This window comes from Heloderma suspectum, chromosome 4 (assembly GCF_057233095.1).
Source record: "Heloderma suspectum isolate Gila_16-S chromosome 4, 16-S_ref, whole genome shotgun sequence".
Classification (NCBI taxonomy): domain Eukaryota; kingdom Metazoa; phylum Chordata; class Lepidosauria; order Squamata; family Helodermatidae; genus Heloderma; species Heloderma suspectum.
This window is the reverse complement of record NC_139461.1, coordinates 105,664,767-105,808,945: the sequence shown is the minus strand read 5'-3', so window position 1 is coordinate 105,808,945 and position 144,179 is coordinate 105,664,767. Positions and strand designations below refer to the sequence as shown.

Below are 144,179 nucleotides of genomic sequence, written 5' to 3'. Positions count from 1 at the left end.
AGGATGGCCAGGTGTCCTACTTTACAGATGACACACCTCTTCTTGAAGAGCTGCCAGAGAACAGTCCTTTATTTGAAAGCATCCTCTATTATTTGAAGGGCTATCCAGACCAATTCCAGTTTAAAGATAAAGAATCCTAAGAAGGACAACAGGGGCCTTGAAATTCCCCATCAAGCAATTTTAGCGTTTTTTGCATACTAATAGTACTATAGAAATAATAACAGTGTGTTTCTTCTCTTATAAGAGGTAGTAGGTAGTATAACGGGTATCTTAAAGCCAAAGTAGACATGATGTTAAGCATGTGATTGGGCCTTGCATGATTTGTTTTTATTTGCTAAAATAAAATAGTAGCCACAGCCTCCCCTCCCTGCCCTCCAGTCAGGATTGTGCCAGCAGGGGCGGAGATGGGATTTAATCCTTCTCCCTGCTGCAATCCCAGTCCAGATCTACCTTTCCTGTGGCTGTTTATCAAACAAATACCAAGCATGCTAGGGCCAATCACAAGCTTGACATCAAGTCCAGTTTGGTCCTTAAGGTCAGATTCACACATACATGTTCACTCTGCTCCATATGTCATTACTGCATTTCATGAAGTAGAACGTGCAAACTGTTTTACTGAAAGGTCGATTGCATTTGAGGCGATGTGACACAGTACAAACATTCTATCTGTTTTTGTTCTGTGATTGTTCTTTCATACATGCAGGCCATTTGTGAACGTTGCAGCCATTGAGTGATGCATGTGCATGCATGAATCAGGCTTTAGGTTACTAAGGGAGCAATCCAAAGTTGGAGGTGACTGCCTATCCAATGCAGGGCAGGAGAAGCGCAGAGGGGATTATTCCTGGAATCATTCCCGATTCCTGGAAATCGACGTATCCTATGGCCATCTAACAGCTGATTAGCGGCTATAGGATTGCGCCCTAAGTGCTATCCATAGGAAGCATTATGATACAGCAGCCTTCCTCAACCTGCTGCCCGCCAGATGCTTTGGTCTACAGCTCCCAGGATTCCTGAGCATTAGCCATGCTGGCTGGGGCCGATGGGAGTTGAAATCCACAACATCTGGAAGGCACCAGGATGGGGATGTCTATGATAAGAAGAGGGTGACTTATAGTGAAACTCTCAGGAACATTTGTGTGGCCTCCAAAACCAGCCAGCATCAACTTAACGTGAATGCTCTTGGCACTGATTTTGACAGCCACCAAACTCAGAAATATGACACCATTTAAGTAGATACAGGATGACCACTTATCAGGGTGGCTGTAGCAGTGGATTCCCTTCATTGGCAGTGGGTTGGAGTAGATAACTTTTGAGGTGAGTGGTACAACTCTTTTCTTCTATGACATTCCAAGCAAATGATGAGTTGGTGAACATGTTCACCACCGATTTTTTGCAGCCATACTGTAGTTCACATAATTACAGCAGCCTCAGGGGCCCCACATATCCCTTCATCTTTGGGTGATTGGACTTGCTTTTTTTTGTTTACAAGTATTACTTACTATAATATATCTTAGAGTAGGTGAAATATTAAAGAATGCCCCAAGATCCTTCTGATATACAGAGAAGCCCTTTTTTCTGGATATATTGGGATACATCTATCTTTTAATGTGTTGTTAACAGTGAACAGAATTGGTTTAAAAAAGACTTAGGACCCCTGCTTGTGGCCAGCCACTACACATGCTAATTATTGATGCACCCATTTCTTTATTTTAAATATTTACATACAGTCCTCTCTAGATGGCTTGCAGAAGAAAATCATCAAAGAAACAAGTACAAAATCAATACAAATACTCACAAATCAATACCATCCGAAAGCAACAATAAAAGCAGCAACAATAAATTATATCATTTAAAAGCATGGGGCAAGTTCAAATTCATCGGATTAAAAAAAAACACCCAAACCCAGCCAGGTCTTAAAAACCTGTTTAAAAACTTACAATGAGGGGCCCAAATGAATTTCTTAGGCAGGAGGGGGGAGTTCCATATGGCCTGAAAATGTCCCCTCTTTTGTGCCTGTGATACTGATGGACCTTACTAGTGGGCTCCTGAGGATGCAACACTGTAGATTATGCAGATGATCTATGACCACAGATATCATTTACCACAACGGTGTGTGTATGTGTGTGCACGCAGAGTGGCTAATCACAAATCAGAGTGGTTGTGTGACATGCCCATTAAACATTGCCCTCTGTGACCGATAATTAATGTTTTTTTTGTAATGTTAGCCACTATCTGTAGTAGACACGTAGGTGGCAATCCGGTACAACCGTGCACAACAAAATGATGTGCATAACTAGGGGCTTCCTGAGACAGTCGGTGTGGATGTGCATTGCCTTGTGCATAGCAAGAAGGATGTGCGGGGAGGGGAGGCACATTTCCACCCTGGCCCTACAAAAACGAGTGTTCCATCATGTGTTTCATGCCAGATGTGCATTGCGCCGTGGATGCACATCCAACCTGCAAATGTAGTTCCAGATTGAGCAACCACACTATGCATACATCTGCATGCAGATCAACTTTGCTAGATTGGTTCAGCACTCTTTCAGTGAAATCTGCTACCACGAACTGGCATCTAGCGAGCTTTAACAGTTAGTTTTCATATCTTTCATAATTGCGATGGATGGTATTGATGTTGACTTTTAGACACTTTTGTCTGTTTTCATCCCAACCCATTTTAAAGTTGTACAAAATTATGCACTTTAATCTTTCACCCTCCTACACGACATTTTGAAATTAATTTACATGTTCACAGTGTAGTAGACTGTGAGAAATTATAGTTGGGGTCAGGCTGTAAGATGCACCTTTAATGAATGTTGTATGTAATTATCGAATGCTTCTTTTAGTCTGGAAACCAGCTGTTTTATCAAAGCTTTATGCAGCATTCATAATTCACTAAGGGTTGATCTGTAGAACTGAAAATTGGTCCTGACTGCACTGTGAGCTCAGTGCTCAACCGGAGGTGGCCATGATGCTGTCTGTGTCTGTCTGAACACTCTGTTTACTTATTTTACTTATTTAACATTATTTTAGGCTACCTTTCAAGGTGAAGCCTTCTGTGTTCTCTGGCCAGCTTAAATTTCATTGCCAGAGGAGGAATGAGGCTATTCGAGGGGTGAACCGACCACACGATTTGGTTCAGGTCCCATTTGGTGATTCAGAAAGCAGCCCGATTTGGCTCAGACCACTTCAGATGCTGCCTAATTCAACTTGAATCTGAAACTTGCTTCAAGAAATCCAGAGTTTCATGCCTCCCATTGACTAACATTGGCAGCCTTCCCCAACCTGGTACCCTCCAGATGTGTTGGTTGGCTGGGGGATGCTGGGAGTTGAAGTCCAACACATCTGAGGGCACCATGCTGGGGAAGGCTGATCAGTGGCATTCTGCTGCCATCTGAAAAGTTTCTTATTTCGGTATGTCTTTGGTCCTGTCTGTTGATTAATTTTGATGGCTCCCTTTCCTTTGTTATATTTCCCTGCTTCTGTCGTTCTTCTTTGCTGCCTTTTTGCTTGGGGTTTTATTGTGTTTTTGTTGAGGTGTTTTTAACCTTATGTTTTCCACCTTGAGCAAAGTTGGTGCCAGCACCTGGCACCCTTGGGCAGCTGACATTGTGGGAAATTTAAAGGATGGTGAGACCCTGCTTGGAGCACTGCCAATGCAGCCAGGTAAGCCCTCCAGGCCTCACTGACAGAGGAGGGGGCCACCAGTGGGTACATTACCTAGGATCCCCTCAGATCTGGAACTGGCCTTGAGTGGTCTGAAGAGTAACTAGAAAGGTGGGTATATAAGTATTCTATTACTGTTATTATTGACCTACTGCCAAGTGAGGCACCCAGTAAGGTAGTAGGCCAGGTCTGCTGGGCAGAAGGTTCAACAGTCTGGGCACCACTAAGAAGAATGCCCAATCCTACATCCCAACTCTCTACACCTCACAGGGCAGAGGATGTGGATCAGGGCCTCCCTCTGATTACCATAGAGTGCGAGTAGCTTCATGTGGGAGAGCACAGCCCTTCAGCTATCAGTCCCAAACTGTTTAGGACTTTAAGCCAAAACCCCGCTCAGAATTGGCCCTGGAAAAAAGCAGAAATCTTGGGCACCTGATGTAATATTTAGCATGCCATGTTCAAAAAATCAGGCTTCTGCCAGCAATCGAGCTGCTGCATGTTGTACCAAGTGCAGTTTCCAGACACTCTTGAAGTGCCCTTCAGATCCAAATACAGCATATAACAGTAGTCTAATCTGGAACTAAACCAAAATGTGCGTAACTCCGGCAAAATCTTCCCCAGGAAAGGCTATAGTAGCCACACCAGCTAAAGCTGAGCAAAAGCATTCCTAGCCACAGCTACCACATGCTCTATCCTTAGCGGGAGGACATTCTGCCTGCTGCAATTCAAGCCCAGTAGCTTAGATTAGCAACCCTGAGTCGGAGAATGTCCTCTTTAGATTCAGGCACAGCTGTCTGTGGCCTCAGCTTGATCCCGAGCATGTAGCTAAATTCACCTGGCCAGCACTAATGGCTTGGATCCAGGACCTGCCTTCCTCCATGGGAGGAAGGGACCTTCTGCAAGAGGAAGAGTTCTGCTGGCAGAAGGTCTCTCTGCTCAATTTTGGGGGATCCCCCTCCCCCTTACATCACAAAGCACTCCATTCAGCAGGGACTCCTGACTCTCTGTGTGGCATTTCCAGGGGGCTGGAGAGGCTGCTATGGGAAGGAGGGGTGGGGAAGTCCACTTCCACCAACGTAGCTGAGCCAGCATAAATCCAGATCCAACCCAGAGGGGCTGTTTTTGTGGCTTCTAGATCCAGGCCCCACTCAATGTAAGACAGGGATGTTTAACTCTGGAAACAGTGTGAACTATCTTCCTTGGGACTGTGTAATAGGTAGATTGATGGTGCATCACATCTGGATTCAGATTTCGGGCCTAAATAAAAATCTTGCAAAACAGGGGGCAAGGATGTACTGTTCTGTCCAGCTGGTTCATGTCCGTCTCTAAACACGTAAGAGGTGGGAGTAGAAGAGTCCACCAAAGGATCCTGCAATGTTATTTCGTTGTGCATCTAAATAATTTAAGAAAAGGGGTGGGGTGGGGGAACCTGGTTCTTCTTTTGCAAACCAAGAAGGATCTCCAGTGCCATCTTCTGCCCACCTGGAGTACAGCAGCTTCCCTCTTGGCGTGCCTTTCATAAAAGGTGCGGCTAAGCCATGTATTAATGAATGAGGCAAATGTCTTAACTTCTCCTAAGTTCAGGCAGGCCATGCTGTGCTTAGGAACCTCGCAGGACAACAAGCAGGCTGCAGTTCCTTCCTTCTGGAAGATCGTGGTCACGTGGGTTAGCAACAGGCAGCACCAGCCAGTGAGAAAGGAGGCTGTCAGGTGGCTAGCTCTGTCAAGGGCTGACAGGGAGCATTTCTTTCCTGGGGGCGGTGGGGGTGTCGTGCTCCCCCCCCTCTCCCGAAGCGCTGTGGGGTGGAAACTTCCCTGTCCATAGAGCTCTCTCTCAGCCAAAGTGTCTCAGGAAAATGTGAGAAGGCATATAAAGCAGCTTGTTGCCATCTGACAGGAGAGGCAGCTGCAAGAGCCCCTTAGAAATGACAGCAAACTTCTTTTAATCAAGAGACAAATTGGCCTGAGATGGGTGATGTGCGGGGGGGGGGGTGGGGTGGGTGGAGAAATTAGTGAGGTAACCAGCTGTTAGCAAGCCTCTCTAAGCATTAACCCTCTGTTGAAGACGGCAGCTCAAATCTATACATGAGATTTTGCAGCTTCTGGCTCACAATGATGGTAATAATAATAGGAGCCTGTTGATTTTAGCCTTTCGTAGTGACTCCTGGGGAAGGAGCTCTCTCTTTAATGGAAAAGGAAGGCGTAGAATGAGAAAGTTGTTAAATTCAGATGAGTCCAAGCTTTTTTTCTTTTTCTTTTCAGTAACTTATCTTTGCTTAAAGGCCTTTCTCCCCTGGCTTTATCCTCTTATAAAAATAAAGAAATAGTCAGGGCTGGTGAAGGCAGGATTTCAAATAAAACTTTGCTTCCCCAAGATCCTTTGTATACCTTCTGCTGAGTGCCTGCTTGTTTTCTCAGCTGTAGCCTACTTCTTCATTAACTCTATATTATCCTATATTGCATAGCTTTCTGGTTTTTCCATAGGTTGAACTGATAAAAATGTCCCCCTACCATTACAGCAGCCTTTGTGGTTACTGGATTCGTCACAAACCCTGTTCTGCTCTGTGAAGTTAAATTCCAGTAAATTTACCAGGGCTTCTGCTTCCAGAGTCCTTGAGGGATTAGTCAGCTGCCTTCGACATGGTGTTTTCCTTTTCTTTTTTTTCTGGGCAAGTTCTATATACTTCATTATAAAGCCACTAGATGGCACTGTGCTATTGCTGCAATAAGGCGCCATTTCATCAGTACACCATAGATTTACCATGTTTTATAGTGGGAGGAGGGAAAACTTTTGTTGTCATGAAGAAACCGGCAATAAAGCTTGCAAAGAGCGGGAGGTGTCCTGGAGGAGGAGGATGTCGTCTATAGGACCTGTGAACTTCCACGAGGACCAGTCACAAGCACACAATAAATGCCTTGTGTAGAGACAGCCTCAATATGATGGGTTTTGTTGCTTCAACCCTGAACCTCCCTCCATTCCTGAGGAGGTGGGTTGCACGCTGATCATATTTTGAAGGCTTAGGAGCTGTGGTTACCTGGCCTAAGGGAAATACCTCAGTGATGTATCCGAGGTAATCATTAAAATCTGTGGGACTGGTATGCTGCTGAATAAAGGACACCCATATTCTGTAAGATAAAAATACTTACCATTAATATAGTAAGTTTCCATTTCTGATTCTGATTTATATTTCCTGTCATATAATTGTAAGGTTTAAGTGCTAAGGTTGATATTGGGCTTCTCTACATGAGCAATTTATTTCACGCTCGTGATTAGCCACTCACAGAAGTTTGCTGGTCCTTTACATGACGTCATCAGCCTCCAGGACATCTCCCATGCTAGTGAAATGCCACTAGATGGCGATATTTCATTGAACATATAGAGCAGTGCCAACCAAGAAAGGAAGTTGTCAATTCCACATGACATGCTCACTATCTAAAGGATTTTAGGCTGGTGTAGAAATCCTCTATGTGTTTTGGGGTTGGTGTTTTTGTTTCTTATTGCAGGGGTGGGGGTTTGATTATGTTCAGTATTGTTTAGATTCAAGTCATTGTACATTCATAATTGTTTCTTTGTGTGGTTTTGGATCCTTTTGGACTATTGATGTGGATGCTTTTCTGAGTTATTTTAAGATGTAGATACTTTTTTTTTTTTAATAAAACTAAATAGAAAATATATTGTATATTTCAAGTGTTCAAAGCACTTCGGATATATTCCTTGGAACAGCCCAAAACAGAAGACAGCCCTTCAAATAGAGAACTGTCCTCTGTAAAGTAGGACACATGATGGCCACCCTATGAGGGTCATATTATGATCTTACACTCAGTATACAGAGTTTGAGCTTTATTTCCCCGTGGTCAGCTTGGAAAATATTAACTTTTTTTCCCTTCCCCAAACAGAAAAAAATGCACTCCTTTCAAAGTGGCCATAGATGTGGCAGACTCTAATGCTCTTTTCATGCAGGCCTCATAACACAGTCATTCATACCTGTAAGGAAGGAAGTATCAGGGGTACACACAGGTATACACACAGGTATTTTTGACATGTACTTATTCAAGCCCTGAATTATCAAAGGAGGCACATTTTTTGGTTTGCTTTTAAAAGTAATATGATTGAGAGGCCAACACTGGCCTTGGCCCCAGGTCGGAGCACAATTATGTAAAAGTAAACTGTAAATGCTAGTATAGTAGGAATCCTATCTAGACCTTTTTAGGCGTGCGACATGAAATACGTCCACCACAGACAGGAATCTAGAATACAGGCTTGCAAAGGAGAATGGGATTTTCTCAAATAACAGTGATGATAATGAACACACTTCTTTATGTACTTATTTATTTTTGCAATATTTACTGTCCCATCTACACCCAAAGCTGTCAGAACAGCTTTCAAAGAATAAAACGGTGAAACCACAGTAAAACAACAGAATAAAATAGCCAGCACAGACCAATATCTACAGGCAAAAACACCTATAAAGCTTGAACAAATAAAACGTTTTACTTGGTACAGAAAACAAAACAAAGCTAGCACCAGGGTTCCAAAGGTGGAGTGCCACAGTAGTGAAGGCCTTATCCTGTGTCATTGCCTGCCTCACTTCCATTGCCTGCCTCACTTCCAAAGTTGGGAGACCTGAAGCAGGCAGGTTCATGCAGGAACAGGCAGTCCTTCAAGTATTGCTACCTCCAGTATCGCAGGCAGTGAGCCTGTGTACACCAGTTGCTGGGGAACATGGGTGGGAAGGTGCTGTTGTACTCATGTCCTGCTTGTGGGTTTCCCATTGACAGCTGGTCAGCCACTGTATGAACAGAATGCTGGACTGGATGGACGCTTGGTCTGATCCAGCATGGCTCTTCTTAGTCTCAACCCATTCAGGGCTTACATTCCAATTCATTTATATTGTGGGTATGAAGGACATGCTGCAGAATCCTTCATTCAGAAAACAGGCCCTAGGAGCCAAGTGCACAACCCACCAGTACCCACATAATCAAGCCACATGTGTCACTGGGCACCATATCATGGTGTGGTAATGAGGGTTATCCTCACTGTACCAGGCCATAGTGTAGTGATTGGGCTGTCTACCCTCCTCCATTAGGATGCAAAACTTCAACATCTATGTCCAGGAGGCTGGAAGGAAAAGGCTGGGTAAAGTGGTGCATCTGATCACCTAGTCCAGTGAGAGGTAGATCTCAGGTGGCTAGAGTTTGTCAGTGTGGCTTAGGGTGGCCACTTATGAATTGCCAAAAGAAAGGACAAAAGAGGACAGTGAGGACAATGATTTGCATAATATTTGCATATGCTAATTCATATGTATAGATGCACATTTTGAAATAATTATTATAATTTAAATAGAAATACAGTACAGTTCACCATAATTTGGAAGATTGTGACCTGTGTGCCTGCTTGTTCAGTCTGCTGCCCAGGGGCTATTGATGGGCATCAGTTCTTTGCTCTTTATCATTACATCAGACTTGGGCTGGACAGCCCTTCAAATAGAGGGCAGACCTCTGTCAATTCTTCAAAAAGAGGATTGGCCTCTGTAAAGGAGGGCTCTTGGCCACCCTGGACTCTGGCTAGCTCCCACCATCTCTCTCTCAGGCTTCCTCAACATGTAAGCATTGTACTCTGGGCGGGTAACTATATCCTGTGATGCTGATTCTGCACAGGAGCCCCATTTCTAATTTAGGAGGCTGGAGATTCTTAGCAAGCTTGAGAGGCCCATTCTTCGATGTAGTCAAGATTAAATTGCAAAAACAACTTCTTCCCCTCACCCCACCCCCCAAAAACCTCTGTATTTTAGTTGTATTTTGCATATAAGCATAAGAAACAGGACACAAACATGCAGATAAAAGTTATGTATTAAACCAGAGGTCTCCAGTCTCTTTGGGTTGGTGGACACATTTGCAATTTTGAGAGTATGGATGCTCTCACAAAATGGCTGCCATGGGGATGCTTGCCCATTCAAACAGTAGCTGCCATGGTGGACATGGCCAGTTATAAAACATTCATTTCTCAGAAGGCAAATGGTAAGACTAAAAGAAAAGTAACTTGCCTATGTACAAGACAGAGGTGGGGTCTGAATTCCAAAACACGGAACTACTGTTTTGAATCCAAATAAAGATGGCGCTGGAGAGCAGCACTTTATTTTACAGGAAGATTGAGATTGACTCATTGATTTCTGGATGATGTGCAGTAGATTGGTAAGGTAACTCTCAACTTTGTAACAACAGCAACAAAAAGGCTCCCCAACCCCACCAAAATTAGGCTGTTAGAATCCCTAATAACTGTAATCACTCTTATGTAGGTTTGTACTTGTGTATGCAGCTCATCCCAATGTATGTCTCATGGGTTGCAGCTGGTAATTGACACTGCTCCATGATCCACCATTTTGGAGCTGATTTACCACCATTCTCAGCCACTTTTTTGCACCTGACTTCTGGTCAGTGGGCCTTGGGATTCTAGTAAAAAACACACAAAGTAGATCCTGAGAATCTAAAGTCTTCCTGTACCTGATCAACATTATGTCTTTCTTAAACCTGATTTGGATGAATCATTTTGATATCGTAGCAATATCCAACCTTCTGTGGAACCATTCAGAAAGTGAAGATAGAACAGTTCCCCCAGTCCCCTTAGGGATATGCAGTGCCTATCTATGCAGCTATAGTAAAGGGATTACTGTTTTGATGTCAGTTTTGTCTACAGCTAAGTGTAAAAACAACAATACAACTATACACGTAACAGGTCTTCAGGAATTTTATATGTATAATTTGATTACCGTAGAACAAATCTATCCTGCAAATTTTTAATATTTGCAAAAGTTACATCAAAAAACCTGCATGAGATTTCGTATAACAGTGATTATCATTATACAAACTATATATAGGTCTCTGTTTTAGGAGCAGGAGGGAGAGAATTTGCTTCTAACTGATCCTGAGACTGCAATTGCTGCTCAAATGTGTATGTCTTGTCATGTATATAAGTATATGTGTCAGGAGCAATTCCAAGCCCTGCATTACAGGTGGATCCTGAGAATCGAAACCAAGAACCACTGTCTAAAGTAAATGTCCTGGCCTGATGACTCATTTATATATTTGCAGCTGGATTTAGAGGCAGGGGATAGATAGGTTAAGATTCAGACCTGCAGCCTACAGAGATGTAGTCATATGCTTTAAAAGTTACGATGGAAGGCTACCTATTTACCAAGAGCTTTTCTACATGAGGCATTTATTTTGTGCTCATCATTCCCTAATCATAGTTGTTAATGGGTTCTTTAGACAATGTCATGACTCTCCAGTTTCACTTCTGTTTTTAAACAGCACTTTCAGTGAGTTTTTTTTAGAGCAGGGAAAATGTATTATTTAAAGAAAGTCAAAGAAAACACCATTTCCTCTTGTGTAGTTGCGCCATTCTGCTGTACCACAGTGCCACCTAGAGGCTATGTAGCAGAAAAGCAGGAAATGAAACACTCTTCATGTAGTGCTCGGATCTCAATTTGCAGCAAAACTGAAAGCAGATACAGCTGATTAATAGCCTTGCGTAGAAAACCTCCAAATCATTAATCAAGCAAAAATGGAACAATGTACACAAATCTCAGAGAGGCTGGGCCTACTTTGTGAGCATTTTTATTTAGTCACCACAAAAGTAATCTCTAGTGAGAAAAAGTTCCAGTTCACTGGTAGGAAACCTTCCTTAAATCTAAAATTGTTTAGGCTGTCCTTGGTTGACTCCACTCCAAGGTATTATTGCCCTTTTTCAAGAGAAAAAAAGTATTGAATGCAGTATTCCCAATGAAAAGGTGAGGTGCCTTGTGCAGTCATCTTATCATTTCTTTTGATATATATTCTGTTCCCTTATTCACTACAGCATCCTATTTGCCTTTTATACAAGAGTCATACATTGTTCTAATCGCTGCAAGGGTTTTACTAAAATAACCCCTGGAGCAAATTTCTTTTCTGGTCCACTTGCCGTGAATTACTGTTTCACTTAAAATGTTCTCTTTCTCTTGGTTCATTGCATCCAGATTTATTATGTAATGTTTGCATTACATTTTGTCTTTACCAGCCCAGGTTCTTATTAAGATTGATGTCATTCTGAAATCACTCAGACCGCTTCTCATTCTTCTCTTGAAATCTGGTACCTTCAGTCAACTTTCATATCCTACATCTGACATTCTCTTCTTAACTACTTACATATTGATTGCAAGCAATCAAATGGATTTAAAGGACAGGAGTTAAAAAAAATTAACTCTCCCAATGTCACCACAAACAAAATCAGCCCTCATTTAATTGTATAATGGGAATTAGTTTTATAAAATTATTGGGGCCAACCCTACGTTTAGGCAGAGTGAGGCAGCAGCTACCTTAGGCGGCAGCTACCTGGGCAGGAAGTGGTGGGGAGGTGTTGGAGGAAAGAGCTATATGGACCACATAGCCTGCCCTGTTCCACATAAGCTATTCTGCTGCCCTCAGGGGGATGCTGTGCTTTCACTGGTGTCAAAATAAGATGCATCTACCAGTCCAATCAGCTTCTGAACATGGAATGGGGGGAGGGAGCAACTTGTCCTTTGCATTAGGCAGCAAAATATCCTGCGCCAGCCCTGAAAATTCCTAGGAGGAATTATGCAGTCCAATCCTATGCATGCTCTCTGAAGTAAATCCTATTGAGCTCAATGGAACTTACTTCCAGGTAAGTGTGTGGGACCCAGGCAGCCTTGGTTGGTAGCAGAGATGAGGCACTTCCATCTAAGGTTTTAACAGTGTTCCTAGGAAATAGTGTTAATTTTCATAAAATACATTCCAACTATTGCACTACTTGCTAATAACACATATTTTTAAATGTTAATAGACTTCTGAGTCTATTTCGGCTTTTATTAGGATTTAAATCTAAACAAGCAGACTTTACAACCAATAAACAATGAAATGAGACTGAGATAAGGAAACATCCAGAAATAAAACACACTTCTCTAAGACATTTACTGAGTGGTAGTAAAAGGGGGAAACACTGGACCAGTAATGCTCAAGTCTTTGCCTTGTGCATTTATCCTTTCAGTGCAACTACCTGAAACAAGGACACTACTGCCTGGATTCAGCAGATTTCAGAAGTACTCAGCTTCACAAGTGGCACTGTCTTTACAATGCCTGTGTTTATTGGAAAAACCTTTTCCCTTGACAAGCTAAAATATTCTACCATTGATGGTGACCAGAGCCTGTCTGGTCACAGCTGTGCCTGCACAGTTAATGTTGTCATATCATACAATGTCTGCTGACTGTGGTAGCAGAGCTAGTGTCAAGGTTAAGTATGGTTGGGCATCTGCGGAGGTCCCACAATCCACTGGGGGGGGGGACACAAGGGACTGGGGGGGAAAAACCTGGACTTGCTTCTCCTTACCACTGCAACCTGCTTGTTCACCTGCCTCTCACCCTGGCCCAGACAATGGTGGAGGTGAGAAGGAGGAGCAGTAGATTTATGATTTATTTATTTATTTGATTTGTACCCTGCCTTACTACCAAAAATGGCACTCAAGGTGACCACTGCCTACTTACTCACTGCTACCACTTGCTTGCCTGTCAAGAAAGCAAGTGGTAGCAGTGGTGAGAAAGCGAATGAGGAGCAATAGCATAGCAGCTGGTGACACTGGTGGTGAGAAGGTACCCTCAGCAATGGAGAGGGCCCACTGATGATGCCTTTCCCAAGGGCCCTCCAAAACCTGGAGCTGGCACTCGTGGGTAGTGTACCCGGCACATTGCAAGACACACATCATACAAAGTGTGTGGATCTCCCCAGTGGTCATGCTGTACTATCAAGGGCTACTAGTCCTGATGCCTCTATTCTACTTCCAGTAATCAGAGGCAGTAAGCCTATGTACACCAGTTGCTGGGGAACATGGGCAGGAGGGTGCTGTTGCACTCATGTCCTGCTTGTGAATCTCCCATTGACAGCTGAATGGCCACTGTATGAACAGAATGCTGGACAAGATGGACCCTTGGTCTGATCCAGCATGGCTCTCTTATGTTCTGATGTTCTTACTTAGCCTCCAGGTACTGGAGAGGAAGAGGCTCTTCCTTTTGTGCTATGTGTATCTTAAAGAAGCCTGCTTTCTGCCCTTCTTGAATCTCTTTGGGGGCATCTCTACATTAAGGGAAAAAACCCACACCCTTACCAGGCTTTCTTCTTCTGGAGTCTTTCCGTGTTCACTACAGGCTCCTTTAGACTGCGACTAACAGTGACCATGTGATTTGTAATTGAAAACTACCCCTCTGCAATTCCATAAAACTCAATGAAACAGTGCCATCTAGTGTCTGTATTGTAGTGCAACACCGATTTTGCACACGGGATATTCTGCGATATCCCACGATAGTTTTAAATAGTACATTATCTCTGATCCTTTCTGAAACGAGATTACTGGGAGAAAGCATGGGAGACATCCTGGAGGCTGACGACGTCGTGTAATGGACCCGCAAACTTCTGTGAGTGCAATAAATCGCTCGTGTGGAGAAGTCCTGAGTGTCTCTCTCTCTCTCTCTGTTTTACTCTCTTGAGCAGCTATGTTTTAGGCTGTGTTGTAACTAGAATAAAAGGTCTTAACAAAACAGCACCACTGTGTTTCTGTCTGATACCTGACTCTAAGGACAGATTTTCTGGGAGCTGAACTACAGGAGTATAGCTGTATTCAGACATTCAGTTCCCATGGGTAGCAAACATGTGAAGGGCTTATTGAACATGTGCAGGCTAGCCCACCCCCCTAGATGTTGTTGTGTACATTGGCCATGCCCCCTGCCTGACTTACCAGCATCAGTCTGAAAGGAGTTTACACAAGTATGTATTGGTTTCAAGGACCCCAGATGCTTAAAAAACGGCTGTGCATTCATGGAATGTAGCATGCTCAAATATCTTAATCTTGATCTCAATCTTATAAAATCCCAGTGGTTTTCATAAATCTTCTATAATAATGTTCCATATCTCTGCAAGTCTGTTTTTCTGCCTTCTCCACTTGAACCTCTTTATTTGTGTGGTTGGGAGAGGTTCCATTGAGAAGCTTATGGGAAGCTCATAGATTGTATTTGGGGAAGTTTTAACTTTTCACCTAGGAGAGAAAACCCACCAATTTCCTCTTCCCCCTAGGAATTTTATTGCAGAATATCACTGCTTTCCATGACTTTAGGGAGCCACTCGTGTTTTGTGACAGCACAGCCATTACATCAGTTCTCACTCTCATCTCTGACCTATTTGCATGCTTAGCAACCAGTACACAAAGTTTAAGGAAATGGGCAAAGACTGCCATGTTTATATCCAGCCTGGAAGCAAGGGGACCTGTCTGAGAAAGGGAAGAAGCAGAGCCAAGGGGGTATTCAAGGGGCAGGTCGAGCAAAGCTAGCTGGGAGGAGGAATTGGAGCTGATACTAACCTAAGTAAGCACTCAAAACACAGCCCATCTTTAGGGCACATTTCCATGCATAGTCTCACCATTTGATGGTTTACGCCCCTGGTGATACAGAAAGGTCTTGATGTAGATTTTGTTACATTTATCGTATTTTTTCATGGCAGTCAAGCAAAATTCAGGTGGTGGAAAGAAGCTGCATCTGGATGCAACAACAATCATACAATCAAAAGGATGACGTTTGAACCACCAGACAGATATTGTCATATCTCTGAACAAATCCTAATGTGTATGATCATGTCACATCTCCACGGTCAAATTTAGTGATAATTCTACTCATCTACATGACAGGATTAGTTGTTGTTGCCAATTTATGATTTCCAAAGGGCACATCTGCTAACATTCTATTATCATTTTCTTAACTCTGTTCCTTTCATTAAGGAGCTAATTTTGTTCCCAAGTGGATCATTAGCTTTTTACCCATTTTGATTAATTTAATTTGTATTACGAAGACCTACCTACGGCTTCATAAATTGAATGGGAAGTTTAGCTTGCATTATAACCTAGTCTTTGGAAATCTTGTCAAACCTAATTGCATTTAAAGGAATTTAAATTCATTTCCTGTGACATGATTTCAAAAGCTATAGGAAGCAAAGTCTGCACTACTCTCATCACACTGCACTCTCTTCATTCGTGAGATGCGGGAAGGACTGGTCTCTGGAGTGTGTTTGAATAGCTCACAAACCCCTGATAGAAAGGGATGCTAACCTAATGAACACTCAAATGAAAACGAAGATCTGAAGTTCTTTTTCAGTCACCACATTTAATTTGGGGCAAAAAGTGGTAAATTGCTCCCACTGATTTCCACTGATATTGATTTATTCTTAGTGAAACTTTTGACATGTTTCTTCTTGTAGAGTAATATGATGGCAGCTTGCCAACAAGGGCTTTTATTCCTACATATCAATTCTTGGATAATATCCCAGAATACCCTGGAATCTCCCAGAGTGGAACTACTGAGAAAAGACAAGTGGCTACATATTTTGACAGATCTGCCAGACCACTTTTCCATTATTCCAGAAATAATACTAAAAAGAGAGTGGTAGAGGTATGGTAGAATTTCCGCAAGTATGTGAGTCATGGGGCAAATAGTTGTGGGTGTTTTCAAGGTGGAGGATGATTTCTAGAGGTGGAGAAAAGGTGTGATACTATACCAACATCATGTTTGTCTTTTGCTTTTGTCAATGCTCTAAACCAAGAGGGGGCAACTGTGGCCCTCCAGATGTTGCTGTGCTCTACCTCTCATCAGACTCAGTCAGCATTGCCAGTAGTCAGGGATGATGGGAGTTGTAATCCAATAACATCTGGAGGGCTGCAGGTTCCCTATCCCTGTCCTAAACTAAGCCCGACCTTGGCAGCCCGAAGATATGACTGAGTAATCCTTAGCCTAAGTGATGTGATGGGGCAGTATCCTGTCCACATGCTAGCAGAACAGACTGCTAGAGCAAAGAACTAGTGGTTCCTGAAACATCCGGAAATGAGCAACACTGCTCATTTCCAGAATAGGGCAGATCAGTGGAGCTCTCTCAGAAGGGAGCTCTGCTGACTTTTCTGGTTCTGGAAATGAGTATTTTTGCTCATTTTGAGGATTATTTCAGGAACTGCTAGTTCTTGTTGGTCAGTTCCACTGGTGCAACAGAACTAGCAGAGGTGTAGCAGCAGTATAGGCTACTGCCCATTGTCTCAGGCTATGTTTCCACCAGTGATTTACTCCAGCCTGGCTGTGCAGTGAGGTCTCTGTGTTTCTATGACATCATGGCCATTCAGCACCAGCCCCGCATTTTATCGCGGAAAAAACGCTTCTTCTGAGACTAGTTATAGTCTGACTTTTCCAGCTTACTTCAGCTCCATTACTGACCTGTTTCCACAACCGCACTGGGTTTGGTATCGTAGTCCTGCCCATGGGGCATGTAGCTTGGCCTTTGTGGGTGTGACCTCAGTGACCCAACGCTTTCCCTCCCTGTTTTCCATAAGTTTCATCACCATTTTTCAGCAGGATGCCAAGGGACCAACTTTTAAAACATCATTGAAAATAAACATTAAAACACTAGTGCGTATAAGCCTGCTATTGTGGGCAAGCAAGTACTCCCATTACAGCCTAAAAATTAGGTTTATCTCAGGTTGCTTCCCCAGAACTACACGTGGGGGGGATCCACAGCTAATGTTCCTTTGTGTCGTTTGGACCAGGGAAACGATGCTGCAAGCATCATAGTCTAGTTTTCATATTACATGCTAAGTTGCTATCTCATTATCACACTATTGCGTGGGTCTTCAATCAATATGCACACCCTCTATGTCAGTATCTTCTATGACTCTATCACTCAATCGTGAAATAGCACTAACATGCATTTGCGCTATGACATGATAGTGCTATTGCACAATAGTGCATTTTCCGGAACAAGCCCCCTTGACCTCAACAGGAGTCAGCAGGCGCCCCTGGAGTAATGCGCTATTGCAGACTTGCGATAGACTTGCGATAGATTTGCCCAATAGTGTGATAATGAGATAGCGACTTTGTGTGTGCCTGCTAATGCAGTAGCCTTAGGGGTGCCTCCTAATGTGGTAGCCTGCTATTTATAAGGAGAGGGCAAAAATGGACGGAATCGGGCATATGTCCGGGAAATCTACTCAGACGTAATTCTTGTTGTGGTCAATGAGGCTTGTTCCTGAGATTGCCATTAAGGGGAGTAGAGCCTTGAGTGGGAAGCCTCTCTGATTAGTTCAGCAGCCCATACCAGTCTGATGACATTCACTTCCAATTCCCCCACCCCACCCGGAAGAATGTTTCTCTCTGTGAAGGGGGAGAGGGAGGGGGGACTCAGAAAGAGGAGGAGGCGGGAACACAGATGAGGTTATCAGACCCAATCCAGACTCCACCCAACCATCAAGAAAATAATTTGATTAGAGCTCAGTGGAGACAGCACAGAGCATCAGGCTACCGTGATGATAAGCCAGGACTTTAAGCACTGTGGAAACTGGAAAAGGAGCAGATGCAATTGGGGTGTGGAAACACACCCTTAGAAAGCAAAACTAACCCCCATTTGAGGGGGGTTAGGATAGAGTGGAGGGTCCCCTCTGATGGCAGAGAGGAGCGCCACTGGTGAGGTGGACCATCCACCCCAGCATCCTCCGGTATACCTGCAGAAAGTCACAAAGGCAGAGGAAAGTCACACTTGTGGCTTTTCTGCTAGTAGTAGGGGCAGGATGGGGGCATTTGAGGGGCATGTTGGGTGCAGCCTTGGTCCTCCAGATACAAAGCTAGCACACTCCCCCAAGAGGCCCCAGGACTGGCCCCAGGACTGGCCCCAGTTGCCCCAGCCTTGAGCTGGTGTAGTTAATTCCCTTCCCCATTCGTTTCAATGGGGGAGAGGGAATTCAAAATACCCAGATCCACTGGGCATGTTTTCAGGGAAAACCTGCCCTGCACCTCCAGGGCTTTGGAAGTGGTGGATTGTCTCCCACTTCGCTCCTCCCCCAAAACCTGCTTAGGAGTGCTCTGCTATTCATTCATTCATTCATTCATTCATTCATTCACTTGGATATTTATTAACTTATTTCAAATTGTGTTTAGCTTAGATAACACTACTCTGGAATAAGTTGGTTGTTGGCTGCAGCCCTTCTGTTCTACAAAGAATCATTATAACCTGAAAATTATATATTATTTCCCAGACCCTTTCCAACTAGTGCTTATTTTTGTGTGGTTCAATTTTTAATATCAATACTGCTAAGAAGTAGGGGCAAAATGGTCCGTGAACAATCCCTCTTCCAAGCATTTTTTTCATACCTGTTCAGAGTCATTTCCTCCAGATCTGCTGCTTCTGGGCACCTTTTTAATTATTTACTTCAAATGGCTTGTTCTCTGTATGATTCCAACCAGTCAGTGAACTAGTCAATGAACCAGCCAGTCAGTGAACGTGATGGCATTGTCAATCCACGCTGCATTACATTTGATGTGATAGCATCTGAATGCACATCCTTATCTCTATCCTGGTCCAAACTAGTCAACTGCATGCCACTGGATGGAGGTGAGGAAATGTTGGCTCAGCTGCCTTGGCAGTGGTGGCCTGTTTCCTTTTCCCAAATGCAGTTTTGTATACTTTGAAAGAAGGGATGCATTTTATGGGTATGTGTGAAAATATTACAAAACATCTAATTTCAGCTTGGCACTACTTCCAAAAGTAACAATAGAGCTAAACATGGAACCACAACAGGAAATATCTACAGTACCTTTTTGCTTTATTGGCTGAAGTAGCAGACAGTGCCCCAGCAAAGGAGATCGTTACCTTGTCGTGGTGCTGGAGCTTGAGCACCTCAATGATGTCATGAGCTAAACCATGAAGGGACACCCAAGATGGGAAGGTCATGGCAGAGAGGTCAGACTAAATACAATCCCTGGGGAAGGAAACGGCAACCCACCCCAGTATTCTTGCCATGAAAACTAAATGGATCAGTACAACCAGAGATATGTCGGTATACCATCGGAAGATGGGACTCCCAGGTCGGAAGATGGTCAAAATGCTACTGGGGAGGAACAGAAGATAAGTTCAACTAGCCCCAGATGTGATGACGCAGCTAGCTCAAAGCCGAAAGGACGGCTAGCAGCCGATGATGCTGGTGGTGAACGACGAATCCGATGTTCTAAAGATCAACACACCATAGGAACCTGGAATGTAAGATCTATCAGCCAGGGCAAATTGGATGTGGTTATTGGGGAGATGTCAAGATTAAATATAGACATTTTGGCTGTCAGTGAACTGAAATGGACTGGAATGGGCCACTTCACATCAAATGGCCACCAGATCTACTACTGTGGACAAGAGGACCACAAAAGAAATGGAGTAGCCTTCATAATTAATAATAAAGTGGCTAAAGCAGTGGTTGGATACAATCCAAAAAATGACAGAATGATCTCAATTCAAATTCAGGGTAAGCCATTTAACATCACAGTGATCCAAATATACGCCCCAACCACAGATGCTGAAGAAGCAGAAGTAGATCAGTTCTATGAGGATATGCAGCACCTACTGGATAGTACGCCAAAAAAAGACGTTATTTTCATTACAGGAGACTGGAATGCTAAGGTGGGTAGTCAAACGACACCTGGAATTACAGGCAAGCATGGTCTGGGAGAACAACATGAAGCGGGACATAGGCTGATAGAATTTTGCCAAGACAACTCACTGTGCATAACAAACACTCTCTTCCAACAACCTAAGAGACGACTTTATACATGGACTTCACCAGATGGTCGACACCAAAATCAGATTGACTACATCCTTTGTAGCCAAAGGTGGCGGACATCTATGCAGTTGGTAAAAATAAGACCTGGAGCTGATTGTAGTTCAGATCACGAACTTCTTATTGCACAGTTTAGAATCAGGCTAAAGAGAATAGGGAAGACCCACAGATCAGTTAGATATGAGCTCACTAATATTCCTCATGAATATGCAGTGGAGGTGAAGAATAGATTTAAGGGACTAGATTTAGTAGATCGGGTCCCGGAAGAACTATGGACAGAAGTTCGCAACATTGTTCAGGAGGCGGCAACAAACAACATCTCAAAGAAAAAGAAAACCAAGAAGGCAAGATGGCTGTCTGCTGAGACACTGGAAGCAGCCCAAGAAAGAAGGAAAGCAAAAGGCAACAGTGATAGGGGGAGATATGCCCAATTAAATGCAAAATTCCAGAGGTTAGCCAGAAGAGATAAGGAATTATTTTTAAACAAGAAATGCGCAGAAGCGGAAGAAGATAATAGAATAGGAAGGACAAGAGACCTCTTCCATAAAATTAGAAACATCGGAGGTAAATTCCAGGCAAAAATGGGTATGATCAAAAACAAAGATGGCAAGGACCTAACAGAAGCAGAAGAGATCAAGAAAAGGTGACAAGAATATACAGAAGATCTGTATAGGAAGGATAATAATATCGGGGATAGATTTGATGGTGTGGTCAGTGAGCTAGAGCCAGACATCCTGAAGAGTGAGGTTGAATGGGCCTTAAGAAGCATTGCTAATAACAAGGCAGCAGGAGATGATGGTATCCCAGCTGAACTGTTTAAAATCTTGCAAGATGATGCTGTCAAGGTGATGCATGCCATATGCCAGCAAATTTGGAAAACATAAGAATGGCCAACAGATTAGAAAAGATCAACTTATATCCCCATACCAAAAAAGGGAAGCACCAAAGAATGTTCAAACTATCAAACAGTGGCACTTATTTCACATGCCAGTAAGCTAATGCTCAAGATCTTGCAAGGTAGACTCCAGCAATTCATGGGAGAGAATTGCCAGATGTACAAGCTGGGTTTAGAAAAGGCAGAGGAACTAGAGACCAAATTGCCAATATCTGCTGGATAATGGAGAAAGCCAGGGAGTTTCAGAAAAACATCTATTTCTGTTTTATTGACTGTTCTAAAGCCTTTGACTGTGTGGATCATAACAAACTGTGGCAAGTTCTTGGTGGTATGGGGATACCAAGTCATCTTGTCTGCCTCCTGAGGAATCTGTATAACGACCAAGTAGCAACCAAGTAGCAACAGACCACGGAACAACGGACGGTTTAAGATTGGGAAATGAGTATGGCAGGGTTGTATACTCTCACCCTACCTATTCAACCTGTATGCAGAACACATCATGCGACATGCTGGGCTTGATGAAGCCAAGGCTGGAGTTAAAATCGCTGGAAGAAACATTAACAATCTCAGATATGCAGATGATACCACTTTGATGGCTGAAAGCGAGGAACCTTATGATGAAGGTGAAAGAAGAAAGTGCAAAAGCTGGGTTGCAGTGAAACCTCAAAAAAACCAAGATTATGGCAACCAGCTTGATTGATAACTGGCAAATAGAGGGAGAAAACGTGGAGGCAGTGACAGACTTTGTCTTTCTAGGCGCAAAGATTACTGCAGATGCTGACTGCAGCCAGGAAATCAGAAGACGTTTACTTCTTGGGAGGAGCGCAATGACAAATCTTGATAAAATAGTTAAGAGCAGAGACATCACACTGACAACAAAGGTCCGCATAGTTAAAGCAATGGTATTCCCAGTAGTAACCTATGGCTGCGAGAGCTGGACCATAAGGAAGGTTGAGCGAAGGAAGATAGATGCTTTTGAACTGTGGTGCTGGAGGAAAATTCTGAGAGTGCCTTGGACTGCAAGAAGATCCAACCAGTCCATACTCCAGGAAATAAAGCCAGACTGCTCATTTGAGGGAATGATATTAAAGGCAAAACAGAAGTACTTTGGCCACAAAATGAGAAGACAGGATACCCTGGAGAAGATGCTGATGCTAGGGAAAGTGGAAGGCAAAAGGAAAAGGGGCCGACCAAGGGCAAGATGGATGGATGATATTCTGGAGGTGACGGACTCGACCTTGGGGGAGCTGGGGGTGGCGACGGCCAACAGGAAGCTCTGGCGTGGGCTGGTCCATTAAATCACGAAGAGTCGGAAGCGACTAACCAAATAAACAACAACCACAAAAAGCAGACAGCGATCAGCATACGGTTTAGCACCCTAACCATCTCTGATGAAGAGAGCACTCTTCACCTACAAAACCCAGTATCTGAAAGTACCCTTAACGAATCCAAATAAAGTAATGCACCATACATCTTGTGTACAGTTATTAAATGCATTCACTGGCAGAACATAAAAACATAAAAACATAACAGTTGTGTAGGATTGAACCAAAGGCCTATCTGTTCCAGCATTCTGTTCCCACAGTGGCCAACCAGATGCCCATGGGAAGCCCACATGAGGGCAATAGCACCCTGCCTTACTGTTGTTCCCCAGCAACTGATATCCAGAGGAAGGCTGTCTCTTATCTTGGAGGTGTCATAAAGGTATTATTAGTAGCCACTGATAGCCTTATCCTCCATGGATTTGTCCACATTGGCAGCCATCATCACATGTTGTGGTAGCAAATTCCATAGTTTAGCTATGTGCTGTGTGAAGAAGTATTTTCTTTTTATCTATCCTGAATCTCACACCATTCAGCTTCATGGGATGACCCTGGGCTCTAGTCTTATGAGAGAGGTCTAGCCACTTTCTCTACACCATGCATAATTGTTCCTCTTGGTTCCTATTACCACACAATCATGTTGATTTCATAATTCCATTTCCATTCCTCCATGTTCGTATCTAACCCTAGTCAGGCGTTTTCCTGTCTTCTAGAAAGAGAGTTATTGTAACGTTCTGTGCTGCAGATACCATTATGATTGCCAATTCCTATGCCCTGGTTTAGACACACACCAATTAGATATGAGTATATATAGTCTGATTCTGATCATAATGACCTCTTGCCTATCGTCTGCTCAGCCAGTCTGATGCTAAACCAGCTAACCTCCCCAGCCTATTTATCTTGGCTGACCATCTCCATACATGGCTCCATGAAGATATTTCATCTGGCAGCCTTGAAAATTTTCCTTTCATCAAGCCCCCACTTTATCTCAGTGCACATACACACCCTGGTGAATTATTACTATAATGAGATAAAGATCTCTAGCCAAGGAATGATTCTTATTATAAAGCCCCATGTTCCTCTCGGAGATCTCCCCTGGGTATATATTAAAACCAAAATGGTCCTACACAATCATTTAAATCTACAAAACTCAATTCATTTCTGACTCCCTCCAGGCATTTTTCTTACAAGTGACCTAATAAGGACGAGTTGTGACTGTCCCCAAAGAGTACATGGGAACACAGTACAACCATTCTCCAACATTTTTCAGAGAGACTAAATTATCACAGTTTTCATGCATTCCATTTTGAGAGGGGAACCTTTCAGATCTGTAAAGCTGAGGTCTTGAATCTCCATTTGGGAAGGAGCCTGGTAAAAAAATTAATGATGTGCTCCAGATTTAACTTTTGGGTTACCAAGAGGTTACGTATCTTAAACATATGTATGTTTTTCAATATAGACTGTGGTTATATTCATGAGTGGAAAACAAATTAAAGGCCACATTCCTGAATTCCCTGCCAGCATATTTTTTGCCAGATGTCCCGCGTTTTAAGGATTTATTTTAGAAACTTCTTCCATAATGCAGAAGCAGATATGCAGATTAGGCAGGTTACCGCTCCATTTAATATAATGGGCACAAGCCAAAACAGTCTAACAAACGTTAGGAGGAGGGACTTATAACTAAATTCTACACACAGATGTGTGTAACAAAACTCTATTGACCTTTGGGTGGGAGGCTAGCCGCTTTACTAACTGAACTACACAGCCATGACAATTAAACCATGGAAATATAAACATGATCAAGGGATGAGTGTCCTTACAAGAAAATTTAACTGGAGAGAATTTTAGAAAATAATAACTTTTTGCATCAAAATTATTGCACAAACTCAGTCTTAGACATTTTATAATACAGAAAAGCTTTGTTCTGACATCTTTACAGATACATTTCAATCAAGGAAAATAAAAACGGAACAGCCACTTCCTTAATTTCTGCATCTATGCTCAAATGAGGCAGGTTCTCAGTGTGTCTGTTGGTAACTGACGATTACCGACATGAGATGAAGGTTTATTACCGAGGAACTGTGTCTGGTTCTACTTTAAACATGTCCAGCTTACATAGTTGCTAACTTCTACTTTTTTAAACTCTTAATGGCAGTGGGAATTAGCAGGTTATATTGATGCTCATCTCAATCCATAAAAAGTTTCCCCTGCTGCTTTCTGCAAATCAAGCTGCTGTTAAAAGCACAAGAGCAACCCTGTCTTTCTTGTTCTGGTCAGTTGACAACTGTCTCAGCTTGACCTATCTTCTGCTCTAAGAGATTGCATCCTATGTTTACAGCCAAATCCTGGGGTTTATTTATTTGTTTGCTTGGTTTTGGATCTTTACCCCACTCGTTCTACAAGTACCCCAGCGCAACTTTCAATTTTTTTTATTTCTGGCATTGTCTGATTTTCTGAACCTCATTTTCTCCAGACGGTCAATTGGGCATCATTGGGATCCAATTTTGTCCCTTGACATTCACATTTACATTCCAGAAATTGCTTCCATATGATTCTTGGTAAGAGAAAAAGAAATTCTGCCGCTGTTACTATTGATGGATTGAGTAATTATCTGGAATATTTTCAGAGCTTCTAAAAAGATAGGATGCTGGAGCAGCTTGTTTTAGTACCAAGGCTGTTTGTTTATTATAATTATTATTACTAAATTAATGTTACAAAAATTGCTCCCAGTTGATGCAGCTTTAAAAGCACCTACTGAATATGCACAACATTTTAACACTTTCAGTTCCACCATGCTCACATTAGTAAACCTGCAGGCTAAATAACTATGTCTGGATGCAAATCCTCAGAGAGAGAGAGAGAGAGAGAGAGAGAATATAAGAGATGATGTATCTTATTAGATAATTAATATTATACATTTTTAGTAGATAAGCTCACCGTGTAACCATTTGAAATCTACAGACTCTTCATTAGATATAGGTGTCCCCAACAAGAATGTAAAAATAACATATATCCTATATACTAACAGAAAATTCATTGTCCAAGTGCTGCCCTCTATGTAGCCAAAATGGCACCTTCCACACACAAGAGGGAGAGGAATACCATGATGTGCAGACTTGGAGGAATACCATGGTGTGCAGAAGTATAAAAAACTTTAGGGGAAAAAACGTGATGGGGGGCAGGAGGAACCCCGTAAAACAGCACAATGAGGGCTGGGCATGTTCAGTGGCCAAAGGATGAAGAATGTTTGGTGGGGGCTGGGGAGGGACATAAATAATGTATCCTGGAAAGGGGTATGGTTGATTGGCTGAACAGGAGCACCTCATGCTGCAACATTTTATTGCAGGTTCCACTTGTACTACTTGTAAACTGAGTTCTCCAAATTTTTATCCTTATACAGCCAAAACGGCACCATCCAGACACAAGAGGGAGGTATCCACTAACTGAAGGAAACCCTAAAGTTTACAGAAGTACACAATATCTTTAAAACGGGGGAAACTGCAAAAACAGACCAGTGAGGACTAAGCATGCTCAGTGGCTGCAAAGTGCTGACTGGCTGTTGCGGAAGCAGGGGGTAATCATGGGAGATCATGAATGGAGTATTGTGGAGGATGGCATGGCCAGCTGGCTGGAACAGGGAACAGGAGCATTCCGGACTGCAGCATTTGGTTTCAGGTCCCATTTATTACTCCTAAATTCCAATTGAAATCAAATGTTTATATGGCTTTAACTAAGTGCCTGAGCCCCAGTCATTCCAATGGGACTTAGGTACCCAAACTTACTTTGTGTTGTGCCTTGTTTTACCAGCATGGAACCTGGAAGGGGTGGGATTAACTCTTTATCTCCCAGCCTCTTTGGTGCTGCTCTTTGCATTTCAAGGGAAACTTTCCTTGATGCTGTTTACATAACTGATTAGGGATGCTTTGAGATGCAGAGATCTTGAGGGTGGCCAGTGGCAAAGAGAAGGCTCCTGTATCAGTTAACAAGTGTGTAAAAGAGGGAATTGTGACTGGTGTGGTTTGTGATACAGGGGTGAGGAAAGCAGCACCTTCTGAAATTCTGTCTTCTGATCAACTATTCAAAGAAAAGGAGACCTGGCCTCTTTTGCTCTGGTCATCAGGGCCACATTTAGTGGCAAATTCTTAAAGGGATGGGAGTACCAGACCACCTTACCTGTCTCCTGAGAAACCTGTACGAGGGTCAAGAAGCAACAGTAAGAACCGGACATGGAACAACCGATTGGTTCACAATTGGGAAAGGAGTACGACAAGGCTGTATACTGTCACCCTGCTTATTTAATTTATATGCAGAGTACATCATGAGAAACGCCAGGTTTGGATGAATCACAGGTCGAAATTAAGATTGCCGGGAAATTATCAACAACCTCAGATACGCAGACGATACCACCCTAATGGCAGAAAGCGAAGAGGATCTAAAGAGCCTCTTGTTGAGGGTGAAAGTGGAGAGTGCAAAAGCTGGTTTGAAACTCAACATTAAAAAAACTAAGATCATGGCATCTGGCCCCATCACTTCCTGGCATATAGAGGGGGAAGAAATGGAAGCAGTGACAGATTTTATTTTCTTGGGCTCCAAGATCACCGCAGACGGTGCGCGTGCTCCTTGGGAGAAATTTCCCAGTAGTAACGTATGGCTGTGAGAGCTGGACTATAAGGAAGGCTGAGCGCCGAAGAATTGATGCTTTCAAACTGTGGTGCTGGAGAAGACTCTTACGAGTCCCCTGGACTGCAAGGAGGTCAAATCAGTCGATCCTAAAGGAAATCAACCCTGAGTGCTCTTTGGAAGGACAGATACTGAAGCTGAAGCTCAAATATTTTGGCCACCTAATGCAAAAAGAAAACTCTCTGGAAAAGACCCTGATGCTGGGAAAGACTGAAGGCAAAAGGAGAAGGGGACGGCAGAGGATGAGATGGCTAGATAGCATCACTGATGCAATGAATATGGACTTGAGCACACTCCAGGAGAGAGCGGAGGACAGGAAGGCCTAGCGTGCTATGGTCCATAGGGTCACGAAGAGTCGGACATGACTTAATGACTGAACAACAACAACAACAAATACTAGGTATATGTGTCGCAGGCTACTAGCATTTCAGGATCCTTAAAATCTTCGAAAGGAAAAAGACTACAGCCAGTGCAAAAACCCAGCCAAGGTCATCCTTCTTAATAAATCTATGTGTAGAATAAAAATATAATAGGGCAAGCCCTTGCTGGTATATGTATTTGGCACTGTTTCTGAAAAAGGACCTCTTTTAGCTACTTTGTCATGGACTATACGCCTGATGTTAGTCCCCACGTCCAGCGTGTAGGCTGGGTGCTACAACCGACAGCCCCCATTTGTAAAGGGACTGGAATCTCCACAAACCTAAATTTGAGCCTGCTTGTCACTCTAGTCAGGTGCACTGACTCACTGCATCAAGTCCCATGTCTGTAAGGCACAGGAGAACTGTGCCAAATATTGTGCAGCAGACCTAAGCAGAAGAGTTGAGGGATAAGTGGAATCACCATGAGTGGCCTAACTGAGCTTTGCCCAGGGTCTATTGTACAAAATCCCATGCATTTTGGTCCCCCCCTCACTTCCCTTTCTCTCTCAGATCAGCATCCTGAACCTCCAGGTTAGTCCTAAAGTGTGCAACTGCAAGAGAGAGGAAGAAGCCACTCTCCGGATACAGCTTGTGTTAACTGAGTCACAGCTCATTAGACGGGGTTGCTTGCCTGGATGGGCAGGAGGAGTTCACTTTACACCAAGCGCTTCTAAAATGATGCAGTATAAAACAAGGCTAAAAGCCCTATGCAGGTGTTCGCCTGCTTACATGTAGAGGGACTGGGCATCCTTGGGCACCCAACCTCTGTTTAGATCTTTGTGCATTGAGTGGGAAGGTCTGAAGAGGGCTCTGTAAACGCATTCAGCTGAGTGTGCTTACAGAGTTTCTGCAATCATAAATCCTGGCAAGGCCGGGCTCGCAATCGCGGAAACTCTGTAAGTGCATTCAGCTGAACGTGTTTACAGAGCCCTCTTCAGACCTTCCCGCTCAGTGCATGAATGTCTAACTGGGTACTGGGAGCATGGGGACGTTGGGGTGTGTGGCTTACATGCATGCCCACACACCCCTACACACGAGCAGATGACCATAGGGCTAGAGCAGGCCTGCATAGGGCTAGAATAAATCAGAAATTCTAGCTCCACTTCTAGTAGTAGCAGCTTGTTTTTTTATGCAAGCTGCAATTTGGGGCAGGCAAAGGAGCATTCCAAGTTCAGAAACAGTAAGGACTGAAATATGTTGGCCCTGGTTCAGCTCTTATTGTGAGCAGCGAGTTTTGTGTAATGGCTGAGGACTTGGGATGGAGCTGTGCATCCTGAAGCACATCAAGAGATGCATCCAGACATTGGGGCATCATGTATAGGGCTGGCATCAAGGGTAGCCATGGGTGGGCACCTGTCAAGGGTCCACAGCTCAGCTGGGGTGCACTAGGAAGATCCCCCTAAAGTTGCTCTTCCTCTTCCCCATTGCAACCTGCTTGTTCACCAGGCTCTCACTCTGGTGAAGACAATGGCAGTGGTGAGAAAGGAGGAGCAGGAGATGCCACTGCCTGCTTGCTCCCTGGCACTTTGCCTTTCAAGCAAGTGATAGCAATGTTGAGAAAGAGGAGGAGGAGCAATGGCAGCTGGCAACAATGGTGGTGAGAGGGGAGACTCACTGAGGGAGGAAGCCCATTGAGGGTGTTTTGCCCAGGGGCCTTCAAAAACGTAGAGCCGGCACTGTATGGTGGGTCCAGTATTGACTGTGGTGATTACAGAACTATATGTCTTGTTTTGCCAGAAAGCACGGTATTTATGACAGATGTAAAAAACATGCCATAAAACTACTATGTAGGAATTCAGGGCAATGTACCTAGTTTTTCCCCTGTGACCATTTTATCTTTGTCACAACAACCCTGTGAGGTTTGTTAGGCTGAAATTTGTTTATTTATTTATATCCCACTTTTCTTCCATCATGGAAGTCAAGGTGGCTACATGTGGTTCCCAGGTGGCTTCCCCTCCGACCAGCAACCAGACCCAGTCCTGCTTAGCTTCAGCAAGGTGGCTGCCTCATGTTCCTTCAGACCATGCAAAGGAATGACTGGCCCATGGTCACCCAGGAAACTTCATAGTTGAGCAGGAATTTGAAGGGAAGTCTCCCCAGTCCTACTCTGACACTCTAACCACTACACCATGAGCTTCTCTACACAAGGCTGTTAACCCGCTGTAGCTACCTTCAGTTTTGTTGTAGAATTGCGATCTGAGCACTAAATGAGGAGCATTTCTTTTCCTGCTTTTCTGCTACATAACCTCTAGGTCGCAATGTGGTATAGCAGAATAGCACAAATTCACAAGAGGAAATTGTTGTTGTTCAGTCGTGTCCGACTCTTCGTGACCCCATGGACCATAGCACGCCAGGCCTTCCTGTCCTGCGCTCTCTCCCGGAGTGTGCTCAAGTTCATATTCATTGCATCGGTGATGCTATCTAGCCATCTCATCCTCTGCTGGCCCCTTCTCCTTTTGCCTTCAGTCTTTCCCAGCATCAGGGTCTTTTCCAGGGAGTTTTCTCTTTGCATTAGGTGGCCAAAATATTTGAGCTTCAGCTTCAGTATCTGTCCTTCCAATGAGCACTCAGGGTTGATTTCCTTTAGGAAAACCCTGTTGGAAACAGGGCATTAGACTAGAGGGAGAAGTGAGTTGCCTAATGCCACCAAATGCATTCAAGGCAGAGGACTGGGAAGTCTCAGCCCCCAGACACCAAATCACTCTTTGACACAACAGCCATTTTAGAGAAGACAAGCTAATTAATATTCCCCACACATACACCCCATTCAAATGCATCGCCTTCAATTGATTTACTCCCCTCCCTATTAATTTACCTTCCAGATCTTCCCAACCCTTCCATTTCTTTATTGCTCAGTTAATCCAGGATCTTCCCAAATGCAGTCCTCTTTCCCTTAATTCCCCTGCATGTGTGCCCAAAGAGTGAGAGGTGCCTGCCCATTCGCTCCTTCTCTTACTCCCAGCCCTGTGATGGTGAATAACAGAAAATAAATAAATAACTATAACAATAATGATAAAAAGCCACACACTAAGAATTATATTCACAGCATGTGCTTTTGGGCCCACCCCTAGAAACACCCTAGTGGGCTTATTTACAAGGCAGATTTAAATTCTACTATTTTGACACATTTACATGATACTTTTCAGTATATTCATTACCACTTGTACATTACTTCATACAGTGACTAATATGTTAGCAATGGCTGACAAGGCCAATCCATAAACAAACGGAACTAGCACCTGTTGCTATTGTGTTTATATATAAATGACAAATTATGAATGAAGAAACGGGGATCTTATATGCCCTGTTATAGCTACTTGGAGGAAAAATAAAGTACACCCAATAATTTTAGACATGTAGCTTCTATCAGCTGCTTTAACATGTTCTAGCATTGTTTCCCTTGCATACTGATGAGGAAAATCAATTTTAATCCCAAAACGCAGTGTTATTTGTGGAGAAGGTCAGTAGACAGCAGCAGAGCTCAGAAAACACCATTGCATCACTCTCTGCTCCACAGAAAGAACCATAGAATAGTAGGGTTCGAAGGGGCCTACAAGACCATCGAATCCAACCCCCTGCACAATGCAGGAAAGGAACTCTCACGTGAACTGAAATATATGCTGTGTTATCTGGGATGCTCTTAAACATAAAGGAGAATAGCATTTAAACAGAAGCTGAATTTATGTATAGCCTTGAACCATAGGTGAATACAATTCATGCAGCTCACTAAGACAATCATTACTAATATTTTCACTAAGAGGGAATGACCAACATTCTGCATAGCCTGCAATCATAGAACCATAGGGTTGGAAGACAAGGTCATCGAGTCCAACTCGCTGCTCAGTGTAGGAAGCCTGATTCCCGGGCAGTCTCCCATCCAAGTGCTAACCAGGGCCGACCCTGCTTAGCTTCCGAGATCAGACGAGATTGGGCGCATCCAGCCCTTTACTCAAATGTCCTATGCATACTTACCTATGCATGAATACCATGGGCCTTACCTCTGAATAAACATGCATAACATTGCACCATTAGTCTTTAGGTTCAGGAACTCCCTGCTCTGAACACCTGATCTGAAAAGAAATTACCTTTTGCATCTTGTGCTGTTTATTTCACCACACTCACTATTGTCATATGGCTGACCAATGCAGAAGACTCTCCCAAGTGACTAATGGTGCCTGACCAACTCATTGGCTTGGGAAAGCTTTAAAGTAGGATTGCAACCCTTATAGCACAAACTTTTGCCTATCAAACCTTTGCATTACTCAGAAGTCAGTCCCACTGTGTTCAATAGCACTTACTGCCAAGTAAGGATGCACAAGATTGCAGCCCCAATCACTTATCAGTTAATCAACTAGGAACCTATTGATCAGTTAAGCAGAATTTTAAAAACTTAACTCGCATACAATACCATGCCTCTTCTGAGAGCCAAACTACACATACTATTATTTGCATGAATAGAATTTTTACATTTAAGCTGATGCCTTTGGGGGTGGTGGGTTGATCAAAATTGGGACTGAGGTGTGTAGAGAGTGGGGGGATAGCCCTTTCTTCCTCTACCATGATCTTGATGAAAGTTGCCTCCCTGAATCGGGTATTAGCCCCAAGAGAGAAGCTCCCTTTAGTGCCTGTCAAGAACGATGGCCTGTTTCCCACCATGTGACTAGACCTGGGTATCACGTGCCAGGTATCCACCTGGAATGGTGTGCTATCTGCCAGCTCCTTGGCCCTGTTGCTCAAGGCCATGCTCACTCCCGCTAATTGGGAAGTAGATAACAGCTGGACTTGGTGGGAAGATCCTACCTCTTCTGGACGAAGGTGGTCCCTCTGGGGCTGAGCTGGTGATTGGCTAAAGGAAATCTGCCCTGGTTTGCTGGGGCTGGGCCATAAAAGGAGGTCAAGGAAGAAGCATGGTGTCTCCCTTTACTATAGTGGGGTTGGACCTGCTGTTAGCTGGATGCTATCCTGGGAGGCCCGTACCTATGTGTGTGAAAGGATAGGCTAGCTAGTTTGGGGTGTGGTATAAAGGCTCTTTGTGTATGTTATGGTTTCCTTTCAAATTCTCAGCTTTGTAACCCTCTGTACAACCTACCACCTCTAACTCGCCCCTTCTCTCCCCCTACAATATATTATCTGACTCCAAGTTGGTGTGATCCTTTCTGCTCAATCTCAGTGCTAGATTCAGTGCCTCTTGGCAGGAGACGGCAGTTACTGGATGTCTTTTGGGCTTGAGGCCAGGTCTGGCCTGTCTGACCTTGCAGGAATGTTGGGGTTAGCTCCAGTGCTCCCTCACAGCACCAATAGGTGTTTCCCTCCTTGGGCTAACAGCAGCTTTGGGTTTGCAGTTCTCAGCAGGACCTTGGCAAGGGAGGAGAGGGTAAATTCTCCTCCCTGTATGCCCTGTGGCTGCAATTTAAACTTGTAGAATGAAGCATATTAATTGCATTGATGTAATTTACATGTGTAGTTTTGCCCCAGGTTTGTGCCTGTTATATCATGTGCATACATCACCTGAAAATGGAAACCATGCCTCTTCACACTTTTTTTTTTTTTGCTATACAAATTGATGCAAGTTTAATAGATAGTTAAAACTCATACAATTAAGCAACTTTGCTTTCTTTAACAAAGTGACAGTCCTACTTTGAACCACACATTCATCTACCCTGAATTGAACCCGGTACAAGAATTCCTGAGGTTACGTTTTATTTTTGCAGAGTGTTAAACACAAGGAAATGGCAAAATCAAGGGAAGTTTTTCTTCATTAATCACGTTTACAGTTTCAAAGGAATAGGTCAAAGAAGAATTATGATTACCTCAAAGGTACTGATTATAGATAGGTTCTCCTATCTGTGATGCATGAATAGAACTCTCAGTACTACCACACAAGTTACTAATGTTAAGTGACTATTGTTATCACTTGAAGAAGAAAAAGATATCCCTAATGTTTACCGCTGCAAAAAATAATTGGGTATATGAGGCTTTCTACTCAAGCTGAAATGCTTCCCTTGTGTTGGCAGAGATATTTGAACTTTTGTTTTTCCAGAACTTTTCTTTTTTTCACCTCCTCCTGTCCCTTCATTGACTCAGCATTTTCTCAGATGACAACAACCAACAGTAAAATGTTTTTTGGCAAAATGTACTTTGTAGCCTTCCATAATACAATGCCACATCAGCTGTTAATGTGAAATCCTGTCCATGTCTACTCAGAAGTAAGTCTCACTGAGTTCAATGGGGCTTACTCTCAGGTAAATGGGTAAAGGACCACAGCCTTAAAGCAACTTAGTACTCATGCCTCTCTTTTTATCAAATAGTAATTGTTTAGCGGTACAGGGGCAGCCCGTCCATATAGGCAAACTAGGCGGTTCCCTAGTACGGTGCTAAATTCAAGGGAAGGAAATAAAAAATACCAATATGATGTCATTGTTTCAATTCCTGTGCACACACAGAGGGAATATGACCAAGGTTGTGGAAATGAGCAAGGGACTAACTGGGAATGGTTGGGCTAAGTCAGCCTGCCTGCAGGACCCAGTCCTTCCTCAGGCGACGTGGGATATCCTCCTACTTTGCTGCTGCTCCCCATTGGAGGCAGGGAGTGAGAGCCTCCCCTCCCTTAGCAGCTGCTTCCTTTGCCCTCTGAGGACTGAGTCGAGAGGCCGGTGGCATCTTGTTGGCCATGTCACCTGGAGGATGCAACAGGGACCCTTCTGCTAGGGCTGTGCTCGTCCTCTTCATTGTTTTTATCAGATCCTCTGTGCTGATACAGCGCTTAGGAACACACACACACACACACATTTTGGGTGTGTCTATAATAAATGATAGTTCTGCTTCAGGAGATGCGGGCTGTGTGTGTGTGTGTGTTGCCTCTTCATTAAACGGAAAATAGAGGCAAAATAGAGGCTTTGTCACACAAGGCTAAAAATCCTGCAATTTACCGGGTCGTCTGCTTCCGGAATCTTTGTGGGATCACATCAGGTCCTTTCCACATAGCTCTAAAAAGACCATAAACTTCACAATGAGATCTATGTGTTTCATTACAAAGACAGTAGGTTTTATTTGTAATAAAAGTGACTTTAAACTGTACAACCTCATTTTTGTCGAGTCCATGGCGGAAGAAGGGAAAATGCAGGACTTTCCTCATCATGGAAAACAACGCAATAGAGCTCACAAAGAGCGGGAGATTCCCTAGATGAGGGCTGTGTCGTGTGCAGCACCCACAAACTTCTGTGAATAAGCAATCTCCATAGCGGGATAAAAGCCCAGTGTGAAGGAGCCCTCCCAGTTTACCAAAAACCGCAGCCTAGATTTGCCCTTGGGGTTTGGGGGTGGGTGCACTGATTGCATGGTTTGCCTAGGGCGCCAGTTGCTGGCAGCTAGTCGAGGGCTGCCCCTGTAGCAGTATTATTTAAATACTGTCTCTTAAGGGAAGATTCTTCTGAGAAATCATTTATGTGTATGCTGTCATTCCAGCATATAAAGGGTTCACTTGGCAGTCTCAAATGCATACAGAAATAAACACAGGTTGTCACACTACACACTTGAGACAGAGGCTTCAGTAATGTTTCCTCCCATTCTTTCACTGATCAATCACTTGAAAAAGCATTGCTGTCTGAAAACATGTACTGCAGCAGCTGTTTTGAATGGTTATTGAAAGAGCTAGTTCAATCAATTCTTTATTTGGCACATTAAAGGGCCAAACCTATGCTGTAGCATATTTTACATATTATGAACAAACACTCCAAAGTAAGACATCGGGATATATAAACAAGACAACATGCCAACATTAGTATAGTAACCTTGTATGAAAATCGTATTGTCACTGATGTATGTTTGTATTGTAGTGAATGAAACTATGTTCTCTGACATTTTCCCTTTAGCTGAAGCAAGTAGCTTATAGATTACTGAGACTTTCGGGTTATTCTGAGAGGAAAATATGTATCAAATGGCTATTCCATCCATCTGACTTCATGTTCTTAAGACTATTGATGAGCTCCAGTGACTCAACAAAACCAGCTGGGCAGAACCCTAAATAAGCTTGTCTTTGGCATTGGAAATCATCCTTTCAACAGGTACTGATGAGATAAAGTTTGTTGTCTATGTGGTTCTTTCTGGATTGATAATCTGGAGGACTTTTCTCTTTTAAGCATGTCTAGAAAAGCAAAGAAAAAACCATGAGCATTTAGGAACATCATGAAAAATGTTTATTTAACTGTTTAGTCTTAAAACTTTTAGAATTTAATCACAAGTCACTAGGATACATTTTCATTTATCTCCCCCACACCAGAAACTGTTTGTTTGCCTGGGGGCTGGGGCGTTGTCTGATGGAGTTTATTATGCAGTGCAGTTTTGAGTGTTTCACTATAAGCACAAAATGTGAGAGAGATCCCATCAAGTGAACATTTGTATTTATTTACAGGTGGCCTCTTGACGTGGCTCACAACATATTAAAACAAACTATTATAACGTATTCCAAACCATAACATCGTAAGCTAAAACACATGAACGCATCTAAAAATATTATAGCAGCAGAGAAAAATATCAAAAGAGTAATACAATACAAAAAGTGAGTTTCTATTATGGGGGGGTTGGTCAAAAGGATAGACATTTAGGATATAAATACTTTCCTTTTACCTTCCTGTCCTAGAAAACCATCTTGATGGCTCTAATTATGCAAAACTGTGCAAAGCTGCAAAACTACGAGGCCAGTTTCAAGTTAAGTCTAGTTAAAGTTTCATGCAATCTCATGGTGCACCAAAAAGAGATTGTTTGCCATCATCTGTCTGCTATTCATCAGAACTACGGTGTCCTGGTGAAACTGAGAAGCATGTTCCTCATCTCTAAGAAGATCAGGGAAGGCAGGACAATATTGCACTTCTAACATTGGTTCACGAGGACAAGAGATAAAGGTACAAAGACCTTGGTCAAATTCCAGCTTAGCTATTGATTTGTTTTTAAATGGTCCTGAGTAAGGCCATAATTATTCTAAACCGGGGCATATAAAACCTGTAGCCCAGGGGGTGCACAACCAGTGCCCCCACAAGGCCTGAAATTCAGTCACCATGAGTGATCTGGCCTGTGTGTGTGTGTGTGTGCGTGTGCATGTGTGACCCTGAACTCCCAAGCTAACATCACATGGTGACTTGAGAGTACAACCTTTTTGGTCGCCATGTTCTAAACACTCTAAAAAAAAAATGGAGAATACTTTTTTTTAAAAAGACCACTAATACGTTTGTCTGATATCAATGGTGTGTGTTGATACAGGCAGCAAGATGTAACAACTGCCTTGCTGGATCATTCCAAGGTTCATCTCGTCCAGCATTCTGTTTCAACAGGGGCCAGCCAGAGGCCGTTGGAAACTTACAACAAGCCAAGGGCATGAAGGTGATTGTACTCCCTCGTTGTACGGCTCTAGTTTATGGTTATCCATGCCTCTGAGCCTGGAGGCTCCATTTAGCTGTCTTGGCTCATAGCTGTTCATAAACTTCTATTCATGAATTTGTCTAACTAACCTTTAAAAACAAAAGCCATCTAAGCTAGTGGCTGTCACATCTCGTGTTAGTGAATTCCACAAGTGAATTATGTATTGTTTCAAGACATACTTCCTCTTGTACATCCTGATCCTACTGCCAAATCAATTTTAACATGGAAACTGAGTTTCAGTAATAGAACAGTGGATAAAGAGTTTTTTCTTCTCTCATCACACTGTTTATAATTTTATATACCTTTCTCTGATCCTCCCTTGTTGTCCTTTTTCGTTGTTGTCCCAAATATTTTAGCTTTTCTTGGTATAGAAGTTGGTCCAACCCCCTTGAGCAGGAGCATCTAGAAGATATGCCATTCCTGGATGGGGAGTCCTGCTTTTACATTCTAGTTTCAGTCTTAACACTTCAAACTCTGCCATAGACCAGTGTGCCTTTAAATTTACCAAAATGTCTGCAGACAGACACATGGACATCACCAGATGGTCAATATCGAAATCAGATTAATTATGTCCTTTGCAGCCAAAGATGGAGAAGCTCTATACAGTCAGTAAAAACAAGACCTAGAGCTGACTGTGGCTCAGATCATGAGCTTCTTGTTGCAAAATTTCGGCTGAAATTGAAGAACATAGGGAAAACCACTAAACCATTCAGGTATGACCTAAATCATATCCCTTATGAATATACAGTGGAGGTGAGGAATAGATTTCAGGGATTAGACCTGATAGACAGAGTGCCTGAGGAACTATGGACGGAGGTCCGTAACATTGTTCAGGAGGCAGCAACTCAATCCATCCTGAAGAAAAAGAAATGCAAGAAAGCCAAGTGGCTGTCTGATGAGGCTTTACAAGTAGCTCATGAAAGAAGGGAAGCGAAAAGCAAGGGAGGAAGGGGAAGATATATCCAACTGAATGCAGAGTTCCAGAGAATAGCAAGGAGAGACAAGAAGGCCTTCTTAAATGAACAATGCAAAGAAATCAAGGAAAACAACAGAATGGGAAAGACTAGAGATCTTTTCAAGAAAATTGGAGATCTCAAGGGAATGTTTTGTGCAAAGACAGGCATGATAAAGGACAAAGAAGGCAGGGACCTAACAGAAGCAGATGAGATTAAGAAGAGGTGGAAAGAATACACAGAAGAACTATACAGGAAAGATCTGAATGTCCCTGATAGCCATGATAGTGCGGTCACTGAACCTGAGCCGGACATCCTCGAGAGTGAAGTCAAGGGGGCCTTAGGAAGCATTATAACAACAAAGCTAGCGGAGATGACAGTATTCTAGCTGAGCTATTTAAAATCCTAAAATATGATGCTGTTAAAGTGCTGCATTCAATATGCCAGCAAATTTGGAACACTCAACAATGGCCGCAAGACTGGAAAAGGTCAGTTTACATTCCAATTCCAAAGAAGGGCAATGCCAAAGAGTGTTCAAACTACCACACAATTGCGCTCATTTCACATGCCAGCAAGGTGATGCTCAAAATCCTACAAGCTAGACTTCAGCAGTATGCAAAGCGAGAACTACCGGAAGTACAAGCTGGGTTTCGAAGAGGCAGAGGAACTAGAGATCAAATTGCCAACATTCGCTGGATCATGGAGAAAGCAAGAGAATTCCAGAAAAACGTCTATTTCTGCTTCATTGACGACGCTAAAGCCTTTGATTGTGTGGATCACAACAAACTGTGGCAAATTCTTAAAGTGATGGGGGTACCAGACCACCTTACCTGTCTCCTGAGAAACCTGTACGAGGGTCAAGAAGCAACAGTAAGAACCAGACATGGAACAACCAAGTGGTTCAAAATTGGGAAAGGAGTACGACAAGGCTGCATATTGTCACCCTGCTTATTTAACTTATATGCAGAGTACATCATGAGAAACGCCAGGTTGGATGTCGGAATTAAGATTGCTGGGAGAATTATCAACAACCTCAGATATGCAGACGATACCACCCTAATGGCAGAAAGCGAAGAGGATCTAAAGAGCCTCTTGTTGAGGGTGAAAGAGGAGAGTGCAAAAGCTGGTTTGAAACTCAACATTAAAAAAACAAAGATCATGGCATCTGGCCCCATCACTTCCTGGCATATAGAAGGGGAAGAAATGGAAGCAGTGACAGATTTTACTTTCTTGGGCTCCAAGATCACTGCAAACGATGACTGTAGCCATGAAATTAAAAGACGCTTGCTCCTTGGGAGGAAAGCTATGGCAAACCTAGACAGCATAGTAAGAAGCAGAGACATCACCTTGCCGACAAAGGTCCGTCTAACCAAAGCTATGGTTTTCCCAGTAGTAATGTATGGCTGTGAGAGCTGGACTATAAGGAAGGCTGAGCGCCGAAGAATTGATGCTTTCGAACTGTGGTGCTGGAGAAGACTCTTACGAGTCCCCTGGACTGCAAGGAGGTCAAATCAGTCAATCCTAAAGGAAATCAACCCTGAGTGCTCATTGGAAGGACAGATACTGAAGCTGAAGCTCAAATATTTTGGCCACCTAATGCGAAGAGAAATCTCTCTGGAAAAGACCGTGATGCTGGGAAAGACTGAAGGCAAAAGGAGAAGGGGCCAGCAGAGGATGAGATGCCTAGATACCATCACCGATGCAATGAATATGAACTTGAGCACACTCTGGGAGAGAGCGCAGGACAGGAAGGCCTGGCGTGCTAAGGTCCATGGGGTCACGTACATGGAGTCAGACACGACTGAACAACTGAACAACAACAACAAACTGCAGACAGAAATAATAACTCACAAGATAGCAATGGCTATGTTAAACAGTAAAAAAAAAGTTCCTTTTTTAGGTTTAGGTCATATTAAACATTAATGAAAGCTGATTTAGTGTCTGTGAGCCTTTATTCGTATAGAGGGAATATGTCACATATAATTTTTGATTGAGATGGTCATCTCCAGCAAAAGGCTCCACTTTTTTTAAAAAAAACCCACAAAGCTTCCAAGAGCAAACAGAGTTTATAGTTTTTATATATGGAGAAACAAAGAGGCCTTATACTACTGGTTTTAACTATTTTCAGGATCGTGAGCAGAAAAGATCAATTTTCTGTTCCTTCTTCTGTTTTCAATTTAACAATTTCCTTCAAAATTTATCAAGCCGAATCTTATGCTGAATGGCACAAATTACTACCAAAGATTGTCAGTCTCCAAATACACAAACGTTTAACTGTTTCCCACAGATATATGAAAAACAGTTTTTTGCTGAGGTAAATTATCATCTCACCAGATAACATTTGATTTATGTCAGAATATGATAATAAGGCAAATGCATTTGTTTATATTATGTATTGTAATGAACCTTAGTGTGAGTTTATTTCTGACAGGTAGAAAGCCCAACCATAATACACTGTATCATAGGTTTATAAATTATTTGCTAGCTAGCTATTTATTTGTTTGTTTGTTTTCTTAATCACCCATCTGTCTGGTCACCCAGCCACTCTGGGCGATGTACAACAATACAATAGTTTTAAAACAATAAAATTCTACATTAAAATAGCATATTTCTAGAAATACCCTAACCCACCCCAAATGCCTGACTGAACAACCACATTTTTAATGTGTGGCGGAAGCTCATTAAAGAGGGGGCATGGCAGAGTTCCCTAGGGAGGGAGTTCCACAGAGTGGGGGCCACCACAGAGAAGGCCCTCTCCCTCATCCTCACCAGCCTAGCTGTCCTGGCTGATGGGACAGAGAGAAGGCTATCCGAGGCTGATCTTGTTGAGCGGCCTGTCTGGTGTTGCTAGAGGCGCTCCTTAAGATAGGCTGGGCCAGAACCATATAGGGTTTTAAAGGTCAAAACCAACACCTTGAATTTGGCCCAGAAAACAACTGGTAACCAGTGCAACTCCTTCAGCACTGGAGTGATGTGATCTTGGCGGCGGCTGCCTTTAATCAGGCGAGCCGCCGCATTCTGTACCAGCTGCAGCTTCCGAACCGTCTTCAAGGGTAACCCCACGTAGAGTGCATTACAGTAGTCTAGACAAGAGGAGACCAGGGCATGTACTACTGTTGGGAGCAGATGGTCGGGAAGGTAGGGGGTGCAGCCACCATATTAGATGGAGTTGGTACAGCGCTGTCTGGCTCACAGCTGACACCTGAGCCTCCATGGGCAGCTAGGAGTCTAAAATGACCCCCAGGCTGCGGACCTGGTCTTTCAAGGGTAGCCGTACCCCATTCAGCACCGGGTCAACATCCCCCAACCTCCTCTTGTCTCCCAACAAAAGTACCTTGGTCTTGTCAGGGTTCAGCTTCAGCTTATTCCTCCCCATCCAGCTCACCGTCTCCAGACATTTGGACAGGGATTCTACGGCCAACCTTGGTGAAGGTTTGAACGAGAGGTAGAGCTGCATGTCATCCGCATATTGATGACACCGCACCCCAAACCTCCTGATGATAGCCCCCAGCGGCTTCACATAGATGTTAAATAGCATCGGGGAGAGGATGGAACCCTGTGGCACCCCACAAGTGAGCAGCCACAGGTCCAAAACCTCCTCTCCCAGTGCTACCCTCTGGTACCTGCCGGAGAGGAAGGACAGGAACCACCGCAATACAGTGTCTCCAATGCCCAACCCCTCCAGGCAGTCCAGGAGGATACATGGTCAATGGTATCAAAAGCCGCTGAGAGGTCGAGGAGAACAAGGAAGGAGCATTCGCCTCTATCCAGAGCCCTCCTCATATCATCCACCAAGGCGACCAAGGCCATTTCTGTCCCATGCCCAGGCCTGAAGCCCAATTGAAATGGATATAGATAATCAGCTTCTTCCAAGTGTGCCTTCAACTGCATCGCCACCACCCGCTCAATCACCTTGCCCAAAAATGGCAGATTTGAGACTGGGCGAAAGTTGTTCAGGACTTGGGGATCCAAGGAGGGCTTCTTTAAGAGCGGTTTTATCACTGCCTCCTTGAGAGCTGATGGCATCACTCCCTCCTCAAGGGAGGCATTCACCACCACCCTGATCCTCTCACCCAGCTTCTCTCTGCAGCTCATAATGAGCCAAGATGGGCAAGGTTTAAGTAAGCAGGTGGTTGGCCTTACAGATGAGAGCACCTTGTCCACTTCATCAGAAGGAAGAAGCTGGAACCGATCCCACAAAACCGGTTTCCCACAGGCCGCCTCTCGCTCACTGTGTCCATGGCACACAGAATAACACTCCTAATCTGATCAATTTTATCTGCAAAGTGCCTTGCCAAAGCCTCACAGGAGGCCTTAGAATGTTCCAGCGGTTCCGGAGCAACTGGACTGACCAGGCTCTGGACTACTTGGAACAGCCTCCTGGGACAGCACTGTGCAGACGCGATAGAGGCAGCATAATATTCCTTTTTTGCTGCCTTCACCGCCACGTGATAGGCTGAAGATACAGCTCTAGCCCGTGTCTGATCGTCTTTGGAGTGAGACTTCCGCCACCGGCGCTCTAGCCATCTCACCTCCTGTTTCAGAACTCGTAACTGCGGATTGAACCATGGTGCAGTCCGAGCCCTGTTCAGGGGGAGTGGGCATTTCGGAGCCACCCAATCTAATCCCCCGGTGATTGCAGCATTCCACCCACCCAGCCACCCACCAACCAGGATCTCGACCGAGTGGCCATTTGCGTGCTCCAGAAAATCCCCAAGCGCGTTCAGGAATCTATTCGGATCCATAAGATACCTGGGGTGGACCATTTTAATGGGTCCTCCACCCCTGTGGAGGGGTTGTGGAACCAAGAAGTCCAACATCACCAGATAGTGATCTGACCATGACAAGGGCATGGTGGATATACCCCCGACTTCCAGATCACTCCCCGCTTCTCCAGAAACAAACACAAGGTCTAGCGCATGACTGGCTACATGGGTGGAAGCCATGGTCTCCATGAAGTCCTGAGGTGCCCCCGTGAGGACGACCTCTGAATGTACATTGAAGTCCCCCAACACCAATAAGCTAGGGGACTGTACACACACGTCAGAGACCACCTCAAGCACCTCGGCCAGTCATGCAGTGGGGTAGACGGTAGACGAGCAGAATCCCCAGACTGCCCTTCAGGCCCAGCCTCCAGTACATGCACTCAGCAACCTTGGTCTCCCGGAGAGGGGGTCTGGTGAAGACCAAGGACTTCTGGTAGATAACAGCCACTCCCCCTCCCCGATCCCCAGCCCTCGGCTGTTGTGCATACAAAAATCTGGCTGGGCACACGGCCGCAAGAGTTGGAGCAGCAGCCTCAGCCAGCCAGGTCTCCGTATACATGCCAGGTCTGCACCCTCATCCCGGATCATGTCATGGATGAGAGATGTTTTCTGGGTAACAGACCTAGCTTTGCAGAGCAGCACATGAAGGCCAGAAGATGGAGAAACGCCTATACCATTTGCAATATGTGGAGTTCTGAGAACTGAGCATCAAGGTAATTTGCTACAGTCTTCCTAATTTCTGGGTGACATTACCTAGTAAGAGAAACAGAATTTAAGGCAACAGAGTTTTGGAACCAGAGCCCAGGAAACTTACCTTTTATCCTACTATGGCAGCTTGCATGTAAATCAGGGGTGGGCAACTTGTAGCCCTCCAGATGTTTTGGCTCACAATTCCCATGATCCATCACCATTGGCTATGCTGGCTCAGGCTGATGGGAATTGTAGCCTTCCAGATGTTTTGGCCAACATGTTGCCACCCCTGGTATAAAGAGAAGTTCCCTTATACCAGGTGACACAAGGAACCAATAGAGTCCCACCTGGCCCTATAAAACTGCAGACTGGCCTGGAGGGACCTGTGTTGCTTGTCACAGTGATATCACTACAGATGTACGAAAGTCACTTACCTTTTCGCAGCTTTGATTCGCAGTGGGGGGGAGGCGCTCCGTCCCTCCCCCCAGAATCCTCCCTGGACCGGCTCTGCTCCGCAGCGGCTCCATGGAGCCGCTGGCCAGGGCCATCCGCAGCCGGAGTTCCGGACACGGCCGGCTGCTGCAGCCGCAAATGGCGGCCACCATAGCAGCCGCCATTTGCGTCCTGCCAGGCTGCCGTGATAGTACGTAACTATTTACGTAGCCTATCACGGCAAAGAGCAGGGGCGCAAACGGCGGCCGCTATGCCATTTGCGCCGCTGCTCTTTCCGTGATAGGCTACATAAGTATTTACATAGCCTATCACAGTAAAGGCAGCTATTGCATGGCTGCCTTTACTGTGATAAGCTACGTAAATACTTATGTAGCCTATCATGGCAGCCTGGCAGGACGCAAATGGTGGGACGCCCCAGGTAAGTTTCGTCCTGGGGGGGATTCCGCAGGGTGGTGGGGGGCTGTTCCACCACGGGTTTCGAGGGGCCGAATGCCAGTGCATTTGAAATCCGTGGCGGAATTCTCCGCCATGCCTAGATATCACAAGCATCATCCAACAGGTGCCTGTGCTACTCAAGCAACCGCAATCCTCACAGCATTCACAGTACTTGTGGTTGTATTTTTCCATCAGCTAAAAACAGTACAGTGGTTTATGGAAATACAATTTGCATTCCTGTATTTCAAGGAACTCACAGGGCTGGATCCAGATTTAGTCATTCTTAGAGTAGACCTATTGAAATGGATGGGACTTCAGTTACTCATGACTAACTTATGTCCCACTGATTTCAATGGGTCTATTCTAAGTATGATGAAATCTGAATTCAACCCAATGTATTTCTTAAATACAAATGACAAGTCTACAGTACTATATAGTTGATGCTTACAACAGTGACAGGCTGCATATGCCTGTTTTGCATGTACATGGTGGGATGAAGCTCCAAGACTGCATGGGAACCATCCCCTGTTACTCTGAACAATGGAAGAGCATGCCACGTGCATGCTGCAGCCAGAAACTGGCACAAACCCCAAAGTTCTTACACGTACGTCTACCTCATTCATGTACTCCCTAGTGAATACATTCACAATTGCACCTGAAATGGGGGTAATGACAAAATTGGAAACAAGCTAGAAGAACTTACGCAAGTAAAGAAGATGAGCAGCAAGTAGAAAAATCCAAGAGAGCACAGCAAGGTAAGTTCTGTTCTGTATTTTTTAAATTTTGCTTCAGGACAGCCTACAAGGCAAAATAAGTGCATTCACTTTAACGTATCTTGAATGTTGCATGATGGGAAACAAAAAACAGACAAACAATCATACTATACCTATTACTCTTAATGTAATTGTACTTTGGTTGTATTTTCTCACTGGTGTCTTTAAGATGCATTTATATATCCCACTGCTATAACTTGTAATATTTTTAATTTTCAGAGAATGCCAGGTGCTATTAGAGACCTCTACGGATTCATTACGTTCTCTTGAATAATCATATTCCTTATGATATTGCAGATCCTGCAGTTCTTCACTGTTGTCACCAATCTGCAAAACAATTACACATTAATGGGTAGTTATACCAGCAACCAACCAGAAAGTACTTTTACTCCATTGCTAAGCAATTACAGGATTCAATTATGTCACAGTTTTAGGACTCTAATTTAAAAGGATCAGCCCAGACCCTTTTTGAGACTCTGAGAGGCACAGGGACCAAATGTTCATTGAAGCACACAGGTGGGCAACTTGTGGCCCTCCAGATGTTTTCACCTACAACTCCTAGCAGTCCTAGCCACCTTAGCCAGTGCTGAGAGATAATGGGAGCTGTGGGCCAAAACAACATCTAGAGGACCACAAACTACCCACCCCTGATTTAAGGGGGACCCTTCCATCTTTTGCACCTACTGTTAATGTCATTTTTGGCAACATGGTTTTCTAAGTATGTTCAATGGTCTATATTCCTATCAGTTGTAAATGTGGTGTGTATGTGGTTTCTAGCAGTGGTCACTACATTTGTATATTTTTGTAATCCTGAGGTATGACCTTTTCATAAAGAAGGGAATAGCACTTTGAGCTGCATATGCTCCATGAGGTTTTTCTATTCAGATGGGTTCTGGATGTCTTCGCTTCACAGCTGTTCCTGTATAGATCAGGCCTAGCTCAGAAGGACTAGGTAAGTTACTTGTTCATACATTATAATGAGGATTATAATTCTGTGTATCTTGGGTTTACTGGTTTTTGAGTTAGTGGAGCTTGGGGGAAAAAAGTTGGTAACGTTGTCTATCAGTAGCTTTGCTGCTACTGGCTAGGCAGTGGTAGGCAACCTTTTGGGGCCTGTGGGCATTTTTGGTATTTGAGAAATTGTCCACGGCACAGCCACAAAATGGCTGCCATGGGAGGTGTGGCTGGTCACAAAGGACAAGTAACTTCTCCCAAAGACTGAGTACAAGGAAGAGAAAGGATCTGAGCCCCAACACACTAAATAGCTCCTTTGGGCCCACAGTTTTTAGCGTCAACAGAAACCTGTTTCACAGAAGGCAAAGTCTTTTCTCCTCACTCGACCAGTCAGCCTATTCCTCCATCTCTTTCTCTTGCTCACTCTATATCACCACCTACAGAAATGCCCTCTCCCTCACACACATACACTCACACACACACACCCAGCCACCCTCCATCCATACACACGCACCCCATGTATCATTCATGCATGCATACATACATATCCCTCCTTTTTCCTCCTCAGTGCAAGCACACACAAAACTGCACTCACTTTTTTTCAGGATCCCTCCAAAATCCCTCCTTAAACCCTTTTGCTCTCTCTCTTTCTTGCACACATGCAGCCTACATTAATCTAGATATACAGGCTGGGTTCGCAGGATCGCAGGGGCAAAAGAACCCATTGTGGGTTCTTTCCCCTCCCCCATATGTGCCAGTCGTGCAACTACCATTCACGTGATTACCCATGATGTAGGACAAGTTGCCCTGTCATCTGAAACCGGTGCAGCCATAGTCACTTTTCACCCACCCTACAATCCTTACTGCACATTGTGGATTGTAGGGTGGGTGAAAAGTCACTACGGCCACACCGCACACCGGGTTCAGACAACACACGGGTAATGATGCAAATGGTGGTCACACGACCAGCATGTGCAGGGGTGGCGGGGAAAGAACCCATAATGGGTTATTTCGCCTCCACAATCGTCCAAACAAGGTCACAAGCACACAACCCTCCCTGACCCCACAGATGCCTCCAACCTGGCTTCCCCCCATTGGCTTCCTGCTGCACTCCCTCTCCTTCTCCATACTGGCTTTCTGCTGGCTTCCCTGACCCTCAGTTGGCTTACTGCTGTCCTTCCAAGCCCTGACTTCTCCCTTTAGCCTCTCCCACCCCCACCCACCAATTTACCAGACAGAAGTGACAGAAATCCCTTTTACTTTCCCCCCTTCTCTTTCTTAGAGGCTGGGTGTACTGCAGAGGAAAGCACTGGCCTGCAGCCACCCGCCATCTTCATTTCCTAAGAATGTCTCTGAGCTCCATGTGTGAGCCAGAGGCCTTCACGGAAAATCAAGATGGCAGTGGCTGGAGGCACTTACTTTGCTTTGAAGCAATCCTAGCTGCCAGTAAGAAGATGTGTTAATTATGTTTAAAAACATTAAGAAGTGGGAAGGGTAGGGCAGCTCAATGGGTGCCAAGAAAGGTGTCTGGGGGCACGCTGGTGCCTACCTGATAATTGACCAGCTTCCTGCCGCCCTGATGAGCTGCCATTGTGTGCAGTGATAGGGGCGGCAGCGGCAGCAGGATGGGATGGGAACCCAGAGGGAAGCTCCATGGCATTTCTCTCTTGGCACCAATCTGATCCTGCCTCTACTGCGGCTACCGAGAGCAACTGAGCCAGTCTCTGCCAGGCATGGCAGAGGAAGCCGTGGCACCGGCACCGGAGTAGCTGCCATCCTGCCAAAGGAGAGCGGGAAAGAGATTAACCCTTCCTGCTCTCCTTTGGCAGAATGAAGCCGAGAAGGAAGCACGTGCTGTGACAGCTATGACAGCCATTAAAACCAAGTATCAGAATAAACTGAACTTAGAACCAGACCTTCCAATTGCGGTATCAGAAAATGTTAAACCAAGATTTTCAAAAATGGCAAAGCATATTCAATCACATTGCTCTCACTAAAAAATATTATATTAATAATATTTTTAGTGAGAGCAAGAAGGGGTTTTGTACCATTAATAAAAAATATTTTTAAAATATTGTTTATTTCATCTTTATCTCATCCTTTTAAAATTTCTATTTGTATATGTTTTATAATGTACATAATATATTAGTACAGTAGTACACATATATAATTATAAATAAATAAGTATACATATATTGGGGGTACATGATCAAAAAATTTTTACTGATAGGAGTGCGCGATCAAAAAAGTTTGGAGACCACTGGTCTAGAGGCAGAGTGGGATGGCTCAGACCAAGTACAGCTGAGGCCAAGTGGGCTATTCTAGAACCACAAGCATGAAATTTGAAGGGAGGGATGGGCCTATTGCAGGGGCCAGGTGGAGGTGCAACATCTAATATATTTATAGTGAAATCTGTGGCAGAGTGAAATGGTTTTCTCAAAGCCTTGAGCTGGGCAATATCACACACACACACACACACACACACACACACCCCACCCCAAACTCCATTGCTAATTATCACCTTTTGGAAGTGGTCAGGGAATGTCTCCTGCAGTTGCCTAGCAACCTGGTACTCATGTAAAATGGCAGCCACGCAACTGGAAAACAGGAGAATTGAATCACTTTCTGGGCACAGTGGTACTGAGACAAATGTTTCATTTGTCCAGTGGGGAAGGTTTCCTTTGTTAAAAGTCCATGGCAGAGTTGCCTACTGCAAAGCTCCTATGAGATGCTCAGATATATAGCATTCTAAGAGGTTTGTAGCACATTGCTGAAAGGCTGATGAGCAGTTATATTTCATCAGCGTGAATTATTCAAACACAGTACATATAAGTAGATAATGCATCTAGACAAAAAGGGTCAGGGAGCTCCTTGCCAACACATCCTGTCTGATATATCAAAAAAAAAAAAAAGATGAGTTATAGACACAGGCATAGAAATATATCTCAATGTTCTCGTTCTGAATTTATACAAATGTTGTACTATTTGGATAATCTCTCTTAGCCTTTCCAATGACAATTTTTTTCTATATTGTATCACAATGCAATAGAGTTCTCTCTTATTACACATTCTTTCATGGGCAAGGCTAAGTAATAACATTTTGCCAGTGGAGACATCTAGTGGTAAATTGTTAGTTTGACAGAAAGATTCATCTTCATTTAGTGTTGGCAAGCAAATTTTTCTTTAATTAATTGCTTGTAAATAAATTACAATTCTGAACATGCTTATGAGATTTTAAATCACCTTGTTTCTCGATTGTGACTTCTTACATTTTTCTCTCTTACTTTTCTGACCATATTTTATATATCTTTCTTCCTAAAACTTCTTTGCACATCCCACTGTAACAGGCAGTAAAACATTCATCCAAGACAAATTATGTTAGCTCTCAAATGCACATCTGCTATCAGCCCTAACGTTTTTACATCTCCAATCCAATTAAAAAAACGCCCAAATACCACTACCTAATGCAGCTCTTGGGTGAATATTTCTCAGACCAGCTAGACTAAACATAAATGGCCAGTGTCAAATATGCCAGATGAAGTCAAATTACAAAATGCCCAATAAAATCTAAGCAGATATTCATAGGGAATACGGTAAGAAAGCATGTGTTCCTTCATATCTAACTGAGCTCAAGGTTATCTTGTCAGATGTTTTTAAATTTTAAGCCTTGCTCCTCCCAACCCACTCCCCAAATTATGAAACACATTCTTCTGATAAGCTAGTCTTTTTACCCACCATTACTATCTTTCAGTTAATTAAAAGGAGTTAATTTTCCAGATTTCAAAAAGAAAATCCAAAGATCACATTACACATAGAAGATATACAAGATGTTGCATCTATGTATATGATAAACATTAACTTTTACTGATTACTTGGAGTTACTGTTCAAAACTATGTCAGAGGAAAAATACCCTTCTGCCTTTCTTTTTTTAAACAGACTTTAAAAAATAATTATTTTATTTTAGAAAATTAAAACAACTAAGGGTGCAATCCTATGGGGATAGGCAGCCGCCTCCGAACTTGGAGGTGACCGCCTATCCAATGCAGGGCAGGAGAAGCACGGAGGGGATCGTTCCCTCCACACTTCTCCTGCCCTGCATTTGCAATTTCAGCTGTCTAGCTGCGGGAAGGCAGAGCGGGGGAAGATGTGTTGTACTGGCATTTCTACCTCCCCCACCTCGGAATGCCCCTGGAACGCTCCATTTTGGCCACTCCATGCTCCTCTTTGGAGCACAGGGCTGTTCCATGCTGCCTCGCAGGCAGCACGGAAAGGGGGGGAGGGCTCTGAGGTCAGTTCCCAGAAAACCACATATCCTATGGTCATCTAGCCACTGACCAGCAGTCATAGGATTGCTCCCTTAGGGTGCATTCCTATGGATGTTTAGACAGAAAAAAGTCCTACAATTCATAGCATGCCCCAGGCAGTATGGCTGACTGGAAGGATGCTGGGAGTTGTAGGACTTTTTTCTGTCTAAACATGCATAGGATTGCACCCTAAAGGAATTTGAGAGAAGATTTGTCTTATTGACACTTTCCTGGGGTCAGTAGTACTGAAATGCTTCCAGATTTTCAAGTATCAGTCAAAAGTTTTGGTCTATTATGTTGTTGGTATATTTCTCACTTTCCTTTTTTTTGCTGGGGGGTTTTGGTGGGGGAGGAGAAGCCAAACTTTAAGATAAAAGAAACTGATGCTGAAGAACATCAAAACACAACCATTTGAAACACCAACTTCACAAATGTTTTGAACTCGTTAAATAAAGTTTTTAGGACAATAATTTTTAGTTTTACAAAATTTAGCATGAGACATAGATGGAAGAGAGCGCCCTGTGTGTCTCTATATGTAAGCCCTGAAAGGAGAGGAGACACCCATTTCAAAATGCTACTGTGGGTCATAGCCCAATCTAGGCTGAAAACATAATTCAGCTTCCCAGTGGAATGAGTCTAACCATCAGCTGAAATAATCACATTGAGAAGAAATACATAATAATGGAAACATTAGAAGAAAAATGCTGCTGACAAGGAAGAGTATAGAATGAATGAATTTCTACACACTAGTTTCCATTCTAACACAATGTAATGGATGAGCACCCACATTACTTCATTGTAGTTGGAGAAATGGGGTGGAAAGTTTAAAAAATACTGGACCATTTGATGGCAAATTGAATGAATATATAGAATAAATTTCAAATAGTGCTGCTGCATTACAGTGAAACTGGGACATTCTTCAAAGCCCACATGAACATTGCCTAGATCTATGTTTTGCCATTTTTTATTTGCATAACTAGCTTTCAATGAAAAATTTCAGATTCTTTGGCTGCAAAATATGGATTTTTTTAACACAGAAAATGAACAGTAAGTATGAATGTATTCTGGGTGAGCTATATGATCATGTGAACTGAGGTAAATTGTTATAGGGTTTGGGGTGCACATCCCACAGCCCCTCAAGGTTTTATCTGTGGTCTCCTGTGACCCCACCCCACTGCTGCTGATTAACTGCAGTACTTATGGGCACCGCCAGCCCTACTGCCGCTAGTCCTGCCGCAGTGGTCACCGCTCCCCACTACTGATCGCCCACTTCCCTCTGAGTGTCATCTCAGAAGGGAGGTTGCTATGCTGACTTGCCTTCCAAGAAGACACTCTAGCAGCCCTCTGAATGTTGAAGTCAAAACATCTTCTAGGAAAGGCTTGGGAAGCCACCCTCTGAAGACTCTTTGATTCCTGTCCTCTGAGTGCAACAGCTGCTGTGACTCTTTAAGGAGTGAGCTGGATAGGTGAGCCCCTGAACAGGGAATTTCAGATAAGGCCCCACAAACAAGAAGACCCTGGACCTTGGGGGGGGGGGGTGCATGCCCGTATACTTGTGTATGCATATGCTTATATGGGGTGCATGAGTGCAGCCCCCAAGCCAGCATCACACATACCCCTTTGGGCTGAAAAGGCTGTGCACCTCCTGTTAGAGGGATTTATATATTATCCTGTTCTAAGCCCTTCATCAGTGCAATTGTATTAACAGTTGTATGTTTACGATACATGAGAAAGGATTAGTAGAAGTTGCATTAATATGAATTTTTACACCCCGCTGCTATTGTTAGATTAGATTAGTACATAGTATTTTTAAATGTAGTTTTAAGTTAAGTATTTAAACCCTGATTTCTGTACATAGTTTGGGGGGTATTTCTTGCAAGGTCACAGAACCACAGAAATGGTTTGAGGATGCTCACCAACCCCTGTTGGCTTTACGGTCTGATCATTAATTCTACGCAGAGAGCAGCACACACTGCACAGTCACATCATCATCATATCTTTTTAAGCAGAAGAAGTCAAAGGTTAATTGTTTGCATTTACTACACAATTCAGAGTGACCCTGTACTAGTGATTTAACCTGAGAGCTGTTTGAACTTTACAGTCCAAAATGTCATACTATTTGTTGGAATTACTGTTTAATTGGCCCTTTGGGGGCTTTATACACTGTTCTATTGATTAGACCCTCAATAGATTTTTTTAAAGTGATTAATTCTACAATTTGGTTGCCTAGCTCCACTCTGTCATCTTCACAGCCTCACACCACCTGTGTTTAAATGTTTTCACTGATCAGAATAAAGGTCAGTTATGCAAAAGAGAGGAAGAGAGGCATCGTAGAGCACGGAAATTTAAATGATTATGAACAAATACAACTACTACTGTTTAATGCTTAATTAGTGCCAATTGTGTTATAGCACAGTAGAGAACACAGAAGTGAGATATTCTCTGCTCAGAATGTTAGAATCTCAAAATCAATTCACATCGAAATTGGCCATTCTCAGACAAATACTTATGTGTAATACGTGAATCAGAACTAGCTGCAAGTGTGATTCCGGCAACATATTATCCAGCCTCCACAATCACATCTTGTTGTATCCATGATTGCCTTGATTTACACAATACAGTATCCCTACAAATATATCCACTAACATTCTTACTAGGCATTAAATAAAATGTGGATGTATGTGGGCAATAAGGTAAGAAAACAGTGGCAGGGTCTTACCTTATACCAAGAGACTGCCCCATTTGTGACTTGTAGATCCTGGGAAATTTTACAAGGGAGCAAGACATCTTCACGACATGTTGCCACAACCTGTAGTGCGGCATCAGCGACCCCAGAAGCCACAACTGCAAGAAAGAAGAAAGACAATTTATGAAGAGAGATTGCTTAAAAAAAAAAAATCTGACCAGTTGCAGAAGGATCTTTAAGGGAAAAAAAACAGACCCTGAAGGCACATGTGAAAAAAAAATAGCGAAGAAAATTAGAAAGGACGAAAAAAAATATTTACCTTGACTTAGGAAGACAAGCTGATACCAATAAAGTGAAGCCATGAGCATACTGTAGAAGTGGGTGTTTTCAGGACAAGATGTGAAAACAAATGAAAGTGATGATGCCTACAGCTCTGTACAGTTAGGAAACAGACAGTGGGGGATTCCCCCCACCTAAGGAAGTGTTAAAGGTCACTGGCTGCAGGGGAAAGTCCCATAGACTTTCCTTAGTTCTCTTTTTCATGACTGACGTTCATTTCTACGCTCTACTTCCTGCTCTTTAGCCAGTTACGAATCCAAAAGAGGGTCTCTTCTTTTATCCCATGACTACTACGTTTACTCAGGAGCTTTTAGTGAGGAATGTAGTCAAAAGTTTTTTGAAAGCCCAAGTATACAATATTTACAAGTCACCCTCATCCACATGTTCAAATAATTAGAAAAGACTAGTGTGACAGGACTCACCCTTGCAGAAGCCATGTTGATTCCTCTTCAGCAAGACTTGTTCTTCTATATGTTTCAGAATTTTATTGTTAATCATGTTTTCCACCAATGTACCTAGAACAAACATTAAGTTAACCAGCCGGTTATTTCCTGGATCCACTTTTAAACACTGGCATTTCACTGGTCACTTCTCTGTCTTCAGGTACAGAGACTGATCTTAGAAATAAGTTACATATTTTTGTTAGAAAATCAGCAATTTTACATTTGAGTTCTTTTAAGAACTCTTGAGTGGATATCATCCAGACCCAGTGCTTTGTTAATTTGTCAATAAGGCCTAGAACTCTTGTCACCACTGTTTGCCTACGTTCTTCAGACTCCTTCCCTCAGAAAGTCAGTTCAGGCACAAATATCTGCCCTGCATCTTCCACAATGAAAGCAGAAACAAACAAAAATAATTTAGCTTCTTTATAATCACTTTATTGTACTCTTGTTGTTCAGTCGTTAAGTCGTGTCTGACTCTTCGTGACCTCATGGACCATAGCACGCCAGGTCTTCCTGTCCTCCGCTCTGTCCCGGAGTGTGCTCAAATTCATATTCATTGCATCGGTGATGCTATCTAGCCATCTCATCCTCTGCTGTCCCCTTCTCCTTTTGCCTTCAATCTTTCCCAGCATCAGCGTCTTTTCCAGAGAGTTTTCTCTTCGCACTAGGTGGCCAAAATATTTGAGCTTCAGCTTCAGTATCTGTCCTTCCAATGAGCACTCAGGGTTGATTTCCTTTAGGATGGACTGATTTGACCTCTTTGCAGTCCAGGGGACTCGTAAGAGTCTTCTCCAGCACCACAGTTCGAAAGCTCTAGCAAACCTTTAACTTCCTTGTCATCCAGAGAACCAACTGCCTCCAAAGCCAGTTTCCTGCTTCAGATGAATGGATGGATATATATATGTTTTGTTGGTCAATGCTTTGTCATTAGGGCTGAGATGCTTTGTTAGGCTGGCCATGTGTCCTTTTTTTTCTTTTTACAGAAGACAGTCCTCTATTTGAAGGGCTAACAGGGGACTGACCTCTGTTTGAAGGCCTGCTCTTACTCCAATCCCAGATTAAAGATAAAGAACCATAAGAACTGTTGCCCATCAACAGTTAGACCTGGGCCAGATCTATATGGCAACAGAATGTGAAGTACTTTCATGTTTAATACAGATTTTCATGAAATCGGCTTTAGTCTGTCAGGGACACAAGTAGCCAGAAAAACGGAATATACAGTACCTTAAAACGCTCTTTCACAGGTCACATTGCACAACAATCCTTATTTTGGAGTCGTGTGGGTGGAGTCCCACCACTTGCACTGAACACCATCAAACACGTCAAGGCTGCTGAGCAAATGAGAGGCTTGTTCCCTGCCCCTGTCCACGCTCCCCTGCTCAGGGAAGTTTGGAAGCGCTGAATTCAGTCCCTATAGTTTAACCCCACACCTCTCCCTTCTCATCCACCATTGGAATATTGTGAAAGATTAAAGATTAAACTGCACTTTTATGAATGGAGAAAACAGGCTGCATTCTATGAATGAGTCAAGCCGCTATCCTGACACATCGGAATTGTGAGACTGCACCTTTAAGAAGGGAGAAAACAGGCTGCATTCTATGAATGAGTCACAAGCGGCAGCTCCTTACGGTGCCCCTTCGCCACCCCTTTGGCTCTCTTTCTTGCCTCTGCTCCTTACATCTGAGTAGACCCAGTGGGCTATTGTCCCAACCCTTCTCTCCCGACCAGGCACAGCCAGGCACAGACACACCCCTAGGTATGACAAGCATGCAGGATTTAATTCAAGTGAATGGGGCATACCACAGCTGAAGCGTGTGGAAGCCGCATTTAAGGTAAAATAGGCACTAAAATGATTTTCAGAAAATGCTTGTTTTAGAAGGGGAAGTGGTGGGGTGACTGTGGGGTGGCCACGATGTCATGTGTCCGGAACAACCCTGAAGTGGTTTCCCTCCACAGTAAATCACACATGTAAATTGGCTCTTGCACAGCAGACTGACAGGCAGGCACACTGGTCACCTGGTCACAGTCTTCCACACTATGGTGAGATATACTGTTTTTCTATTTATACTATTATAATTATTTCTAAATTTGCATCTATGCATATAAAATAACATACACAATTTTAATGCAAATCAGTGTCCTATTCTTGGTGATGCATGTTTGGGCAGTTCATAGGTGGCCACCCTACCCTTTGTCAGATAGGGCTCCCCTCATGCTCATATTTCAGTAGCAAAGATAAGTTATGGACACAGTTTCTCTGTATTTTTGTTATTGTATTGTTTCTTGTAAAAAATAAATCAATTTTTCTAAATAAGCACGTAAACTAATTGTGCAGAAATGTAACATATAAATTCCACTGTATATGTTAAACCTTTTAACATGCTTTTCTCTTAGTATGTTTTCCCTCAAAACTACTGCAAATATAATCAATATTCTCTCATTGAGTAAGGCACAAACTACCTGAAACATCATCAGGGCAACAAAGAATAAAACAACAACAACAACCAGAAAATGAAAGGTCATTTGGTTTATACGAATGTGCTCACTTTGAAGAGGTTTTACAAGTGGGTTTTTCCCCTCTTTGGGTAATGTTTAGACTCTACTTTCCAGATCTGAGCACCTGCATACATGACTCCCATAACCCAAAGTCACCTCTTATATAAAAAATGAGGATAATTTTTATCCCCAAGCTAGCTCAAGTTAGTCATAACTAAGACTGAGCTTTAAGTTTTTCTTTTAGAAATAGCAGCAAAGGGGGTGATTTGGATTGGACTGTGGTGCATAGAGAGGATGGGTTGATCCTTCCCTCCATGTCATTTTCTCACCGAAAATCTCTCCAGCTGTGATTTGCCCCTGAAGGTGCCATCTGCTGCAATCACACCTTCAGTAGTTTCAGTAGTTTACATAGGGGTGGATAGATATATATAAATAGGCTGAATTAAGGTCAGTTTCATGTGGTTGGATACTAAGGCTGCATGACTTACCTGGCAATAAATCTTACTGAGCTCAGTGCATAGGTTCACTGTTAATGTACTGTATGTCAGGTTAAAAGTGATATGGTACACATGTAACTATAAGTTGGTCTTTTAAAAAGTAAATGCTTGTAAGGAATCCCAGAAAAATTGGGGAAGGCAAAATTATATGTTTCTCTGTTTTCTTCAAGCCCTAAATGATGGCCTTGGAGAAATGTGATGCCCACCAAAGACAATGCTCATGGTCCCCTACTTCCCTGACATATTTGTCCCACCAATTTAACCATCAGTCCTAGTGTTTCTGAGGCCACCACTGAAAATCTATCAAAATGACTTGCTAGACAGATGACGAGCTAATTCAGTAACTCTTTCAATATTAATAAACACAATATAATCTAGAATATATATATATATATATATATATATATATATATAAGCATACGTGTTAGTAAATCAGCTCTTTATTAGAATTTGAGTTGCATGTTTGTTTTGTTGGACTATAGAAATGGCTAAATAGTATGAAATGGGACCAAAAAATTGGTTCAGTGGGTGCTTCCAGACAGAGGCTCCTAGTGCCAACAATCCAGGGCACTGTGCAGCAATTCCATCTGTTTTTCCTTAATGGCTTTGCCACGGTAAGGAAAAAGATGGAAGAAACCGTGGGAAAACATGGGAGGGCTACAAATGGAAGATGATGCCTGTCAAATTCTGTGGATGAGGCTTGATAGAAGCCTTGTCTGGAGGCACCCAATATTTCTGTGGTGCTTTGTTTCCTGAGGATAAAGGAATAATATGCTACAAAGAACAAACTCTGAAAATAATCAGATACTATCTTGAAGGGTATGCCTTGGGCACACTATTGCTATTCAGGGGAATAATGTTTATATATTGTGGACATTTCTAAATAGATGATAGACATAAGGAGAGCCCTGATAGATCAGACTAGAGGCCTATCTAGTCCAGCATCTGGTTTCCCACAGTGGCCAATCAAAAGCAGAGCATGAGGACAATAACTTTCTTCTGCTCTTGTTCCCCAGCAACTGGTGTTCAGAGACATGCTGCCTGTGATCCTGGAGGTAGCATATGGCCATCATGACTACTAGCCATTGATAGCCTTAGGGCACAATCCTATGCATGTTAAGACACACACAAAAATTCTACAGCTCCCAGCATTCTCCAGCCAACCATGCTGGCTAGGGCATGCTGGGTATTGTAGGCCTTTTTTCTGACTAAACATGCATAGGATTGTACTTTTATCCTCCTTGAATTTGTATACAGTACCTCCGCCAACTCCCTGCAATAGTCTGTGGATAGTATGTGGCCTGCCAGGGAGTGAAAAGCCGTGTCAAATGTTACGTTAGTATCGGGAGGGTACAGTACTGAAAATGCACAGCATATATATTAATGATGTTGGTTGGCCTAACTACCTGCTGACAATTAGATCACTGGAGTTACTTACCCATTGTAGAGATGGACTAACAGCAGTGAAAACTAAGAACTCTACAACAGACCTTCACAGCCAATGATGTAAGCAACCAAATTCTCAGTAACTTGCGTGGGTGATATGAGAAAGGAGAAGCACAGTCTCCTGAGTAGGTGGTTTTGAAAACAGAGTGGGTGGTATTGGATTAACATTTGTTTTTAAAAGGAGAAGTGAGTACTATAGAACCTTTTTTTTAGACTTACCCAAACATGAGCAGGGTTGGAGTAGAGGAGTTAAGGGCTTTAAAGATCTAAACTACAATTGGGAGAGGGGGTTTCACTCACTGATATAATCATCTGAATACTTTATGGCACTCTGTCTTGCTTCATACATTAGGCAATAATCAAAAGATTTTTTTCTGTATACAATTCCAGGAATCTATTCCAATTGATAGATTACATTAGCTGGGCATTTTTTAAGCATGGGAGTTAGCATGGAGATTCTCTAAAAAATATCATTTCTGTTCCCTAAACCAACCCTAGATGGCAACAGCACTCTGTATACTCTTGTCATAATAAATAAAACCTGTATTCTAAAAGCTGGAGCTGTGAAACTAATAGAGCATTTCAGGAAAACACGGTCCGCAATTCCAGGGGATGATTAGCTGCAATTCCAGAAGCTTTTGTTGGATTTCAGTGGACTCTGATAGTTTACAAAGGTTGTCAAAAAAGATCGTATTTCACATTCCTGTAGTTCCCCCACATTTAGGCATGCAGAGGATCAGAGCTTGTGATTAGTGCATGGCATTATTCAAATTATATATATGGTAAGAAGTGAAATAAATGGCACACTTGGATCTGTGGTTCTTCCAGCCCTGAAGACTTAACATATGAGACTTTTAAATTTTAGTTAATATTTAGAAGCTGTCATGACCCAAAAGGCCAGCAGTGACACAGATGCTGAGAACCAGGCCCCTAGCCAGACTAAAGTTGGGTGGTGGTGGAGGGGCAACAAAAAAGTAGGGGCAGATCATCTGGCTTGCAGGCCTCTTAAAGACAAAATTGTAAACTGTTTTTAATTGTTTGTAAAATATATATATATATATATTAGGGGTGAGAAAATGTAGGGGGGCAGGTCCCCCTAGCTCACCCCTGGCTACAGTCTGCTCTGAACCCGAGATATCTGAGATGCCAACTCCCCCTGAGTCTGAGTTTCCTGCACTTTGACCAGGGACTGCAGCCCCCGAGCCCAGGGGCCGATCTACATTGCGCCTGCCATCGCAATGAAGTCGGTGCACTCTCGGGTTAAATGCACTCTCATTAAAACGTGATTATCCACACGCACCCTCTTTCCCCATTCCAGTACCTCCTCGAATGCGCAAGCAGGGTTCACACTCTGGCACCATGCTATTTTCCTGCTTTCAAGGAAGGCTGCTGTCATTGGAGGAGCAGCAACTTTTCCTGTTTCAGCCAATACCCCACGCACCGTCCCTCTCTTCCTCTATCCCTGTGTATGTGTAGGGATGGCGCGAGCATCTGGTTGGGGCTCGAAGCCCGGTGAGAAGTTGCTACTCCGCCTCCCCCATCGGACACCAGTTCCCTCAGCAAGAAGAGGGGAAGAAGGCAACGCCTCTCATTCTCCCCCCATCATTGCTACAGCGGCAGTGGTACAGGAGAGGCTGGTTGTTTTCCACAAGTTTTCCTGGTGTTAGGGGAGACGACCACCTTGTCCCATGCTGCCACCACTGTAGCAGGTGGGGGTGGAGGGAAGAAACAGGCACCTATCTTCTTCTCCCCCCCCCACCTGCTGGAGGCCAGGGCGAGAGGCTAGGGGGTGTCTGCCAAGGCTCTTTTCCTCGCGCCAGCCCTTGACAGCTGGCACAAGGAAGAGGGGCAGCTGCTACTGATGGGCTAGCATAGCTTCCTCACCACTAGAAATTTTATCACCAACCAGCAGAGGGCTGAATGTGCACGTGCTTGTCTGATCTCGGAAGCGCAGCAGGGTCAGCCCTGGTCAGTACTTGAATGGGACCGCCTGGGAATCAGGCTTCCTGCATTGAGCAGGGGGTTGTTCTATCCCTTCAAATGACACTAAGTTTTACCTCCTTCTATCCCCTTTTTTGGCTTAAAAAAAAAAAATTAAGGCATTATCTTCAAATAAGCAAAGAATTTTTTCTTCAAAAAAAAAATCGTAGCTTCTCTAGCCTGATTGCTCCGCAAACTTGCCTGGGCAAGCCTAAGCAAGCAGAAATGTTTTCACAGCCCCATCCATGCTCGCTGCAGGGAAAGAAAAACACAACCATATCCAGGCAGACAGTCCTCAGTGTCCACAGACTAACATCGATAAAAATGTCCATGGACAATTTTAACGTCATCTCATGAGCAGCGGACATTTTTATTGAAGTTAGTCCATGAATAGTGATGACTGTCTGCCTGGATATGTGTGTGTGTTTCTTTCCATGCTGCAAGCATGGAGGAGACTATGAAAAAAAATTATGCTTGCATGGGCTTGCCCGGGCAAGTGTGTGGAGCAATCGGGCTGGAGAAGCTACGATTCTTTGTGAAAGTGAAAGAAAATACCTTTGTTCACTTATGCATTTGTACTATTCTGCTATATCACAATGCCACCTGCAGGTTATGTAGTGGGAAAGCAGGAACGGAAATGCACTTCGTGTGATGCTAGGATCCCAATCCTAAAACAAAACCAATATAGATGCACTACATTAACAGCCTTGTGTACAAAAGCCCTAAATAAAATATCTGAATTTTCAGGAGTGTGTATGTAAAAGTATAGAAAAATGGCTGCTACTTTTTGGACAGGAGCAGGGAATCTCTTGCTCTCTGGATTTTGTTGGACTACAAGTCCCATCAGCTCCAGCCACCATGGCCAATGGTCAGGAATTATGGGGACTAGATGTAGTCAAACAACATCCAGAGGGCCAGAAGTTTCCCCAACCCTTTTTTAGGGCGTATGTAAGCCTTTGCTACTCTGAAAATATAGGGTAGAGGGGCCTGGGAGAAGGGAAACAGAAGGTGCAGTAGTAAAAGGGAACTATTATAATATATTAAATTATTTTCTAACTATTCTCTCATTCACGGGGGGGGGTCTCCATGAGCAATTTATTCGGAGCCAGCTGTGTGGTGATGTCATGATTTCCTTAGCCCCCACTTCACTTCAATGCCCAAACATACACAGACAAGAGGCTTCAGTCTACAGCTTTTTTAATCCATTACTTCACCAGGTCATACAGATGCAAATTCCCAGAGAAACTCTCAGTCTACAAGGAATGCCTTCAGGGGATCTAAATGGAATTTACGAGAGTTGCTGGCTGTTTGAAGGGGGAAGCGGTCTTGCTAGCCTAACTTAAGGGGGAGAGGTCCCTCTCTTCTCTTGAGGCCTCTAAGTGCAGCTTCTCACGCAAGGCCAATCGGGTAGACTGTCTAAGTTCCGCCTCTGCCTTCTCTCTCTTTGCTCTGCATCTGCGTGTGGCATCTATTAGGTCAACCTCCTGTTCACTGCCTCTTACGGGTGGGGTGGGGTGAGGAGGGATCCTCAAGCTCAGCCATCTGTACATTTGTAACCTGAGAAGCAGGCCTACTCATATCTGGACTAGCCTGGGAAAACACCTCCCCCATGTCTGATGGTTCTTTTTCAGAATCTGAACTGCTATCCCACTCCCTGCACTCAGAAAGACCCCTGACAGGTGAGATTGTTAGGGATACATGATGTCGTGGCCATCCATCCACCACTCTGGAGCTTATCACAGAAAAACCCGGATTTCCTGAGACTGCTTAAAGCCCAGTTCCTTTCCTTAAGTTGGGTTCTCCACAGTATAATTGTTGTGTGCCCCAACCCCCACATTTACCTCGGGTATGCTAACCCTGCCCAGGGGTGTGCTTTTCACTGTGACCTCAGTCAAGGGGTGTTTCCTGTCCCTGAGTTTCCCAGCATAAACCAATTGGTGTCTACTCAGAAGTAACTCCCATTGTGTTATGAGGCTTGTTCCCCCCTCCCGCCCCAATGATCATGGTACATGATGTATGCCGCTCTCCACAGCAAGCGTGGTTTTTCACACTGTAAAATCCATTTTTTTGCAAACTCATTTTCTGATGGATTTTCCCCTCACGGCAGCTTCAGCATGGTTTGGGAGTCTGAACTGCTTTCAGTGCAGGCTGTGGGGAACAGCACTGATTGGTGGAAAGGAAAGTTGATTCATGAAAGAGTGGACACAAGGAGAGGAGTGGGCAAAGCATGTCTACTTAGAAGTAACTCAATCTCTTCAATTGTACTTTACCGAGTACAAGTGGAGAGAGGGGTCGGGAGAATCCCTTTGCTGGGTCTTTTTAAAATGTCTGTACAAGTAAATGTGCATGTAAGTTTAATGAGCTTAAAGGCTGATCTCTCAAGTGACCCTTACTCCCACTGAGAAAGGGTAGGCATAAGGGGAGGTGTTGGCAAAACATGTCTACTTGTAAGTAACTCATTCTCCTCCATTGCACTTCGTTGAGCATGTGAGCGGGGAGAGGGGTGGGGAGTAAGCCTGTTGGTTTAAACCTCCGCTCTTGTGGAAGAGCAAAGGTACGAAGGACTGTAATGATTTTAAAAACTGATTGCCCCCAAAGAAGCCCTCTTCAGGCCGAGAAAGGGTGGACACAAGGGGGGATGTTGGCTAAACTTGTCTATTCAGAAGTAACTCATTCTCCTCCATTGCACTTTATTGAGCACATGACTGAGGTGCCGGGCGGAGAGCAAGCATCCGCTCATTCGCTGTCCTACACCTATGCAGTTGATAATGTTCAGTTCTACTTGCTGGACTCCGCCTACGCAACCCCCGACTAATGCCATTTCAGGTGCTGTTTGCCCTGTGAAAGCAGGATTTAAAAAAAAATTGTATACACAGCTTTACTGGCTATATTTGCACGGGGAGAAGCAAACCTGATTTCACTAAAATCTGGATTTAAACGGAATTGCCTCAGAAAGCGTGTGTGTGTAGATGGGCCCTGGAGTTCATCTATTGCAGCTACTGGTTATTGTTCTCTTCCCACTTGACATGTGAGGACATACGTAGCAGGAAAGGTTTGCTACTAAAAATGAACGCTTTTTGTAACAAATCTTGCTCCTACCACCATTGAACAATTATAGCTTTTTGTATGAGCGAAGAAAAAGAAGGCACATTCTAACTCTCTTAGACAGCAACCAGAATTGGTCCAGCTAGCTTTCAAATCTTAATAAAGCACAAATTATACAAATAACAAAAGAGATATATAAACCTTTGGCTCTAGACAATGATAACTTTAGCTCCATGATGAGATAAACTGCAGCTTGCAGTTTCCTCATACATCATTCTCACTTTCTGTGTCAATTAACTTTCCCCCGTTTCTTCTGTTTAAACGTTATCTTTAAAGTAATGCAGTACCTAGACATAATCACAGTCCAGCAAAAGAGTTGGGCAGACGTAAGCAACCTTCTACATGGGCTGCCAACCTCTGGATAGACATCCCAATGCCATTTGAGCCCTATCGAGCTGGCTGGCTGGCTGAGTCTTTTGAGTGGTGAATAGACATAAGATGTATATCTGGGGGCAGGCCACCAGGTGCTTTGTATGACTAATTGATCACAATTAGATCTGGATTGGGGCCACTGGTTATTTTACAACCAGACAATTTATAGGAGAATATACTAAATTTCCACATTAATTTTTCTATCACATTTAGATGTAAAAAAAACCCCCACAATTCTTTCAACTATCAACTATAATTCGTCCCTCTCTTTAAAAAAAATAAACTAAGGTTGGTTACACTCTGGAAAGGTATTCAGCATAAATAAATCTTTGAACAGCCTCCTTTGGGTCTGACAGAAGCTAGAGAGGAAATTATTTTCATTTCTATTTTATCTTGATGGTTAATATAGGGTGATACCTAATGTTGATAATCCGCTAATGCAGAGAAACGTTCTTCTTTTTCCCTGCAGCCCTTCTGTTGTTGTTGTTCAGTCATTCAGTCGTGTCCGACTCTTCGTGACCCCATGGACCATAGCACGCCAGGCCTTCCTGTCCTGCACTCTCTCCCGGAGCATGCTCAAGTCCATATTCATTGCATCAGTGATGCTATCTAGCCATCTCATCCTCTGCCGTCCCCTTCTCATTTTGCCCTCAGTCTTTCCCAGCATCAAGGTCTTTTCCAGAGAGTTTTCTCTTCGCATTAGGTGGCCAAAATATTTGAGCTTCAGCTTCAGTATCTGTCCTTCCAATGAGCACTCAGGGTTGATTTCCTTTAGGATGGACTGATTTGACCTCCTGGCAGTCCAGGGGACTCGTAAGAGTCTTCTCCAGCACCACAGTTCGAAAGCATCAATTCTTCGGCGCTCAGCCTTCCTTATAGTCCAGCTCTCACAGTCACAGCCATACATTACTACTGGGAAAACCATAGCTTTGATTAGACGGACCTTTGTCAGCAAGGTGATGTCTCTGCTTCTTACTATGCTGTCTAGGTTTGCCATAGCTTTCCTCCCAAGGAGCAAGCGTCTTTTAATTTCATGGCTACAGTCACCGTCTGCGGTGATCTTGGAGCCCAAGAAAATACAATCTGTCACTGCTTCCATTTCTTCCCCTTCCATATGCCAGGAAGTGATGGGGCCAGATGCCATGATCTTCGTTTTTTTAATGTTGAGTTTCAAACCAGCTTTTGCACTCTCCTCTTTCACCCTCAACAAGAGGCTCTTTAGATCCTCTTTGCTTTCTGCCATTAGGGAGGTATCGTCTGCATATCGGAGGTTGTTGATAATTCTCCCGGCAATCTTAATTCCGACCTGTGATTCATGCAACCTGGCGTTTCTCATGATGTACTCTGCATATAAGTTAAATAAGCAGGGCGACAATATGCAGCCTTGTCGTACTCCTTTCCCAATTTTGAACCACTTGGTTGTTCCATGTCTGGTTCTTACTGTTGCTTCTTGACCCTCGTACAGGTTTCTCAGGAGACAGGTAAGGTGGTCTGGTACCCCCATCTCTTTAAGAATTTTGCCACAGTTTGTTGTGATCCACACAATCAAAGGCTTTAGCATAGTCAATGAAGCAGAAATAGACGTTTTTCTGGAATTCTCTTGCTTTCTCCATGATCCAGCGAAAGTTGGCAATTTGATCTCTAGTTCCTCTGCCTCTTCGAAACCCAGCTGGTACTTCCGATAGTTCTTGGTTCGCATACTGCTGAAGCCTAGCTTGTAGGATTTTGAGCATAACCTTGCTGGCATGTGAAATGAGCGCAATTGTGCGGTAATTTGAACACTCTTTGGCGTTGCCCTTCTTTGGAATTGGAATGTAAACTGACCTTTTCCAGTCTTGTGGTCACTGTTCAGTGTTCCAAATTTGTTGGCATATTGAGTGCAGCACTTTAACAACATCGGCTTTTAAGATTTTAAATAGCTCAGCTGGAATACTGTCCTCTCTGCTAGCTTTGTTGTTAGTAATGCTTCCTAAGGCCCCCTTGACTTCACTCTCGAGGATGTCCGGCTCAAGTTCAGTGAGCACACTATCATGGCTATCAAGGACATTAAGATCTTTCCTGTATAGTTCTTCTGTGTATTCCACCTCTTCTTAATCTCATCTGCTTCTGTTAGGTCCCTGCCTTCTTTGTCTTTTATCATGCCCGTCTTTGCACAAAACGTTCCCTTGAGATCTCCGATTTTCTTGAAGAGATCTCTAGTCTTTCCCATTCTGTTGTTTTCTTCGATTTCTTTGCATTGTTCATTTAAGAAGGCCTTCTTGTCTCTCCTTGCTATTCTCTGGAACTCTGCATTCTGTGGATATATCTTCCCCTTTCTCCCTTGCTTTTCACTTCCCTTCTTTCCTCAGCTACTTGTAAAGCTTCATCAGACAGCCACTTGGCTTTCTTGCATTTCTTTTTCTTTGGGATGGATTTAGTTGCTGCCTCCTGAACAATGTTACGGACCTCTGTCCATAGTTCCTCAGCCACTCTGTCTATCAGATCTAATCCCTTAAATCTATTCCTCACCTCCACTGTATATTCATAAGGAATATGATTTAGGTCATACCTGAATGGTTCAGTGGTTTTCCCTACGTTCTTCAATTTCAGCCGAAATTTGCAAGAAGCAGCTCATGATCTGAGCCACAGTCAGCTCCAGGTCTTGTTTTTACTGACTGTATAGAGCTTCTCCATCTTTGTCTGCAAAGGACATAATCAATCTGGTTTCGATACTGACCATCTGGTGATCTCCATGTGTAGAGTCGCCTCTTGTGCCCCTTCAAATCTGCTCCAGAGAGTCCCTCAAATCTCCTGAGCAGATTTGGGGTGGGCAGGGGGCTGGAGAATAAATTCCACTGGTGGATGCCATTCCATTGGCGGAAGATGCTAGTTGGATACCACCAATTAAGCCAAATTATACTATTCTATCCTAATATAAATTTGAAAATGCTTAACAAAATAAACTCCACACCCCTTGAATATCAGAATCGTATCTGATGCCATTCCTTGCTCGCTAATAATTCACAGTTTGGGTAATGGATAGTTCGGGGAGTATGAACCAGTCTGAGGTAAATACATCCCAAACAGGAGAAGGGGAGTTTGAACTTGCTGTACTACCCAATTTGTGGCCTTCCCTGAGGCAAGGAAAGAGGCTTCTTTGCATTTCCCACGTCTGCAGTGCAAATGTAAAACTTACATTGGCTAAAATGTACATTCCATTTTAAATGTCTTTCTTCCGCTTCTTCTTAAGAACATTCACATGTGCGCACACAAATAGTGCAAGAGAGACCCAACGGCACTTCTAGTGTCCTGTGTGTGTGGGGAAATGCTTTTAGAGAGCAATCCTATGGCCACTAGACACTATCTAGAGGGCCATAGGATGTGCTCATTTCTGGGAACCGACCTCAGAGCCTGCGCTCTGAGGTTGGTTCCTGGAAAACCGACCTCCACCATCGTCCTTGCTGCCTCGGAGGCAGCGCTGAGAAGCCCCATCCTCTGCACTCAGAAGAGTAGTGCAGATAGGGATGTCAGAGAATTCCGCCACGGATCTCAGTGAGGCCGAATGCCAGTGCATTCGGCCCCCCGAAATCTGTGCCGGAATGGCCTGCCCCCCCTGCCCCCCCGGATCCCTGACTTACCTAGGGCGGATCTTCCAGGCGGCGGAGGCAGCAGCAGCAGCTGCAGCGGCTGGTCTTCCAACTGGCTGCCGCCACCGCCATTTGCCTTGTAAAAAAAACAAAAACAAAAAACGACGTGATAGGCTACGTAAAGATTTACGTAGCCTATCATGGCTGGGTTTAAAAACAAAAACAAAAACGACATGATAGGCTACGTAAAGATTTATGTAGCCTATCATGGCTGGGTTAAAAAAAAAAAATACCACGTACGCAAATGGCAGCGGCTACAGCCACCGCCATTTGCATTCCTTATTTTTGGCCGTCTTAATCTACGCAAATATTTACGTAGACTATGATGGCAAAAATAAAGGGGAACGCAAATAGCGTAGCGGGCGCTATTTGCGTCCCTTTTTGCATCCCTTTTTGCGCCCGCTACGCTATTTGCGTTCCCCTTTATTTTTGTCGTCACAGTCTACGTAAATATTTACGTAGATTAAGACGGCCAAAAATAAGGAACGCAAATGGCGGCGGCCATAGCCGCCGCCATTTGCATACGTGGTTTTTTTTGTTTTTCGTTTTCCAGAGCCCTCCGCGGCCGGAAATCCGGCTGCAGGCGGCTCTGGGCTGGGCTGGGCCTGGCCGGCTGCTCTGCGGAGCTGCTGCGGAGCACAGCCGGCTGTGGAGGATTCCGGGGGGGAGGAACGGATTGCCTCCCCCCCCGTCGAGGATTCCGGGGGGAGGGATGGAACGCCTCCCCCCCACCATCAACATAATCCGCGGAAAGGTAAGTGACTTTCGTACATCCCTAAGTGCAGAGTGACTGAAAAGGGATGTTCTGGGGGGGGCGTTCCAGGGAGGGGAGAGCAGAGCTGCACATATGACACATCCTGTGTGTCGTACGGCAGCTCCCTCTCCTGGTTGCCCCCCCCCACTGCTAGACAGCCATTTTTGGCTACCTAGAGAAAAATAGCAAGGCAGGAGCGGCGTGGAGGGAACGATTCCCCCAGTCGCCTCTGAGGTCGGAGGCGGCTGCCTATCTAGTTAGGATTGCGCCCTTAATCATACAGACTCCCAAACTGCCTTTCCATTCAGAAAATCTAGCCAAACAGAGTCTTCCGCTGGCAGTTCAACCCACTATTCTTAAAAAAAAAAAAAAGACAGTTGCTCCAACCTCTATGCAAATTTATGCAAATAAACTGCCTTCAGAGTTCAGACGTCACCTCTTTGAACAGATGTCATGTCTGTGCCATAGATAAACATAAACAGACTCACATGGTGTATCTGTCTGTACATCTTCCTGATGTATCAGTATTTCTGTAGATAGACAGTCTTATGACCAGGGTCAGCCAGAGACATTTTGCTGCCTGAGGCAAGCAGGATGGTGCCTCCCCGTTCCGCATATAAAAGCCAACTGGATTGGCAGTTGGATCTGGGTTCTAGTCCCACTTGGCCATGAAACTCATTGGGTGACTGGGCCAGACACTGACTCTCAACCTAACCTACCTCACAGGATATTTGTGAGGTTAAAATGGAGAAGAGGAGGATTATGTACACTGCTTTGGGCTCCTTGGAGGAAAGGCAGTATATAAATGTAACAAACAAACAAATAAATAATATAGAATTGTCAGATCCTCATTAAAGAGGTACTAACTTACCCACAATATTCCTCCCACTGTGTGGGCAGACAGCTATAGAGATGAAACGTGTACTTGTATGAGAAGCATGCATGTCTGCTGGAAGACTCTCCTCTGCTTTCTCCTCCCAAGATTACTCTGTATAGCTGTAATATATTATAAAGGGGCAACTTCACATTACTGCAGTTCACATTGCCAAGACACCTGACAACAGTGTGTCTCCCTGTAGAAGCTTTCTTGCCATCAATGCACTGCTTAAAAAGCTTTGTACTGTTTTGTTTGTTATGCTTTTAATACATGTAGTATATACATTTGATTCCCTTGTATGGATTGTAGTAATTTGTCTTCCTTTCCCTTTTTACCATTTTCTGGAGTGGGGGGAATACTTTTCCTCCTTTTTGTGGTCATTTGGTTCTGCCAGCTCAGCCTTTGTGTTCTTAATCTCCAGCCACCACATAAGTACATAATGCAGCCCCCCCCCATGGCCCCTTTCCAAGATGGTTGAGGAAGAAGCAAAAGCAGCAGAAGAAGAAAGTTTAAGCAAAGTTAAATCTGGATGATCAGTCCAGTTATTCATATCAACCTCATAGCCAGTTTCCAACATTCCATGATGCGCTAGTATGTTGGAGGGAACAATCCTATGGCCAATAGACACTGCCTATAGAGCCATAGGATTTTTCAGTTTCTGGGAACTGAGGTCAGAGCCAGGGCTCTGAACACGATTCCAAGAAACTGTGCTCCCCATCCGCTCCCCACCCCCTCATAGCCAGCGTGGTTCTGTCTGCGCCGGCTATGTCTCCGCACTCAAAAATGGAGCGTGGAGATGGGGGAAAGGGGGCAATCCTAGGGGTGAGGAGGGGAGGGGACTGTGGAAGCTGCTTTACACAGCTTCCTATGTGCCACATGGCTTCCTTCCCTCCCCCTCCCCGAAGCCATGGCTAGACAGCTGAAATCAGCCATCTAGCCAAAAATGCAGAGCAGCCAGAGCATGGAAGCAAGGATCCCCTCCATACTCCAGCCACCCTGCATAAGATAGTCAACAGTCTCCGATTTCAGAGGCTGGTGACTTTCTGGATAGGATTGCGCCCTAAGACAAGAAACAGAACCCAAAATAGGGTTATGCAGATATACCATGTACTCAGGAACAGGCTTGGTTCAAGATGGCTCAGGCAGCAAGGGCAAGGTTTAGCCCCCACCCCAGTGGTTACCTTGAGCACATCTCCTTACTTTCTCACATACGTGAATTGCTGCTATTTGTTCTTATGGAAAAATGTACAGCACTGCACTTGGGAAAACCATTGCTTTGGGGGCATTTAAATAGCAAGTTTAGAACTAGTGATGACCGAATTTGTTCATACCTACCTTCATAATGATGGGCCTTTATCTGGTTAAATAATTAATGCTATTTTATGTGTAGTTAATTAAGTGTCATATTGGTTGTATCCAGTTCCTTACTGCAACTTAATCTCCTCCCCTTGCCTACACACTTTCCCTTCTTTTAAATTGATTCTCTCTCTTGTTTTATAATCTTCCAATAGTTTCATTCTAAGCCACCATGTTGCTTTTGTTTGGAGGGCATGTGGAGGATTCCTTATTATGGCCTCATGCTCCAAAGGAATGCATAATCTGCAGTCCATGAGCAGCTTTTGGCAAAGACTCATTCTCTCTATGGTGACTTGAAAAACTCCTACTTAACAGTCCCCACCAGTCGCTGAGCACAGTGACAACAGCTAAGATTTATAATGCAGTTTGAGAGTTGTGTTGTGTGTTTTCGTTCTCTTCCCATTCTGATCTGGACAATGCTGAGAGAGCAGTTCATCAATATAAGCAAAGGAAATAGAAGAGTAGAAAGATGTATCAATCTTCCTCAAAGGATTATCATCAACTTCTGTTTGATACAGAAGGAGTATGGGAGAAGGAAACCAAGCAGACTAGATTCTCATATGTTGCTGCCACCATAAAATTAAACAACACAGTGAGGGGAAAACTAAAGAAGACTGCAGAAAAATTATTCTACGTATGTGCGCCCACACACACACACTGCTGGTGGCAGTGAAAGAAGCAAATGGAAGATACCTGATAGAAAAGCAGGAAGTAATAAATAAAGTGATACTCCAGATTATTCCTGAAATTTGTTCTGAGTTATTCAGACATTCTGGCCATTAGGAGGATAGAATGAGGAGTGAGATGTTTGGCATAGACTTCCCACATCATTTCCAGGTACTGCTGTGATTGTGTTAATCAGGTATCCTTAACTATCTGTAGATAAATACAGGGTACAGTGATGGCAAGAAATAGCTAAATTAAATGCCAGTGTGCCGCCACCTCTCTCGCATAAAAAGAAAATTTTAATTATTTGCTCTTAATTTTCTTCTCCCTATTTCATATTTTCCCTTCTGTTCCACTTTTCACATTGCCTAAGCGACCCGTCACTTCTAAATAATCCATACCTAAAGAACATTTTGTAGTGATTTCAATTATTTTTTTTATGTTACAAACCCACTTGGTAACAGAGTGGAATGAGTGTTGAATATTCTGTTGAAACTGATTTCCATAATGGTTCAATCCACGGATTCATTATAAAACAGATATATAATAAATGTGCAATTTTTATGCATCAGTTTATAGTCAATATCAAGCCCTATGTCAAATCATATCTACATCATTTATACAAATTAAATCTTTTAAAATCCAGATTTACATGGATTACAGAAACCATAAATGTACAGTGAAAGGGTGGAAATGCCCTCCCCTTTTATTGCACGTGTACAACCCTGACTGTATGTACAAATGACTAGTAAATTATATTATGGGATAAATAATCTGTATAAAATAATCTTGAGAATCTTCCACGAACTCCTAAATTCTAAGTGGGGTGCGTGTGTGTGTGTGTGTGTGTGTGAGAGAGAGAGAGAGAGAGAGAGAGAGAATATACTGCTTGAAAAGAAGATGTGGGAGGAGGGGAATGGTTCATTGGTTTGTTCATGTAAATAAAAGTGCTTACACAGCAGTAGCTGTTGCTAGAAAATGTTGTCGGTTGTGAAGGGGAGTAGAAATAAAGTCCCGGAATAAATACTATAGCACAGGATTCTGTGAATAATTTGAAGTAATTAATGATGAACAATTTGCCATCTGGTGCATCCTGGTGAATTTTTCAGGTAAGTCCTTTAGAGTATCCAAAGTACATCCTCAAGTTCCCTTAATATGGTGTAGTTAGCTTTTAACATACTGTAACCATGTTGGCATACTATACTGACATGTTCTGGATGAAGTAATGGTTGTGTGTGTAAAGCCATCCTAGATTAATTAGCCTTAATTATGGTTTAATTTGTGACTAAACCATACAGAGAACTTAACTAGTGGTTAAGATAGCGTTTAAGAGCTTGAGCTATATGCTAGGTAGTCCTTTAATGAAAGCCCAGCTCATGTACATATCAAGGACTATAGACTTCCCCTCTGTATTATGGGGGAGACCTTATAGGATTTGTAGAGAAAATACATTGTTGATTTGTCCACCCAGCGACATAAGTGTATTTTATCATCAATAGCTCTTAGTAAATATGTGGTATGTGTTGAAAACGGGGGCTGGGGGTGATTTTTGAATAAATAATGCACTAGAAGCATCAGTGAAATCAGCAAGGGAGGAATTTGAATCTCTGGAGACAATGGAATATAAGCCGATAAACCTGACCGCAGAGTAAATGAAAGGGAAAAATGCACAAGGAGAGTATTGTGAAAATAAGCAAAAGAATGTGTCCAGATTCAAAGTTTTATAGCAGAAATATCTCATTACATTATGATTAACTATTTAATATAAACCACTCTGAGTCTGTGACATGTGGAATAATTTTCCCCTAAATAAATATAGTATCTACATACATACATCCTGGCTTACCATACAGGGTTGTTAAGACACATACACACATGGACATAAAAATCCCCACAGATAAATATAAACACAGACAGGCTGAGTAAACAGCTAAACAGTGCTGCATTTGATGAAGCTCTTGGGATCATTAGGGGGATTACCTCCAATCACAAGCGGTTTTAAAACGATCAGGATGTGACCTTACATGCATCTAAACGTATGTCAAGAGAAAACAAGTAGCTTCATCTCTGTGACTGAGCAACAAGTCCAGTCTTCCCTGTCACTGTATAGCGTTTGAAAAAGAGGGATTTTCTCATCATTTCAAAGCGGCTGTTCCCCGGTGCCTCTTGCAGAGCCCAAGGAGGGAAGGTCGAAATGCAATACGTGCGTCTGTGCAGGCTGGGCCCCTTAAAACAGTTACGGGGACCGGGGGGGGGGGGAGATTAAGGCTACAATGTGAGGCAGAAGCACCCCCCCCCCCGAGGGTTGCCTGAGGTGGGAGGACGGAATCTTCCTCAATGAACGGCAGAAGGCCCCTTCTGAACGTCGCTGGCGGCGGCGGCGGCGGCAGCCAGTTTCTATAGCGACGGCACTGATCCGGGCCTCCTCGCGGTAGTAACAAAGCCTGGGAGCCCTGCCCTGCCAAACACTCACTGTGGCTGTTGCTGCTGCAGCGGCTGCTGAGCGAGCAGAGCAGAGCGCCGTCTCCAGAAGAAACCCCGCCTGCCTGCAGCACCCAAACAAGGTACAGTGTGAGGCGCCCAGGACGGGGCCCCTCACGGCGTCCCCCGTCCAGTCCCTTGCCGTCCCGCCCCACACCTCCCTGCCAAACACTCCGCCGCACTTGGGTCATGCTGTCAGTTTTATTACTGCACCAGGTTCTCCTCAGGAAAGGGCAGAGGGGGAAACAGCACTGCCCGAGGAGGCGTCTTCGACAACAAACGACCCCTTGCGCTGTCTGACTGTCTGGGGGGGGGAGGGGGGGAGGGGAGGGGGGGCGGAGGAGTTAAATAGCGGGGCAGCCCCACAGCCCCGTGGAAATAAGTAGGATCAAGTTAAATGGAATGGAGAAGGGGGGGGGAGCAGGTGAATCAACAGCACCTCGCTATAGAAGTGAGGAAAGTTTGGTGGGGGTGGGTAGGTTGGGGCTCTAAAGGAATTGGAAGTATGTAGGCGAGTGCATCATGTGGGGTGCACTCCATAACTCCTCGAAATCAATGGCCAAGCTCCCAGTGCTTTAAATGGAGCCGGACTGCATCATAAATTTGCTTTTTCTGAAAACAGGATTGGATCCTATGACTTACTTAAATCCCATTGATTTCAGTGAGTCTACTCGTAGTATGGCTAAGTCTCATCTGGATCCAAACCACTGCCTGTACTGGGTGTTGCAGGTTTGTTGGAAGTGATGGATCAAAATGGTTGGATGGGAGTGTGGGGTCTGTTATGATCTTGCCTCCAGGAGTATGGAAATGATGGAAATAGTCCATCTTCAGTTGTAGGCTCCCAGCATTTAACGGCTTGCTTGATGAGGGTCACTTTCTTCTGATAGCCCAAGAGGTGGATTTACTGTCCTAGCAATGAGTGTAAATATACACTTGCAGGGAACTGATACTTGTGGATTTGGTCCATTTTCTTTCACTGTACTGCAACTGGTGGGCTTAACTTTTCTTGTTTCTCTTGGGGATATATTAGTTTCTGTATTTAAAAATCCATACCTGTTAAGTTGGCAACTTACTGGAAAGGAAGAAAAAAAAATATTTACCCTTGGAGCTTCTCTCCTGTATCTGGTTTGACTTTTGATCTTATGGAAAGTGTATTGTGGTTGGAAATGAACTACTCAGTAAAAAAAAAAAATTGAAAAAGGCTGAAGTATTATTGTTTTATTAATCTGATGGTTTGGAATTAAATATACACTTAAATTCATTTGGAAATTTTATGTGAAACATTATGTTACACTTAAATTTAATTCTTATTTTAAAAGGCACAGAGTCATCTTAAATATTTGTTAAGTTCTGACTAACTAGAAGGGAAGAGCTTTTCTGCCTGAAAGTGAAATAGCTGAGTTATCTGTTCAGTGACAAAAGAGAACAAGAAAAAGGAGTTATTCTCAAGTTTGTACAAGTTTGCAGTACAAATCATGCCTGAATGTTATTCAGTCTGATAGTAGAGTCAACATTGACATTGCTACTGTTACTTCTGTGACAATCCTAGAGTGCTTAATACTGAAAACCAGCTAGAATTGTAGATTTAGTAGTTCATATGATCAGTTCTTAAGCAATTTTACCTTACTTTTCTCATTTATGAGGTGGTTCAGTGATACTATAAAATAGGGAAAAGGGAAGATTCTCTTGGGCCAGAACAAAGTTTTACTCATTGCATGCACAAGTCTTCAAGCACATATGTGGTAAATATGAAAGAAGAGAGCATAGGACAAAAAGGATTGCTAATGACAGAGGTCGATAGAAGAACCATCTGGGTATAACCATACTATTCATCATTTAAGGCAGCAAATATATAGGCTTGCTAACTTTTTTTCTCACAGACTTCCTTTACCTTTAATGGCTGTGTGACAAGCAGCAATTCAGTAAGGGAGTTTTTTCTAGCATGAAGATGCTGTGAGGAAGAAACCTTCACCTGCTCGGTTTCTGTTTGTCACAAACCTCTGAGAACCCTGCCCTGGTCCCCAAAAGTCATCAGTCCAAATTCTTGTAGTAATTGGTAGCAGAGGCATCAGATAAATAATGCAATCCTATACATGTCTACTCAAGAGTAATCCCCATTGCATTCAGTTGGACGTATTTCCAAATAAATGTGTATAGAATTGGGGCCCAAGGTACAGAGCTTTTCTACATGAGGCTGATAATCTGCTATTAATCTGCTGCATCCACTTTCAGTTTTGTCAAAGAACTGAGATCCAGGCATTACACAAGGAGCATTTCCTTTCCTGCTTTTCTGCTACATAACCTCTAGGTGGCACCATGGTATAGTAGAATAGTACAAATACACAAGTGGCTTTTTTTTGCTTCTACAATTAAATGCCACATTTTCCCTGCTCTAAAAAAAAACTCACTGAAAGCGCTAGTTAGACACAGAAGCAAAACTGGAGGGTCACAACATCATCTAAAGAACCTGCGAACAACCATGAGTAGAGAATGATGAGTACACGCTAAATGCCCATGTAGAAAAGCCCACAACATGCCATAATGTTTCAATGACACTTCAATCCTAAATAAGTGTGCATGGGATTGTAGCCTGAGGTTGTTATGGGTTTTTTTGGAAGTAATAATAATTGGAGTTTACACATGAGTACATCCTAATCTAAATTTGCACATTCTTTCCTTAATTTTATAGAAAATGAATCCTGAAATACTGAGCTGTAAGAGAACAAGACACTCCTGGTAGGATTGGCTTTATGCAGTGACATACCCTATGTCAAATCATATTTTTCTTTCATTGTCTCTCAGGGTCTCTTAGAACAGCTGGTTTGTTGAAAAAGCTATTTCCTTCTCAATGCCCTCTGTTCTTATGTAACCCTGTGACACCTTTTGTATTTGTGAAATTCACTGCAACAATGACCTTTGTTAGTAGCTTTTCACAAAAGGCCATGATATTGCTAGACCTTTTTCTAAGAGCTAAATTAAATTAAATGTGTGTATCTTGCAGTAAAAAGTCAGTTCAATGTATGTCTTTGCCATGGATCTCCTCATGGCACAAATGAAGGAAAGTGTGGGACTCTTATACAAATACAGCTTTAAAAACACAGAATTCATTTTTAAAAACACAAAAGAAAGCCCTCACCTTTCTTATCACATTAATAGTCCAATTCTATAGTTATTTACTCAGATATAAGCACCACTGAGTTTAATGAACCTTACTCCCAAGTTAGTATACATAGGATTGCAACCTAATATACTGAAACAATACTATAGAGTAATATCTGTGAAAGCTTTGTTGATCTCAAAAGTCGAGCTAGAGCAAGCATGATGAAAACCCTGAAAAAAATAGATGTAAACCTCTAGTGATATCATTTTGTGCTTGCATGCAACTGTTCAGATACAAAATGAGGACCACCAGAAATAAATACAAACATTCAAAATGCACAGGTGACATATACATAAGTTACACAGATGTAAAAATATACTTATGTGTAATAAAAGTGTATTATATAAGAATATCCACATATACAGTAAAAAATAGCTAGCTTATGCAGTATACAGGATTGTACAATACTTTTTAAAAGTCAAAAAAGAATACTGTGCTCAAAATGCACATGATTTCTGTACTGTGCATTATGGTATGGTATATAATCCCTGTTAGGGTAGGATTAAAAGATCCAATTTAACCAGTATCTTTCAAAAAGGCCACTCAACACCCTCTTGACCCCACCAATTTGACAAACCATTGGGGCGACAGGAAGGAGGCATGTCTTTCAAAAGTCTATAAGGAAGAGAGAAATACGTTAGAACAGCCTTCCCCATCTCATACCCTCCAGATGTTTTGGACTACAACTCCCAGCATTCCTGATCATTGGCCATGCTGGCTGGGGCTGATGGGAGTAGACATCCAAATCATCTGGAGGGCACCAGGTTGGAGCAGGCTATAGTATATCTCACATGCATCCTCCTAAAGATTTGGGTGCCCGCCAGAAGTGACTTGAGACACTTGCCAATAACCCCCTAGAGACTGTGATTTCATTGTTGCTATGGCACACTGATGGGACCTAGCAGTGGGTGTCTCAAGAAAACCTCTTGTGGCCATTACAGACATTCTGAAAAGTAGTTACTTCTGCCTATTTATTAAGTTAATGATGTAGCAGCAACAAGCTATTGACATACACCTGCACCATAAGGTAATTTTCAAATAGAACACACAATCAGCCCAAGTGTTCCTGCTTTAAAAAGTTGTTCTGCTCTCATTTCATGTCTGAGATGATTTGTTCCTTTCTGAACACCAGATGTGCTTTAAATTCTGTGGCGTCTCTTATTTTAAGGAAATGGCCCTTATTGAAAAACAGTGTTCCAGAAGAGTCCCATATTTCAGAAAATTACATCTCTGCAGAACATCAGGTCCATGCAGTGTCTCTCATGTTTGACATTCTGATCTGATAAACTTAATTTAGGAAACATGGTGTGCCTGACTAGTCTTGGGCATTTATTCTTCTTTTTGTCAGGAGCCACTGTTCAGAAGAATACCCTGAATGGCCAATCCATATCCATGGAAGGGAACATCCCACCTTTATTCAAGGGCAATAACTTGAGCTGATTTTGTGATGTATAAAAATATTATTTGCATAACATAATATGTACTAGTCATGATACACAGTTTTCAAATATAGGGAAAGAATTTACAGATGATTTGCTGTGTACAGCTGATGGGTCAGGACCCACTACTGGATTGCAACCTGCCATAAGGTGGGTTGCAAGAGCAGCAGCAGCACCACATAAATATATGGTAAAAAATTAAGAACCATATTCCCAAAATACTTGTTTGGACTTATGGAGAGTCCCAAGTCTGAAAAGGAGAAAGATTACTGAATGACTTCATAGAATAGTAGGGTTGGAAGGGGCCTATAAAACCATTGAGTCCAACCTCGACTTAAGCTTCCTTGAACTGCAAAGAAGTGGGATGTCAATATTTTAAATAAATAAATAGAAGTGAAAAGTAGATAAAACTATTTTCTGTGTGGACATTTTCCCCCATCCAGCTCCCCTGCAGTAGGATTTGCATGTAGAAGAGATACATGAATACATTCTGATTAAGGCCTTTTTGCAGGACGTGACATGAGTTATATAATACTAATATCCTGTGGGCTGGATCTAATGGTGTTATTCCACCACTGGAAAGGAAATCAGTGGCATAATAGATTTTCTCCTCTGCCCTGCAGCTCCCCCTCCTCCACATGTCCCTCAAATATGCTCTAGAGGGTTGGGGGACCCTCCGGAGCAGATTTGAGGGGCTGCAGGGGAAGGAGAAGTCCTGTTATGTGAGTGGAAATCCTGCTGCATGATCAGTGGTCCACTCATTCAACTTTGGATCCAAGCCTATGATGGCAAGTACTTAAGGAGGGAACATTACTCTCCCCTCCTCCATTAACATAAACAAGATGTGGAGTAGAGGCAGCAGGGTGGTAATATAGCTTGAGTTAGCCCTGTATGTTAGGAATATGGATCCTCACCCTCCCAAGAAATGCCAGTAGTCTCAGTAAACTCTTTCCATTTTATCAACATTAAATGTTGATAAACATTTATCAACTGAGTAGGAACCTCCACATTTGCCTTCACATTAGGTGAAACTGGGCAGCAATGCTGCTTAGTGCCAGATCTTGTATGTTTTTAAAGCTCTCATATCAGTGTTGGGGTGGGGGAGACCCAAACACAAATCCATAGTTGAGAGAATCATAGGGCTCCTTCACACTGAGCTTTTATCCTGCGATTGAGATCGCTCCTTCACAAAAGTTTGTGGGCTCTTTAGATGACGCCATGATCATTCAAGGCGTTTCCTGCACTAAATACCCATTGTTCTGTTTTTAAATAGATCGCAGATAATGAGCTATCAAATCACCCCATTGTGTTCCGCTTCAGTTTCCTCCGTGAAAAGAGTTAAAGTGGCAAGAAGAGGAGCAAGATCAATTAAAGATAATGGAAGACTCAGATATGGCGGGAAGGGAAGGGGTAGGGGGAAGTGGGTAGGGGGAAAGGAAGCACATGAAAAAGGGAGTCGTCGTGATCCTGCATTTAAAATGGAAGCAGAAAGCCCCATTTTAAATGCAGGATTTTACGCTGCTGTAGAGATGCCCGTTCTGATGATGGTTCACTTTGTCTATGCATTTCACAGGCTCTCTTCACACCTGGCATTTTATCCCACTACAAAGCGGTCCTTTTGATTCCAGATCCTTTCCGGGATTTACACTGGCTGTGTATACAGACATGTCTCATAGCACGTCCCTCCGCTCTATACCTTTTCATGGTTGGGTAGAGCTGCACTGAACAATCAGGACAGAAGGGGGCTGCTGGCCCCATACCCCCACCTCTCCCCTGGTCATTGGTTCCTGTAACATGATTGATGGCTCCACCTGTCCCTCAACTCCTCCACAGCAGGAGGGAAGTTGGAAGCCCTTCTGAATAGTGGGCTAAGGGAGCTGGTCCCCTCCTTCCTCTGACTTTGTGGCTTACCCCAAGGTTGCTGGCGCTGCTAGTCTGTTTCTGCATGTGTGATGGAACTAAATGCAATATATTGCTTCTGCTACTGAGTTTGAAGGATATACCGATTTCCAGGTTCCCAACTACAGAAGGAAGAAATCCACAAATGATCTTGTATACAATCAATGCACCAAGCGATCCCTAGCAGCCCCCACCCCCCAGGGACTGCTTCATGGGGACACCATCTTCATTAGACCCGGCTTGCTTCCTGCCCCCCTGTGCTGTTGTTGCTCTTCCTTCTTATTTTGACTTCCCAACAACCCTGCAAGATGGGCTAGGAGAAGAGATAGTGGCTGGCTTTCTCCCTACCCCTGGTGCTGTTGTTGCTCTTCCCTCTTCTGGCTTCCCAACAACCCTGCAAGGTGGGCTAGGAGAAGAGGTAGTGGCTGGCTAGGTGGGAGGGAGTACTATGGAAAACCACCTCAGCATTACTGCCTTATCTAAAACAACTCCACACACAAAAACAAAACCATTAAAAATGATCATTCCAAGCTCTGCATGATGAATTTATTCAGGGGAGGAGAAAAGGCACTTTTAATACCCATTGAAATCCGAACTGTAAAGCCTTTCTCCTGCGTGGCTGAGAAGAGAGACTCCGCCATCCACCCTGGGAGGAAAAAAGCCCAACAATCTGGTGAGCAAAAGGGCGAAGAAGCAGTCAGTGAAGTCAATGGGAGGGGGAGGTTCAAAGTAAATGCATTGAAGGGGACGGGAGACCTTAAGACTGCTTCTGTAAGTAGACTTACAATGCACTCTTATGCATGCCTACTCAGAAGCCAGCCACACAGATTTCAGTGGCACTTACTCCCAGGACAGGAAAGCCTTAACAGTCAATGAGTTTCCTCAGAACTAAGCGCTACTGTGTTCAAGGGGATCTCGGAGAAGCATTTGGAATGGTTAACCACTTTGCCCATAGTGGAATGGGAGAGAGGCAGAAACAGTCACTGGAAGCATGGTCAGTGACCTGCCCCTCCCCACTGATTTGTTGTCATTACAATGTTATTTAGCACCACCTAGCAACACCCCCTAGCACACGGCCACACAAAGCGGGACAAAGCGCTAAAGGGGAAATACACAGGGGGGAATGGGGATTTCGATCTCAAGCACAAAAAATGCCAGGTATGCCCCATTCTCAGATGACACAGGAAGAGGGAGGGGAAGTGGTGAGATAGCAGCAGGAGAGCATTGGCGTCATCTAAAGCTCACATGAAAACCAGTGATTAAAGAAGAACGATCCTGCTAAAAAACCAAGGTGTGGTTTACCAAGTCTATTATGCATGGTGACAGATACAAACTGAATCCTGTGAAAATGGGGAAGTAGACCTCCAGGGAAGAAAGACCGAAGTGTCTCTGGAAGGGAATGAATAAAGTTACCGTGTGAATTGTCCTTGTATGCAATGAGTGGGATTTTGAGGAAAGCTGCAGAAGAAAGCCATTTGTGAGCTCTAGGTAAAGTGTTGTGTAGAGCTGTGCTTTGTCCTGAAAACACCAATGTTGTTGTGGAAGAATTTGGAGTTGTGCCCTATCAATTAACTGTTCATTAAGAAAGCTGATATTTGCTGCAAAAACTCTTCTGCACAATCTGTTGTTTCAAAGCAGTAGGTGTGTGATTAATGAAGTGCAAGTGGTGCATTATGCCTGGTGTGAGCCAAATGCCATTTTGCTAAGGGTCTGGGGGCAAGTCTTCCCTGGTTGGTCACGTTTTCATGATCTATCAGCATTTTTAATCTGTAGGCATCACTTGTGGTTCACCTGCTTCCTGCGCACTACATTGTCATTTGGATGGCATAAGTTGATTGGATGCTCTATGAGGGAGTGCTATGTTGATAGTCCTGCCTTTGGGCAGAGATAGGGTTGCCATCTTTCATGTGCTTCCATACCTTTAACAGTTGTGTGGCAAGCTGAAATTGAATTGGTGAAGCCTTTCCCATTAGTGCATCTACATGCTAGGAAAACCTTCCCCAGTGAAATTAGTCTGTTACACAGCTGTTAGAGACACAGAAGGCCTGCCAGGAAAAAAAATTATAATGAACTGCTAAGGAGAGACTTACTCTACATCAGTGGTCCCCAACCTTTTTTGGACCAGGGACCGGTCCGTGGAAGACAATTTTTCCACAGACCAGGAGGGGGGGTGGGACCGGGCTGCAGTAGGGGTGTGGGAACCTTGGGTCCGCGGGGGGGGCCATCCGTCCCTCCCCCCCCCCCGGAATCCTCATCGGCCCTGGACTCGCCATGGAGCTACTGGCTGGCTCCGGCAGGGGCAGACTTCCGGCTGCTGGGACTGAAATGGCGTCTGCGTAGCGGACGCCCTTTACATCCCTGTTCTTTGCAGTAATAGGCTATTACTGCAAAGAACAGGGCCGGAGCCAGCCGGCAGCTCTGCAGACTTGCCATGGAGTGGAGCCGGCCAGGGCTGGCGAGGATTCTGAGGCGGGGGAGGGATGGATCGCCTCCCCCCCCCCCCCGCGGACCCAAGGTAAAGGGGGATTCCCACACCCCTACTGCAGCCCGGTCCCTAACAGGCTACGGACCGGTACTGGTCTGCAGCCTGGGGGTTGGGGACCCCTGCTCTAGATGGCCTTTTAGCGCCATTGAACTCTGAAATTTAAATGTATATTGTGTTTACAGAAGTTTAAATCTGTGACTACTGTTAATGCATTTTGATACAGTACTGTTAATAAATATACACATACCATGTTTAGACTAAATTTAGGTATTAATCCATTTTTGGCTCTAAATTTAGGCTTGCTTTGTGACACAGTCATGCAGAGAAAGAGGCCATTACATTTGGATGATTGTGAGTCACTGCAGTCTTGTTATTAAAAGGCTATCAGGAAGGGACTGCCAAGAAGGCTTTTTAAATCTTTCACCTCATGATATAAATTATGCCCTTTGTGCATTTTAACCAGAAAAGAATAGAAACTGTCTGTTATAGGTCCTAATGTGGACTTCAGTTCTACATACAAATCTCTGCAAAATGTGTTCAGAAAGGAGGATTGGGGGTAGGCGGGAAGTGTTAACTTCAAAAGAGCACAGCATTTCACAAAGCAATCATGGCAGTTCAAGTGGAAAATAAATGTTTACTTGAGAGATCAGAGATGTAGTTTGGAGATTGAAATTTGTGTACATATCTGCCAATGTATTTAATGTCTCTGAACCCCTTTATGTCTGTAATATTTCACACAATGTAAGAAATATTGCAGTACTTATATTCAGATACATGAGGCCAGAAGTAAATACACACAACTCCCCAACCATGAAGTAGTAATCTGCAACAGGGAAGAAGTTTAACAATACTCTTGTCACCTTCTCTTCCTCCTCTCTAATTTTTATTTAGACAGCAATCCTTTGGTGCCTGGGAGGGCATCCCAAGGACCATAGGATGGCGAGGATTTTTCCCCCAAGGTGGTAGACACGCTACAGTCTTGGGGGTGGGGGTTGAACATGAGCAAGGATTTTGCCCCCTCCCAGCTGCTGAGGTGACTCCTTCTCCGAGGTCACAGCAGGGACCTCAGAAGAAGGTTGGGGAGGGAGAAAACAGGGTGTGGTTGATAGAGGGCGGGGAGGGAAGGGAAGGAGAGGCATGGATCTCCTGGACCCATTAGCCTCTCCTTTCCCATCCCTGCCCACTTAGAGGTGAGCTAGCTAGAGGGGCTCAACAGCCCATCTAACTAAACATGCCAAAAAGCAGAAATGGGAGGTGAAAACACCTATATCGTTCCTCCCACCTTGCCTGCCACAGCTTAGGATAGACCGGGGTGGATAACTTCAGGGGGCCTGGGAACCACTTTCACCTTCCCTGGGCCTCCCCATGGGCCTCACTCCATGGGGCACCTTGTAAAGGAAGGTGGGACCCCTGGGCCCTATCAGCCTCCTGTGATCCACTGCCATCACCTCTCTGAGCCAGCTCTGTCAGACCCAGGAGGACTCCCCAACTTCCTCCCCACCTGGTGAAGGAGACAGTAGCCACTGGATTTAGCACTTGACCCAGGAAAGAAATAGCAGAAATAGTTTGAGGTAGGTATTTATTTACAAATAAGGGGTAAGGGAATGGGGAGAGAAACAAGACAAAGTACAATTTAGAATTCCCACAAGAACCAATTCCCTGTTTGGAAACCCAACATAGAATAAAACAATAAAAGACTACCTAACCTAGTCTACTCACACCTCATGGTAGACTCCTTTGTCAGTGCCAGCGTTCCAACACCTTCCACCCGGACTGAATGGAGTTGGACTCAATGATCTTATAGGCCCCTTCCAACCCTACTATTCTATGATTCTATGAAATCAAAGGACAAAGAAGCATGGCTGCTTGTCTCTTTTATCTAATTCCCTGCCCAGACTCTAGTTCTTTTGTCCCCCCTCCCTTCCCTCAAGGAGGATGAGCTCCGTTTTTCACATCTCTCCAGTTGTGCTGGCTCTTTGGCAGACCAAGCTGGTTTACAGCCTTGAGTTCTGATAAGGCCTCTGGCCTGGCGCCTTCAGTCCTGGCATGGCCCACATCTCTTCCTCCCTCCAGGTGGCCTGAACTGTAAATCTTCCTGCAGGATCCTACTCCTTCCTACAATAAAACACTCAAAGCACAACCTAAAATCACACAAGACAAAATTAACCCTTTCCCACCATATCCTGAGCCCTGTGAGGCCTTCTCTTTGACACACCTGCAAAAAGAAATAAGTGATAGGTCACCAGATTTTGGCAGGAAACTGCTATGAGGCACTACAAGGATCTCAAGTTGTCTCTTCTAATGCTAAACCCACCAATTTCCCACCACCACCACCAAATCTGATGGTATGGGGACAGTGGCAGGGGCCACACCATATGCAGCCCTCCTCTGGGATAGATGGAGTACTCTGATCTTGGAGCCCCCCACCTACTGAGCAGCAATCCCATAGGATTGCAGTCTTAATTGTTCTCTTGGCTGCATTCACCAGTTATATTTTGGGTTAAAGAAGGACTACTGATTTGGAAAGAGGGCCCCATAGAAGCAGTGTTTCTGCTTCAGAATGGTATTGTCCTCTAGTTTACACACACCAAGGAATATTAATCAGAGCACAAATTAAATGATTATGTGACCATTTTTCATATGAATTAAATGAAGAGTAGTTCCATTTGCTTTGGAAGGACTGTTGTGAAATGCCTATGGCTATTATAGACTGTCAGGATAGGACACTCAAAGGAATAGACTAATCTGTCCACTGAAGAGCCCATAAGGGACTACATTGTTTTCCTTCAACATGCGTGTGTACTCAAGCCATCATGTCCACAAAGTCCCTCACTACTAGTGCAGGGGTTGAAAAATAATGCCCAATAAGAATTATTTATTCATTTGTTACATTTATATCCCACCTTTACTCTAAGGAGCCCAAGGAGGCATACATGATCCCCCTCCTCTCCATTTTATCCTCAGAACAACCCTGTGAGATAGGTTAGGCCGAGAGTCAGTGACTGGCCCAAAGTCACCCAGTGAGCTTCATGGCCATGGGAGGACTAGGACCTAGATCTCCTGAGTCCCAGTTCAACACTCTTAACTACTACACCACTGGCTCTCTGGTGTATAACACTCTCCCTTCACCGATCTAGTGCCCAAATCAGCTTTGAAAGCAGTTTAAAAACTTTGTTGATATTGGGTTTTAGTATAAAACAATGGGTTCTTAACATAGGTGCTCATGTAGTCCTTTAAAAAATGCAAAACTACATTCTCCACAGCTATCCCCCACCATTTTGAGGATGTTTTCTTTCTAACATCCATTTTTTTTCTTTGGATCATGTGTGCTTCCTATTTCCAACACTAGAGTGTATCCCCCCTTTTTTCTGAAAGGGATGAACATGCCTCCCCACTTAGGAGGAAAACTGATTAGACAGGCTAATCAATATCTTTGTTTGATTGGTTTGTATGGAACTAGGGGAAACTATTGTAAAGAGATGTTACAAACATGAAATTAATGGGTGTGTGAACACACACACACTCCCCAAGAATCTTCCTCTAGTACTCTATTTACATTTGTACAATTGTCAAGCTACAAAAGCTATTATCAAGCCACTAGATTACTTAGGGTAAAGGCCTACAGTTACTCTGCAGAAATAATTACCTATATACCACCTCAGAGGTGATTCCTTGAAGAGAAAAGATGTCCATGCCTTATGTTCGAAACTTAATTAGCTTTCCCTGTTTCTTTCATTAGAAAATGCCCCCTGCACTACAGGACCCTGTAAGAGTGAAATTAGCTTCCCAAACAGTGATTGCTTCATAACAAAGTGTTATGAAGTTGTTTGTCTTGTATTTTACTTTTCTTGTAGTGTACATCACTTTAGAAGGGCATGGCTCTAAACTGTGGCTTATAAATCCTAATAATGATGATAAAGATGTCTTTCCTTTTAACCACCACTGTTTTCTGTGGACCTGAGCTGCTAGTTCCCTTTTTAAAAAGGTGATTGGAATTTAACCCACGGTGTTAAGAACAGCTGGCAGTCTTTTCTTTTGATTTCTTGGAGGTTTTCTAGTATAGCTATTATTAAATAACTTGCTGTATTCAGCTTTTAAAAACAGTTACATTAAAGATTATAGAAAGAGCCCTTATAAGCTGCAATTTACTGTCGGTTGCAAGCCTTTCAAACCCCACAAACTAATGGAATAATTGTGGGTTTCCCACAGTACATTTATAGACTGGGAAAGGGGGGTTGCATAATGGGTCTTTCGGACATGATACAATGTAAGCCTAAAAGTATCAAATGGATGATTTAGATGATACTGGATTGCAGACCCTTTCATACTTGATACCCTTCCAAAGAGCTGCCACCATTCATAAATTCATAAAGATGTCTCTTATTTCTTGTATATCACGTTGGCTTACTCAAGGTTATGAAAGTGAGCTCCACTTTGTATAGTACATCCAATGTTGCAGAACACAGATGGAATAAACAGGATGTCCTTCCAGTTTCATACTGATATTATGCAGTACAGAGTGACAAACCTTGGACCATACTTTAATAGCAGCATTTTAAATGTGAGTTTTTGTATTACAAAGCATTTGCTTGTATCATCTGGTGTTAGACAGATCACTGACAGATGCCAAAGGAAGTGCAAGCTGATCCTTTCCCAATCCTCCACCACGTCAAGTGCCCAGTATATATTTTTCATTACTTGTGCTGGTAGTGAGGGAGTAAATGGATGTTGTGGTTCAACTGCTATGTGCATCTTGGAGAAAGACAATGCCATTAATTGTGTTTTCACTGGGGGGCTGTCTTCACGAGCGATTTACTATGAAGTTAGAGCAGTCTAAGTTCATTTGCAACAGATGACGTCGTCACCAATCTACTCCCAACCAGCCACTTCTCTCTTGAAAAGCCGCATTTTCTGAAACTCCTTCTTTTCTGACTTTTTTTTACTGAAAGCGGCTCCCTGGTGGTTTTACCACAGTGTGCTATGCTGTCCCCCCCCCCCCGCCCCGCATTAAATCCTTGGCTTGCCTCTGTGACCTGGCAATGATGTGGTCAAGGGGGTAGGACTCCCCATTCCCTCTTGTTTTCCCAATCGGACTAGTTTTTCCCATACCCCCCTTCTGTGCAAGTTTACTTGGAAGTAAGAAATAAATCTGTGCATGTTTGCCTGTAAGAAAGAAATAAATCTTGCTACCCCACAGTGAAGCTTTAACATATTCCAGTGCTAGATGGGACTCTCTGTCAAGCATTCCCCTTCTGTGCATGTTTACTCAGAAGTAAGAAATACATCCACTCCCCTGCAGTGAATCTTTAACAGATCTCAGTGCATACAGAGACCACATTAAATCACTAAAGCGTTAAAGCTTTTAAAGGGTTAAAGGCTAACTTTAGTAACTTGCCCTAAAGGCTAACTTTACTAACTTGCCCTCTTTCACTTCTCATGAAATCACTATCTCAATGCTGTGCTTCTTGTTGTTTTGTAGTTTCTCTGTTATGTAAAGTCGCAGTAGCGATCCTTCGAGATCACAGGAGCTTCTCATCTCATTGCGAGGAGGGAGAAGGAAAAAAAGTGGGGTAGAAAGAGGAGTTGGAAGCAGTAATTCCCTGGCAGCGTGCTGGAATAGAGTGAAATTGAAAGGCTGGGCTGCTTTCATGGGAAGCCTTTAGACGTTGCACTCCAGAATAGGGGATTTTGGCTTCTCAAGAGAAAAGTGTGAACACTGGGGAAAGGGGAAGGGGGGAGATAACATAGTAGCACAAGGCAGCCTTCAGAATTAGTTGCTCTCTATTCATAATAACGTAGTAGGAGGGGGGAGCCTGGACAAGGGGGCAAAAAAGCCTTTCTCATTGGTTGAGCAGCCCCTGCCAGTCTGATGACATTGAGTTCTACTCCCCCACCCCACATGGAAGTATCTTCCTTTTGAGCGCTGTGTGACCCCTGAAAACCGTATTTTAACAGTACTATTCACTCAGGTTTTTTTGCTTTGTGTGTCCCTGACGGGCCAAAACCAATGCCATGAAAATCTGGGTAATCCTGCAATGCACTTCTCATTCCTTGTTCTTGTGAAGATCCCCCCCTGGGTTAGAATATGGAGCACCAATCCATCTTGGCCTCTGCCAATTAATGCCAGATTGGAGGATGGGTATCCCACACATTTTGCTGTTTGAAGAGAATCAATGACACAGCCTTTTATTGTGTACAGATTTTTTTTTCTTCCCTCTTCTAACAACCAAATAGCATGCAGAAGGATCAACATGGTCTTGCTCTTAGAATGAATTCTTCTTAGGATTCCATCCATCTCTACTTTGTCTTGGGGATATATCTGTATGGGAGTCTTCCACACTCCTGATTTGATACTCCAGCTGTAATTGAGAAGCACATGCTCGCTCGCTCTCTCTCTCCCCCCACCCCTCCCTCCCTCCCTCCCTCCCCCGCCCTCTCTGTATCTCAAATATCATGTTTACTGCAGTTAATAAATAGCCTACTAGTTCTTGATATTCAGGTTTGATACTATATTTCAAAGAAACTATTAAAACGATTATTTATTTATTTTATTTCAGGAAACGTTATACCACTTTCCATTTTTAAAAATAAAAAAGTAAAATCATAATAAAATATTAAAATAACCCAGGGTAGCTGGCAATGATAGCACACAAATATGTCTAATTGTCAGCAGAACCACTCCACACTAGGAGCTTGCCTGATCTCAGTGGGGAGATAATTTCACATGGTAGGTGCCAGTGTGGAGAAGGCCTCCTCTGGACCATGACCAAATGAATATCAGTAGGCAGCATTATGGTAAGCAAGGCCTCCCCCTCAGAACATAGAGATGGGGCAGCCTATATGGGGGAAGGCAGTCTTTCAGATAACCTGGTCCTGAGCTGTTTAGGTCCTTATAAACCAGCATTGAGACTTTGGCTCAACAGCTAATTGACAGCCAGTGCAGACCTTTCAGCAGAGGAGTCAAATGTGTGCAGTAGGAAGCTCCATTGAGCAATCTAGCTAGCACATTATGTACTAGCTACAGCTTCTGAACCAATCATAAGGGTAGGCCCACATGAAATGCATTATGGTAGTGCAGTCTTGAGTACCGTAATGCACTTACGGCACCAGTGCATGGATCACTGTGGCCAGACCATCCCTGTCCAGGAATGGTTGTAGCTGTCATACCAACCAAAGCTGGTAATAGGCGCTCTTTGCCACTTGGATCACCAGTGACATGGATGAATCCAAGAGCACCCCTAGACTACATATCTATTCTTGTCTGGGGAGTGCAACCCCATCCAGGACAGGTAAATTACCCAACTCTTGGACCCAGGAAATGCCCATTGACTTCGCAGGATTCAATTTCAGCTGGTTGGCCCTCATCCAACCCGCTACTGCATACAGTCATCAGTCCAAGTCATGCATGGCCACACTGGATTCAGATGTAATAGAGAAATAGAGTGGGGTGTCATCTGTATACTGATGACACCTCACCCCAAATCCCCTAATGACCACTCCCAATAGCTTCATATACATTATGGATGCAAAAAGTGCACCCCCAAGTTCTGTCTGGGCTCCAGACTCCCAGCATTTGCTGCCAAAAAAAGGGAGGGAAGGGAGGGAAAGGAAAAAACAGTCTAGAAACAGGCTGTATAGTTCTTGCCATAGAAGCTGTTTCTAGAGTGTCTGTGGAGTGTCCTAGGAAACAATGCTTGAAGGTTCCTGCCAGCTTACTAGGATGTTCTCGGGAAGCTTTAGGAACAGGGCTTCTGTGGCAGAAACCATAGAGCTCATTCCTACAGCATTCCCCCCTCTCTTTTGGCGATTGGGCTGGGGTGGCTGGGGAGGGTAGGGTGCTTCAGCAACTTAATGCTGTGACATTGAACAGATGTAGTTGCTGCAAGACCAGATCCTTTGCTGCTGGAGTGTGCGTGTTTGGGGGGGTGTTGTGTGTGTCCATATGTGTGTGCATATGTGTGTATGTGAGTGGTGTGTGAATGTGTGAGTGGTCTATCTGTGTATGTGTGCTCGCATGTGCAGCCCCCATCAGCAGACACCCAATGTGGCCCACAGAGCAGAAAAGGTTGTGCACCCCTAATATAGATGTTAAAAGGCATTGGTGACAGAATCATACCCTGTGGTACCCCACAACACAATTATCAAGGTGCTGAGATACAATCCCCCAATGCCAGTCTCTGGAACTAACCCACAGGTAGGAGCGGAACCAATGCAATACAGTGGCCCCTATTCCAGCCTCATGGAGCCAGTCCAGGAGAATGCCATGGTTGATAGTATCAAAAGGTGCTGAGAGTTTAAGGCGAAGCCACAGGGTTGGGCTTCCACTGTCCATCTCCTGACAGAGGTCATCCATCAGGGCAACCAAGCTAGGCCTGAATTCAGACTGAAATGGGTCCAGATACTCAGTATCCTCCAAGAGCGTCTGCAGTTGTGCTGCCACCACACTATTGAGCACCTGGCCCCATATTTGTAACCAGATGGTAGCAGTTTTCATAAACCCTTAGATCCAGGGAGGGCTTTTTTCGGAGTGGTCAGTTGCCTCTTTAAAGGCAGCCGGTACCACTCCTTCATGTAAAAATGCATTAACTACTGCCTGGACATACCCAACCAAACCTCCCTGCCTAGTCCTAATAAGCCAAGATAGGCACGTGTGCCCTCTGTGGCCTACGGAGGGGATGTGTAACAGGATAACTCACTATTTTCTTTACATCATTTACCACATCTTTCTAAAATTTTTATTTTTTTGCAATGCCACTGAACATGCACATAGTCTCTTGATCTTTTTCTTTTCTTTTCATCTCCAATATTGCCTTGACTCTTGGGGCATTTCCAAGTCTCTCTTAATTGTTTTTCTCTTTTAATAATCTCTTTTAATTCATATTGGAGCATAATACTATTAACATAGATTATATATTTAAAGATCATGCATTACTGCCATATTTATAGAAAATCTAGTGCCATATATTCACTGAGATCTGAAGCCATAATTTCCTCCAATTTATTTTTATGTCTAAGTTCTAGAAATTGAGTGTCAATCAATAGAGCACATAAACAATGGAATTCACTACCACAAGATGTAGTGATGGCCACCACGTTGGATGACTTTAAAATTTGTTGTTCAGTCGTTAAGTCGTGTCCGACTCTTCGTGACCCCATGGACCATAGCATGCCAGGCCTTCCTATCCTCCACTGTCTCCCGGAGTGTACTCAAGTTCATATTCATTGCATCGGTGATGCTATCTAGCCATCTCATCCTGTGCCGTCCCCTTCTCCTTTTGCCTTCAATCTTTCCCAGCATCAGAGTCTTCTCCAGTGAGTTTTCTCTTCGCATTAGCCCAAAATATTTGAGCTTCAGTATCTGTCCTTCCAAATTTGAGCAGTCAGGGTTGATTTCCTTTAGGATGGACTGATTTGACCTCCTTGCAGTCCAGGGGACTCGTAAGAGTCTTCTCCAGCACCACAGTTCGAAAGCATCAATTCTTCGGCGCTCAGCCTTCCTTATAGTCCAGCTCTCACAGCCACACGTTACTACTGGGAAAACCATAGCTTTGATTATATGAACCTTTGTCGGCAAGGTGATGTCTCTGCTTCTTACTATGCTGTCTAGGTTTGCCATAGCTTTCCTCCCAAGGAGCAAGCGTCTTTTAATTTCATGGCTACAGTCACCGTCTGCGGTGATCTTGGAGCCCAAGAAAATAAAATCTGTCACTGCTTCCATTTCTACCCCTTCTATATGCCAGGAATTGATGGGGCCAGATGCCATGATCTTCGTTTTTTTAATGTTGAGTTTCAGACCAGCTTTTGCATTCTCCACTTCCACCCTCAACAAGAGGCTCTTTAGATCCGCTTCACTTTCTGCCATTAGGGTGGTATCGTCTGCGTATCGGAGGTTGTTGATAATTCTCCCGGCAATCTTAATTCCGACCTGTGATTCATCCAACCTGGTGTTTCTCATGATGTACTCTGCATATAAATTAAATAAGCAGGGCGATAATATGCAGCCTTGTCGTACTCCTTTCCCAATTGTGAACCAATCGGTTGTTCCATGTCTGGTTCTTACTATTGCTTCTTGACCCTCATACAGGTTTCTCAGGAGACAGGTAAGGTGGTCTGGTACTCCCATCTCTTTAAGAATTTGCCACAGTTTGTTGTGATCCACACAATCAAAGGCTTTAGCGTAGTCAATGAAGCAGAAATAGACGTTTTTCTGGACTTCTCTCGCTTTCTCCATGATCCAGCGAATGTTGGCGATTTGATCTCTAGTTCCTCTGCCTCTTCGAAACCCAGCTTGTACTTCCAGTAGTTCTCGGTTCACATGCTGCTGAAGCCAAGCTTGTAGGATTTTGAGCATAACCTTGCTGGCATGTGTGAAATGAGTGCAATTGTACGGTAGTTTGAACACTCTTTGGCATTGCCCTTCTTTGGAATTGGAATGTAAACTGACCTTTTCCAGTCTTGTGGCCACTGCTGAGTGTTCCAAATTTCTTGGCATATTGAGTGCATCACTTCAACAGTGATTTTAAATAGCTCAGCTAGAATACTGTCATCTCCGCTAGCTTTGTTGTTAGTAATGCTTCCTAAGGCCCACTTCACTTCACTCTCGAGGATGTCTGGCTCAAGTTCAGTGACTGCACTATCATGGCTATCAGGGACATTAAGATCTTTCCTGTATAGTTCTTCTGTGTATTCTTTCCACCTTAATCTCATCTGCTTCTGTTAGGTCCCTGCCTTCTTTGTCCTTTATCATGCCTGTCTTTGCACAAAACATTCCCTTGATATCTCCAATTTTCTTGAAAAGATCTCTAGTCTTTCCCATTCCATTGTTTTCCTCGATTTCTTTGCATTGTTCATTTTAAAAGGCTTTCTTGTCTCTCCTTGCTATTCTCCGGAACTCTGCATTCAGTTGGATATATCTTCCCCTTTCTCCCTTGCTTTTCACTTCCCTTCTTTCCTCAGCTACTTGTAAAGCCTCATCAGACAGCCACTTTGCTTTCTGGCATTTCTTTTTCTTTGGGATGGATTGAGTTGCTGCTTCCTGAACAATGTTATGGACCTCCGTCCATAGTTCCTCAGGCACTCTGTCTATCAGGTCTAATCCCTTAAATCTATTCCTTACCTCCACTGTATATGCATAGGGGATATGATTTAGGTCATACCTGAATGGTTTAGTGGTTTTCCTTACGTTCTTCAATTTAAGCCGAAATTTTGTGATAAGAAGCTCATGATCTGAGCCACAGTCAGCTCCAGGTCTTGTTTTGACTGACTGTATAGAGCCTCTCCATCTTTGGCTGCAAAGTACATAATCAATCTGATTTCGATATTGACCATCTGGTGATGTCCATGTGTAGAGTCGCTTCTTGTGCTGTTGGAAAAGAGCGTTTGCTATGATCAGCGTGTTCTCTTGGCAAAACTCTATTAGCCTTTGTCCTGCTTCATTTGGTACACGAAGGCCATGCTTGCCTGTTATCCCGGTGATTTCTTTACTTTAGCATTACAATCCCCTATGATGAAGAGGACATCATAAAAAAGCAAGGGACGTCAACAATGACACATACATAATTCCAAATAAAACCAAAAACTCCATCTGACTTAGCTAGCTACATGTTGGCTCTCTTCACACCTTGGTTTTTTAGCAGGATCGTTCTTCCTTAATTATTGGTTTTCACGGGAGCTTTAAACAACGATGCTGCTCTCCCGCTGCTATCTCACTACTGTCCTTCCCCCTTCCCATGTTATCTGAGAATGGCAAAACCCCAGCATGTTCTGTGCTTGCGATGGAAATTGCCATTTCCCCCCTTTAGTTCCCCTTTAGTGCTTTGTGTGGACATGTGCTAGGGGGTGTTGCTGGGCGGTGTTGAATAACATTGTCATGACAACAAATCGGTGAGGAGGGGCAGGTCACAATTTTAAAGTTACAATTCAGAAGAGCTAGCCAGTTTGAACCAGTTATCCCATTATTTTAAAAAAGCTTATGTTTTTTGGAAACATATTGGGAAAGAAAGAGATGAGATAAGCCTATTCAAGCATCCCAGCTCTAGGAGGCACAGTTGGGTTACATCAGACTATGGGGGTTTGTCACAGCTCTACACACTGTGTAATCTTTAAGAAGTTATTCACACAGCCTTCCCTCCACCAATTCACAAGTTTGTGTTAACGGCTTTATATTAGTCAGAGATGGGTATTTTATTCTGAGTTCTAATGAAGAATTTATGCCTTTCATCACATTTCTTCTGGGTGTGCAGTGTGCTTCGCATTTATTAATAAAAACTTAATTTTTTCTTTACCTGTAATTCGTCATCAAACTGAAAAGTATTGGATACCTCAGGTTCAGTGGGGCTTACTTCCAAGGACAGTGTGCATAGAATTGCATTGCAGCCTTCAGTGTTAAAGGTATCAGTGCCATCGCCGGTTAAGGTGATTCTGGTAGGGATGTACGAAAGTCACTTACTTTTTCGCAGCTTGGCTTCGCGGTGGGGGGGAGGCACTTCGCTTTCCCCGCTGAAGTTCAGGCGAAGGGGGGGAGGCTTCCCGCCTCGCCCGGCCGAAATTCAGGCCGGGGAGAAGTGCCCCGTTTCCCCAGCCGCGAAAGAAAAAGTAAAAAAAAAAAAAGACCCCGTGATAGGCTACGTGACGATTTACGTAGCCTATCATGGCTAGATTTCCAAAGTCAGCCGTGATAGGCTACGTAAATCGTCACGTAGCCTATCACGGGTGACTTTGGAAAAAAAAAGCGCATACGCAAATGGCGGCGGCCCATGGGCACCGCCATTTGCGTTCCTTATTTTGGCACATCTAGTCTACGTAAAGATTTACGTAGACTACGGCGAAAATAAGGGCAACGCAAATAGCGTGCCCTTATTTTCGCCATAGTCTACGTAAATGTTTACGTAGACTAGACGTGCCAAAATAAGGAACGCAAATGGCAGCACCCATGGGCCGCTGCCATTTGTGTACGCGCTTTTTTTTTCTTTCCCAAAGTCAGCCGTGATAGGCTATGTGATGATTTACGTAGCCTATCACGGATGACTTTGGAAATCTAGCCGTGATAGGCTACGTAAATCGTTACGTAGCCTATGCACGGGTGTGTGTGTTTTTTTTACTTTTTTTTTTTTGCAATGGCGGTGGCGGCAGCCGGTCGGGAGACCGGCCGCCGCCCCCGCCCGTGACGAAACGCCGCCGAAACACCGCTGGGACCCGCCGCCGGGAGGGACATTCGCCAAAGGTAAGTCCCATCCTGGGGGGGGGGCAGAGAATTTCACCGCCGATTTCCGGGGGCCAAATGCGTTGGCGCTCGGCCCCCCGAAGATTCGGGGAGAAATTCTCCACCATCCCTAGATTCTGGAGCCTGTGTTACAGATTTTAAGAACTGTTAGAAACAAGGTAAAATAATTTTCATCTCTTCATGAAATTATCTGTAGCCCTCCCTATGGCGTTAAACTGATATTCTGCAAATACATGGGAACTGGAGTTAGCTGATCTGAAAAACCATGTAATTCTATACTGTGCATAGGTCATGGACTGTCTTGACTGGTTGATCATTATAACAGTATTTATTGGGGAAGAATACAGCAATCCATTTCTTCTAATTTGGATAGAAAGTGTGAAATGAGAGAAACTACTTTAAAGTGACAGGAAATTTAGACATTTTAATAAGATCTTAATTATGTTTCTTCATCATCTTACTCCAGATAAGAGTATGATGTTTCTGATTAATTCTTTTCATCTCCATTAAATGTCGGTAATAATGAATGCCATTGTTGAGTGTGTTTGCAGTAGATATAAGTTCTTCTGCTGGGAAACATTATCATGAAACCCAACAAAAACCCTCGTGCACCTTGTGAGAATAAATACATTCTCACAAAGCCCCTGCTTGAGCAATGTAGTACACTGGTGCACGATGTCCCTGTCTGTACCAGTATTGCTTACTGGTGATGGGAAGTGTGGAAGTTTTGGTATAGACTGCATTTGCAGGCAAGTGTTGCAGAGGAGGGGGTACTATGATTTAGTAATTTTCCTCTATGTGAAGCCTTTTTCATGCAACTTATTAAGTTGCCGTTGTCAGCTTACCAATGAGTAAATATGTGACTCATGTGACACATTTTAATCATGATAATATTTTGTATTTATGGAGTGCTTTAGAATGTTCAAATCACCTTCCATACAATATCTCAGAAGCATTTGTGTCTGATATTCTTAGTTTCTAAAAAATCAAGATACTCCAAAACTTGGCCCAGGAATATCATGCTTCCTTACAATCAGAAATTCGGATCATATTCACAACACAGTTCTATGAAACAACAGTGCAAATACATTAGGCAGCAAAACTGTATCCAGTTGATGGGAGTACGCTCCATTGATTTCAGTGGGACTTACATCTTCATAGATATGTATATGTCCCATTCTGTGGTTCCTTGAGACTCACAGGTAGCATCCAATGGCAGACAGAACAAGGAAAGAAGAAAATAGGGCCTTGGATAGCTCTAAGTGGGTCCTGCTGGCTGGAACTCTTTCATGACTGCTGGAAATCTCCCCTATTACAGCAGTAGGAGAATGTTGTCTCAGCAGGGAGCTAAAGCCTACTGAGACAACATTGTCAGCCTTGTGTAGGCTGACAAGACCTGTAATATGGTCAGCTCCATCCCTCATGGAGGAGCTTACTGGACTGTTAATGGGCCCTTACCTGATTTTGTAGCCAGAAACTTCTGTGAGGCTGGGGAAATGGAGGTTCTGCTGGGAACTCAGCCTTGGAGTCAGAGGATAATAGCAGTGCTGTGTCCTTTGGCTGGGAGGGCCCTGAGTAAGGCACTGACTGGCTAAAGGAGTCCTAACCAGGAGAGCAGTTTCCCCTCAGGGCTTCTGCTGAAAAGGGTCCCTGGCAGAACCTGATCCAGAAGATAGGTCTAAAATCAGACAAGACTAGAAATACACACACATACCAGCAGAGATCAGCTCCAACAACAGAGTCTGCATTGGAAATCTTGATTGTACGGGTGTCAAGGCAAAAAAATGGTTTTAAATGTCACTAATAGTCCAGACCAGAAGGCATTCTGGGTTATCAAAGGTGAAGGTACTCAGTTAATAACAAAAAATAATCTATGGTCTATAAGAATACCAGCATTATATTCCACAGCAGGTTTTAATAATACACAGTTCAACAGACAAAGGTCCAGAGTGATAATGAGCCCAGGGGAGAACGCAGTTTGATTGATGGAAAGTCCAGGGAGGAAGTATAACAGGCATTAAAGACAGAGTGGCTGTTTCCTGGCAGGAATCAGACAAAGTCCCAGTTCCTTGTGCAGCATCAGTTACCAGTTTGGAGTTTTCATGTTGCAAGATTTTCTGGAAGCACAAACTGACCAGAGAGAAAGGATTTGGCAAAGAAAGGCCATTGTAGATGGGGAAGAAAAGCTCTAGGCAATAAAAGACATTGACACCAGCAAGGTTCCTTCATGTGTGCTTGTAAACAGGGGTGTGACTGCTAACTAGGGATGTACGAAAGTCACTTACCTTGAATCAAATTTGGTTCGCGGTGGGGGGGAGGCGCTCCGTCCCTCCCCCCGAAATTCTGGCCAGGGGGGAGGCGCTCCGTCCCTCCCCCCCCAAATTCTGGCTGGGGGGGGAGGCGCTCCATCCCTCCACCCCCGAATCCTGGCCGGCCAGGCCGCAAATGGCCGAGACACACCCCTAACCCGCCCTCCTGCCCTCGTGCTCAGTTCCCATAGAGGATTTCTCAGGTAATAAATCAGGACTGAGTTCAAGGCCAGAGCCTGCAGCTGCTCTGATAAGGCATCCCACTCTTCTGAAGTTCACCCCTCCTTTCTCCAGTAATTAGCTGAGAGGTTGGGCAGGGAAGGCTCCCATGGCTGCTAACTTCCCACAGCTGTATAGGATCTTGCAGCAGATCTTGTTTCAGAGGCTGCAGACCTACTGGGACAAAGCAGCATGGGAGGCAGCGCACTTCAGTTGGCCATGGCTAACTGTGGGTTGTTTGGCCCATAATTACCCAGTACGTGCAAACTGGATCAGTATTTAGCCAATAGCTATTTTACATCATTATCCTCCATTAAATAGCTATTTTACATCATTATCCTCCATTGAATCCCCTTTTAAAGCTAAGTCAGTGGCATCATTGCATCTTACAATAACAAATTCCATAATTTAACAAAGTGCTGTGTGAAGAAGCAATTCATTTTGTCTGTCCTGAATCCCCCACCATTCAGCTTCACTGGGTTCTGGTATTACAAAACTGGGTTCTGGTATTACAAAAGGAAGAAAAACATCTCCTTATCCTCTTTCTCTGCACCATGCATATTTTTACAAATCTTTATCATGTCCCCCTGTCCTTATTCACTTTTTTTCCCTAGATTGAACAGCTCCAGACGTAAACTTTCCTATTAGGAGAGTTACTCCAGCACTTTGATATTCTGGTTGCCTTTTTCTGCAACATGTCTGGTTTGCAGTAGATCCCTAAGGAAGGTGCTAATGTGGATCTTGGTTCACCTACTGGGCTACTCCTATTCTTGAGTGTTAGAACCCATCACCTGCTGGGCCTAAGAAGACTTCTGGCTCAGCTAGCTCAATCTCTGGATCGTTGACGCTGTGTATAAAATTTAATCTTGTGAGGAGTCTGCCCTTCAGTTGAACTAAGGAGCTTTTTGTGTCCAATGGCAAAACTTTTTTGCATGAGTCAAAAGAATAACCTGACTTCACATTTGCTGTCAACGTTCCTTTTGTAATGCACAAGACCATCACATTTCTCTGCTGTGGAATATATTGTTGAATCAATGCAATTTAAATCTTCTTGAAGTCTGAAAAATCTCACCCCAGCATTAATTTGAACACAGCAGCAGTTCTGGGACTAGTGATGCAGCACTTTATTTTACTGTCTTATCTTCATAAGCTTTTGCAGTGATTTATAACACTTCCTAGAAAGTCCAAAAATGCACTTAATGCATTTCCATCTGATCCCAATTTTAAGGAATTGTTCATTTACCAGACCCTGTTCAGTATAAATGCCTGATGTCAGATACTACACTGCACAGTTGAGGTAAGGGAAGATTGTGGCTGCACAAACAAATACGTTTTCTAATTCGGTGTGTATGTGTATGTCTTAAGCAAAGCAACTACTGCTTTATCTTATTTCTACACATGATTTTAGTCCACGGGTTGTCTACGACAAGTAGCAAACCAAGTAGCTTTGTTGGCATTCAGTATTCAAATCTGGTTGTAAGATAAGTCACATACATCCTTAGTCTGTGTCTGAATTAGCATAAAAAAATTAAAAGCAATGGGAGTTTTGCCATTGGTTTCAAAAGAATGCAGGCAGCACCCTATGAGTCAGATGTCTGCTGTGATTTCCTATAGTTATGATTCAAAATTGCCTTTCTGTTGATAACACAGCCATTTAAACAAATGTTATTCCTGAACAGATATGCTGGTGTATCTGTGCAAAACAAAAAAAATAGATTTGGAGCTGGTTGAAGAAAACTAAATTAACAATTCAAACCTTCATGCAACATACCCCTTAACATCTGGACAATCATTGCATAGTATAAAATGGATTCAGGTTGTAAATGAGACACATTTTGCAAGCAAAATCTGAGAAGCAGAGGGCTGATTTGAACTTCCTTTGGTCAGGGGGGTGGGCTGCTTACCTCTTTGCCCTTCCCAGAAGTAGTCTAAGACAAGGCAGAATAAATTATGCAAAATATTTTATTATTTATTAAATCTATAACCCACTATGTCAGGCTCTCAAAGCAGCTGATTAATAGAAAATAGATGCACATTTGGTTAATTTGTAATTGTAACATACACACACACCACAGTATTCAACTGTTCTTGATGCAGAATTTAAATTGCCTTGGCACAGTTTGTTTTTAAAGCACAGAGTACATACAGCCATGATGATAATTTCACATATCTAGAAACACAAAGGATATTAGCTTGGCAAGATGTTGATGGTGGTGTATTTAAGGCAATAGTTTGTGCCCTGCATAACTTAACAAGATTAGGCTGCAAAACACACAACATAGGATTTTAAAAGGATTAGACAAATTTACCAATGATAAGAAAGTCTGCTTGGAACCAAAAGCGCTCTTGCGTGAACAGAAGGCAATTCCCCCTTCCTGATGCAGTTCTCTTCACCATATCCCATGCCATTCCAGAAGATCCCTCAACCTGCTACAGTGGCTTTTTGGTGGGTGCAGGAGGCTGCAGTAGGGAGGTTGGACTTAATTGTGCAAGCACAATTCTGTTCGTGCATCTTTGGATCCAGCCATCAACTGTTAGTAACTCAGGGTGCAATCCTATGGAGATAGTTGTCAGCCTCCAAGTTCGGAGGCTGGTGACTGTCCAATGCAGGACAGCCTGAGCACAGAGGCGATCCTCGCCTTGATGCTCCGGCCACCCTGCATTTTTGGCTAGACATGCAATTTCGCCTATTTAGCCAAGGAGCTTCAAAGGGGGTGGGGGGAAGCTATGTGGTGCATAGGAAGCTGCATAATGCAGCTTCTGTGGTCTCCTCCCTTCCCCACCCCCGGAACTGCCCCCTTTTCTCCATCTCTGCACTCCGTTTCCAAGTGTGGAGATGTAGCTGGCACGGAGAGAGCTGTGAGGGGGCAGGGGAGGGGTGCGCGGTTTCTGGGCTCTGAGGTCGGAGAGCATCTAGTACCTGCTTCTTTGTAGCATCTAGTACCTGACACTACAGTCAAGATGAAGGCCTGGTTTGCACGTAACGAGCGTATATTTCCCTTGGGGCTTCTCACTGTGGTAGCTACTACCATTTTGAATATTCAGGGCATGGCAAGGGCACAGCATCTAGTTATGTGTGAACCTGGTGAGAGAGAGTTGTTGGGTTGGTTGACAAGCCACCCAGAACCCATGGGCTATTTTAGGGTTGTGGGTGGCTTGTCAATCACCCCAACAACCCACCCTTGCTGGGTTTGCATGTACCAAGAAACTATGGCATGCCCCCGCCATGCCCCAAATATTTGAAATGGCAGTGGCCGTTGCGACAAAAAAACCCACAGGGAAATTCACCCATGGTAGCTTCTCGTTACGTGCAAACCAGGTCAAACAGTTTGATGAGCACTGAGTGGTCCAGGCTAATAGGATATCACTTTATTTCACACAAATGCCATCTACTGACTTTCATCAATGATTTGCACACATACAATAATATTGCACTATGCTGGGCTTAGTGGTGATAATGTTTCCCCCTCAACAACCCAGAGTTCCAGGATTGCATGTCACACCAAACAACCCTGGGACACTTTTGTCTTGTTTTCTAAACTAGATGCAAGGCAAAAGTAGTGAGCAGGCAGGATGCAGCACACATGCTCGCTCACTCCCATGTGGCCCTGACCAGTCATGGAGTGATTAATGTATGGTTGGTTGTTACATGTGAACCAGGTCAATATTAAAGATGACCTTAAAGGAATGAGTTTAACGTCTTCTTTTTAGTGAATTCTAAGTTATTTTACACTTAAGAGAAACTGAATCTTCCCAACCAGATCATAAAAAAGGCATGTTAATTGAAATTTTGTGGTGTGTATATTTATTTTACACATAAGATCAACTAAAAAATCTCTATTCACAATGATAGCCACATTCAGTGTACTTTACACTGCCTAAAGTGATGGTGTTGGAAGTAGTCTGAAGGGAAAACAAGGGCATTGCTGTCCATATCACCCTCAACCTCATCCATGCACTGTAGACAGATCACAGAAAATGGTGTGTTCTGCCAGTGCAGGCTATGTCTGTCTCAGTGGTGGCATATTTTAATGTCTCACCTGTATAGCAATAGGTATTTATGATGCAGGAATAAAATGTAACACCTGTACTGAACACACTGCTGATGCTGTCTTCCATGGGCATTATATTTTGGATGTTCCTTTGAAGGCATTAACAGAACCTGCCTGTTTTCCCCCAGTCAGAATCATTTTATCGTGAGAATGAATCAGGCCTTTCCCACCCTGACTATGAACCAAAAGCAGATCAATATGTCATGTCCTGTAACTCTTGTGCAATGTGACACATTGATTAAAACTGACTGAGAAATGCTCATTGTTAAAAGATGTACAAAGCTACCAGAAAATGTGGCATGAAATAGGCTGAGCAAATGCTCACTGCTAGAGAAACTTTGAATGTATCTATATAAACATTAGGTTTAGTAAAGCAGCTTTAAATTTTAACAAGCCGCATAGCATATACTGGAGAAACCTTGTGTGGTGTTCTCTTCTGAATCAGAACAGCTGGACACTTTTGAATATGAATGCAACAATCTTCTAAGAACATGATAGAGTTTAATCAATACTAGAAAAATAAGGGTTGGTCAAGAGAGTTTGAAAAGATTAAAGATATCTGGGCAATTTTAGACAGGATTTTTATGCCCCTGGAGGAAATATCCTCCATAGAATATCATATCCCTTTAGCTGTTTAATCTTTTGTAATTAATTTTAATATAAATGGTCATTTCTGAAATAGATAGTTTTTAGTTTTATGATTAGGGATGTACAAAAGTCACTTACCTTTCGCGAATTATGTTGATGGTGTGGGGGGGGAGGCGTTCCGTCCCTCCCCCCGGAATCCTCGACGGGGGGGAGGCAATCCGTTCCTCCCCCCCGGAATCCTCCGCGGCCGGCTGTGCTCCGCGGCAGCTCCGCGGAGCAGCCGGCCAGGCCCAGCCAGGCCAGAGCCGTCCGCAGCCGGATTTCTGGCCGCAGAGGGCTCTGGGGGAAAAAAAAACCAAAAAAACCCGCGTACGCAAATGGCAGCAGTTACGGCCGCCGCCATTTGCGTTCCTTATTTTTGCCGTCTTAATCTACGTAAATATTTACGTAGACTATGATGGCGAAAATGAAGAGGAATGCAAATAGCGTAGCAGGCGCTATTTGCGTCCCTTTTTAAACGTTTGATTCGCTAAAATGGCGAATCAAAAAGGGATGCAAATAGCGCCCGCTACGCTATTTGCGTTCCTCTTTATTTTTGCCATCATAGTCTACGTAAATATTTACATAGACTAAGATAGCCAAAAATAAGGAACGCAAATGGCGGCGGCTGTAGCCGCTGCCATTTGCGTACGCGGTTTTTTGTTTTTAAACCCAGCCATGATAGGCTATGTAAATCTTTACGTAGCCTATCATGTCATTTTGTTTTGTTTTTTTAAACCCAGCCATGATAGGCTACGTAAATCTTTACGTAGCCTATCAGGTCGTGTTTTGTTTTGTTTTTTACAACACTGCAAATGGCGGTGGTGGCAGCCAGTCGGAAGACCAGCCGCTACAACCGCCAAAGCCAAAGCCACCGCCAGAGCCGCTGCTGCCCGGAAGATCCGCCCCAGGTAAGTCTCGTCCCAGGGGGGATCCACAGGGGGGGGAGGGGGGTGGCAGGCCATTCCGCCACGGAGTTCGGGGGTTCACCGAGATCTGTGGCGGAATTCTCTGACATCCTTAGTTATTATGACAGGTAAAATGGATATTGCTCAAATATAGTGTGCAAAAACTTCGAATGCCAACTTTAAGTCCTTTGCATCTAGAATGGCAGATTTTGTGTTTACACTGAGGTAGTTTTCAATATCTTTTGGTGTGCAAAATGAAAACATTGATTCCTGCCAGTAGAAGGTCCTACCAAGCCTGTGCAAGCATTAATGCTAGGTTCCTTTCAGCATACATTGCTGCCTCTTTTGCTTCCTCCACCTCTTTCCATTTTCTGTGGCTGCCTTCTGAAGGAGAAGATGGAAAATCCCAAAGAGGTCTGCTGAAGATATTTTAGGAGCTAAAAGTCTGAGATGTGCATTGCTACTTCACACACACACACACCCCACATGGTCATAACAGTGTGAGTATTTCTAACTTTTAACAGTGACCTCTTGATAGGTACAGTACCCAGACCAGCTCTCTGATAAAGTAGTCACTCTTCTGCATGCATTCTATAGGAGTTTCTTATACTGGTTTCTATCCAACACAATGTGCTGGAAAGATTAGACAAGAAGTCTTCTTGATTCTTTCCCTGCGGTACAGTAAATAGAAAACTCAATATCCTATTACCACACACCATGGTGAAACTTTGACTCCTCAAGTCTTTACACTGGGTGTGCGGTAGGCATTATTGATTCCTTGCCAGTCAAGCTGCTTCTTAGGGAAAGAGAGATCGTGTCCTCCCTCCAGTCTAGTTTTTTTTGTAAAAAGAGGGTGGTGAGAATATCACTTTCTTATGCAGCCAAGACTCTCATGTATTCAGGTGTCAATCCAGGTGTGGAAGAAAGTGTACTGGATTTGGATATAGAAAGCCCAGGTTCAAATAATAATTCAGGATGTTAGGAAATTCACTGTGTAATAACCATGGACAAGTCATTATCTTTCAGCTCACATGTCTCAGGAGGATTGTTGTGAAGCCAAAATGTACACGTGTGTGTGCGTGTGTATGTGTGAGAGAGAGCGAGAGAGCGCACAGTTGGAAATTTTAGAAGAGACAGAGTTGAGAGTTCTAGCTTGTGTTAACAGAAACTGAAGGGGGTTCAGCCTTTGGGCTTTCACACTGCTCTCTGCAGATCAGCCTTGTAGGAGTGCCTGTTTGCCCCCGCTCATGCTCTATTTGCATATTATAAAATATTAATTTATAGTTCATTACAGTAGGCTTAAAGCCACCAGATAGGCAACTGTGTGCATCTTATAGGCAAAGTGTATCAACAGAGCCCAAGCATGAGATAGGGGAAGGAAATATGTTACCTGGATCCAGAGGTCCAAGGGGGAGCCAGCATGGACTACAAACCCGAGGAAAAAATGAGGCTAGGCTGTAGATCATGTCTGAGGAAGTTTATGTATCTGTGAAGTGTCTAGAGCTTGTGAAATTTGCTGGAGCCAGTCAGTAGCACTGGAATAGATCAAGCAACATTCTGAACAATGAGCTGCTGATCTGAGCCTTCTAGGATGTGTACTTTGAGAGACAGAGAGAAGTGTGTCTTCTTATGTGATATGCTCTCTCAAGAACTACATAACCAAGTGTCCTTTTGTTTGGGCTGGCATTTCCTGGACACAGGCAGGAGGAGGAGAAGCCGACAGGGTGTGGTACAGGAGCAGGAAGGAGAGGCAAATGCCATAGTAATCAGAGATATTAAGAATCTAGGGACAACTTGACCTTTGCTGGTCTCCAGAGCTTATTTTATTTGTTTGTTTGTTTGTTTGTTTGATTAGCTGCCCATCTGGCCAGCTACCCGGCCACTCTAGGTGGCGTACAATACTAATCACACAAAATACAATGAATTTACATAATCAACTGAACAAAACAACATAATAAAATAACACTGCTCTAAAAAAACCCTCACACACACACACACACACCCGCAATGCCTGCCTGAACAGCCAGGTTTTTAAAGCCCAGCGGAAGCCCATCAAAGAGGGGGCATGGCAGAGGTCACTAGGGAGGGAATTCCACAGAGTGGGGGCCACACCACAGAAAAGGCCCTCTCCCTAGTCCTCACCAGCCTAGCTGTCCTGGCTGATGGGACAGACAGACGGCCCTACCGAGGCTGATTTCGTTGAGTGGTGTTCCTGATGTTGCTGGAGGTGCTCCTTAAGATAGAGTAGGTCGGAACCATATAGGGTTTTAAAGGTCAATGCCAACACCTTGAATTTGGCCTGAAAAACAACTGGTAACCAGTGCAACTCCTTCAGCACTGGAGTGATGTGATCTCGCCGATGGCAGCCTTTAATCAGGCGGGCCACCGTATTCTGCACCAGCTGCAACTTCTGAACCATCTTCAAGGGTAAAACCCCACATAGAGCGCATTACAGTAGTCTAAGCGAGAGGAGACCAGGGCATGAACTACTGATGGGAGCAGATGGTGAGGGAGGTAGGGGCACAGCCGCAGTATCAGATGGGGTTGGTACAGTGCTGCCTGGTTCACGGCTGACACCTGAGCCTCCATGGACAGCTGGGAGTCTAAAATGAGCCCCAAGCTGTGGACCTGGTCCTTCAAGGGTAACTGCACCCCATTAAACACCAGGTCACCCTTCCCCAGTCTCTCCTTGTCTCCCACAAAAAGTACTTCGGTTTTGTCAGGGTTCAGTTTCAGCTTAGTCCTTTTCATCTTTTCATCCAGCCACTCACTGACTCCAGACACTTGGGCAGGGTTTCTACAGCCAACCTTGGTGAGGATTTAAATGAGAGGTAGAGTTGCATGTCTTCTGCATATTGATGACACTGCATCCCAAACCCCAGTGGCTTCATAAAGATGTTAAATAACATCAGGGAGAGAATAGAACCCTGTGGCACCCTGCAAGTGAGCAGCCAAGGGTCTGAAGTCTCCTCCCCCAGAGCTACCCTCTGGTACCTGCCAGAGAAGAAGGAACGGAACCACCATAATACGGTGTCCCCTGTGCCCAACCCCTCCAGGCAGTCCAGAAGGATACCATGGTCGATGGTATCAAAAGCCACTGAGAGATCAACGAGAACAAGGAAGGAATATTCACCCCTATCCAGAGCCCTCCGCATATCATCCACCAAGGCGACCAAGGCCATTTCTGCCCCATGCCCAGGCCTGAAGCCCGATTGAAATGGATCCAGATAATCGGCTTCTTCCAAGTGTGCCTGGAACCGCAAAGCCACCACCCACTCAATCACCTTACCCAAATATGGCAGATTCAAGACCAGACGAAAGTTGTTCAAGTCTTGGGGATCCAAGGAGGGCTTCCTTAACAGTGGTCTTATCACTGCCTCCTTGAGGGCTGATGGCATCACTCCCTCCTCGAGGGAGGCATTCACCTTGATCCCTTCCCTAAGTCTCTCCCTGCAGCTCATAATGAGCCAAGATGGGCAAGGATTGAGTAAGCAGGTGGTCGGCCTTAAAGATGAGAGCACCTTGTCCACTTCCTCAGAAGGAAGAAGCTGGAACCAATCCCACACAACCAGTCTGCCACTGGCCACTCCTCATTCACTAACTGTATCCACAGCACAGGGAATAGCACTCCTGATCTGGTCAATTTTATCTGCAAAGTGCTTTGCAAAGTCATCACAGGAGGCCTTAGAATGCTCCATTGTTTCCAGAACAACTGGACCCACCAGGTTCCAGACCACTTGGAATAGCCTCCTGGGACATCACTCTGCAGACACGATAGAGGCAGTGTAAAAAATCTTTTTTGCTGCTCTTATCACCATGTGGTAGTCTGAAGCTACAGCTCTAACCCGTGTCTGATCATCTTCGGAGCGAGTGTTCCGTCACTGGCACTCTAGCCATCTCACCTCCCGCTTCAGAGCTTGGAACCGTGGGGTGAACCCGGAGATTGCAGCATTCCAGCTATCAACCAGAGTTTCAACCAAGGGGCCATTTGCATGCTCCAAAGAATCCCCAAGTGCAGTGAGGAATCCATTTGGATCCATAAGATGCCTGGGGCGGACAATCTTAATGGATCCTCCACCCCTGCGGAGGGGTTGTGGAACCAAGAAGTCCAACCCCACCAGGTAGTGATCTGACCATGACAACGGGGGGTGGATATACCCTCAATTTCCAGATCACTCCCCACCTCTCCGGAGCGGGGTGGACGGTACACAAGCAGAATCGTCAGACTGCCATTCAGGCCAAACCTCCAGTACATGCAATCAGCAACCCCGGTCTCCCGGAGAGGGAGCCTGGTGAGGACCAAGGACTCCTGATAGATAACAGCCACTCCCCCTCCCTGACCCCCATCCCTCAGCTGCTGCACATATGAAAATCCAGCTGGGCAAATGGCTGCAAGAGTGGGTGCAGTGGCCTCATCTAGCCAGGTCTCTGTAATACATGCCAGGTCCGCACCCTCATCCAGGATCAAGTGTGGCCTCACCATAGATTTGTATAGGGGCTGTATGATGTTGGCAGTTTTATTCTCAATTCCTTTTCTAATTATGCCTAACATAGAGCTTGCCTTTTTTACAGCAGCTGCACACAGGGTTGACATCTTCACTGAGCTGTCCAACACAACCCCAAGATCTCTTTCCTTGTCCATCACTGCTAGCTCAGATCCCATCAGGCTATACTTGAAGCTGGGATTTTTTGCCCAAACGTGCATCACTTTACACTTGCTTACATTGAACTGCATTTGCCATTTCGATGCCCATTCTTCCAGTTTGGAGAGATCCTTCTGGTGCTCTTCACAATCCCTTTTTGTTTTAACCACCCTAAATAATTTGGTGTCATCAGCAAACTTGGCAAACTTGATTCTTTTTCAGCAGGGATTGTCCTTCTATTTGCTTACTAATTTTATCTTTAATAATGCCTTCAACCAATTTACCTGGAACAGAAGATAAGCTAACAGGCCTGTAATTTCCAAGATCCCCCCAGATCCCTTGAAAATTTGAAAATTGGTGTTACATTGGCCATCTTCCAGTCCTCTAATGCTGATCTTAGGGACACGTTGCATATTTTGGTTAGAAGATCAGAAAGGAGCTCCATTTGGCTTCACCTCTCCCTAAAATGTTTCTATTCCAGCTGATCATTGTAAGAACTTTGTAACTTTAAGAACTAGTGCCTGAATTTGCTTGTTTCACTCCTTCCTCCTCAACCTTTTTTCCTTTTGTGTCATGGCTTTTAGATTGTAACATGCAGGCAAGGACTGTCTTGTTTTTATTGATTTTATGTAAGCTGCTCTGGGAGTCTTTTTGGCTGAAGAATGGGATGAAATGCTTTAAAGAAATAAACAAATAAGTAAGGTACAGGTTCATGGACCTGAGAGCTGTGGGTTTGAATTTTCCCATCCAGTGTTAATCCCCACTGCATCCACCTGTAAACAGGTACTTCTCCTTTGGGTTGGGGGAGTAAAAAAAGGAAAAGCCTGGGCCATGTAACTGACCACATCAATTTAGAGGGAGGGTAATAATTTAGGTATGGAGTAGAGCATAGAGCAGAGGGTGTCAACCAGTGTTAAAATACCAACTAAGCCATGATGCTTACCAGTGACTTGGGCCAGTCATCACTTCTCAACCTAACCTTCCTCTCAGGGGTGTGAGACTAAAGGAGTTGGGGAGGCACCTCCACCCTGAGACATACGACAGGCTGCAAGACATCCTATGTCCATTTTCCTCAGAGACAGACTGCCACCACCTATGTACTAATAACCCTTATTGAATATTAATATTCAATAACTCATAACGTCTTATTGAATATTCTACTCATAATCTGGATACATGGGAATCCAGGATCATAGCTTCTATAGGACAGATCCTTGTTTCAGGGCCTCCATTAAACTCCTTCAGAACCAGGTTAGTCTGTTGCCAAGCACACTGTTGAAAAACTATTATTGAAAAATAAGTAACAGTGAAAACCTATACATATCTAATCAGAAGTAAATCCTATTGAGTTCAGTGGGGCTTACTCTCAGGTAAGTGTATATAGGATTGCAGCCTAAAGTACAAAATGGGATTCTGAATGACATTAGACTCACAAGATCTTGAATAAAGTTGTAAACAAGGACTTGTTATGAATTCATGTATCTTTTTCCTTCTCCTCTACAGAAACTACATATTGTATTTTGCACATGAGTATATGAAAGATATTAAAGGATAAAGTATATAGTGATGGAGAGAGGCTGAACATAAAGGCTACTGATGCTGTCCACCTTGATGGATATGAATGATGTATTAGAAAGGAGCTTTAAAATACTAGTTTGTAAACAAGGACCAGTCTTGGGCTAACATTACCACAAGTCTAAACCACATTAAAAAGAAATGACCAGTCTACTGCCAGAGGATACTGTGGAGTCCCAGGGCTCAGATGAGCTGGAATGCAAGATCTGTTACAACCGTTATAACCTGAGACAGAGAAAACCTAAAGTACTGGAGTGTTGCCACAGAGTATGTGCCAAATGCCTTTGCAAGATCATAGACTTTGGGGACTCTCCTCAGGGAGTCATTGTTTGCCCATTCTGTAGGTTTGAGACATGCCTGCCTGATGATGAGGTTGGTAGTCTTCCTGATGACAACAATATCCTTGTAAATTTGGCTTATGGTGGAAAGGTGAAGAAGTGCCTACCGGACAATCCTACAGAACTCTTACTGACTCCGAAAAGGCTGGCCTCTCTTGTTAGCCCTTCTCACACTTCATCCAACTGTCTGGTTATAACCATTATGGAAGTGCAGAGAGAGAGCCCCCCAACCCTGAACTCAACCCCTGTTGTGGAATTCTACAGGCCTACAAGCTTTGACTCTGTTGCATCTGTGCCCCACAACTGGACAGTGTGGAACTGTACATCCTTGCTCTTCCAGACTTCGATTCGAGTCCTAGTTTGGTTGCTAGGCCTGCTGTACTTTAGTTCCTTGCCTTTAGGGATCTATTTACTGGTATCAAAGAAAGTCACTCTTGGGGTAGTCTTTGTCAGCCTTGTTCCCTCGAGTCTTGTTATTCTCATGGTTTATGGCTTTTGCCAGTGTATATGTCATGAATTTCTGGATTGTATGGCTTCTTCTTAACAGCAATTGCAATGAGATAAACAAGGAAACATGTGAAATTGCCATAGATGTAGCATAGTTAACTTACACTTCTCTTTTGTATTCTTATTTTATTACTTTTAGCCATCAAATAGGAATACTGACCAGTTTCGTGGTCCTTTTATTATTTTTAAGAGCAATTGAACGGTTGTTTTCTTCTGCTCTATTTTGTTTTACTAATGAATAAAAAATATTATTTTTTAAAAAGCAATAGAAAGAGGATGAGGCAAGAACAATTTTCCTAACTAGATACCTGATGCTACATTGTAGTAACACATTCATTACCAATGGGTTATTCATATAGGAGTACAATTTGACTTACTGGAATCATTTCAGATGAAATGCCTGCTATGTCTCTTATTTCCACTGGTGACTAAATAACATTGCTTTGCAATTTAATCAGCTGGGACCCACTGCTGTATAAGCCCCACTGAAAGTGTGCAAGAACAAAGATCTGACAGGTTAATTGGACATTGCATTGGGGTTGCACAGGTTTCATGGTGGATTTAAAATGCATAAAGAAAAAAGGTGCTACCATTATAACAGAAATCTTTAGTAGACTTGGACAGATTGAAAGAAATAGCTATAGGATAAGGGTGGTTTATTTTAACATCAAATCTAATTAAATAGCCAAAGGATAGCCTGCTGAGGCATGTACCACAAAAACACAAGAATGTATTTTTGCCCATTGCTAACATTTATCCTCAAATGTGTGTATCTGATGTCGATTAAAAACTTGTAGAAACCGGCTTCTACATGGAGAGCAGCTATTGTACTTGTGCAAGCAAATGCAGCCGCATTCAGAAGAATATTCCACGTATAGCAGCCTGTTGTCATAGTTCATTGTGCTCATAGCTCGTGCAAGGGCTTATGCATCCATGCATTTTTTTTCTCATCCACTCTTGGCACTCCGGATTGCAGCCTTTGTAAAATGCATAGTTGAGCTAAAAACAAAGAAGAATCAACAGGTGTAGAGTGGATAGTAAGTGCTTAAGGGGTTTTAAACAAGCTTCTCCAGAAAATAAACTGGGAGAAGATTGTCACCTTGCTTATCTGACCTAATGTTTTTAGACTTCTTTTTATGAGGCCATGCAAACACCATGATTTATCCTTCAAAGTCTCTACATCCATCATCAAATCAAAACAGTAGATCCTCCCCCCATCTTGTTATAACAATTCAAATCCATGATTTCAGTTTTGCAAGATAAGATCACATTTTTTACATCCAAGATGGCAGGTGTATTGGAGTGTGAATGACGTGTAATGATGTTTGGTTCCCCCCCCCCTTCTATTCTAAGTAAGCTAAATGTTACTAATATTTAGAACTCCTTAAGGCTTTATAAGAAGCATAGAGTGTTAGGGATGACATGCAATATGTCATGAAAGGAGACAAAGCAAGTAGTGCTAACATATGTCAGATTCTAACAAGAAATGTGATATATGCTAACCTTTTTACCAGAGACCCTTAGAGTAATAGGATTACACACACACACATTAGGCTATTTAGGTTCCACTGATTTCAATGAGAGAGTGTGGGAAATAGCTATCCTGAGCTTGCTGTCCCATTGAAATCACTGGGTGTTAAAAGCACTTAACTTTGTCTGGATTGTGCCCTACAGGTCCCCCACCCCACCCCCTGGATTTGTACAAAGCAAAGCACACAAAGATCTAAAGAAATTTTAGTTTTGTCCATTACTAAAAACTAGCACTGAAAATTAATATTTCTTAGAAAGGTAATACTACTACTTTAAAGTGCTTGTGGCAAAGCATGTGTAGCCAGGTGAGGTGGCATGAGCAGCACCAGTAAACTGCAAAGTGTAACTAATTCATGACTCAAAGATATCAAATGGTCCATCCAAGAAAAATGTTTTATAGTGTCTGTAATGTCTGTATAATTTGTTTGTGTGTACATATGTTACAAGGATTTATATACTTGTAGGGAATTCACAGTCAAGTTGTCCGAGCTAAACTGTCTCCTAATAAAATGGGTTCTTGATGCAGGATGAAATGAAGGTAAATGTGTACCATTTCTGTAAATGTCTGTCAATGTGCATTGTGCTTGTAATATCTAATGTTTCTGCCAATCTATGTTTAACCTGTACATTTTTAAAGAATTATTACTGATGTGGTGCCATATTTTACATGTTTTAAAATTTTCTTAAAGCCAATTCACATTGATCATTTCCATTCAAAAGGTATTAATAATATTTTAATTTATATAGTTCATTTCAACTGTTCAAAGTGCTTCACATAGCCTTACAACAGCCCCTTACTACTACACAAAGTGCTTCACATAGCCTTACTTATTACTATCCACACATTACCCCCTCCATTCTTGCAATGACATACATGCACAACACCAAAGGCAATGCTGATCCATTGCATGGATCATTAACAAAAAATTAATAAATCAGGTGCCTGCCATGTTATCAAGTTAAATGTTTATGTAGCACTTTAAAAACAACCCAATATGAGTTCTTTTCCTACTTGAAATGCTGCTCTGGGAGTAGGAAGTGGCTTTGTAATTGTTACAAAGGCAAGTCAATAAAAATTCTGCACAGCTGGCTGGGAAGAGGCAGAGAGAAGATTGTCACAAAGACCAGCCAATCAGCACACTTCACAATTGGCTTCTGAAAAAAGGAAGAACTCCTGTTGTCAATTATCTGAGGAAAGATGTACTTATGAGCAAACAGAAGAGAATACAGATCCATAGCAGGCTCACCACTCAAACTATATATGTCTGTACACACCAGGCCATTTGTCATAGTCTATTTATTTATAATGCTGTACACACCATGATGTCATATGTTTATTTCTTTACAGTTCGAGAGTCATGTAAGCTACAATGGGTTTTAAACCTGATACATTGGCAGCCAGATCCAGGCATGTTACACTTTGTGCTGCTGTGATAGTTTGCCAAAAGAGAGAGCTGCATTTACGCACAGCTGCTGCAGGGGGTCAGAGAGCGGTACTGCAGCTAGTAGGGGTCAAATGACACAAGGGGCCAATGGGATTCCACCTGACCATATAAAGCCTTTGATTCTGGCTTCTTCACTAAAGAAAAAACCCGTAGTCCTCCCGTTGTGGAGCCTTTCCGTGTTTACAGCGGGCTCCCAGATGGCGTCCACGTGATTGCTGAGAGGGGAAGTTTTTAATTTTCAAGGTTCCATAGAGCTTAGTGAAACAGCGCCATCTAATGGCTGTTTTAATGGCGTAACAACCCGACTTAAATAGATAGTTCATTATTTCCATATCTTTTTGAGATGGAATAACCAGGAAATACCTCTGGATGTGCCCTGGAAGTTGATGACGTCATGAAAAGGACCCATAAACTTCCGTAAGTGAGCAATTTCAATAGCAGGATAAAAGCTCTGTGTGAAGAAGCTCCAGATTACCTCTATTTACTTCCCAGTCATTCAGCTTCCTGAATCCTGGCTTACTGTCCCAGTTACCTACTAGATTGTTTTTCAGAAGTTCCTGGAAGAAAGAGGGAGAGGAAGGAGGAGGAAGATGATAAATGAATGAAGACAATGGAGTACAGAAAGAAAGAAGACAAAGACGGTAAGAAAAAAAGGTGATGAAAGAAACAACTTGTTTGTTTGCATGCCTTGCTGACTGTGCCTTCTGCCACACAAGATTGATGCATTGGAGAAATTCATTATTTAAAAAAGTAAACATTCTTGGAGGACGAAGCTCATGTGTATGGTACAATAGCAAATGAAGACTTTTCTTCCCCACATAACTGATGGATAAAACTAGAATGCAATGAAATGTGTTGATCTGGACACATAGCCTAAAACAGTCCTTCCTAACCTGGTACCCTCCAGCTGTTTTGGACTACAACACCCAGCATTCCTGACCATTGCTTATGCTGCTTGGAGCTGATGAGAACTGAAGTCCAAAGCATGCTTGCTGGGAATAATGGGAGTTACAGTCCAACATATCTGGAGAGCACCCAGGATGCTCTCCAGGGGAAGAATGCTTCAGGCTAGCCCCATATAAAGTACATTGCAGTAGTCTAAGTGTTATGTGGAAGGCCTGGCGTGCTATGGTCCATGGGGTCACGAAAAGTCGGACACGACTGAACAACAACAACAAGTGTTATGTAACTAAGGCATAGGTATCTGTTGCCAAGATGTGTGAGAAGGGGCTCAGTTAAGGATACAGGTAACAAGTCAGAGCAATGGTCCATCCAGCCCAGAGCTGGTTGGCAGTAGCTCTTGGAGACCTGACTTGGAAGTCTTGTACAGTCTTGCTGTGAGATATTTAACAAATGATGCCAGGATTTGAATAAGAGACTTTGCATAGCAACATATATCCTGCTCTCACTGACAAGGCTGGCCTTCCTGTGAAGTAGAGTGAGATGGCCACCTCAGGTAGCAGTTGATGGGTGGCAAAGAGCAGAAGTGAGGAGGACAGAGCTTTGTGTGCCACACAGTCTGCCCTGTGTTCCCTAAGAAAGCCTGCTGCCCTGAGGTACGCTGTCCCTATTGCCAATGTTGACGTAAAACTCAGCTGCCAGTTCAATTGACTTTCTATACGTGGGATGCAGTGGGGAGGGTGGGGTAGAGAAACACACCCTCTTGTCTTTCACCTCAAGATAGCAAAAGGTTTAGGCTGCTGAGACAATATTTACTGAGGTGTCAAGGAGGCCTAATCTTCACACCTCTCAGATGATGAAGACATCCTGGAAATATCAAAACACGTAAGCCAACAAATGGCTCCATCACACTTCACTGGGGAGGTGCAAGCAAAATAAGGTATATAAATCCAGATATTATGTAGAAATGGCACTGGTGCAGATAAGCGAGAGGTGCATTTATTTTATATATATGTATATTCTGTTCATGTAGATTAGCAGAATTTCTTTGTGCTTGTCAACGCGGCAATGTGGCTATTTCTAGTAATAAAAAACACATGTCTCACAACATGTGTACCTTTTAAAAAAATTATATACTGCTTTATCTGCTTTATCTGCTAAAAGCCATCAAGGTATATACAACAATTTAAAACAATAACAATTTAAAACAATTTTGAAAGTAGGTGTGTTGTTTTGGAAAAGGCAATAGCTTTATGTTTCTATTGTTTATCAGCATATGATGTCTTTTAAACCTGGGTTTACCTATGGAGAGATAGGATATACATTTAATTAACTGATTAAGGGCGCAATCCTATGGCCACTAGTCAGCAGCTAGACGGCCATAGGACAGGTTGGTTCCTGGGAACGAACCTCAGAGCCTGCACTCCAAGGTCATTTCCCTGAGAACCAACCTCCACCCCTCTCGCATTGCCTCACCTCGTAGGCAGTGCAGACCGGCCCCATGCTCCGTGCTCTTAAAAGGAGTGCGGAGCAGTGGAAATGGGGAGTTCCTGGGGGCGGGCCAGGGTGGGGAGGGCGGAAGTGCTGTTCCAACACTTCCTATGCATTGTCCGGCATTCCCCCCCCCCTCTCCAACTTCCCGTGGCTAGACAGCCAAAATCGGCTGTCTAGCCGCAAATGCAGGGCGGCTGAAGTGTGGAGAGGACGATCCCTTCCACGCTGTTCCTGCCCTGCATTGGATAGGCAGCTGCCTATCCTGATAGGACTGCAGCCTAAAGTAGCTCTTTTCTTGTCAAGTATTGTATATTACTATTACTGATGCTGATGTAGTTTATATCAAGTCGAACTGATGTGCGGGAAATGAAGTGGAAAAATCCTTGTATCTAGGTTTAAGCCATTTCTTCAGCTAGCACAGTTTATTTCTTGTGCTGTAGAACTGAGTGCTTTAGCTAGCCCTGTTTTAAATAAAATATAACTCCAGCCATTTAGAATTTCCCCACTTTTATGGACAGATTTATGGCAAAATCTTGGACAAGTACTTTGCTGCTATTCAGTGGCCAGTTCTTTTACTCAATATGAGAGACATGGATTCTAAACGATATTACTCTTTTTATTTAAAATGAAATTCACTTTGTGTGACCATCTCTGCACCAGCCTAAAATCCTACTTGTAAAACGAGGCTTTCTGCCTCCATTTGAAATGCAGGATCACGACAGACCCCCTTTACACGAGCTTCCTTCCCCACACACACACACGCTTTCCCCCCTTATCTGAGTCTTCCATATGTTTCATTATACAGCCACTAGATGGCGCTGTGGTCTAGTTCCTCTTATTTCAGGTTGAGGTTTTATCCTTTTCATGGAGGGAACTCAAGCAGAATTCAAGAGCTGTAATTTGATAGCTCATTTTCTCTTATTTTTTTTACAAATGGAATGAAGGTCATTTAGCATGGGAGATGCCCCACCTAAAGGACCCTCAAACTTCCGTGAGTAACCAATTTCAATAGCAGGATAAAAGGTCCGTGTGAAGAAACCCTGTTTCTTTCTGTTGTGTAGAAGTACACAGTTTTGAGCTAGCAAGTGTGTGGACCATATTTCATTTTGAAATATATGCTTTATTAGATGTGTATTTATATTTCAGAGCAAACGCACCTTTTCATGAGCTGCTTTGCACCAATCAAGGCAGCTATATATAGAAGCCCCATTGGAAGGCACTGGTGTATACAATCTGCACCTCCATGTGATCTCTGTTGGATTACGAACATCCTTGGTGGGCCCTGCATACTCCTGCAGACAATATCATGGGGGCCACTAGGGTCTAGTCCAGACCCTAGACTCATATGTTTGTGATGATACCAACTCAAACAAGTCCTGAGAGTGACAACAAGCATGTGGGTAGCCTTCCCCAACCTGGTGCCCTCCAGATGTCTTGGACTACAAGTCCCAGTAGTCCTGACCATTGGCCATGCTGGCAAGGGCGGGTGGGAGTTGAAGTCTGTGATCACTCTGCCAGCACCTGCTTTTAAGGATACAAAGTTCCATGCAATCCCTACTATTTGGAGCCACAACAGAGAAACAAAAGAAAATGGTACAGACACTGGCAGACATCAGGAATGGAGCTCTCAGCAAAGAAAACCAGCAGCAGCAGATCAAGCTGTGATCCTATTAAATGACTCTTCTTTGAACTGGTTGACATTTAATAACCAAACTGAAAAGGAGGGAGAAACCCCTTACCTCCTACCTTGGCTTACTTGAGGCTTGATTGTATAAAATTGGGGAAATCACAGGAAACTGTATGTGGTCAATGCAACAGAAAATCAGAATCTGCCCAAGCAGATTCACCTGACATCTTTTCTAAAGGCTTAGCTATTTAGAAGGTGGCAACATGAGACACTAACTTCCTCCCAAAAAGTAACTTTGGCTGGGGGTTATCACCCAGCGGTAGAGCACATCTCTCCATGCAGGAGGTCCCAGGTTCAACGTTTTGCAGTTGCTGTTTTTAAAAGATCGGGTAGTTGGTCAGAATGATCTTTACTAGAGACATTGGAAAGCTTGTGCTGCAAATAACAGTGTGTGTGTGTGTGTGTGTGTGTGTGTGAGAGAGAGAGAGAGAGAGAGAGAGAGAGTTAACAGGAAAATAAAGCAGGGGAAAATGTTAGTCTCCCTTGCCCTGTGCTGTGGTCTGACCCAGGAGGCCCCATGGCTGCTGTTAGTTTAAAAAGAGAGGATAATAATACCAAGCCTGAGATTCAAAAATATGTTTAATGTCACATCCAGTTTGACCTGCCATGAATATACAGTACTGAGCTAGATGGACCAGAACAGAGTCACAGATGTTCAAGCCCCATTGATTTCATAAGACCCACGAAGAGCTCAATAAATCTTCTGGTTTTGCTGCCTGCTTGGGACTGCAAAAAATAAAAATGAAAAAAAGGAGAAAGGCTTATCAAGCATCTGGCAGACATGATGGCTGATCTGCATTAAGATTGGTTGGTCACAAGGTATGCAGGCCTGATCTAAGGGCTTTTGCACACATTGATTACAATACAGTGCACAGATATGAAATCAATGGGGCTTACGCATGTATAACTCTGAACTAGATTCTGCCCTTTCTGTTTTACACCTTGGCAGTTGTTCCAAGAGAGAATTATTGCATTTTCTTACACGTTGCTTGTTCCTAGTGACAAAGCAGAGGAACAGCCATCTAATGGGAGCTCAAGTGTTTAACAACTGTCTATTTCAACACAATTTTTCTTTTTTTAAAAAATCAACCAACAGTTTTAGCATTAACACTTTTGCACTAATGATAGTGTTCAGACTTGAACTGTGTTGGCTTTAGATTGTTTGCAATTGCAGATGGTTAATTACCACTAAGCATAATCAGATTTTCTTAAATGGAACACTTAATATTTCTAAACTCTTCTAATATTGCATAAGCTTTTCATAAATGCTAGCTGCTGTTGACATCAGTTTCAGCAAATATATTTAGCACAATACACTAATGTGTTGGTGGTAAGCTGCTTAATGAGTCTTAAGGGAATTTTCTTTGATTTGTTTTAAACTGCAGCCGCAATGAAGAGAACAATTAACTTACAAAGATATGAGGTCCTATAGTACTTCTGAAGGCACGTTCCTTGCCACTTTAGCACAGCAATGTAGCCCCTGAAACTTAATACATTAACAGCTAAAAACACTAATAGTACAATAAAACTAACCTATGCCCTTTGCTTTCTAGTAAGCTGGGAAAGCATACCCTTCATTGCCAGTGTATACAATCTATGCAAGATGGAATCCCTCTGTCTTTCTCATTTAGGTGAGTGAAATTATAGCAAGCATTGATAGCAAGGGCATCGTTAGGAAAGGGCCCACTTGGGATGGGCCCTGGATCTTTTGAGCCGTCCTAATTGCCATTTTTTACATTTTCCCATTGACGTGCATTGGAAAACAGAAACAGCCATAACTTTTTTAGTTTGCGTGATAAATACATGACATTTGGAGACCTGACAGCCCCCATGGAGCTTATTGAACCTGCAAAATTGCAGGCAGCTTGGTCCAGTGGCTTTTGTGCTAGTCACAGGTAAAATTTGCTATTTTTCAATAAAATCTGTCAAAGCAAAGAGCTATAATTTTTTTTGTGCTTCCACATAAGTTTATGGAATTTGGGACCTGGCAGCCCCTATGCAGCTGACTGAACCTGCCAAATTTCAGACTGTTAGGTCCAGTGGCTATTGTGCTAGCCATGCATAAATTTTCCTTTTCTCAAAAACTAAAACAAAAAGTAAAAAACTGTCAAGCCATACAGGGGATTAGAGATCCTAATCAAAAGGTGTTTAAGGTGACCATTAGGAGGTCACTATCCCTAATCTCTGGTGTAGGCTTTTTTTGAGGTGCAAAAAACTCTCCCCCTACTTTTCTGCTTGTCCATGCCCACTGTTGGGAGCTTGCTTGCTATGAAATTTTGAAGAGGGAGAAGGAAGAGAAGAAAGAGCTCCATGTGAAATACTGGTATTTCACACGGCATCTCATTTTACTACCTTTGGAACCTTTGGCTTCTGCAGAAGTTTAGTAGCTTCTGTTCAGCAAAGGATCCAATCAGCGCTTTAATTTCTCCTAAATAGCTGTAGGACTTACATTATTCCCAAAGGAGGGTTAGGACTATGTGGCATCATGATCGAAGAACTGCTGAGGCTTTTAAATAGGTTCTATAGTTTTAAAAAAAAGCTAGAAAAAGCCCTCAGCCACCTCACCTCATAAAGTTAATTTAAGTACATGTCAAACTTACAAACTCTCCACAGCTTCCCAAATTCCTCTGAAGTACTACCTCTCTGAAAGGAGCCACTTGGCTCTTTTTTCTCTACCCCCCGCCCCAATGCATTTCCAATCACCATTCTTCTTTTCTTTTTCCTCCCCCTATCCTGTTCTTTTTTTCTCTTCTTTACTGTTCCCACAGCATATCTTGGGGAATACTTAAAGAGAATTCTCTTTGGTGGGCAAGAGAAGTTCTGAACTGTATTTGACTTTATACAAACAGACAAGAGGGTTGGGTTTTCTCCTTCTCACTCAAATTTTTGAGAAGAGTGGATTCATATGGTTGCAGAGAAACAAATCTGGGGCCGTTTCATTGGTCAGTTGCCATTATCCAGCAATAGGAAGGGCTGTAGCTCAGTGGTAGAGCACATGCTTGGCATGCAGAAGGTCCCGGGTTCAATCCCCAACATCTCCAGGTAAGGCTAGGAAAGAATCTGGCCTGAAATCCTGGAAAGCCACTGCTGCCATTCAGTGTCAACACTACTGGGCTAGATGGACCCAGGGTCTGACTAGGTATAAGGCAGCTTCCTATGTTCCTAGGAACAGAAAGCTTTAATTAAAATAGGTGTTTGGGCTTTGTTTTTTAAGTGGAGGGGAGATAAATACTGCTCATTTATATTATCCAATGCATGCCTACTCAGAAGCCCCATTATGTTTAATGAGGCTTCACCTCAAGAGAAGTGTGCATGGGATTCCAGCACAAGTTAATTTTGTAGGGAGATTTGCACCTTGATGTTCTACATGTTTACTTAGAAATAAGTCCTGAGTTGTGAACATGGTAGTGAAGGCTTAATACAGTGCCTACGCAATTCCGTCTAATGAATTGCCTACCCTTTCAGCTCAGTCCTATGCATGTTCTGTCATTTGTGTGTGTGGGGGGGGGGGGGTGTTGCACGAACTCTAGCTTCATTGGCGAGGGAAAGGCAGGTAGTATATGCTCAGAGTTTCTCCATAACTTAACCCTAGTTTTGAAAACAGACTCACTGGCAGAATCCTGGTGAAGCCTTGGCACAAATGAAATGAAGTTATGGGGAGGAAGATATAATGAGAGTTTGTGCATAACAAGGAAGAGGTAGAGGAGAGTTGCACAAAACAAGACATCTGTTTTTATGAAGAGATGCTTGAGGATGGTAGGATGGGGAGGGATGGTTGCATAGAGGGGAATAGAATTGGTAGGGGGAGAATGTAAGTGCCCGGTGGTGAAAGAAAAGCATTCTGCATATGCTCAGAGGCACTCTATTTAAGAACATAAGAGCCATGCTACATCAGACCAAGGTCCATCTACTCCAGCATTCTGTTCACACAGTGGCCAACCAGATGCCCACAGGAAACCAGATGAGTGCAATAGCACCTTCCCGCCCATGTTCCCCTACTGCTAACATTGGTGAAATGTAAATAAATTCCTGTATTTCTAAATTTGCACGCATTTATATCCTTCATGCAGGTTTCTTGCCTGGGGAACACCTCTAATGACCTGTGTATTTTCATACAAACTTACCCAAAAACTATTGGGGAAGGGTGAAGGGAAGGGAAAGCAAATCACTCCCTCCCCCAAATTGGAGAACTCCCCTTCCACATGAACTGCTGCACCTATCCTTCTGAAACTTTGCTGGTTTATTACTTAGGGACAACTCTAGGTTGTCTATAATTTTCAGAACAATGGTCCACAAGGAAAATAGGGAGGTAAGTATGTCCTCTTTTGGAGACTTCAAAATGTCAAGGCCACCCTTGCACAAAAATCCCTGTGGCTATCATTCTGAAATTTGGCAGACATTATCTCCTTTGATGGGGAAATGAATCCTGAAAATTTTATCCAATTCTTCCAAGTAATAAAGATGTTATTGGCAGTTCCCTTTAAAAGAAAATAAAAATATAAAAGCTGCACCTATTTTTCTGACATTGGGCAAGTATAATCCCCTTCTAGGGGGCTACTATGCTTGAAATTATCATCCAGTTCTGACCAAGAGAAAAAAGTTACAGTTTTTCTATAATTTCCCATGGTAGTCAGCAGGAAACATAAAGACTCATTTTTCCAAACCTTGACTCAGATTTGGTGCTGAGCTGAAATGGTCCAACTATAAATTGGCCAGAGCAGAAGCAGGATGTTTTCCAAAACGCTGAATCAGGATGTGAGCTGAAGTGGGGTGGGGGGTCAGTGCACACTTCTTATATATGTATGTATGTATGTATGTAATCTATAGGAAATTAGCGAACAAACACACAACTGTAAGTGGATCAGGTTATACTAATATGATATTGTAACAATATGGAAACACACACAATAACGTAGTGAGTGTTAGTAATCTATTTAGAATAGGGTTGTTGTTAGAACATTATAATTATACATATGAATACAATTGTACATATACTGGTAGATAACAGAAGCATCTGTATCACAGGTATATACAAATTATTATTATTATACAAATAATAATTATCACAGTTTCTACAACTGTGGCCCTTTTTTGTATTTGTATGTAATCTATACACACACGCAAGCACACCACATGCACATACCACACACACATATATATACACATATATTAGAGGTGCGCTTAGACTCGTTTATATTATGTTATGTTATGTTATGTTATGTTATATTAATGCACAAATTTGTGTTATGGGCCTGTGCCCCGGATCTTTTAAGAACCTAGCAACGCCCGATTGATAGTATGTCTACCCCTGGCACCGTGTGTATATTTGAATATGTGTTTCTGAGAAACAGCTAAATAAGTTATTCCCTTCGATATCAATTATTTTCAACTGTGGTAGCTGTGGAGAAAGGCCAAGACAAGGACCACAACACCATGGTGGGGCAAATGCCTAGCATGAACAACATTCTAGGGCCACGGAGAAGCATCCTTCATCATACAGGACCTGTGGAAGGTCGCAAGGTGGCCTTGGCATTGGCGATGTTTCTGCTCATGGCAGATGGCTGCTTTTTCCAAAGTCCCCATGAAGCCACTGGCCTCAAAGGCAGCTCTAACCATCTCCCACATAGCCCTATTCAGGGACAGTCAGTGGATGTAGTTTCAAAGTCAGCTTACCTCCCAGTACTTAAAATAAGAAAAAAGAAAGGAATTAACAATTGCCCAAGGCCACCTCTGCTAAAATTATTCAAAACAGACCTAATCCCTGTTACCAGGATGTTTAATAACAGATATATGTAGCTAAATATCATAAATATTCGTTCAATCAGTTTTTATTCTACCATTCCTCCAAAGAGCTTAGTGAGGCATACATGGTTCCTCCCCCCCCCCCCCGCCCTTTAACCTCACAAGAATCTTGTGAGGAAGATTAGACTGAGAGAAAGTGATTGGTCCAAGGACACAGCCAATTTCATGGCTGAGTAGGGATTTGATCCTGGGTCTCCCTAGACCTAATCTGACAGTCTGCCCCCCACACTACACTGGTTCTCAAAGAGTAGAGGAGTGAGAGCTATTTAGGTGAACAGATGACTATGGGGATAAGAACAAAGGCTACAAATTGCCTATTATCAAATTTAGGTTAGAAACCAGGAGAAGATTCTAACTACTACAGGTGTAAAGTTCTTATTTTGATTCTAGCATTTCAGCTGTGACCTGTTGATTGTCAGGAAAGGTTTCCTTTCCTCTTCATACAAACTTCCCCCCTTGAGCTATCCAGAACTGCTACAAGTAGAAATAGGTCCTGTAGCATTGCTTCCTACCTGGCCCAAACCTTCCTTTTGGAATACATGGTGGGTTAATTTTGCTCACAAAGGTCCAGCGTTGACCAGGGAGGTCAACTAGATGACTTCCAAGGTACCTTCCAACTCTAAAATTTGGTGATTAATCATGATATTTGGAGTCACACAGGTTTTCCTTCCAGTCCAATTGGGTGAAGATTCTGGGAGGCATATGTCTTCCCCTGTAGTGTGTATGTGCCTTGGCTCAGTTGGTTTGCTCTGTAGCCACCTTTATGCACCCTGGTCTTTGTTTGTGGCATCCTGTGATGTAGAATGTGTATGTTCACCAGGTGGAAGGAAACCTGTTCCGGGTAAATTGGTTGAAGGCATTATTAAAGATAAAATTAGTAAGCAAATAGAAGGACAATCCCTGCTGAAAAAGGATCAAGTTTGCCAAGTTTGCTGATGACACCAAATTATTTAGGGTGGTTAAAACAAAAAGGGATTGTGAAGAGCTCCAAAAGGATCTCTCCAAACTGGAAGAATGGGCATTGAAATGGCAAATGCAGTTCAATGTAAGCAAGTGTAAAGTGATGCACGTTTGGGCAAAAAATCCCAACTTCAAGTATAACCTGATGGGATCTGAGCTAGTGCTGAGTGCTGACTGACCAGGAAAGAGATCTTGGGGTTGTGTTGGACAGCTCAGTAAAGAAGTCAACCCAGTGTGCGGCTGCTGTAAAAAAGGCCAACTCCATGTTAGGCACAATTAGAAAAGGGATTGAGAATAAAACTGCCAACATTATACTGCCCCTATACAAATCTATGGTGAGACCACACTCAGAATACTGTGTCCAGTTCTGGTCACCACACCTAAAAAAAGATACTGTAGAGCTGGAAAAGGTGTAGAAAAGGGCAGCTAAAATGATCAAGGGGCTTGAGCATCTCTCCTATGAGAGAAGGTTACAACAGCTGGGATTGTTTAGCTTGGAAACATGAGAGAGGTGTACAAAATTATGCATGGTGTGGAGAATGTGGATAGGGAGACATTTTTCTCCCTCTCTCAAAATATTAGAACCTGGGGTCATCCTATGAAGTTGATTGGTCGGGGAAGATTCAGGACAGATAAAGGGAAGTACTTCTTCACACAGCACATAGTTAAACTATGGAATTCGCTACCACAGAAAGCAGTGATGGCCACCAGTGTGGATGCCTTTAAAAGGGGGTTAGACAAATTCCTGGAGGAAAAGGCTACTAGTCTTGATGGCTATGTGCTACCTCTAGAACCAGAGGCCATGAGCCTGTGTATACCAGTTGCTGGGGAACATGGGAGGGAGGGTGCTGTCACACTCATGCCCCGTTTGGGGGTTCCCAGCTGACAGCTGGTTGGCCACTGTGTGAACAGAATGCTGGACTAGATGGACCCTTGGTCTGATCCAGCATGGCTCTTCTTATGTTCTTAACGCAGACTACAATGTGCATTCAAGCTATATGTGCATAGGCTGTATGTGTTATCGGGGCCAATCACACAGAGAAAACCTGTATGTATACAAGTTTTACATGCATTGCTTTGTTCACAGCTTCAAGTGAACACATGAAGGGGAGCAGACAGGGGCACACTTCCCCACTATACATGTTCATATCCACAAATAAGTTGCACGAACAGGGCTCAAGCGTTAAGTATTTGAAAGGTCAACCATCAGGCATCTGTGAACTAGCTGAATGATTCTATGATCTTATACTAGCAGTGAAGATTTGTGGTTACCGATACGTATCTGCAGTGACCAATATTTGAGGTCACCACCTTAAGGCTTTGCATGCCGTTCATTCTGAAATAAAAAGAAAAGTGCCCTCCTGTAACTGAAGACAGAGCAGTCTTTTGGCCCTTTATACATAAAACATTCTGAATCATTTTCTAGATAAGTAGGAACAATGGTAACTAAAATGGATTCCGTATGCATGCCAAAGACTGGCTGACAGACTAAAATAAAATGTAATTTGCTTGGCATTCAGGTTTCTTGAAGCAAGAGTTATAAGGTAACAGTGGGGCAGCCACTAACCTCCTTAGCCAGATTTCATCTCAGTGATATTTGTGTATCTCCATGTAATGGCATGCACCCAAGAATTGTATTTATTGCTTGTCTGTAAAGCCAAAGTCCAGCTGCTAACACATTTAGGGCACAATCCTATGCACGTTTAGACAGGGAGCAAGCCCTATAACTCCCAGCATTCCCCAGCAGCCATGCTAGGAGTTGTAGGACTTTTTTCTGTCTAAACACACGTTAACAGCTCAACAGCTTTTCCTTCCTTCTCTCTAGGACTCTACATTGCTGTATGTTCTATCAGCAATTGTGTAGTGATAATATAAACAATGATTGTTGAAAAAGAAAATGTATTTTTACTTCACCACCACCAAAAATGGATTAGGTTCTTTCCTGCCCATTTGCCTAATCAAAAAGGCAAGCCATCTACTAACGTACTAATAAATGCAAAACAGCAGGATAGGGAAAATGTTTGTGGACACCAAAGCAATATGTTTCAGTACTAATTTAATATGGGGGCACCTCTACCTAGTGGTTAAATTCCTCTACACTTTCAAAAAATTAGATAATGTGTACAGCAGCTAAACTGGACTTTTAAAAACTTTTTTGTAAGAGCTATTAATTTTCCTTGCTTATTTATTACATTTATATAATGCTCTTCTACCAAATTGTGCAAGGTGGTTCACAGCTTAAAATAATGATGTACAAACTAACAGACCCAATGCAAAAGGGAAAGGCATGAGGAAGGAAGAAGAACATAAGGAAAATTCAGATACCATGGCCACTGCAAGAGACGGTTTTGGGAAGGGATAGGGCCAATGATAGTTGGTCCTAACCAGGCTGATAGGGCGAGCCTCCCTGTCTCTCATTTTGTGTTAGCCAGGTGGGATGGCTGTGGGCATCTCTACACCTGCGATTTATCACACATTCATGATTGGCCACTAACGGAAGTTTGTGGGTCCATTACATGACATTGTAATCCTCCAGTGATTTTCCCACCATTTCCCCTGCCTATCGCATGTTATCCCCAAACAGAAAAAATTCAGTATTTTTTCAGCCTGCATAATGGGAGCATCATGACCTCCCTGTGTATTTCTCCCATTGTGTGAAGAAACCGCTGTGTGCGTGTGGCTGTGTGCCGTAATAGTTTATTACGGTCACAAGACGAGCAAAGCGAAGTAGCAGTATAAATACAATAACATAAAAGCAATAAGAATTAGTTAACATGCAAATAAATAAGAATTGTGCCTAACCCCTCATAATAGGAAAATATTTGACAAATTAAAACATTATCAAACTACTGACATCACCTCACGCCGACAAACAATTGCAGCAGTGCTGACTCTAGCCACCTTAGAGGTTACCTGAGAATTCTGGTCAGCCAGCAGATAATCTGTATGGAACACATCAGATCTCCCAGGTATTCCTTGTAAAATTGGAGTAATAAAAATATGACAAACATCATGATAAAAGGAACAATGCAGCAGTACATGGCCCACAGTCTCCACCACGCCAGCTTCACAGGGGCATAAATGCTCAGAGTATTGTTGTTGTTGTTCAGTCGTTCAGTCGTGTCCGACTCTTCGTGACCCCATGGACCATAGCACGCCAGGCCTTCCTGTCCTGCGCTCTCTCCCGGAGCGTGCTCAAGTTCATATTCATTGCATCCGTGATGCTATCTAGCCATCTCATCCTCTGCCGTCCCCTTCTCCTTTTGCCTTCAGTCTTTCCCAGCATCAGGGTCTTTTCCAGGGAGTTTTCTCTTCGCATTAGGTGGCCAAAATATTGGAGCTTCAGCTTCATTATCTGTCCTTCCAATGAGCACTCAGGGTTGATTTCCTTTAGGATGGACTGATTTGACCTCCTTGCAATCCAGGGGACTCGTAAGAGTCTTCTCCAGCACCACAGTTCGAAAGCATCAATTCTTCGGCGCTCAGCCTTCCTTATAGTCCAGCTCTCACAGCCATACATTACTACTGGGAAAAACATAGCTTTGATTAGACAGACCTTTGTCGGCAAGGAGATGTCTCTGCTTCTTACTATGCTGTCTAGGTTGGCCATAGCTTTCCTCCCAAGGAGCAAGCGTCTTTTAATTTCATGGCTACAGTCACCGTCTGCGGTGATCTTGGAGCCCAAGAAAGTAAAATCTGTCACTGCTTCCATTTTTTCCCCTTCTATATGCCAGGAAGTGATGGGGCCAGATGCCATGATCTTAGTTTTTTTAATGTTGAGTTTCAAACCAGCTTTTGCACTCTCCTCTTTCACCCTCAACAAGAGGCTCTTTAGATCCCCTTCGCTTTCTGCCATTAGGGTGGTATTGTCTGCATATCTGAGGTTGTTGATAATTCTCCCAGCAATCTTAATTCCGACCTCTGATTCATCCAACCCAGCATTTCTCATGATGTACTCTGCATATAAGTTAAATAAGCAGGGTGACAATATGCAGCCTTGTCGTACTCCTTTCCCAATTTTGAACCAATCGGTTGTTCCATCTCTGGTTCTTACTGTTGCTTCTTGACCCTCGTACAGGTTTCTCAGGAGACAGGTAAGGTGGTCTGGTACTCCCATCACTTTCAGAATTTGCCACAGTTTGTTGTGATCCACACAATCAAAGGCTTTAGCGTAGTCAATTAAGCAGAAATAGACGTTTTTCTGGAATTCTCTTGCTTTCTCCATGATGCAGCGAATGTTGGCAATTTGATCTCTAGTTCCTCTGCCTCTTCGAAACCCAGCTTGTACTTCTGGTAGTTCTCGGTTCGCATACTGCTGAAGCCTAGCTTGTAGGATTTTGAGCATCACCTTGCTGGCATGTGAAATGAGCGCAATTGTGCGGTAGTTTGAACACTCTTTGGCGTTGCCCTTCTTTGGAATTGGAATGTAAACTGACCTTTTCCAGTCTTGCGGCCATTGTTGAGTGTTCCAAATTTGTTGGCATATTGAATGCAGCACTTTAACAGCATCATCTTTTAGGATTTTGAATAGCTCAGCTGGAATACTGTCATCTCCGCTAGCTTTGTTGTTATAATGCTTCCTAAGGCCCACTTGACTTCACTCTCGAGGATGTCCAGCTCAAGTTCAGTGACCGCACTATCATGGCTATCAGGGACATTCAGATCTTTCCTGTATAGTTCTTCTGTGTATTCTTGCCGCCTCTTCTTAATCTCATCTGCTTCTGTTAGGTCCCTGCCTTCTTTGTCCTTTATCATGCCCGTCTTTGCACAAAACATTCCCTTGAGATCTCCAATTTTCTTGAAGAGATCTCTAGTCTTTCCCATTCTGTTGTTTTCCTTGATTTCTTTGCATTGTTCATTTAAGGAGGCCTTCTTGTCTCTCCTTGCTATTCTCTGGAACTCTGCATTCAGTTGGATAGATCTTCCCCTTTCTCCCTTGCTTTTCGCTTCCCTTCTTTCATGAGCTACTTGTAAAGCCTCATCAGACAGCCACTTTGCTTTCTTGCATTTCTTTTTCTTTGGGATGGATTTCGTTGCTGCCTCCTGAACAATGTTACGGACCTCTGTCCATAGTTCCTCAGGCACTCTGTCTATCAGGTCTAATCCCTGAAATCTATTCCTCACCTCCACTGTATATTCATCAGGGATATGATTTAGGTCATACCTGAACGGTTTAGTGGTTTTCCCGACGTTCTTCAATTTAAGCCGAAATTTTGCAAGAAGCAGCTCATGATCTGAGCCACAGTCAGCTCCAGGTCTTGTTTTTACTGACTGTATGGAGCTTCTCCATCTTTGGCTGCAAAGGACATAATCAATCTGATTTCGATATTGACCATCTGGTGATGTCCATGTGTAGAGTCGCCTCTTGTGCTGTTGGAAAAGAGTGTTTGCTATGATCAGCATGTTCTCTTGGCAAAACTCTATTAGCTTTTGTCCTGCTTCATTTTGTACACCAAGGCCATGCCTGCCTGTTATCCCGATGATTTCTTGACTTCCTACTTTAGCATTCCAATCCCCTATGATGAAGAGGACATCTTTTTTTGGTGTTAGTTCTAGAAGGTGTTGTAGGTCTTCATAGAACCGATCAACCTCAGCTTCTTCGGCCTCAGTGGTTGGGGCATAGACTTGAATTACTGTGACGTTGAATGGTTTGCCTTGGATTCGTACCGAGATCATTCTATCATTTTTAAGATTGTACCCCAGTACTGCTTTTCCCACCCTTTTGTTGACTATGAGTGCTACTCCATTTCTTCTAAGGGATTCTTGCCCACAATAGTAGATATGATGGTCACCTGAATTAAATTCGCCCATGCCTGTCCATTTTAGTTCGCTGATTCCCAAGATGTCGATGTTCAATCTTGCCATCTCATGTTTGACCACCTCCAGCTTACCTTGATTCATTGATCTGACATTCCAGGTTCCTAAACAATATTGTTCTTTACAGCATCGGATTTTCTTTTCACCGCCAGACACATCCACAGCTGAGTGTCCTTTCGGGTTTGGCCCAGCCGCTTCACTCTTTCTGGCGCAACTTGGAAATACCCTCTGCTCTTCCCCAGTAGCATATTGGACACCTTCCGACCTGAGGGGCTCATCTTCCGGCGTCATATCTTTTAGCCTTGTGATACGTTCCATGGGGTTTTCTTGGCAAGAATACTGGAGTGGGTTGCCATTTCCTTCTCCAGTGGACCACATTTTGTCAGAACTCTCTGCCGTGACCTGTCCATCTTGGGTGGCCTTGCACGGCATAGCTTATGGCTTCACTGAGTTACGCAAGCCCCTTCGCCACAACAAGGCAGTGATCCATGAAGGGGGCTCAGAGTATAAGTCACCATTATATCTACCCTCCGAAAGTGCAGAAGGTAACACATTGAACTTAGCCAGCGTGAATGCTCTCCTGTATTTTGGAATGGTTAGAGTTGTTAAATAGGTTGCAGGTAAGAAAGCCCGCCCCCTATCTCTGAATTCGGAATATGGAGTAGCTACTCTTATATGATCTTGTAACTCATTATCCCTAATACGCTGGCGTATGTCCCTTTTGGTTTTTGTATGGCCCAGGGCGAAGATGGCATTTTGTGAGAAACCCAAATTGTGAAATTTCTCGTTCACAGCTCTTTTCCATTTTGAGTGAAATGCATCAGTCAAAGTCAGAGGGGTCAAACCTTGAGGGGCAAATATCAGTTTTAACCAAAAATTTAACTTATACATCCAAACCCGGGATTCAACCAAGATTTGGTCTGTCTCTAAACGCAGGAGCAACAACCGCTGTGTGTGGTTGTTTTGGTTTGTTGGGGGCACGATCATGACGATGGCAGAGACATGGGGGTGGGGTGAGGTGTTAGTATACTGACCTGCCAGTTTGCCACCATACCATCCTGCCGCCACGCCATCTTGCTGCCACACCACCTTGCCATGACTAAATGCTGACTTTTGCTCCCAACTTCAGCTGCTCACTCCACAACACAGAATGGCCAGCATGCCAGCAGTTTGCTGGCAAGCTGGTGCCTGTGGGGGTGGGGTTCGGGTAGTTCAGTGGAGGTTGCTGTCCACCTACATTGCATGTCAGTCACAACCAAACAGTAACCTGCAAGTGAAGGGAAAGGGACAAGAACCAGGGAAGAAATGCCCTCAGTGCATGTGATGGCTTTTTGAGAAAAAGTAGCCACCCCGTGAAAAGGTAAGGAACGGAATATAATGAGATTGAAACAACTGTGTGAAGGAGCCTGACCTAATCCCGCGATGAAACCGGATGGGGAAAGCCGCAGTATTGCTGCAGATTTCTCCGCCCGTGTGATAGAGCCCTGTGTGTGGAGACAGTTATGGGAACAGAGGAGCCATTTACACATGCAGGAAATGCAAAAACTCATCATATTACTGTCTAGTAGTTAGTGCCTAGGGACAATGATGGGTTTAAGGAAGAAGAGTTTAACAGAGAACTATGGGATTGATTACCATTAACTTGATATGTCTCAAGTTTGTTGTTTAAAGCTGACAAGTCACAGTACATGATGAAATACCTAATCAGAGTAATCAGGAAGCAATGGGACAGTTTTACTGATGTTACAAAACTCACAGCCTCTACTGCAGGCTGAACCTGAAATGGGGATAAACAGACATTTGGAACAGAAGTGACATGTTGGAGCAGCTTCAAGACCTTGGGGTTCTCAGATAACGGGCCACCCCCCCCCCATTTCTTTCCTGGAAGCTATTAGAGGCATTATGGGTCTCTAATAGCTTCCAGTTTTAAGGGCGTCCTCACTCCCCAGTTTCCAAGAACTTCTCTAGATGAGGCTTAACCTGCTACTTCTGCTTCCAGATTCTTTGCAAGGTTAAGATCGGACCTCTATGCACCAATTTTTTCCTTTCTTGTCTTTCACTACATTCTGCTATATATCTTTACATTGGTGAGTGACTGGCCACAGCCACACACGCCTTAGTTACATCTCATTTGGGCTACTGTAACATGCTCTAAGCCTTCAGAAACTTCAGCTGGTCCAGAACGCTGCAGCCAGACTGTTGACCAGAGCTGGTTATAGGGAGCATGCAATTCCCTTGTTACAACAGCTTCACTGATCTGCTTACAGGCAGAATTCAAAGTGCTGGTTATTACCTCTAAAGCCCTATACAGCTTGGGATCAGGCTACCTGAAAGATCGCCTTCTCCCACACAAGCCTGCCCGGTTCCTAAGATCTTCTGGAGAGGCTCTTCTGTCGAGACTGCTGTCGAGACTGTGAATGCTTCAGAGGCATGTTTGGTGGTGACCTGAGAGAGGGCCTTTTTGTTGGTCACTCCCAGGGTGTGGAACTCCCTCCCAAGGCAAGTTAGGTTTGCTCCCTCCCTGCTGTCCTTCCACCAGCAAGCAAAGACCACTTTATTTAAGAAAGTGGGTCTGGTGGGTTGGGTGCTGTTTTTAATATTTTTCAGTAATGGTTATGTTTTTATTGTATTTTAATGTATTGTTTTCATCAGGTTCTGTAAGCCACTTTGAGTGCCATTTTTTGGTGGAAAGGTGGGGTACAAACTAACTAACTAACTAACTAACTAACTAACTAACTAACTAACTAAATGCATATAAGTCATAATTGCAGCCCAAGTTCTTCTACACTGGTTTTAAATGTGTTTAATTGTAATGACTTTCCAGAAAGAACCTTTGGAGACCCCTGCCTCCTTCATTGCACCACAATTCCTGTGCTAGCTTCCTTGGCTGGGGAATCATGACAGTTAAAGAGAGAGAGAGATTTGAAAAAGTAGTTAAATATATAGTGCAGGACAATGCCCTAAATCTTGGTTATCAAAATCAGGCTTGCTGATCTATTGAATGGGGAGGATGTGTGCTCAACTAGATTTTGGCTTCAATGCTATACACAGTTACCATTGGGACGAAGTCTGAATGAAGGAAGTAGGACTTACTTTTGAGCAGAGAGTCATACAATTGTGTGTTTAGACTTTATAAAATGCAATTGGTCTGTTTAATTTTTTAATGCAGACGTTTCATTTTTTGCAAGCTTTTCAGGTTAGATAGAACTTACTGAGTGTTGCAAGCAAAGATCTTCCAGATGTTCTTTGCTTTGCTTATGGACAATGGACATAAACAGAGAGAGGCTCTCATTGCAGATAGCCTTTGACTGTTGGCCACTTCAGTCATATTTAATAAAATAGTTTCAACTTTTGCAGTGCAATCCTATACATGCCTACTCAGACATAAGTCCAATTTGGTTCAATGGGACTTACTCCCTAGTAAGTGCAGATAGGGATGCAGTCTTATTAAACTGAGCATGCTGGGTGGGGAATGCTGGGAGTTGTAGAACTTTTCTCTGTCTAAACATGCATAGGACTGCACCCTTAATTTCCAAGTACATGTGCTTTGTACGAGGCCACTGAGTCTACACCTAACTAAGCCTATCAAGTAAAATTGATCGTGTTGCTGATTTGAGCCGGTATTACTCAGACATTACATTTTTAAAGGCTTATTTTGTTATTTTGCATTATTCTCCACTTCCTAAAAATGGAGCATATCTCTGCTAAGAAGGCTTCTGTGCAGGGATGTACGAAAGTGACTTACCTTTCGCAGATTATGTTGATGGTGGGGGGGAGGCACTCCGTTACTCCCCCCGGAATCCTTGAACAGCCGGCTGTGCTCCATAGCAGCTCCGTGGAACAGCTGGCCAGGCCCGGCCCAGCCCAGCCCGGCCAGGCCAGAGCCGTCTGCAGCTGGATTTCCGGCCACGGAGGGCTCTGCGTAAAAAAAAAAAAAACCCACTACGCTATTTGCATTCCCCTTTATTTTCGCCGTCATAGTCTACGTAAATATTTACATAGATTAAGTTGGTAAAAAGAAGGAACGCAAATGGCGGCGGCTACGTACATTTGCGTACGTGGTTTTTGTTTTTTTTAAACCCACCCAACCATGATAGGCTACGTAAAGATTTACGTAGCCTATCACGTCTTTTTTTCTTTTTTTTTAAACCTAGCCATGATAGGCTACGTAAATCTTTACGTAGCCTATCACGTCTTTTTTTTTTTTACACAAGCCTGGAAATGGCGGCAGCAGCAGCCGGTCGGAAGACCAGCCACCGCTGCCGCCAGAGCCGCCGCTGCCCGGAAGATCCACCCCAGGTGAGTCTCGTCCCGGGGGGGATCCGCGGGGGGGCGGGGGGGCAGGCCGTTCCACCACAGAGTTCGGGGGGCCGAATGCACTGGCATTCGGCCTCACCGAGATCTGTGGCGGAATTCTCTGACATCCCTACTTCTGTGTAGTCTACATAGGACTGGCTCTGCTTTGCTCTGGGTAAGGAGTTGGGTAATAATAATACTAATGCTTAGCGTTCATATAGCCATAGGGCATTCCGAGTACTTTGCAGATGTTGTTATGGTAATCCTTACAACAACCCTGTAAGTTTGGTCAGTATTACTACTGAGGCTGAGAGAAAGAAGCTTGCCTTAAACCACCTGATGAGTTCATATTTTATTTCGGAAAGGTATGTCCCACTTTTTAATTTCGAATAATTTTCCAAAGTGGATCACAATGAGGTGTCAATAAAAGCCAATCACAATTTAAAATGTAGAATCAAATATAAACACAAATAGCAGCAGAGGCAGGCAAAGAAAAGCATAACAGTACATGCTATTTAAACAATCAGGTAGCAGCCTAAAGCATAACCTCTCACTAGATAAACTTAATATCTCTGCTCATTAAAAGCTCTCATGCCTAAAACAAAGCACCAATGTGATTTGAACCAAAAACAACATGGTCCGGTCTTTTAAGGTGCAATCCTATGCATGCTTAGACATAAAAAGTCCAAAGTTGTAGGACTTTTTTCTGTCTAAACATACATAGGACTGCACCCTTAGTCACTACACTAGCTCTGTGTACCACACAAGTACTAAGAAGGCTTTTCCAGTGGTAGCCACAGCTCCACCCACTGCATTTCTGCAGTGATAAAATTGTTGGCACAGGAGCCTTTCCAGAAAAACAAGTGGCAATCCTTTTCTCCATTCCTTTGATATGCTTGCCTTCTAACCAGTGACAACAGGTAGTGTTAGCAACCTGAAATCTGTCAGTTTGGGTGGGGCTTGCCTGTTTTTTGTGGTGTCACTATAGTGAAGAATCACTTTGGCACTGTTCCTGATCAGGCTTCTGCAGCAGCAGCAGGAACCATATGAGCAACTCAGACCATGAGGGAGGTGACTGGGTGAGCTGTCATTTTCTGTCCCTGTGCATCCCTCCTATGCTCCAAGTGGTGACAAAAGGATTCTTGTTTAGCAGACAGGCAGCTACAGCCCATGGCAGCACGTATATTAGTAAGCTACTGGTGACTTCAGCCTCGTACTTCCAACCATCCAAGAAATGTAAAAGCAACGTTTTAATCATCACTCTAGTGAAGCAGCGGAGTGCTAATTAGATTATGGCTTATGAATTTCAAATTTAAGGAAGCCTGCCTAAAGCTGTCATTCGCTCTCTGCATGACTTCATGTCTGCCTCCTGCTTCTGTCTGCACACCCACCAGGCCCATTGCTAAGACACTGACATTCAGGGGCAGATGGCATGAAGGGTGCATAATTGCATTTACTTTCCAGAGCACATGCCCTTGGCTAACAACAACAAAAGTCTCAATCAAAATAAGAGGGAGAGGGATCTCAGCATTTGATTGGAATAATTAAATATTTGTTACATCAAAGCTTAAAGTCTGAATTGCAACATTTCAGTTTATTAAATGAAAGAATTCAATTATTCAATTTATCCAGCATGTGTGTGTGTACACACACACACACACACACTGAAGTGTAGGATGCAAATGGGATAGATCATAAACAAAAACTGCACCTGCAATAGCATGTTGACTTGCCTATGACACTGCCATACACATGACGAAGACAGTGCATAGCAGCCTTTATCATATTTCTGTCCCACCCTTTTACCAAGGAAGTCTTTGTGACATCCATGGGTTTATGCCATTTTGCCTCACAACACCCCTTTGAGGCAAGTTAACCTGAGAGTTAAGAAGGTTGCAAACCTATACTCACTCACCCAGGAGTAAGTCCCATTCAACTCATTTCTGATATACCATAGGATTGTACTATGAGTTGCTTAAGACTACCCAGTGAGCTTCAAGGCTGTGTTGCCAGCAAGTAAAGCCCTGGGTCTCTCCATGATCATCGCTCTAAGCAATGTCTAAGAATTACAGCTGCAATGTGCGGAAAGATTTCTGAGAATTTGCCCTTGTCGTTACCAGCTTCTGATCAGGAAATGAAGCCATGTTTAATTTTATGCCTCTGAGTGTTTCCAGGCAGAGGACCTCCAGCACTCCCAACCCAAAGGCATTGTGCAGCTATTCCATCTCTTCCTCTTTAATGTTTTTTTTTTTTTCCTGGTAAGAAAAAATGCAAGAATCAGTGGGAAAACGTGGGAAGATTACAAATTGAAGATGTCATCATCTGGACCCTTGTAAAATTCCATGAATGAGGCAGGGTGATTGCAATAGAAGTCTCACCTGGAAGTTGGCCTCTAAAGCTCCCTGTCCACAGCCTGGTGACAGAGGGTATCATCACACGACGCAGAAATTCTGCACCCCTACCGGACTTTCTTCTTCTAGAGTCTTTCTGGCATTGGAATCAGCACAATACATGTGCTTCCCCCTTTTGTTTTGTTTTTTGGCCATTTCCCTTGTGCGGAAGTTCCCTATATTCTGTTTATACAGCCACTGGATGGCACTGTGACATTACGGCGATATTGCAGGTTCCCAGAATTACATGTCCCCTTTAATGGCAGTATAATTTATTACTACATTATTGGCATGTTAAATCATTGCAGGATAAACCTAAAAAACCTCAGGAGAGGCATGGGAGGATGACGATGTTGTGAAAAGGACCCGCAAACTACTGTTGGTGACCCACCACGAGTGCACAATAAAAGCCTTGTGTGATGGTACCCCTACTCTGAAGAATATCATGTCCTACTTGTAGGTTTGGATTCACCACTTAGGCTTTCCTAGTTAAGAAATCTTCTCGACTGGTCTTATTTCTGAGTAGACAGGTATAGGATTGCACTGTAGATTTATGTTGTTGTTCAGTCGTTGTGTCTGACTCTTTGTGACCCATGGACCATAGCACGCCAGGCCTTCCTGTCCTCCACTCTCTCCCGGAGTGTACTCAAGTTCATATTCATTGCATTGGTGATGGTATCTAGCCATCTCATCCTCTGCTGTCCCCTTCTCCTTTTGCCTTCAATCTTTCCCAGCATCAGGGTCTTTTCCAGGGAGTTTTCGCATTAGGTGGTCAAAATATTTGAGCTTCAGCTTCAGTATCTGTCCTTCCAATGAGCACTCAGGGTTGATTTCCTTTAGGATGGACTGATTTGACCTCCTTGCAGTCCAGGGGACTCGTAAGAGTCTTCTCCAGCACCACAGTTCGAAAGCATCAATTCTTCGGCGCTCAGCCTTCCTTATAGTCCAGCTCTCACAGCCATACATTACTACTGGGAAAACCATAGCTTTGATTAGACGGACCTTTGTCAGCAAGGTGATGTCTCTGCTTCTTACTATGCTGTCTAGGTTGGCCATAGCTTTCCTCCCAAGGAGCAAGCGTCTTTTAATTTCATGGCTACAGTCACCGTCTGCGGTGATCTTGGAGCCCAAGAAAGTAAAATCTGGCACTGCTTCCATTTCCTCCCCTTCTATATGCCAGGAAGTGATAGGGCCAGATGCCATGATCTTAGTTTTTTTAATGTTGAGTTTCAAACCAGCTTTTGCACTCTCCTCTTTCACCCTCAACAAGAGGCTCTTTAGATCCTCTTCGCTTTCTGCCATTAGGGTGGTATCGTCTGCATATCGGAGGTTGTTGATAATTCTCCCAGCAATCTTAATTCCGACCTCTGATTCATCCAACCCGGCATTTCTCATGATGTGCTCTGCATATAAGTTAACTAAGCAGGGTGACAATATGCAGCCTTGTCGTACTCCTTTCCCAATTTTGAACCAATCGGTTGTTCCATGTCTGGTTCTTACTGTTGCTTCTTGACCCTCGTACAGGTTTCTCAGGAGACAGGTAAGGTGGTCTGGTACTCCCATCACTTTAAGAATTTGCCACAGTTTGTTGTGATCCACACAATCAAAGGCTTTAGCGTAGTCAATGAAGCAGAAATAGACGTTTTTCTGGAATTCTCTTGCTTTCTCCATGATGCAGCAAATGTTGGCGATTTGATCTCTAGTTCCTCTGCCTCTTCTAAACCCAGCTTGTACTTCCGGTAGTTCTCGGTTCGCATACTGCTGAAGCCTAGCTTGTAGGATTTTGAGCATCACCTTGCTGGCATGTGAAATGAGCGCAATTGTGCGGTAGTTTGAACACTCTTTGGCGTTGCCCTTCTTTGGAATTGGAATGTAAACTGACCTTTTCCAGTCTTGTGGCCACTGTTGAGTGTTCCAGATTTGTTGGCATATTGAATGCAGCACTTTAACAGCATCATCTTTTAGGATTTTAAATAGCTCGGCTGGAATACTGTCATCTCTGCTAGCTTTGTTGTTACTAATGCTTCCTAAGGCCCACTTGACTTCACTCTCTAGGATGTCCGGCTCAAGTTCAGTGACTGCACTATCATGGCTGTCAAGGACATTCAGATCTTTCCTGTATAGTTCTTCTGTGTATTCTTGCCACCTCTTCTTACTCTCATCTGCTTCTGTTAGGTCCCTGCCTTCTTTGTCCTTTATCATGCCCGTCTTTGCACAAAACGTTCCCTTGAGATCTCCAATTTTCTTGAAGAGATCTCTAGTCTTTCCCATTCTGTTGTTTTCCTCTATTTCTTTGCATTGTTCATTTAAGAAGGCCTTCTTGTCTCTCCTTGCTATTCTCTGGAACTCTACATTCAGTTGGATAGATCTTCCCCTTTCTCCCTTGCTTTTCGCTTCCCTTCTTTCGTGAGCTACTTGTAAAGCCTCATCAGACAGCCACTTTGCTTTCTTGCATTTCTTTTTCTTTCGGATGGATTTCGTTGCTGCCTCCTGAACAATGTTATGGACCTCCGTCCATAGTTCCTCAGGCACTCTGTCTATCAGGTCTAATCCCTGAAATCTATTCCTCACCTCCACTGTATATTCATCAGGGATATGATTTAGGTCATACCTGAACGGTTTAGTGGTTTTCCCGACGTTCTTCAATTTAAGCCGAAATTTTGCAAGAAGCAGCTCATGATCTGAGCCACAGCCAGCTCCAGGTCTTGTTTTTACTGACTGTATGGAGCTTCTCCATCTTTGGCTGCAAAGGACATAATCAATCTGATTTCGATATTGACCATCTGGTGACGTCCATGTGTAGAGTCGCCTCTTGTGCTGTTGGAAAAGAGTGTTTGCTATGATCAGCATGTTCTCTTGGCAAAACTCTATTAGCTTTTGTCCTGCTTCATTTTGTACACCAAGGCCATGCCTGCCTGTTATCCCGGTGATTTATTGACTTCCTATTTTAGCATTCCAATCCCCTATGATGAAGAGGACATCTTTTTTTGGTGTTAGTTCTAGAAGGTGTTGTAGGTCTTCATAGAACCGATCAACCTCAGCTTCTTCAGCCTCAGTGGTTGGGGCATAGACTTGAATTACTGTGATGTTGAATGGTTTGCCTTGTATTCGTACTGAGATCATTCTATCATTTTTAAGATTGTACCCCAGTACTGCTTTTCCCACCCTTTTGTTGACTATGAGTGCTACTCCATTTCTTCTAAGGGATTCTTGCCCACAATAGTAGATATGATGGTCACCTGAATTAAATTCGCCCATGCCTGTCCATTTTAGTTCGCTGATTCCCAAGATGTCGATGTTCAATCTTGCCATCTCATGTTTGACCACCTCCAGCTTACCTTGATTCATTGATCTGACATTCCAGGTTCCTAAACAATATTGTTCTTTACAGCATCGGATTTTCTTTTCACCACCAGACACATCCACAGCTGAGTGTCCTTTCGGGTTTGGCCCAGCCGCTTCACTCTTTCTGGCGCAACTTGGAAATACCCTCTGCTCTTCCCCAGTAGCATATTGGACACCTTCCGACCTGAGGGGCTCATCTTCCGGCGTCATATCTTTTAGCCTTGTGATACGTTCCATGGGGTTTTCTTGGCAAGAATACTGGAGTGGGTTGCCATTTCCTTCTCCAGTGGACCACATTTTGTCAGAACTCTCTGCCATGACCTGTCCGTCTTGGGTGGCCCTGCACGGCATAGCTTATGGCTTCACTGAGTTACGCAAGCCCCTTCGCCACAACAAGGCAGTGATCCATGAAGGGGCTGGTGCTATTAGGGCTTTTTTAAAGATTTGCAGCCATACACAAAATGTAGAGTTCAAGGAAAAGTATGCAATTCCAACAGAACTTTGCTGTAACTCAAAATTCAAGCCATGCAAAAGTTATACTGTTAGCTGATTTAAAAAGTGACTGATAACAATGTGAATTAAATGAATAGTCCAGGCTTCTCCTAAAACATGGTCAGGCATACTCATTCTCCTTCCATTGCTAAAGACACTCCTCACAGGCTCCACTGCTACTCACTATAGCTGCCTTCCCCAACCTGGTGCCCTTCAGATGTTTTGGACTTCAACTCCAATCGGCCCAAGCCAGCATGGCCAATGGTCTGGAATGCTGGGGTTGTAGTCCAAAATCTCAGGTGAGGGGGACACACCAGGTTGGGGAAGACTGCTCTAGTGAGTTTTTACAATGTTTCCAAGATGAAGGGAATCATTCTAGGATGTGTTACGAAGTACCCCAAAATTCTGCTGATCGGGGAAAATGTGGCCTGTATCTGGACTGGGACTAAGGTTTTGGGGTCTTTCAGCAGGGCAGAAAAACAGGTCCCATAGGATGTTAAGGCCTTGCACAACCCAAGAGGATGCAGATTTCTTGCATACACTTTCTGGCCAGCCACTGTGCTCAGATTGCCTTAATTCCTCAGTTAACAATTGCAAATTTCAGATCTTGCCTCAGGATCTGAATTTCAGAATTCAATTTCAGATCTTGCCTCACAGAAGCCCCCAAGATTAAAACAATTTATGCTGATTTCTAACCTTCCTGTTGAAGCCATATAGAAGGAAAAATAAAGAGTTCAATGCCTTTTAAAGCTGCAAGATCCTGAAAACCCAATATTGTGTAAGCAAGCATGCCTACATTACTCTTTTGTCACCTTTGCATAAGACCATCACCAAAATCCCCCTAGCTGTCTTACTCACCTGGACCTGTGAAAGCCAGAAATATGCACCCATCAACTCCCATCCTTTTCTCACATCAGGAAAGAAAGAGAATCCCATTGTCTTCTTTCTTCCTTTAATGTATGACACCTAAAAATCAATTTTCCAGCATCCTTGACTAATCTTAGTAGTAAGACTTGTTTTGTTTTATTCTGCTTACTACATCCTGAGAGAAAAAGGATAAAAACAGCAACCCAAATTGCACGCAGCAAGGGAGAGAAGGAAAGAGGATTCCTTCCATCCCTTCTGCTCAGAAGAGCAATCCCCCTCCTCTCTTCTTTCTCCCTTTCTTTCCCAGAGAAGGAACACAACAGAGCATCACTTCGCAAGTCAGCAGATGAGGAGAGGTAAATCTTTGCATCATCTTCTATTTCCGTCTCTCTTTTCCTCCCTTTTCCTAATATTCCACCCAATACCAAACTCCAAAACTCCAGGGCTTTAGCTCTTTCTCCATCCACTTTTTCCCAGAACCCCACATTTGCTCTAAAACTCTCTCATCATTCTCCCAAAACAGTCTACAACTCTACCATTCAAAAATATCAAGCTGAAAGTTCCTTCTCCCCCCCCACCCCACTTTCTCTTCCTCCACGATCAGCCACACACACACACACACACAATTTTCTATGCATTCCAGGGTACTTCACTATTGACTTTAAATGCTTATCTTTAACCTTCTGAGTGTTAATGTATTATTCTAATTCACCAAATGTGTGTATAGTTCTAATTTCCCTGATGTGTGATTTTAATTTATTTTAAATTCTTCTTTAATAATTTAAAGAATTGCTTTCAAAGACCTTGTTGTGGTCTCTGACTCTCTCAGCTTTTAGGGGTATCAGGTTTTTTTAAGTGCCCAGAGTTCAACGCCAAGAGATCCCTCAGGTATGTGTTTACATATACGTGATATGTATGTCCATGTAAATTAAAGCATACTTCATAACAGGCGAGTCATGTAAAGTTGTCAATATCATGATATGGCCAGTGATGTCATAAAATATACATTATGATATTCTTAAGACAGCTGTATTGTGTTTGTGTATCTGTTCCCGCCCCTCTTGTTCCTATGTGTGTGTTTTAATCTCTCACTCCAAATAAAGTTTTGTTGGAGTTCATGATGATTCTTGAATATAACACTCTTCTGCATTAGTGATGTTCAGTTCCCAGGATCTTCTACTGCTTTGTGTAGGCTTCTAAATGTCATGGAAGATGATGCTAAGCAACTAAGAGCACACACAAGGAAAGTGCACAGGTGTGTTGTAGCAGTGCGCATTATACATGCAAATTACAACCAGAAACTGCTGTGAAGCTTTGCCCCCACCCCGGAAAAATTCCAGTAGACGCCCATGATGTGCCCCATGTTTGTCACAGGCAATATGTGCGCCCAGGCAAGTTCCTAATAAATCAGATCCAGACTGATCATATGCAGAGATGTATTTTTTCTTCCTTTTGTTATGAAAAGGACTGCTGGTTGTTGATTGCATTAGCCATGCAAAGACATACCATGACGGCAGTGCACGGCAGTGGATTTCTTTAGTATTACCACCACTGCCTCTATCAGATGTGTGCTACTATCTGCATGCAAAGAACCTGAACAATCCATTCTCATCTTGCATTGGTGAGTGAGCTCCAGGAATATATTTATCCACAGGTATTATGTAAGCATATGGTATCACTTCAAAATGACTTAGAAAGGATGTGAGCATCACTTAAGTCATAGACATTGAGAATACAGCCCAACACACAAGTGGTGCAATTTAATCTCCCTAACTTCAATATGACTTAAGTGGATATAACTGTGCACTGGATTGTAGCCATACTCCACTGTTTTTATATGTACATATAAAAGTAAAGGATATACTTTGTTTCTTAGATCATAGGAAAAATTAAAAATAGCATAAATACACAAGTGAAAAAAGTGGTTTCTTTCACTTTCACAATTAAATGCTGCATTTTCCCTGTTCTAAACGAATTTGCCAAAAGTGTAGGGTCTTGATTTCATCTAAAGAACCTGTAAACAACTGTGAGTTAGGGAATGACGAGCACACAATAAACTCCTCATGTAGAAAAGACCAGTGTGGTTCTCTACACTGTAGGGGTCAGTAACTGAGGAACACTACGGGGTTTCCAGACAAGCTTTTTGTTGCACCATTGACCTGCCTCATTCACAGAAGTTATAGGGCTCCAGATGATGTTGTCTTCCTCTTGTAGTCATCCCATGTTTTCCCACCAGTTCTTCTGTTTGTTTTTCTTAC

At 43.4% G+C, this 144,179-nt stretch overlaps 2 protein-coding genes across 12 annotated transcripts; one reads left to right on the top strand and one right to left on the bottom strand.

The window, feature by feature from the left end:
- Positions 1-33,196: 33,196 nt before the first annotated feature.
- CD83 (CD83 molecule) lies at positions 33,197-73,688 on the bottom strand. Of its 11 annotated transcripts, XM_084850205.1 has the most exons (9): positions 73,506-73,688; positions 69,005-69,129; positions 66,302-66,432; positions 53,837-53,929; positions 53,109-53,233; positions 48,606-48,681; positions 45,244-45,457; positions 45,061-45,155; positions 33,704-35,789 (listed from the first exon to the last, which is right to left on the bottom strand). In XM_084850205.1, exons 4-9 carry the CDS (start codon positions 53,849-53,851, stop codon positions 35,703-35,705), a joined length of 612 nt encoding a protein of 203 aa, XP_084706331.1. In that variant the 5' UTR covers positions 53,852-53,929; positions 66,302-66,432; positions 69,005-69,129; positions 73,506-73,688; the 3' UTR covers positions 33,704-35,702. The 11 variants fall into 11 exon arrangements, with proteins under 11 accessions (XP_084706333.1, XP_084706334.1, XP_084706335.1 ...); XM_084850207.1 differs by lacking the exon at positions 48,606-48,681 and having other exon boundaries at positions 33,197-35,789; XM_084850208.1 differs by lacking the exon at positions 48,606-48,681 and having other exon boundaries at positions 33,197-35,789; positions 73,013-73,530.
- A 36,504-nt stretch (positions 73,689-110,192) lies between these two features.
- RNF182 (ring finger protein 182) lies at positions 110,193-110,933 on the top strand. Its single transcript, XM_084850200.1, has one exon. The coding sequence runs from the start codon at positions 110,193-110,195 to the stop codon at positions 110,931-110,933; it is 741 nt and encodes a 246-aa protein (XP_084706326.1).
- The last annotated feature ends 33,246 nt before the right edge of the window (positions 110,934-144,179 follow it).

Excerpts from the sequence above, each read along its gene's own strand:
- CD83 (XM_084850201.1), bottom strand. The coding sequence starts at position 69,077 with ATGCATGCTTCTCATACAAGTACACGTTTCATCTCTATAGCTGTCTGC. Across the intron at positions 45,458-53,108 it reads GGGCAGTCTCTTGGTATAAG|ATTGGTGACAACAGTGAAGA; the intron begins GTAAGACCCTGC and ends ATTGTTTTGCAG. Across the intron at positions 35,790-45,060 it reads TGCTCATCTTCTTTACTTGC|ACATGCTTAAAAGAGAAAAG; the intron begins GTAAGTTCTTCT and ends TTGCTTTTCTAG.
- RNF182 (XM_084850200.1), top strand. The coding sequence starts at position 110,193 with ATGACCAGTCTACTGCCAGAGGATACTGTGGAGTCCCAGGGCTCAGAT.